Here is a 143,465-nt window from a genome sequence, read left to right as displayed (position 1 = left end):
CTAAACCTTCTCGTTGTTTATATCCTTTGATCACCAACCTTGCCTTATACTTATCGATGGCGCCATCAGGTTTCATCTTCTTCTTGAAGATCCATCGATATCCTAGTGGTTTACACTCTTGAGGAAGATCCACTAGTTCCTAAGTATGATTTTGTAAGATAGAATCTATCTCACATTTGATGGCCTCCCTCCACTGAGGTCCTTCAGCGGAGTTCACCGCTTGTTGATACGTTTGAGGTTCCTCTTCTACCATGTAGGTAAGGAAATCAGGGCCGAAGGATTTTTCAGTCCTGTGCCGTTTACTTTTTCTGATTTCAACCTCCTCTGTCTCAGATTGTTCCCGAGGTTCATCTCCAGTACTCTCGTTTTGAATACTTTCCTCAACCTGTCTAGAATAGCTCGGTTTTCCTTTATCCAAACATGGGAACTTATATTCAAACCATGATGCATCCTTTGCTTCTATTATGGTGCCATTGTTTATTCCGGGATTCTTGGAATCATGCACAAGAAATCGATATGCATCACCGGGAAGGGTATATCCTATAAATACACAATCCACGGTTTTGGGTCCTATTAGTAGGCGTTTTGGTGGAGTCACCACTACCTTGGCTAGGCACCCCCACACTCGCAAGTATTTATATGGTGGTTTAATTCTCGTCCATAACTCATATGGAGTTAGATCTTTCTTCTTATTCGGTATCATGTTTAAGACATAATTAGCCGATAAGATTACTTCCCCCACATGTCCGGGATTACCCCAAAACTTATCATCATGACATTCATCATTTCTTTCAAGGTTCGGTTCTTACGTTCCGCTATGCCATTTGATTGAGGGGAGTAAGGAGGCGTGACTTCATGTATGATTCCTTCTTTTTCACACAAGTCAATAAAAGGTGAAACATATTCACCTCCTCGGTCACTCCTTACTCTTTTAATCTTTCGATTTAGTTGATTCTCAACTTCGGCTTTAAATAAGATAAACTTATCAATAGCCTCGTCCTTACTCTTAAGTAAGTAAACATAGCAATATCTTGTACTATCATCAATGAATGTGATGAAGTACTTGTTCCCACCACGAGTAGGAATTGCTTTTAGATTACACACATCGGTGTGAATCATCTCGAGGGGTTCGGTAAATCGTTCAATCTTTTTGAATGACGATCTCGTTTGTTTTGCTTCGACGCAAGTTTCACATTTATTATTTGAGACGATATCGAATGTTGGTATGCATTTAAGTTTAAACAAACGTCGAATGGAATTAAAATTAACATGACCTAGTCTACCATGCCAAACATTAGAAGACTCAAGCATATAAGTAGAACTAGTAGCATTCTCATTCATTTCATTAAACACGGTTACATTCAACTTGAACATACCATTGAGGGCATAGCCCTTACCAACATACACACCATTTTTGGTCAACACGACCTTATCAAACTCAATCACCATTTTGAACCCAAACTTGTTCAACTGCCACCCCGACACAAGATTCTTACGAATTTCGGGAACATACAACACATTTGACATAGTAAGTTCCTTTCCCGAAGTCATCTTCACAACCACATTCCCCTCACATTTGACTTCGGCCGTAGCGGAGTTTCCCATAAACACATTTTCTCCATTAGTCACCTCTTTGAAAGTGCTAAAGAGACTTTTGTCAAAGCACACATGACGGGTAGCCCCCGTATCGACCCACCAATCTTTGTTATTTTGCCCAAGCAAGTTAACTTCGGTGACCATAATCGAGAGGTCCGTGACCACCGCAACAAGGTTCTCAACCTCACGAACCATGTTAACTTGTCGAGCATTTTCTTTCTTTGGAAGCTTGCACTCATTGGCCCTATGGCCTTGCTTTCCACAATTGTAGCAAGTTCCTTGTAACTTCTTTTTCTTCCCTACTCCCCCCTTAGGACCAATGTTGAAGCCTTTCCCATGATTTTTCTTTCCACCATTTTTATCCTTTGAAGATTGGCCATGTTCAACAACATTGGCCTTTGTTGTTCCGGGACAGTCAATTCTATTTATAGCAATTTTGTTATCTTCTTCAATACGAAGACGAACAACAAGATCTTCAATGGTCATCTCCTTTCGCTTATGCTTGAGATAGTTCTTGAAACGACCCAACTTGGTGGTAGCTTCTCAATAATACAAGCAACTTGGAATGTCTCACTAAACGACATCCCTTCCGCATGAATATCATGAAGAATAACTTGCAAATCTTGGACTTGACTCATAACAGTTTTTGGGTCTATCATTTAAAGTCCAAGAATTTAGCCACCACGAGTTTCTTAGTACCGGCATCTTTGGTTTTGTATTTGCGGTCCAATGACTCCCATAATTCTTTGGCAGTCTTGGCCTTACAATACACGTTATAAAGTGCATCAACCATGCCATTCAAGACATAGTTCCGGCACAAGAAATCCGAATGATTCTAAGCGTGAACCGCGCTCACCGACAGCGCATTCGTTGCCCCTTCATCAACATGAGGAACAGTTTTAGTCAAGAACCTCGCGAGGTTCAAAGTGGTCAAATAAAAGAACATATTTTGTTGCCACTGTTTGAAATTCACACCGGTGAACTTCTCCGGTTTCTCAGCATGAGACGTGTCTGCACTAGGCAGCGGAGCAACCAAACTGGTTGTTACAGCAACAGCGGTAGTCACGATTTCTGAAACGAAATCGAGAATAATAATAAGTAATCTGTTTAAGTTTGTTGGAAATTCTTGTATTAATATCGGACACTTTCCTGAACAGTTTTGAATTTCAAAAAATCGTCTCACGCGGGCTCGGATTTTCGGAGTTACATTCATGTGGGCATGCACGAGTTCGATGAATTTCAAGTCCAGAAACCCAAATTTGCACCCCCCTGCGCGCGCGTAGAACTTGTGGTAAAACATGTCACAAAGAATTCAAATGGATGTAAGGGCTCCACCTTATAAACCATTCATTAATTTGTTCCCAAACCGATGTGGGACAAACATTTACCACTTCCACCACTTCCTTCATTCACACACTTAAAACTTCCAACATTTATTTCTTGATAGCAAATTAATTAAAGAATGAAGCTTTCAGAACACTGGAATGTAGGAACGTAACATGTGCACAAACATCACTAGGAGAATTATATCAGCTTATTACAAAAAAAAGGTTCCTAAGTGATTGTGAAAAGACGAGCAGTCGTTTTGGCTTAGCCTGCCAGGACAACCATCTTAAGATCAAATGCAAAGATAAGTCGTCTTGCAGTTGTTCGAAAAAGTCCCACTTCTTGTTAGAAAATCTTCTTCTTGAAGAATAATGCCGACTATGTTTCTTCGAGAACTTCATTATGTTATTATTGTTATAAGAAACATAATAGTATAACAGTTTTTAATTATCAGTTGATAAAGAATCTAAATATTATATAACTTTTAACAATATTCATAAATATAGAGAAAAGATGCAATACGCTAATGTCTTAACGTACAACAGGCACGCGAATCCATTATTTTACGAAAATGATCCATGAAATCACATCCAAACTTCTCGGAATCGTCAATACATATCCAATTAATCATTGGTTCACCGAAAAAAAACCAGTTTTGGATAGTTAATCGATCAATTTTTCACTTTTTTTCACGAAAACTATTTTTGAGCGTTTTCTGAGCGTTTTAGGTTTTTGGCTGAGCGTTTTAGTTTTTTTTGAGCATTTCTGAGCGTTTTAGGTTTTTGCCTTTGAGCGTCTCGCGTACCTATTGTACGTTAAGGCATTAGTGTACAGTAACGTCTGCACCCTATAAATATAAATAGTTATGACGTTATCTGATTTTTGAAACCAGTGTGTACCAATGGTTTGATAAGCGACGATTTTGAAAACATTGATATTTATACTTTATAAGCAAGTTGTTGGTCAAGTATGTATGTTTCGAAAATTGTAGCATGCAACCCGAAAATGAGGAATGGGAAATTGTAGCACTTCCCATTTATAGTAAAATTAACATACACTTGTCTCGCAATTGAATCCGATACTCGTTTCCTAGTATGTAACATCCTGTAATGTTTGAGCCTGGACATACTATTTTGCAAGCCTGGACATAGGTAAAGGTAATGTTTGTGTTTTGTATGTATGTTTTGCAAGTCAAACTTTGACTTTTTTTGGTTAGTTTCTTGATCTGAAAGGTAAATATTTCAGGCTTGAGAATATGTAATGATTTGGTGTTTATTATTATTATTATTATTATTATTATTATTATTATTATTATTATGACAACTTTTTGACATGAATGAGAATAAATTTGATTGATCTTGAGATTTAAATAAGCGAAAATATATCATTGCGTGCGTGAAAATGGAGGAAAGCGTTAACACCGTCCGCAGAGGAGCTGCTAAGAAGGATCCAGGTGCTGGAAGCATGCCATGCTCACATCAAACAACAAATATCCAAACTCCTGCAGCAGCCGAATCCCGAACACCTTCGAAGAGCCATCGGTGACACTTTATCTTTGAAGCTAAGAGAAGCTCAGTTTTTGAATATAATGCAGTCCATGGGTCAGGCTATACATGTCTTTGATCTCAAGTATCGGATTAACTTTTGTTGAGCCTGTTGTCTGTCCAGTGGCGGATCCAGGAATTTTTTTTCATGGGGATAAAAAAATTTATCGGAGTAAACTAATGAGTTAAAATGTATTTATGTTTGCAGGAACCGAACGGCAGAAGAGATATACGGTTTTACAGCTGATCAGGTTTATGGGAAAACTCCAACGGAGATTCTGGTGGATCCAAAAGACGCGGTGTTAGCAGATTATCTGCTAGAACGAACTGTAAGCGGAGAGAGTTGGTCAGGGGAGTTTCCTGTAACCAATAACCGAGGAGAAACGTTTGTGGTTATTTGTACCAACACACCGTTTCGTGATGAAAACAGACGACTAATTGGAGGTATTTGTATATCCAGTGATTCACGTCCGTATCAGTTAATGAAACCGTCCTCTAAATCTGCAGATATCAAACTTGGTTAGTATAGACTATAGATATCCAATTTGGTAAGTATTTGCCTTAGTACAATTTTATTAGATTAATGAATGAGTTTGAAATGCAGAGAAATGCTAAAGACAAGTTAGAGGAATGGATGGGTAAAAAGAGATGTGTGTGGCCGTGGAAAGCGAATGAAAGAGGCGAGTCTCTTGTTGATAAACTTTGTAATTTTGGTTGGCAACGATTACACGTGAATCAAGAGGAGGCTTGTTTGAACGGTAATATTAAGATTAATGCGGCTTCAGGGGTGTGGACATCTACGTTATGCGTTAATAGCACAAGTAGCTTGAGTAATGATGACACTAGTAATAGTACTAGTACTGATCAGGCTATCGTCAAAGTCCAAATGAACTCGGATTATGAAATCTTATGGGAAGACTTGATAATTAGACAACAGATTGGGCAAGGTATGTATCAAATAACTCAAAAGGACCGGGTACATTAATAATACGGGTCATTCTAAAGCTACACAACCCCCTTTTGATTTCACACCATCAAACGGCCGTCCACGGTACACACTACACTCAAACGGTCATTTTGACCAAAAAAGTCATCTTAAAAATAATTGATCAGGACGGCCGTTTGAACAATATGTGGATGACTTTCTGACCATAGGGGGTCAAACTTTGAAAATTGTTGGTCAGGACGACCGTTTGGTCAATATTGGATGCATGTCCTGACTATAGACGGTCAAACTTTGAATTTTTTTTGTCAGAATGGATGTCCGAGGGTGTGTGTATACTTGTCCCCTAATAATATATATGGTTGTTTTCATTCATGATGAATTGTTTTACATTTCATGGCAGGTTCATGTGGGACTGTATATCACGGACTGTGGTGTGGATCAGTATGTTCTGCATGTCCGATTCCACTCGTTAATTTGCATTTCTAATAGAATCCATTATTGTAAAAATATGTAGTTAACTATTTCATCATAGATAGGAAGTGAAATGTGAATTTTCATATCTTGCACGCAGGATGTTGCGATCAAATTATTTACACATCAAGAGTATTCCGATGATGTGATGGTATCGTATAAACAGGAGGTAATTAATGATCAAGTAAATTGGTCACTTCTTTCTAACTTAGGGTGGATATATATATATATATATATATATATATATATATAGGGGTGTGATATAGAGTGAACTCCTTTTAAAGAGAGAACTAGAGAACTAGTAAAGAATTATTTTTAAAAAAATATTTTGTGATTTCTTTTTCTTTACTCCTAATAAGATGATATTGTTCTTAAAAAAAAACTTGTCGGTGTAGTACTGTAGTGCATATATGCACTAATGCCTATTGCATATATACAATAGTGTTTTATTGCATATAATACAAAGCAATTGCATTATCCAATACACACTATTGAATATATGCAAATACGACACTAATAATTGTATGCAAAACACATTATCGCATATATGTAATACAACACTAATGCACATATGCACTATATCGATTTTTTTTAATTTTTGTATATAATATAACACTATTGCAAATATACAATACAAACAACTATATATATGCTATTCAACACTATTTAAAATATCAAAATGCACACTATTGCACATATGTATTATAAAAAAAGTCGGTGTATTGCATATATGCATTACTCGTTAATTTTTTTTTATTTTTTAATTTTTTTAATTTTTATATTTTTTTGTGGTGAAGAATAACAACATATAAGAAGGATGAAAGAAAAAAAATTTTAAAAATATTTTTTTAAATTAAATTAAAAATATTTCATTATTAGTTCTCTAGTTCTCTCCATAAAATGGAGTTCTCTCATGATCCTCTCCCTATATATATATATATTAGGTTTGTTTGAAGGTATCTCTTATGAAAAGGCTTCGACATCCAAATATTTTACTTTTCATGGGCGCTGTAACAGCTTCACCTAAACATCTATGCATTGTCACCGAGTTCCTTCCCCGGTACATACGTTTTTATTGATAATATTCTATCATATTAGCATAAACTGAGATATCATGTTGTTTCAGTCTAGTACTTTGTTTATGTAGAGGAAGTTTGTTTCGGATTTTACAGCGAAATTCAGCCCGATTAGATTGGAGACGACGTATTTGTATGGCCATTGATATTGTAAGTAATATATAAAGTATATATTAGTTTATATACAATTTTAGGCTGCTTCCATTTCTTTCTTATTGTATAACATCAAAATACACAAAACTTAAATTAGTAACAACCATGCTAATAGTTATAAAATTAATAATCATAATAATAATAATAATAATTACTTAAGTATATGTTCGTTAAATATGAAAGCGATAAGATCTAAGTAATAATTATATATGCTGTCATATTTATACGAGTTTATACCATCTGCTTTCTTATTTGTGATTATGTTACATATGTAGGCACGAGGCATGAACTACCTTCATCATAGCAATCCGCCCATTGTTCACCGTGATTTGAAGTCTTCAAATCTTCTTGTCGACAAGGATTGTACCGTTAAGGTATATCCTTATGTTTTTATATATGTTTATATTTTTTCAACTAGTAAATAATATGATTTTTAGGTTGGTGATTTCGGTCTCTCTCATATCAAGCATCATACGTACCTCAATACAAAGTCAGGAAAAGGAACGGTATGTACGTTTTCATTGCCATATGATTTGAAATTAGATTTAACTTTTAACTAAAACGCACACATTTTAGTTTGGTTTTGTTGTTGATATGTAGCGTATATGTTGATATAGCGCATATGTGTATGTGATATCTAGCGTATATGTAACATATACGCTTGTCTGTTGTTTTGCCGTGTATGTTTGTCTATAAATACTTGATTTGTAATCACTATTACACTTGAATGATAATTGATGTTTTGAATTTTACATTTGTTTTCATTTGAATTCTTGTTGATGATCTTTTTTTAGCCCCAATGGATGGCTCCAGAAATTATTTGTAGCGAGCAAGCGGATGAAAAGTACGCCCAAAGTTCATTTTATTTTATTGTACATATATTGGAGATCAATCCAATATATTGTGTTGGCGTTGGTAGGTCCGATGTGTATAGCTATGGAGTCGTATTGTGGGAAATTGTCACAGAGAAGGTCCCTTGGGATGATCTTAACCCCATGCAGGTATGTTATATTGTTATTGTCAACTCAATATTGAATAATTAGGCTGAAGGAGTATTATCATGTAAATTGCTGGCTGGCAATTAATACACGAGACACGAATACATGACACATACCTACACGACTTTAACAGGTAACAAGTAAGGCCTTAACATGTTTCGTGTACTAATCAGGTAGACACGAATTTACATGTTAATTTTCATGTCTAAACAGGTAAAATACATGTTTACCTGTTAAGTACATGATTAGATTTTTATAGTTAAACATATATATAATTATAAGTTATCCTAAACCCTAAATTTCTAAAACATTCTCACTCTTTGTTTCTTAGTCGTCACTACTCACAAATCACGAACATTCCCTCTCCGGCTTTTGTTTCACTACACAGGGTGCCAAATATGTTTTTCTAAATAGCTCTTATCGTGTTTTGTCGTGTTAACTAGGTAGTTACAGGTTCGTTTTTGGGATACACGTACACGATAAGTTTTCGTGTCGTGTACAGGTATACACATTTCGTGTCTTATCGTGTACGGGTATTATGATATGCCAGCCCTTTAATTGCATAGTTAGTATTTATTAATTACTCATGTTGACATGTGTTTTATTTAGTGATCATTAGGATCCTAAGAATAATTATGTGTATAGTACGTACATCGCAGGTTATTGCAGCTGTAGGTTTCATGAATCGAAGACTGGAGATTCCCAAAGATGTGGATCCGCTGTGGGCTTCGCTTATCCAAAGTTGTTGGTGCAGGTTAGTTCATAAAAGAATACTTAAAACTTCAAATTCACACTCGATGTTAAACAAACGATTGACTACTTTCTTTTTACGGCAAGTGAACCAAAATCCCGACCTACGTTCCAAGAAATACTACATAAACTTAAGGACTTGAAAAAGAAGTTTGCGGTTGAGCGAAGGAGATAACAGCTGGAAAGGAAAAATATGTGTACATGCTTGCTGTTGGAAAAGTTACACAAGTGAATGATGTAGGTGCAAATGAATCACAATGATTCTCTGCAGCTTTTTTTTCGGTTAAACTAAACAATGACAACAATCTTAGCTGGACGCACCCGACATTCGACCAACACCATACCTATTGGAGTTATGTTGTGAGACGTTGGCTAGACGCTGTGGAAACTCAAAAGTATAATACTATAGATAACACGAATAATTATATTTATAATGTTTTACAATGGTTTTCCACAGAAAATAATACTGTAAATGTATATTTTTTTTGTTGGAGAGCTAGCAATAATTTTCCAACAAAAATCGTATTGTTACTATCTTCTTGTAATAATGTAGCAAAATCAGGGCTAGTTTGTCCTTTTGTTTGAAATTACTTGTAGTATAAATTTTGTAGGAATTTTTCGTTGGAAAATGAAACGTTTTGTAGTAATGGATGGTGTTGACCAACGCCGATTTGGCGTCAACCAATGCCAAACTTGCCAATTTATCCTCATAATCTCTGTCACAACGTGCAGAATATTAGATAATCCAAGCATGGTGTTTTTGCAAGGTTTTATAACTAAGTGCATATATATGTTTATGATTTATGCGTATAAAAAACACATCGATCAGACCCGTGTAGGGGACGATGCTCCTAGAAACCTGCATGATTTAGGTCTAATCAGGCATGTATTACAGGAAAATGTTAAAATAAAAGGGAGACAAAAATAAAAAGTGTGAAAACAATATATGACCTATAAAAAATCTTTGATAAAACTCAAAAATAAAAAAATCATAACTTAAAAATATAAATAAAAAGTAAAAAAAATAAAAAATAAAGTAAAATATTTCTCTTTCTCATTAAAAAAACATAACGTCGTTACAAAATCAAGGCGGATGATGCTGACTACGATGGAAGTAATTGCGGTTGAAAGTGGAATAACAGGATTCCAGAATCAATATTTTAAAGCAAGTCTTCTTTTCATTAAAAATAAAAAAGAAGAAGCAAAAAACAAAAAAATAAAAACCACATACACACTTAGCCACTAAGAAAAAACATAACGTATCTACAAGCCTTTGAACACTCAACCAGTTTTAAAGTAGACCACGTCTACATGTATTTATCCACAAAAAGAGACATGGACAACTTTATTAATATCTATTTTTAGATAACAATCAAACAATAAAAAAATAAAAATGGGGCTTTAAATTAATACCAAAAAAGGAGGGAACTTGAAGTATATAAATTGGCAATATCACCAATTCACCATAGCCATGGCCATGGTTTTCTTTCTCAATCTCAAAGCATACACAATGGAATTCGACTTGTATATACGTATACGAGTGGAAGAAATTAAGCTCATCGTCGATCACTCGTATATGTTGCTGGCGTCGTTATTTCCGTATATGAATTCAACATGTAAGAACCTATAACTTGCATCAATTTGCTCATTTTGTTTTTGGCTTTCAAGAAAAATTAATCAGTCTTTAATTTCATGCACAAGTGACAAGTCCCACTTAATGTGGGTCAAATGTTGACTTGGACTTTGTTGTTGGTTGGTTGGTGTTCCCTCAAAAGGAATAAAAACCACAATAAATGTATCTATGTTTAGGTTGTTATTTTCATGAAAAATTCTTGTTTTTGTATCGAAATCACATGCGCTTCAGTGGTTTCTAGGAGAGATGAAAATGTCTTGGTTTATAGCCAATCCGCTAGCATCGTTGCAGACGTTAGTGTTTGTCTGGTGAGTTGGACAATTCCTTGTGTTCCGTCATTTCATATGGAGGAACAAACCACTTTGAAACACAGGATCCGCCATTAGTGCAAAGTCAGGTCAGATGCTCGATAGGACGTGAGATTTGTACAATCTAATTATTACTTTAGCGGTTCCTCAATTTGAAATGGCGGATTGGGTGTGTTTTATAGCGGTTCTTTCGTTTGAAATGGCGGAACATGTGTAAATATTGTCAATCCCTGGCATAACACTGACAGGATCCGCCATTTCAAATGGCAGATCGGCTAGAAACCAAAACAGTTTCAGCTTTCTCCTATAAACCATTGAAGCATTTTATTTTCTCCTAGTTAATTTGCTGATTCTAGTTTCCTCCAATCTTGTAACTTGATAATTTTAAAGAAGAAGCAGTTTGTTGATCCAACAACCACCGTGAGTGAAAATGGACATGAACGATACACCACCAACAGCCGAGGAGCTGTTAAGAAGGATCCAGGAGCTTGAAGCGCGCCATGCTCTCATAAAACAAAAAATATCACGCCGGCTACCCATTGAAGTAACGAACTTAACAGAAAACCAGTATTTGAATATATTGCAGTCAATGGGTCAGTCTGTATTTATATACGATCTCAATCATCGGATAATCTTTTGGTACGTAATTATTTTAACAGTTAATTACTTATTGATTGATCTAAAACATGGATAATGCAATATCATATTGGTGTTTTCGGTTAATGTATGCAGGAACCGACGTGCAGAACATATTTACGGTTACACAGCTAGTGAAGTTATTGGGAGAACTCCAACTGAGCTGTTAGCAGAACCTAAAGACGCAGTATTTTCTGAAATGATCTTGGAACGGACGGTGAATGGTGAGAGCTGGTCCGGTGAGTTTCCTATAACGAACAAAAGCGGAGAGAGCTTTGTGGTGATATGCGCGAATACGCCTTTTCGTGATGAAACTGGTAGATTGGTAGGAGCTATGTGTATGTCCACCGATTCACGTCCATATCAAGCAACACAACAGCAACCTCAGGAAACTTCAGTTGTCTCAAAGATATCCAATTGGGTCAGTATATTAAGTTATTAACCGCCTTATGATATTATAAGTTACAAATTACACTACAAGAAAAAGAGATGTTTTTCTACAACTGAATTCGTAGGAAACTTGTTGGAAAATCCAGTGTCCAACAGTTTTCCAACAAAAAGTTACCATGAAAAAACACATGCTTGAAAATCATTTTCAACCATTTTCCAACAACTTTTCTTACAAAATTGCTACAAAAACATGTGGTTGTAAACTTACTACAAAAACTATTTTGACTTAACATAATGTTTATTAGATAAATATTGTAGCAAAGTTGGAGCTTATTTTTTTTGTTGGAAATCTGTTGGAACTACTTGTCGTAGGAAATTTTTAAGAAACTTTTGTGGGAAGATGAGTTGTATTCTAGTAGTGTTAGTTGCCAATTTATTGAAAGTTGAGTTCCCAAAAACAGGCTTTAAAGGTGAAGATGAAAATGAAGACAGGAGGCGATTCAGATAATATACTTGAAAGTGAAGGAAGCAGTCGCAGTACGCCAAGGGGACATATCGGTCGATCTCCATTTGGAGTGTTTTTTTCATCAGACACAGATGAACAATATTTTACCAGAAACCTGATTATAAAAACAAGTGAAAATACACGCAAGTATCTGTCTTCGAACGCAGAGGTAAAAGAAATGGTGCCTTTTGATACTAGATTTGGTATGAGGTCCACTGCTCCTGCGAAACTAGACTATCAAATTAGCACCGAGGCTTCAGGACCAATGCGATCATCTAGTTTACATGTTAGTAGAATGGATGATGAGATCTTGTCAGAAGATTTGATAACTAAACAACAGATTGGGCAAGGTATGTATAAAAGGGTATTTCAACAAAATTAACCTTAATTTGTATGCGTACTCATATTAATATTATACCTAATTTTTGGCAGGTTCGTGTGGGACTGTATATCATGGACTGTGGCATGGATCAGTATGTTCCGCATCTTCACTCGTTAATATTTCTTGTTAAGTGTATGGTTCAATATGTATATGGCTTTAGCTTGTTTTTCTTTTAGTCAATGCACCGCTGAAACAGAATATTGTAACAAAGATATTTAAGTATGAATGTTTCGATTTATGCAGGATGTTGCGATCAAGGTATTTGCATATCAAGAGCTTTCAGATGATCTGATGGTATCGTTTAGACAGGAGGTAATTTTGCTTTTTTTGTTTACAATTTGTGAGTTGGTTTAAAGTGACTAACTGACTTGTAAATTTTGTTTTGTTAAGGTGTCTCTAATGAAAAGGCTTAGACATCCAAATATTTTGCTGTTCATGGGGGCTGTAACTTCACCTCATCAACTATGTATTGTCACCGAGTTCCTTCCACGGTTAGTTTTAAACATAACAAAATAAATCTTCAACTGTTGGAGTCAACTTACATGTCTAAATTAACTTCTGTTGTGTAGTGGAAGCTTGTTTAGGATACTTCAGAGGAATGCAGACCGGTTAGATAGGAAACGACGCCTTCAAATGGCCATTGATATTGTAGGTGTTTTATATACGCTAATTAAGTAATTATACCGGCTTTTCATCAGACTTTTATATATTTTATATGAGTTTAGATATCTGATTTCTTATTTGTGATTTTGTTATATGAACATAGGCACGAGGAATGAATTATCTTCATCATTGCAATCCGCCCATTGTTCACCGTGATTTGAAGTCTTCAAATCTTCTTGTAGACAAGAATTGGACTGTCAAGGTATATTTATATATCCCTTTTTTACTTGTCTATGTTTAATGTGTTTTCAACTAATTGGTAATATCATTTTTCTAGGTTGGTGATTTCGGTCTCTCCCGTATTAAGCATCAAACATACCTCAACACAAAGTCAGGAAAAGGAACGGTATGTACATACGTATTGCAATATGTTTGGAATCAGATATAATTTTAACTAAAACACAATTTTTTGTTTGGTTTTAATTTGATGATGATCTTTTTGTAGCCTCAATGGATGGCTCCAGAAATTATTCGTAACGAGCAAGCAGATGAAAAGTATGTTCATATTTGGAAAAGATAGACCTCTTCTTATTTTCTCAAGAATGAATTTGTGAATCTAATATTTGGTATGTCGTTGTACGTAGGTCGGATGTATATAGCTACGGAGTCGTGTTGTGGGAAATTTTAACAGATAAGATCCCCTGGGATGATCTTAACCCTATGCAGGTACTTGTTGTTTCCTTGACTTTCAGGGTCAAACATATCACTTTTCGAAAACGAAAAAGTGTATATTAATCTGACTACAAAATTAATCTACTCGATCTTCGGTTTGGTCACTAAGGTTAATGTAGATGTTTAGAATGCCAGTTTGTACCGCTAGTAAGTAAAAAAAATTGTTTCTGATGAGATTGAACGGGCTTGCAGGTTATTGCAGCCGTAGGGTTCATGAATCGAAGGCTAGAGATTCCAAAAGACATGGATCCTCTGTGGGCGACACTTATCGAAAGCAGTTGGTGCAGGTTTGGTCTCATTCATGAACATATATTATATATTTGACTATCTGTTGACAAAATGATTGACTTAAGTTCCTGTTTTTTATCACATGGTCAGCGATCCACAATCCCGCCCAACGTTCCAAGAAATACTATATAAACTTGAAGATTTGAAAAAGAAGTTTGCAGCCGAACGTAGGGATAGCAACCAGAAAGTAACTATAAAAACACGGGCATGCTCTCAAAGAGAGTTTGCCTCAAGCGGTATAGAAGAAAGATGATTATCAACACGAGACTCGTTTTTGGAGTCCCTATTGGGGATAATCTAAGGGGGCACATAGATTAAACCAAAGTTGAAAAGTGGAAACATTAGTATTGGATATAGGATGTAATTATGTAATTAGTAGTACATGTATTTTAGTTGTAATTATCTATATACACCCTTGACAATAATCATTAATGTAACTCCGTTGGTCGCTCACCCGTCCTTGGCTGATCTCGTTATGTGTCGACTTTTAACTTATAAAGAGTTCCTTAACTAAACTAACAACGGGTGTATGGGGCAGGATTGGCGTATTTGCTTACCGGTTTGTCAAATGAATGTTAATACACATATAAAGAGTAATAACATAATTGCATGCCAATGTTTACAACTAATCATTTTACCATAAGTTCAACAATGAAAATCAGACAAAATCTTACCTTTGCTACTATATTAGAATATGCAATATCTTTTGCCATTGGCTTCATAAAAGATGATGAATTAAAACCTTGAATACTTAAGAATTCCAGTATGTTTTCTGCCTTTGTCCTCAATAACTTCAAACTGGTGACTTTCTTTTGGGCCTGTTTAGAAATTAACTGGAAGCCCACTGACTGCTTTATTATAGTTGTGTTGTGAGATTAGAGCTGGCTATTCGTGTTTTAACAATTTTAATAGGTTAAAAACGACACGCTTAACACAAGTATCGAACATGAATACGACTCGTTTAACTACTTTGTGTGTCATGACTATTAGACAGTTTTAAGTTTCATGTAACAATAATAGAAAATGGAGTATAACCTATTAACTTCAATTATTTAAAAAAAAATCAAATACCACACTTTTTTGATTAACAATCTTATCGTGTCTTAAACATGTACTCAATTGCCAGCCCTACTAGAGATTCACATGTTCGGGTGTTTTCTTCTTTTTATTTATTTTAAATTTTGTTTCATGCACCAGATTTTGAACCGGTTTAGAGGTATTTTGTCTTCTTTATCATAGTTAAGAGTGTCTTCCATTGGCTTGGTAGTTAACTCATGAACTTGATGAGGTCTTTGTTGAGGATTAGGGATTATCGAACCCGAACCTGATTGGCAAATCTGAACACGAAACATTTAGGACGGGTGATATCCGTCCAATTCAGGTATTCAGTTGGGTATGGGATTAGTTTTAAAGATTTTCATTAGTATGAGATTAAGTGATACCCCATCTAATTACACGGAAACATATACCGTTTACCCAAACCATATACCCGAAAACTTTTTAACTTTTTTTTTTAATTTATAGTTAACTCTTAACATATTAAATGTTCATTTTAATAGTTTTATTACTTTTAAATGAACCTTAGTAAAATGAGAGAAATACTGTTTTCATATATATTTCAAACTAGGTTACATACCCGTGTGCAACACGGGTTGGAATAAATAAATTTATTCAAACGATGACAATATAAGAAATACAAAAAATATGTTAAAATGTTTATATAAATATGTATTATACTGTATATTAAATTAAGTATTAACCCATATGAAAGTATATATATAAATGTCGGAAATTCATAAATATCCAAATATTTCTTTTTTGATTTTTGTTACAAATAAAATTCAACTCCTTTAATATTTTAACCCATTTGAAATAAAAAAACAGTGTTTAGAAACTGAACCATATTGGCCTAAATAAAAAAATATTTGATTGTTCGCAAACCAGCTTTCAAACCGAAAAAATTAGCAACTGGGATAACATTAAATATTTTTAAAACTGTATAGATGTACACAATACTTTATGCACCGTCTAATGATAATAATAAGTTGGATGTACTACCTTGTCTTTTATAAATGTTGGTTTTCTTCTTACTTTCTCATTGGAGCAAAATGAGATGGGATATAGTTTTATTTGGAACTTGAAGTGTCAAGTGACGCAAAGATGTCCAATTAGGTCTTAAGTGACACAACCATAATTTTGTTTATTAAATTAAGGATGAGTTTTCATTGTTTTCTTTTTTCAGCGGCACCGGAATAGGCATTGTTCGTATTAAAGACTGTAAGAAAAATAACTATTTAGATGGAATTAAAACAAATGTGGTTGGTAAATTCAAATCTTTATTTTTATTTTTCAAATTAAATTCAAGTTAAATTAAATAATAATGGAATACCATTTGAAATGTATGACAACGGACCTGTATATGCATTAACTGAAACATTAAAACAAATAGGGACAATCTTATATGTTAGTTGTAATATAGAATAAACACATATCTCATAAAATTTAATTTAAGCAGATAAACGAATGATACTTTGTTGTATAACTCATGTTAGAAACATCGTTCACCGAATTTATAAGATGAGCTTTCGATCTTTTAGACATCGCCTTATCATTTGAAAAAATTAATACATTTATAAAAAAGAATCATATGAATGGTAGAAGAAGTATAGAATAGCATTAAAGATAAATTTAAAGCGTAAACAACATGAAGAAAAATAAAATTGACCAACCACCTCCTACAGTCCGGTTTAGTTTATACGACCCATAACTATAAAAATCATAAACCAAACCGTTGATCATGATTTCACACAATTTTTAGTGGGCTAACACCTTTATATTTATTGTATCGGTGACGAACGGTCGTTTTTTATAAAAACAACTTCATTTTAATATTCTAGTTTAACGACTAATTAGTTTTTATTTTATATATTTATTTAGTTATGGAATAATGAAATGGTTTCTGGATGTTTTTCAGGAGAGCTATAAAAAGTTATCATCCAATAGGTATATGTAAATTTTATTAGAAAACCCACGTGCAATATGATATTTGTAACTCAAGTATATAATATATGTATAACATTGTATAAATATAAACAACTGATTTAAAGGTAGATTTCATTTCAAGATGGTAAGTTTGGCATGTTTAATGGTTTCAAAGGCAACCAAGAAGACCTAGTTGATATACATGTAACTCACATATGCTTAAAAGTGCGAAGAATACAATATTAATATATGATGCGCAATATAAAATACATAATTGGATGTAGGAGTTGTGGTGATTAAGGTAAATTGATTGAAGAGGAGTAGAGCTATGAAAGGCTCCTCAGGTGTGTTTGTGAGTACAAACACTATCAAATAAAGGTGTTTAGTACTAAGAAATGAAGGAGACCAAAAAAATTTAGTTTTCATTGTTGTTGACGAAAATCACTAATGGAAATAAACAAATTTTACGGTAACTAATAGCTACTGTATATTAGTTGTTTACGTAGTTAGTGATACGTAACTTAAAGAAAATCACTAATTATTAATTGATAATGAAAATTTGTTTTTATAGAAGAAAGAATTCAAAACACCTATTATGATTAGTTGACAACTAATTTTGTAATTTTTTTTTTTGCATATTTTTAATATTTTGTAATTAAATATTAAAAATCAAGGTATACATTTAATTGTGTATAATTATGAAATGTTTTAATTTCTTTATTTTAATTTAATTATAAATATTTATGATCTAAAGCTTTAAAGATAAAGTGTCAAATGGCAAAATATTAGACCAATTAAAGGTAATGTAGTTCAACAATCATTTTTATTTATTATAATAGTAGATGTTACATATGAATGTTTATTTGCTGGATGCACTTATAACTAAAGGATTATGTTCAGTCTAAGTAACATACATAGCATATAACTGAACTTGATAAAAATAAAGCCTAAATTATTAAAAAGATATTATGATTATTATTTCTGTAAGGTATATCATTTTTTCACTCTTCTTCCCATTCTCACCGGTCCATAAATGAGTCGCACTTACAGATTATCAATCCCCTATCAAGATATATAGATTTTTTTTGTCATTCTTTATTTAGTCTTTTTTTATCTTCGGTAGCAACCCTCGATTGAACTTCCATCGGCAGGATCATGTTTCGACTGAAACTTGACTGTGTCAGTTTTATAACATTATACATTATGTGTATTTCGTTACATATATATGGATTATGATTGTCATTTTAATAACATTAGCCGTTATGTGTATTACGTAACATACAACTTTTATGCGAAGACCCGAAACCTGCTTCCTTGTAATCATTTGGAATATGAAATAAAAAAGCATAAAAAAGGAATAAACACTTAGCAACTAAGAAAAATCAAAATGTATGCCATTCACTTTCCATTATCGCCACAACACTCCAACAAATTCCATATATAGAAAATGTATAAAGATTGGAACTCTACCAATATCTAATTTTAGATAACCATATATATAAAATAAAATAATTAAGGGGGGCTAAAAAATATCCCAAAAGTATATTAGTCACCATGAGTTTCTTTCCTTGTGTGTATACCAATACTAGTTATGATATCAACACGGAACTCGACTTGTATATAGGAAGGCCAAGTCTATTCATTAATTCATCATCATTCATATGTGTTGCAGGATCCTATCTCCATACATGTAAGTTCATCTTTGATTTGTTACACTAATCTTGTCGTACTTACAAACCTACAGGTTTTTGAGTTAGTTTTACTCCTAGTTTAGTCAAATAAGAATTGTTATCGATCTAGGATTAGTAGGTTTATAAATAGGGTTGTAAACATTACTTATCACAACAATTAATAAACGATCAAGTTTAGACTACTATTTGATATCCTTTTTACTTTTATAATCAATGTAGTGACTCACAAATCAAATTTACTGTTTGTGAACATTTACACTTTAAAAAGAATACAATTTTGTGACATGTTACTTTAACGTTGTGTTCCCGAGTCTCATTTAACAAGGGGAGGGGAAGGAAGGGGAATTATGACATGAAAGAAAGGCAGGGGAAGGAAAATATGTGATTTTATTTTGTGTTCCCGAGTTTAATGAAAAGGAAAGGAAAGAAAGGAAAATTAAATTTTTTAGGTGTTCCCGAGTAAAGAGGAAAAGAAAATAAAGATACATTTTCCTATTATACCCTTTAAGTAAACTATTACATGGAGTTAGATATAAGGGTAATTTAGGAATTGATAGAAGTTATAATTAAACACAAATATTTTCTCTCATAATCTCTCCAATTTGAGAGTATGATAATATGCTTAAATTTTCTAGCATTTTCCCTCCTTTCCCCTCCCTTCCATTTCTTAAAAATTCTCTGTAACATGATTTTTTTATATTTTCCTCTCTTTTCCTCCCCCTCCCTCCCCTCATAAAATAAGACTCGGGAACAGAGTGTAACTGTTTTGCTCATTTGGGCTTCCTCCAAAATTGTAACTTGATGTTTAAAGAAGCAATTTGTTGATCCTATGTATAATCACAATGACAGTGTGAAAATGGAGATAAACAAAAAACCGCCATCGGCTGAGGAGCTGCTAAGCCGGATCCAGGAGCTCGAAGCACGGCATGCTCTCATCAAACAACAAATATCACTCATGCGCCAAACCTCCAACGCTACAAAGTTAACAGAAAACCATTATTTGAATATACTGCAGTCAATGGGTCACTCTGTATTTATATATGATCTCAATCATAAGATAATCTTTTGGTGAGCCAATCGTTTCTTTTCTCGATTTACATATTGTTTGTTAAAAAAGTGAGATAATAAAATATCATGTTGGTTGATGGGAGCAGGGGCCGAGGCGCAGAAAAAGTTTACGGTTATACAGCTGGTGAAGTTATGGGGAGAAATCCAAGTGAGCTGTTAACGGAACCTAAAGACGTACCACTTTCCGAAATAATCTTAGAACGAACGGTGAAAGGGGAGAGTTGGTCTGGTCAGTTTCCTATAAAGAACAAGAGTGGAGAAAGCTTTGTGGTCACGGGTGCAAATACGCCTTTTCGTGATGAATTTGGTAGAATACAAGGTGCTGTGTGTGTATCCAGCGATTCGCGTCCATATCAAGTAACACAGGTTGGACTTCACTAGTTAAGTTGCCTTAAATGTATCAAATTTTGGTTTATAAAAATGATTAATTTATAGTTTTTTGTAATCTTGAAAATGAAGACAGGAGCTGATGAAGACAATATATTTCAAAGCACCCCAAGGGCGCATATTGGTCCATCTCCATACGGAGTATTTTTTTCAACGGACACAGAGGAGCATATTAGCGGAAACCTGACGATGAAATCGAGTGATCACAAACGCAAGTATCAGTCTTCAAACACAGAGGTAAAAGAAATAGTGACCATTAATACTAGATTAGGTAAGAGGTCCAGTGCTCCTGCAAGACTAGACTGGCAAAATAGCATCGAGGCTTCAGGGTCGATGCGGCCATCTAGTTTACATGTTAGCAGCAAGGATGATGAGATCATATGGGAAGACTTAATAATTAAACAACAGGTTGGACAAGGTAACAAAAGCCCGATTATAATTAATTTAGACATTTAACCGATTAACCTTGGTATGCGATACTCATATTGTACTTAATCTTGGCAGGTTCGTGTGGGACTGTATATCACGGACTATGGCATGGATTTGTATGTTCTTCATCTCCCACTCAATATATGTTAATATACATTTCTTTTCAAGTCTATGGTTAAATATATACGAGTTTAAAATTTTATTTTTTACCACCGCCTATACAGAGGGTAAAAATATAAATTTAAATGCAGATTTCGATTTTGCAGGACGTTGCAATCAAGGTATTTGCATATCAAGAGTTTTCTGATGATTTGATGGTATCGTTTAGACAAGAGGTAACTTTTTTTTTCTTATATTTGTTTACAATTTGAGAGTTCGGGTAAAGTGAACCGACATATAATTCATGTTTTGTTAAGGTGTCTCTAATGAAAAGGCTTAGACATCCAAATATTTTGCTGTTCATGGGGGCCATAACTTGTTCACCTCAGCATCGATGCATTGTCACTGAGTTTCTTCCCCGGTTAGTTTAACATAAATCTTCGGTTTACTATTTACATGCATGCATATATAGTCTCAATGAGTAACACATGGTTAAATCGTGCTGTGTAGTGGAAGTTTGTTTCATATACTTCGAAAGGGATGTAGCCCGATTAGATTGGAAACGACGTCTTCAAATGGCTATTGATATTGTAAGCTAGTACCATAAATATATCCTGCCTTTCCATTAGCTTTACATATGTTTTATCAGTTTACATATCTGTTTTTTTATTTGTGATTCCGTAGGCACGAGTCATGAATTATCTTCATAATTGCAATCCACCCATTGTTCACCATGATTTGAAGTCTTCAAATCTTCTTGTTGACAGAAATTGGACTGCCAAGGTATACATTATCTTTTCATATATAATTTGTTTTTTCTAGTGATTACTAATATGAGTTTTTAGGTTGGTGATTTCGGGCTCTCGCGTATCAAGCATCAAACGTACCTCAAAACCAAGTCAGGGAGAGGAACGGTATTATAATCTTATTTCTTGATACGGATTAATATCCTTTCGAGGTCAATAAATATAATTTTTCTTCTAGTTTCTTGATGCTGATCTTTTGCTTGATTTTGTAGCCTCAATGGATGGCTCCCGAAATTATTCGTAATGAGAAAGCAGATGAAAAGTATGTTCCTGTCTGAATTTCTTTTTATTTTGACAAGAATCAATACGTGAATTCAGTATTTGGCTTGTTGTTGTAGGTCGGATGTATACAGCTATGGAGTGGTATTGTGGGAAATCGCCACGGATAAGGTCCCTTGGGATGATCTTAACCCCATGCAGGTACATCGTGTTTCGTTGACTTTCAGGGTCAAACAGATCACTTTTTAAAGGTGAAAAAAGTGTATATTAATCAGCTACAATATCAAATCTACTTTTGGGTTTGGTAAACCAAGGTTAACTAATGTGGTTAGGCTTAAATCTTCTGTAGATATGTCATTTTTGTATATCAAGTTTGAAGTTTAGAAATTGCATGTTTGACCACAAAGTCAATGAGTCTCTTTGCTAGACTATCAATGTCAAGCATAACAGTTTATGCAGGCAGAACCAATCTCCAAACCGTATAAAATTTGACATATTAATAAAGCTCCAAATCTTTCTTTTATCACTAATAATTTGAAGCTGAAAGTTTGTGTGGTTGTTTGACCTCAACGGTAAATGAGTAAAATGCAAAATACGGTTTCACTTATTCTTATAGATGCAGGTTATTGCAGCCGTAGGGTTCATGATCAAAGACTAGAGATTCCAAAAGATGTGGATCCTCTGTGGGCTTCACTTATCGAAAGCTGTTGGTGCAGGTTTGATCTCGTTGTCGTTGATAATATATATTATTTGACTATTTTGACAAAATGGTTGACTTACTGTTTTTTATGTATGTCAGCGATCAACAATCCCGTCCAACGTTCCAATAAATACTACACAAACTTAAAGATTTGAAAAAGAAGTTTGCAGTTGAACGTAGGAGATAACAACCGTAAACTGACAGTAAAAATAGAAAACAGAATGTGCTCGAACGGAAGGAGCACATTGGCATTAGATATAAAGATATAGAAAGAGGTTCTTGTATCAATGCATTATATTATGTAATTATTAGATAGTTTTTCTAATTGTAATAATTCATTTGTCTTTTGAAATAACATCAATGTAACTGACACATATATGAGGTATCACTATTTTATGTAGAATAGATAGTGTTTAATATCAGTTCTTGATTTGAAATATACCCGATTAGGGATCGAAATTTCCATTTAAACATACAATCTTAAAATCACATACGCGCGACGAGAAAGAGAATACATTTCATGAACATGCAAATTGAATGATCTTTGGATGAAAAAAGAGAATACAGTAATTTTTAATTGTTTTAAATCAAAACGATGTCGTTTTGGGTGGGTTTCATGTGTAAGGTTAGGCGTCTAACAGCGTCGTATCAAGTTCCCCATATATATTACACCCAGAAGGCCTCCCAAAATCTTTATCAAAAACCCTAGAAAATAAAAATGTCTGACAACATTCCATTCGAAATCCAAGTGGGAATCATCAAACGGCTTCCTGTCAAATCGGTGCTTCAGTTCCGAACGGTGTGCAAAACATGGAAGTCTCTCATCGACAGCTCTGAATTTATTACGCATTATAACGGCCAACGACGTCTACTTGTAAGGCATGCTGATCATTTAGTTAAGTTTGTCCAAAAGTATATATCTTTTGTTGATGATCACACCTTCCCTCAACAAAAAGTTGATTTGACTATTCCCATATCAATTAGTATTCTTAAACAAAATATCACAATCGGCACCTCTCACGGTTTGCTGTGTATGTATGGTTATTATCAAGAAAGTCAAGTCTGTGGAGGTACTACACGCAATGCTGTTATTTGGAATCCTTCTATTAGAAAGGCGGTTTCTGTTGATGTGCCTAATGTTGCAATTGGGAAATATAGAACCGAGTTAGGGTTTGGGGTTTGTCGTGAAACCATTGACCCTAAGATTGTGAAAATCACATATGCTTATAGGCGGATGGATATAGAAAGTATTGGTTGCATCCCTTGGCGAGTAGTGGTTTTTACACTAAGCACAAGGGCTTGGAGAAGTCCGTATAACAATCTCCCTCGTACGTCAATTGAATTTCATCATTATCGGGTAGCTATAGATGGAGTTCATTATTGGCTTGCTACTGATTTGGATGTGTATGGTAATTTAGTTATTTCATTTGATATGACAAGTGAAGAATTTAGAGAAGTAAACCTTCCAGACAGGTTGTTGAATCAGTCTACTGAGAATTTGTCAATTTTCGAGTTGAGGGAGTCTCTTGTTGTGCTTGAATTCGATATGGAGGGTGATAATACGGTTTCTCATGTATGGATGATGGAGGATAGTTTTCCAAAGTCGTTTACGAAGGTATTCACTATTAATGTTAACACAGTACTAGATGCATCAATACTGTCTGTAAGAGGATTTAGGAAGACTGGTGAACCTATAATTGAAGTTAAACTACATTCTCATGAGTATCCATCATATTTTTTTTGTTGTTTATGACCCCCACTCAAAATCCATTACTAATATTGGGGTTAATAGAAGCAAGTTCTCCTATGTGTATACCTACATGGAAACACTACTTTTGCTTTGATAAGTAGAGTCAAGGACAAAAGGCTTTTGAAGCATACAAGCAAGGTATAGATATTTTTTGTCTTATTTATTTTTGTTTATTATTCATATTCACAAATTGATAAATGTAAACAAGAAATAATGCTAAAATAGATTTAAGAAGTACAAGCAAATATAAAGTACACACTAAAGTTGGAGATTTGCAGGGTATGTATTCTGATAGCTACAACACTGGTTTCAGGTCAACATAAAAACAACTGAAAATGATTATACACATTATTAAGTCAAAATCTGTGAATGAACCAAATGATTAGTAACTGTTCGTGAACCATTCGGTGGATAGTTCTTTTATGTTTGTTGATTTGTGTTCGTTTATGTAATTTTTTATGAAACTTTGGATGATACATCTACTTAGTGTTTTATGTTTGTTCGTTGTGCTCATTTATGTATGTTCATTATGTTTGTTTGTGTTCATTTACGTATGTTCATACATGTTCGTTTATCTTTGTTCAATTGTGTTTGTTAAGATTTAAAATAAACAAACACGAACATGTTCATTTTTTAAATGAACGAACATAAACACAAATTAAACACGAACATGCCCTTATTGAACCAAGGTGGATAACCCATCATCACCCATATAGTTGCTGTGTCAAGACTTAAGCCATTTTAGGATGAAACAAAAATGTATTAATTTTATAGATGTTTTTTTTTTCAAAATTAATTTCTTTTCTTAAATATATAGAAACATAGATATTACATCAACATAGTAGGTAGGCGGGCAACAAGTTGCGCCGCCAAGGGGTGCTTTCATTCCTTTTTAAATGATTATGATTCTTTTGTTTAATAATAACCAGCTTTCTTTTTGTAGCGTAGCCATTGAAGACCTCTACTTTGGATTGGAATTAAACAGAAGGTGAGATTAGAGAAATATCATTATGTCTAACGAGTTACTATAGTTGCAAAATCTTTATATGGTATCCGTATTGTTTATTAGGAGTCTGTTATGTTTGATTTTATACATAAAATCAAATGTCATCAGTTTATTTGTTTGTGGACCTAGTGTGGACGAGTTATTATAAATCATTATATTATGGAAGCTATGTGTTGTGGATATGGTTGGCGTTAGTTAAAGCGTCACGGCACTGTCATGTAGACATTGGAGCTTTAACTAACACACCTTTTAACTTCATGTTGTAGTTTAAGGGTTTAGGGTTTAGGGTTTAGGGCACTGTCATGTAGACATTGGAGCTTTAACTAACACACCTTTTAAACCTCTCCGAGGACATGGTTGAGGATAGGAATTCGTGGAGAAGTAGAATTAAAGTTAAGGATTTTTAGAGAGAATTGAATACCTTAGGGCTTAGACTTAACTTATTTAGGTCACATACCATAATGGTATTTCCCTTACATATTTTATTATTATTATTATTAGCTTTTATATTGCGGTTAAACTGTGACCTTATTATTAATATTATTATAATTAGTAGTAGTTTTTTATATAACTGTTAAACTTTGATTTCCTTTTTTTTGCTTCATACACATGTTCTTAGAGCCGAGGGTCTCTCTGGAAGCCACCTCTTTATTCCTTTGGATAGAGGTACGGTGTGCCTACATCCCACCCTCCCCAGACCCTACCTATAGCTCTGCTATCGGTGGGATTTTACTGGGTATGATTGATTGATTGATTGATTGTTGTAGTTTAAGTAGATTTCCGTTTTTTTTAAATGTGATTGGTTGTTAGTAAACCCCATATTTTCATTTATTTGGGTGCTAAGAAGTTCATAGGAAAAGGGGAAAGATGGTTGCTTGAAGAGGTGGATACAGAAAATTTCTGTATGTGGCGCACAATACGGACGGGAGGCGAAAATTTCTGCAGTGGGGCGATGATACACAATGGGAGGCGGAACATGAGAAGTCGAAGCAGTGTCTGGGAAGCAAAAGTTGATTCATGATGACACGATGCACTCAGAAAACTAAAATTAACCGGTTAGGATTATACTAAAATTAATTGCTTTGGGCCTTAGACTTTAAGTTTTGGAAGGTGGACATTTACACTAAGCAAGAAAAATTAGACTATTTATTACACTACAAATTAGGATTGGACATAACAAATTATGGATGGACGGTGGGCCTCGTCCCATCGCCCCACCCTTCTACACCTCTAACTCCGCCTATGGTTGCTCGGCACCAGGTTTATGGTTCCGGCATGGTGTAGCATGCGTTACGATGCCTATTTGATATGTTTGGTGCCGAGTTTAGAGCCTCATAACAGATAGCCTTAGACAACTAAATCAAGGGTCTGCTTTTCTTTAAACATGTTTTTAGACCAAAAGTAAGTTTCTAGTTTTGATTTTATGTATGCATTCCTGTGTACATTTACTCTTTTTGCCACGTCACATTTATGAGTGTAGGGCAAGATTTACACAAAAATTGCATTCATTTTGTGTCTGTTACTTTTTCCTGTCTAACAATATTTAATTGTCTCTAGCTACATTATGTCTTATAAAACTCCCATCTTGAAAATGACAAATCATATAATTTGCATCTTACAATCTATTTTAGAATAAAATCTTCATTTTGTCTCCTTGGTTTATATCGTCACGCGACGGGTTAACCCCTAAAAAAGATTTTGCGAACTTTGGGCCCTATGTTTCTCTAGCTGGTTCTTCTGACTCCTACCGTCAGTTGACCGTATGTATTTTAGTAATAATACCAACATATTAAGGGTATTTTAGTAATCTTCTTCTAATAAATAATAAATATAATATAATAATAATAACAATAACAATTATAATAATAATAATAATAGACGTAGAAAAGCATCAGCAACATTAATATTTTATTAATATGTTGTATTATTATATAACAACATCATATTAATATTCTTCATCATCATCAGCAGATCTTCATCATCATCAACAGTTCATCTTCATCATCATCAATCTCAAACATACCTAATATTCTTCATCATCATCAACCTTAAATCCTCAAACCCACCACCAAGTAATCCCTCTTAATCTTATCATCTTCATCATCAGTTTCATAACAAGTAATCAAATCTCTCAAATCCTCAAACCCTAGATTTCATCACTCAAACCCTCAAATCTCTCAAATCCCACCACCAATCGCTTCAATAATTCAACCACCGCACCCATAAATCATTCCGATCAAAACCCCTAACCTCCGGCACCACGCCGCCGCCACGGCAGCCATCACCGCCATGGATTCTGGCCATCTCGTTTTTCCGGTCATCTCGTTTTATCGATCATCAAGGTCACGACAGCCACCACCATCTTGTTTTTCCGGTCATCTCGTCTGCACAGCGGCCATACACGGCCGATTTTCCGGCGAAATTCGTTGGCCAAATAAGTATCAACAAACTTCTAATCTTTCACTACAAGTTTAAATATTTATAACAATGCTCATCGAGATCTCGCCTTCAAAACTGTTACCAGCAACATCAAAAACTTCTAATCTTTCACTACAAGTTTCAATATTTATAACCTCTGGATCAAACCGTTATCGGAATTTGATGGTGTATGGGTGGTGTAGATGATATATTGGTGATTATTAGTGATGATAATTTTCTGGAATTAAAACTTAGAAACCCTAATTATAATTGGGGAAGATGAAGTGATAAAAGTGATAATATATTGTTTAGGTTGTATAGATATACCAAACACTAACTTAGTTCAACTGGTTGTTTTGGTGGATTGATGTTTGGAGGTCTTGGGTTCGAATCCCGGCATTCACATGGTTTTGGGTGATTATTTTTAAAACGAATTAAAGGCTTAGGGGTAAAAACGTAATTTCAACATTTTTTAACAGGTCAACGCTTGGTCAACTGACGGAAGGGCACAGACAGCTCCGCCAAAATTTCACAGTGGCAGAACATTCGCAAAATCTTTTTCAGTGGTTTACCCATACAGCGACGATATAAACCAGGGAGGCAAAATGCAGATTTCTCAACATATATTTATAATTGACGTTTTTTATATAATTTTCTCCTGTTTAGTACACGGGTCACTAACCTATAACCTATTAAAGCATATATTTTCGAACATTTGTCTTAATTTTACAAGGTTTTTGGGCATGTAACATATGAATTAAATAGATTTTGCATCTTTTTTTCTTAATGTATTATTTTGGTTCATGGTTTAAATTAAAAAGATGATTGAACTAATTTTACTCTAACAAATTCCTTATAATTCATATAAAATTATATTTTTTCTTAGAAATACAACTTTTTACAATTCATTATAGTGTATAACATATGCATATATATGACATATTATATATTTTTCACCTGAGTGGTAAACGGTTCTTTGATTTACTAACCCGTGTTGAACATTTTTATTTTTATTTTAAGATAATTTATTTGTTACAACCAAATTTTAGTCTTTGTAAATTTAAATTTTAAATCCATGACAATGTTTATTTTCCTAAATATCTTTTTATACACACAAAATGTAATATAATAATATCGGTATCAATGTTTTATTTTTAAAATAAATCATACCAAATTTTGGTTAGCCACTTTGAATTAATAGTGCATAAATATATAAAACCTTATTAAAAAGTCATAAATAAGGATTTTTATATGAAATAACTGGATTTGCGTATTATATATCATAATTGTCATGACTCAAGAGGGATCATTAAAACATCATTTATTATTTTTAATGTTTTTTATGAACAATCTAAATTATGAGTAATTTAATTAAATTATTTTTAACACATAACCATTTTCTTACGCAACGACACAAAAATAAGTTCGGAAATGTTAGATAAAGAAATAATGAATTACTTGAAGACAATGTTGGATTCTCAAAATCCTTTGGTTCAAGGATACTGGATGGTAAGTGATTGTTTTAAAAACGATCATGATATGAATTTAAAGTTGTGCATTATTGGAACAAGACAAAAAGATGCAAGGACTTACAACCTGCCAAAAACTTCTAAGTTGCAGCGTTAATCGTTGATGATATTGGTGACAAAATAAATAAGCGCGATATAATTGTAACAACTCAAAGCAGATTTATAGCAAAAGTTGGAATATATATGAGAGACCCGTTTTACTTACGGTCAACTATATGTTGCTTTTTCAAGAGTGAAGAGTAGAGATTCTATTAAAATGCATATTTTGGATAAGCAATATAAAGTTACAAATAAGACACCAAATATGATTTATAAGAAAATATTTAGCAGCTCATGAATTTGTAATTTTTAAAGTTTTAAATTATGTTTCCAAACAATGTACTATAAATCTTTTGTTTTAGTAAGTTTACGCTTTTAAGTACTTTGTTTACATAAGAATATGAATTGCAAATATATCAAATAATTCTTCACATAAACATATGAAACAAACTTTTATCACCTTAAATATGTCTTTTGTTGACGATTTCTATATTTCCACCCGTGTACGTCCACCCGTGTCGTACACGGGTCAATAACCTAATATCTAATATATATATAAATCGTGGATCCTATTTCAGCTTTGTGGCACCAAATTTCTCGTTTACTATATATAGATAACTAGTTTTAGAACCCGTATATTAAACGGGTTGGGTCAATATTTAATTTACAGTTGATAATATGATGCAAATAAGAAAAACACAATTAACGTAAACAATAAGTACATAATTATGTGTAAAACTATATTACATGTGATAATTATAAACAGTGGCGGATCTACCGCTTAGCCACAGGGGTCGGCGTACCCTATGATAAAAAAAATAATGTGTCTTATATATACAAATAATCCTGATCGACCCTGTAAAAATTTGACACCGACCCCTGTGAAATACTGAAAAAAGGAAGAAGAAGAAGAAAAGATAGAACGGAGAACTATTGCCGGAAATTTTTTCCCGATGGAGTGGAGTTGAAGTGGGAGTGGGAAGGAGTTTTGGGGAGAAGATGATATAAAATTAATAATATATTATTAGTTGTACTTGGCTATACATATTGTTTAATATATAGATAATAATTTTTTCTTTTTTTTTCTTGGGTTACCTTGGACCACCAACACACCATGGTTAATTTTAGTTGGTTGCTTATTTGTATCTTATTATTTTATCTCTATATATATATACACACATACAAAAGTTTTTAGCTTTCTTGCTAACTTTATACATAAAAATATAAAATATATGTCTATTCATATTTTTATTGAACCAAGAATCGATACGTTTTTGAACAAAATGCACCAGCTCCACGCCTTGTTGCCTCATTACGTCTCTCGCAGTGACGTAGTTTTGTTTATTATTTATAATTTAACTTTTTAATCCTTTTTATGTGACCCGCCCACCCCGCCCCGACCTGAAGGTACTGAAAAAAAAAATTAGCGATAGACAATCAACCCTTGGGATTTCCGACCCCTGTGAGAAAATTTCCTGGATCCGTCACTGATTATAAACAAATTTTATATTTACAATTCACAAATCTATAATGTTTACACTAAAACTCATGTACTACACGGGCCTCAAGGCGGAAAATATCGAAACATATTGTTGTGAAGCTCACAAGGCCACAACAAGGTGGTGGTGGTGATTGCAATCGACCAGACGTATGTCGACAAACAATAGTTTGGGTCGATCCGAGATTTTGGTGAGTGACTTGTAATACCTTCGTGAGCGCCTCAACTCACTTAGGCCCCGTTTGTTTTTTTAGAGATTTAAGTCTAAATCTGAATACCACATTTGAATGTTAATAGGTGGTTCAAATGTCTGAAATCTGAATCATTAAGAGGTGGAGGCTAGAGACGAACCTCTAGTCGTCGGAGATGGAGCCTAGTCTCCGGGTTAGAAGTTAATGGAGGTCGGAGACAAACGTATGTTTTTTTGGGTTAAGAGGTTTTCAGACCCACTAAAAGCTCTTACTGGTTCAGATTCTATTAAGACGCTGAACCTCTTAATGCCAGAAAAAAAACAAATAACCCCACGTCTGATTACATCTGACCAGATCAGACGTTTTCCGCTGTTCAGAAAAAAGAGACAAAAATAAATTACCATCCTAATTTTAAGTAGCCACTATATAGCCGGAGTAGAACAAATTGAGTTGTTGCATTATTAATTAAAGTTGTAGAAATAGCATTTAAAACAATATTTAATTAAAATTAAAAGTATGAATATGGTTGACCAACCAATAAGCAGTTGCCACGTAATCCAGCCGAAGTGTGTGTCAACGCCTGCCCTCTTTCATCATTTCAACAAACTCATTCAATTATTGTTCTTCTTCCGTTGTTAATTGATTGAGGATCGATCAACAATGGCGGATAATAATAATAATAAATATAACATGAAGAATCCGTCGGTGAAATGGATATTACAGGAGCTCAAAGAGATGCAATCAAATCCATCTCACGATTTCATGAGTCTTCCGCTTGAGGTTTTCAAATTATATTATTACAGTTTATTTCGGTGTTTTATTTTATGCTTATGTGGATCTAGTATATAAAATATTGTTAGGGTTGGTTGGTTTGTGTTTTAATTAGGGCTGTAAACCAACCGAAGCAAACAAGGCCTTGATCATGTTCGTCCATTAAGCTTTTATCGGATAATGAACGGTTCACTGTCAGCTAACCGAACGAAACTTATTGTCTGTGTTCGTTCATTAAGGAAATGAACTTCTTCGTCAACACATTTATTTGGTTTGGCTAACCGAGAATGTTAGTGTCAACAGTTCGGTCTGGCTAACAAGTTTGTGATGGTGTTTTATTTAGCATTTATGTTCATATGTTAGTTTACATATAATATATTTTTTGTTTTATAGTAAATAATTTAGCTTAAATATGTATGATAAGGTAAGAAAAGTCATCAAAAAGTATTAAAAGCCTTTAACGAACAAACATAAACAAACAATGAACATGTTCGTGTTCGTCCATTTAGTTAATCGAACGAAATCCCTTGTTCATGTTTCTTCATTTATTAGACGAACGAACAGTTCATAAACAGTTCTCCGAACATTCGGTTTGCTTACAGCCCTAGTTATCATGTTTATTGTGGTTTTTCATTTTATATGAAATCAGAGTCATCGTTCTTGCAATGAATGTAAGAGCCTGTATGGAGTTTTATATTTAATTACTTTAAACTGTGATTCTGTGGCCTTCAAATGTGTTCTGTTGGTGGTTCTTTAATTCCGAAAAACCTCATTTCTTATTCGGTCCAACACTCCAAACTTGTGTGCCTACACATCCACCTCAACATCCTCATCTCAACCAAGCTTTAATGTTTTTTTAGTAATATTCTATGGTGTTCTAAATGGGCTATATATTCTCTATTCAGGAGAATATATTTGAATGGCAGTTTGCAATTAGAGGACCAAATGATACTGAATTTGAAGGAGGAATTTATCACGGGCGAATTCAGTTGCCTTCAGAATACCCATTCAAACCACCATCTTTTATGTTGCTGACAGTAGTCTTTTTTCTCTTAATTTTATTTTTAGTTTTAAATCAGTGTTACCTTGCAAATCAACTGTGTTTACTCTCATGTTAATTAGTTTTATAACCACATTGTCATTTGCAGCCAAATGGACGCTTTGAAACACAGACGAAGATTTGTTTAAGCATATCAAATCATCATCCTGAACATTGGCAGCCATCATGGAGTGGTAAGCATCTGATCTTTGACTATTCTTGGTCATACAAGTTGTTGACCTTTAGAGACTCATTGTGAGTTCTACGGTTATACATATAGTCAAACTAACAAATGTGTTGACTTGCAGTTAGGACTGCTCAAACAGCATTAATTGCATTTATGCCCACAAACCCTAATGGCGCTTTGGGCTCGTTAGACTACAAGAAAGAAGAGAGGTGTGCTCTTGCAGTTAAATCTCGTGAAGCTGCACCAAAATTTGGTTCTCCAGATCGACAAAAGCTCATTGATGAGGTCACATTGCTTTTCATTCAGATTGTTCTTTGACTTTTTGGAAGTCAAATATATATATATATATATATATATATATATATATGTGTGTGATCTTAAATGCATTGATTTTTTCCTAGAAAGCAGAATAACTAGTATGGTTTAGCTAGTAAGAATATGCATTAAGTGAAAACTGGCAGCTTATAGGTTTGACCTTTATTAGTCAACTGGTTGCAGATTCATGAGTACATGATGAGTAAGGCACCCCCTGTCCCGCAACCTGACTCCCCGGAATCTTCAGAACCACCTCCTGCTGCCACAGAACAACCCTGTGAAACTCCGGAAAGTCCTGCTAAAACTAACACAGAGATAATTGAAAACGAAGAACAACAGCAAGAAGGACAACATGAAGTTCCTTCAAATGAGAACCCAGAAACCGAAGGGTCAAGAGTATCGTTATCAGAGCAGGTGGCTCATGTAACACCACCTGCAACTATGAATGCACCGTCTCCTGCACCACCTATGGTGGTGCAGCAGCACCAACCCATGGCTCAGAAACCGGCTGATGACCGCCTGTTCACGTGGGCGGCTGTAGGACTCGCACTTGCTATTGCTGTGCTTCTTTTGAAGAAGTTTATGAAAGCCAGTGGACATGGTGCAGTGTTCATGGGTGAATCTTGAAAAGTTTCAATATGCTGTTAGTTGTACTTGGTTTATATATTTTTGATTTCACACTGGTGATAATATGTATATAATAACTTATAAAATTATTGCTATAAAGAACCCCTGAGTGTTTTATAAGACTTGATATTTCAAGAATGTGGGCCTTATGTCATTCCGTAGTAGACAAGGCAATCGTTTGGGTTTTGGGAATGGGAATGGTTGAGGAAGAGACGAGGTTGAATAGTTTTTTTGGTTTAGAGATCCCGTGCATAGCACGTGTTCAGATTGTGCGAGTTGGAGGGTCCGGTTGAGTTGTGGGTGGGTCTGGTATGTGTCTGAATTGGTGCTATGGGCTGGTTTTGAGTTGTGAAAATAGGTTGTACCCACAGTGTTGGTTAGGATAGCCAAGGAAAACACAAGGTTTGTGACCTCCTAAACTTACATAGACAGTTTATACATACAAACTAAAAATAGTTTCTACTAGTTACAGAATGGACCTCAGAGAGTTACATGAATTATTAAATTAAAGTTTCAACATGGGTATCCCAGCATTGTCAACCCATTTGAGTATTTTACTTACACAACTTCCTATCAAGGAAAAAAAATCACATTCTCTAAAAGCCAATTTGATAAACAATAACAATCATACCCAACATATCCCACAAATAGATCTATCATTAGAGTATGGGGAGGATAGGATGTAGCAGACCTTATCTCTATCTCTAAGAATAGAGAGGTTGTTTCTAGCGAGATCCCCAGTAAATAAAAAATAAAATTCGTAAGATAAAATAAAATTATATTATATAAAAGAAAATAGTATAGAAATACTATACTAAAAGTAATACTATTAGTAACATTTAAACAACATTTATAATAGATAGAGTAAAACAAAACCAAGATAAAATGAAGCAAAAATAACAATAATAATAATAATAATAGTAATAATAATAATAATTATTATGATAAAAATAATAACATCAATAACAATAAATAGAAAAATAAAAATAATAATAATGAATTAACATAATAAAAAGTTATAACAAGAGATAACCCCTCTTCCTAAAGGCCCTTAACCTTAATTCTACGTCTTCATGAAGTCTTATCCTCAACCATGTCCTTAAAGAGATGTAAATCTAACAAATCACGTCTAATCATCTCATCTCAAGTCAATTTGGGTCAATTTAATAAGGGTGAGCAAATCATGTTATCATGTTACTACCAACCAGAAAAAAAATATATGATTGCTACAAATATAATCAAACAAACTCAGTTTAGTGAAATCGATCACACTCTAAAACAAAGGCCGGGCCAAGACTTATGGTACAAAACAAATTACAATCATATCCGTTTTCCAAATTACAACCAAATGCCACCTGGACTTTATTTGCCATACAGAAATGTTTAACAGTTATACAGTAGTTTATTATATTTTGACAGAAAATGAAATTTTCGGATATGTTTATTCAGAACTGTTAGAAGTAGTTTCAAATTCACAAGAATGCATTCATTATATGTGACCAGTTTCAACGTGACCCAGTTTTTGACCCGCCCACACCAACCGAAAGTACCTTTAACTTAGCCTCCTTCCTCAATCCATATGGCCAGCCTGCAAATATCAAATAGATGTTGTCACCTACCTGCTTAAAGTCTATTTGATGTAATTATTTAAAAACTTTATAACATAGCAAACTTACAACGCCAGATTCAGGCGAGTCGTCAGTTTGGTCATGCAACATCTTTTCCTTGTTATGAATTTTGGAAGGCCTGTCTACTTGATCAGATTTAACCTCTGAATTCAAGGCCTGTCTACTTGATCAGATTTAACCTCTGAATTCAACTGGGACGATGAGAAAGACATACAGAAATTAAAAAGGAGATTAGAGAATGCGATTCGCAGCCCCAGGAAAATGGGCTTTTCTATTCAATCATATGTCATTAAATGCACATAAGTTAAAGTTCTGGTTTATATAATTATATGCATTTAAAGAAACACTACTAACTTGAAGCTTAGACTTTAAAACAGTGACTTACTTGAAGAAATAATGCTTTCTCAAGTTCAGCAACAATGTCGTCCACATTTGGGCGATTATCTGGCTCTTCCCGTACGCAAGAATATGCTACTTTTGAGTATACGATGAGGGATTCCGAGGACATTTGATTCCACAGACTAGGAAGGATTATATCCTGCAACGTATTGTTTTCATAATGATTTTTGGCCAATGGAGTTAGAAACTCGTTAGCCTCGTTCTTGATATATGCTTCCCTCCCGCACAATATTTCGAATAAAACGACACCAAATGCGTAGATGTCCAACTTGTGGGTCACACATCCCGTCCTTTCATTTGGGTCCTTGAAACATTGTTTGACGGAATATTCGAAAGAGGATAACTTGGCCTCCCAGTTCTCATCTAACAAAATCGTGCCGCTGTTGATGAAACGATGCATGATATAATAGTCGTGTTCACGTCCCTCATCATGATAAAGGTAACTCAAAGCACGAGCCACGCCTACACATATCCTCAATCTTTGCATCCATGTGAGGCTACGGCTGTTTAGATGCCCGGAAAGACTTCCATGGACGGCCTCATGTGTGGTTACGATGATCCTCTCATCTTTCCAATCGGAAAATCCAATAATAGAGACCAGATTTGTATGCTTGAGATCAGAAAGCACCGTGACTTCATTCCAGAACTCCAAGTTTCCTAGGCCATTTTTACGGTCTAACCTCCGTGCAGTAATATTGATCACGTTCCCCGATTGCAAAAGCTGTCCTTTGTATAACAGCCCAAATCTATCTTGCCTGACAATGTTTTCATAATGAAAGTTGTTGGTGGCCTCTTTAATGTCTTCTAGTGGGATTTGTAAGGGAGCGCACTTGGTGATTGTGTTGGAATACCGTATGCCCGAGACACATAATTAGGTTAATGTGGCTAGCCGTGTTTGATCCAAGTCGGGTCATACCCAATAACGAGTTAGACACACACCAATTATGTATTTGTTGAGATAAGATCTATAAGACAAATACAGAACACGACACATTCAGAAAATCGGGTTTCTGAATATTTACTTGAAAGTGTTAAATAAATTAATTGGTTAATTTATTTATTCAAATAATTATTATTGGAATGATTATTTAACTATGTGTTCTTTTATAAAATGGTTTATAAAAGATGGGGTGTTTATATATTTTATAAAGTATAAAAAAAAAAAAATAAAATAAAAAAAATAAAAAAAATAAATATATTTGGGGCCGGTTTTGGGTGGGCCCCACACCCCAATGTATTGGTCAAATCTTGTCATGTATTTGGTATAGATTGAGTATTGTTTACTTGACCTAATACCTAACATCATGGATGGATGGATTGAATGATGAAAAAGATAATCATCATATAAACTTTCAAGTAACAAAAGATAGACAAGTCCCTTTCTTTCTTTCTTGCTACTTACTTACGGCCAAGGAAAAAAAAGGAGGTTCGGGTCTCGGTTTTTCGTGTTCAAGCTTCCTAACATAGCTCGGTGTGTGTTGGAGGCTCGGGGTACATTCCGTTTGAGGATTTTCCTTTTGAAAGTCTAGCATCAACATCATCATCTTCTTCAACCATCAACTACATCTCTTAAAGGTTTAAGAATGTAAGTTTTACAATCTTTGATAGTTTAGTTTTTTTCCCGTATTATTTGATCTTTTGTCTCGGGTTTCTAATCTTAAGATTAATGGTAATCTTGAAACAAGAATAAAGGGTTATTCATAGATTAACATATCATATAAACTTGTAATATATATATATATATATATATATGGATACATATGTTTAAGTTTGTGATTATCACGCTTCCGCCTTAATTAATGACTAGTTAAATGGTTAACTAAGTTTAAAATTTCCATAGAAACCCAACAAATGGCATCAAGAGCCGGGATACGGGAAACTAAGCTTCGGGTTCTCGGTTTTATATTTTTCCCCTTGAAAGATTTTATACAAAAATTAACATGCATGATTTTTTTTTGTATTTAATCTTGTTATTGTTTTGGGCTTTGTTCAAAAAAAAAAAATAAAAATAAAAACCGAGTAAATGGGCCGAAGCCCAATTCGGGTGAAATTGGGCCGGAGCCCACTTGAAAATGGTTATTGGGCTAACCGGAAAAAAAGGGAAAAAGCTATATGGGCCGAAGCCCATTTTGGATAAATGGGCCGAAGCCCATTAGACTTTTCATTGGGCCGAAGCCCATGTGTTTTGGACATGTGGGCCGAAGCCCATAATCAAGTTATTGGGTCAAGCCCAAATTGGGTTGGGCTAGGCCCGATAAGGTCAAGGGGTTTTGGAACGGGTTCCTAAAACATAACGGGTTATGTTTGTTAAAACTAGACCGAGCCGTAGACCAAAATGGATGTTTGTTTGTGGTTGATGTTGTGATTGTAGTTAATTATTCAAGTTTCGGTTTGTAATAATTAATTAGGGGCAATTTTGTAATTTTGTAATTATTTATTCATATGGGTATGTAATAAATAGGTTATTTGTAATATCTTTATTTTATAGAAAAATGTATTAGGACATTTGTTTTGTAAAATTAAAGAAGATTGCAAAATTGGAAGTTTGGGCCAAATGAAAGCTTATGGAAGCTAAGGCCCAAGTTCAAGCCCAATGGATCACAACGGGGTTGAAGAAGATGCTCGAAGCATTTGGATGCGGGATCGAGTGGGAGCTACAACATCCATGTGTCATGTGTCCCTTAGGATTGGACCTAAGACACACACTTGTTTCGGCTAACAAGTGTGGTCTAACTTAGTGGCTCGTGTCTAGTATAATTGTGTATGCTTGTTAATTGATTGTTTGATTATGTGGTTGTTAGATATTAGGATATCAACTTCGTCACATAGAATTAATTAACAAAGCATAAAACGGGTTCTAATAATTATCGGTAATTACGTGACACGTAGTTTAATAAAATGGACTTATTAACTAGCCGTCTCACGCCCATAATAAAATGGTTTTATTATATATTAGAATTTTGAAAATGGTTTCAAAATATCATGTTACTAAATGCATGTTAGAACATGATTTAAAGTTTTACAACTAGAATTATTAAAACTAAAAATCCCTTTTAAATTAAGGATAACGAGTTAAAAACCATCCTTTTGTATAACGCTTAACATATTAGTAAGCTCTTAGTGGGAAAAAGGTCACCTAACCGCGTAGAGTAAATTAATATGTTGAGGTAATATTGGCATATAAATGGGAAAAAGGTCACCTAACCGTTTGTATGTTAATATTACAAGTTGATACAAGTAGGACGACTTAAATTAGAACCATGTGAAGAGGGTCACCCAAGCATGGGTCTAATAGGTGTTGATGGGATAAACATGCCGACACGAAATATGATTTCGAACCGGTCCCATAAACTCTAGAAGTTGCAAAATGGTTTGCAATTGTTATGAATAACTACCTTGATAAACCGACAATGGGAAAAAGGTCACCTAACCGGAGTCGGGTTTATTGTTGGATTCTAGATTTTAATTATTAATTATATTTGGTATATATAAAAGGGTATTTATAATTAAAAGTCTAAAACACTAAAATGAACTTAATTAAAATTCTGCAGATGGCCGCACACGTCGACGACAACATAATCCCTAACGTCCAAAACGTATCTCTCCGATCTATTCTCGCTAAAGACCGTCTTAACCACAATAACTTTTCGGATTGGTTCCGAAATTTAAGGATTGTTCTAAAACAAGAAAAATTATATCATGTTTTGGAAACACCTATCCCCGAAGAACCGGAAGAGGGAACTGAGGTCGAATACATGAATTGGGTCAAACACACGGAAGATTCCATTCAAGTATCATGCCTCATGTTGGCGACTATGGTTCCCGAAATCCAAAAGGATTTCGAAAACCATAATGCGTACGACATGATTACTCAACTTAAGGAAATGTTCCTTAAGCAATCGAGGGTTGAAAGGTTCGAAACGGTTCGAGCCTTGCATGCATGTAGAATGGATGATAATCAACCAGTTTCAACTTATGTACTTAAGATGAAAAGTTACATTGATCGCCTCGCCAAGCTCAATTGTCCCATCTCAAAAGAGTTAGCAACGGATTTGATCCTTAACTCTTTGTCGAAAAGGTTCGACACTTTCGTGTTAAATTATAACATGAACGGGTGGGACAAAAACATTGGAGAACTTCACTCAATGCTTAAAACAGCCGAGGCGAGCATGGGTAAAAGGGTTTTACCCATGTTTGCGATCAATGAGGGTAGATCCAAGAATCGATCTCAACCCAATTCTAAGGCTAAGGTAGCAAAAAGAAAGGGTCCTCCTATGCATCTTAAGTGTCACACCCTCAAAATCCACTAACGGAGTTTTACCGTCAGAGGGTGTGAACTGGCAGGATCGGAATCATTAGTTATAACCAAACCAAAGAAAACGTTCAAATGAAAAATAAGTGCGGAAGCGTAAAACCTTAATTCAAAAGTTGCGTCACGCAGGACGACTTAAAACCAAATGTAAATGTTAAAATTAAGTTTGCAGAGTAAGATGTTTAACAATTAATGCATGCTCCTAAACCGCGCGCCCGCCTCGGCTACCTGAGAATAACATACTAAAAGGGGTCAACACGAGGTTGGTGAGTTCACAAGTTATATAAGACAAATCGTTTAGCGTTTGAGTTCAGCGTTTTCGTTAAGTGTTTTGCGTAACCACGTTACGGCGTTTAAAAGTTTTGCGTAACCACGTTACGGCGTTTAAGTGTGTAACCACGTTACAGCGTTTAAGTGTGTAACCACGTTACAGCGTTTAAGTGTGTAACCACGTTACAGCGTTTAAGTGTTACCAGATAATGTTATGTCAAATTATATATCGATAGGTAGCTAATCTATACAACAAGTATTACTAAGTGGTTCGAGACCGAAGCTGACTGTTTATCAAGTGCCCGTCACCAGGTCAACCCAGACCATGGTAAGTGTTAGCCAAAAATTACACCCACTCAACCTCCAGTTGAGCTTAGCGTCGGGTGGGGTTTGTCAAACCCAGTAGTACTACTCAACAGTGACTCGCTATTCCAAATATTAACCGGTTCGATGCGTGGGACTTCAAGGGTTACGTGCCGCTTAGCCTCTACAAGTGATATATATAATTTATAACAAAATCTTAAATATGTGTTTATCTCAAAAGTGCGTTTATCGGAGTATGTTATCTCCCCCAAGTGAAAAACGTTTGAAAACAGTTCAAAGAGCGGGGTAAGTGAACTCACTGTTTGCGAAGAATATTCCAAATTAGATCACCGAGTGATGCGCGTCGTAGAAAACTCTCTAGCGTTCTAAAATAACAAAGAGATTTTCTAAGTATCGGAACGTTTAACGAGTCTCTAGACTCGGCACATAATACCTATGCACGTATCATGTTTCGTGTTTCGTTTGTGAACCGTGTGTGATTTAAACAAGTACAATTGTGATACGATACATGAGTGAGCAATTACTTTCGTGTCACGTATTAATAACATACTTATTAGCAAATTATTCCCGTAAGGGCATTTTGGTCAACAAACAAAGACTAACTAACCATTATTCCCCATAAGGGCAATTTGGTCAATTCATGGAAATCAACTAGCAACTATTCCCCGCAAGGGTATTTTGGTCAAAATACAACAATTATATAAAAACTATCATATTTCATGCATTCCTACACAACTCAGCAGCTAGTTTCATTGTGACAGAATTTCTACTTGAAAGATTGTACTATTTCACCGATCATATCATCTCAATTAATTCACCAAAAATCACCACTGAAACATACATGTCTTAGGTTTCCAGAACATATTTTATATTATTTTTATTCCATATAGATTTCTCATAATGATCAAAACACTACAGTAAACTCATATCAGTCAGATTCATGCACAACAGAATGTTATTTGCAATTCCCGGTAAACGAAAAATCCAATAAATGCAAGACCACTTGGGTTTGGTTCCTAACTCAGTGAGTCAACTTCCAGAAGTGGAACCAACCCAATTGGCCTCGTAGTTCATGAGATATAGAATTTACAATATAACCTAACAGCAGGTCTAACAGCTCAGCTTTGCATCACGTTTTTGTAAAATCATAAAAGTATACTTCCACTTATCCAAAAATTACGAATTTATACTTTATAGAAACTAGACTCAACCTAGTTTACTGCAGTACCCACAATCTCAATCAATTTTCACGTTTACACTTCGTTACAGTCAGTTAAACATCATATATATATTCTGTCCAGAATCTGTTCACATCAAAACTCAACATCATAACAATCTATGAACTATCATGCATCCATATAACCCTCTAGACACCATAACTACTATCCATGCATATAAATCACACCATACATACAAGATTAGGGTTTGTGATCTAATCCAAATCAAAGACAACAATGAATCATGCAACAACATCAATCTAGTTATCAATCTATTATGCAACTAACAAGAATCATATTGATCACATACATACATATAATCGGCCTACTTAGGGTTTACATACAACCCATTAAACATCAAAATTACACAACAAGGAGGTAAGGGATGATCAAGTATACCTTCCTAGCACCTAGTTCTTGGATTAATCTCTTGATTGATGTGTGTGTGTGTGATCTTTGTGGACGGCAGCCGTGGAGAGGGAACAAGAGACTTCCGATCGGAAGTTGTAGGGTTAGGGAAAAATAGTTAGGGTTTAGTGTTTAAGTTATATTTATAAATAATCAAGTTACATTCTAGTCCCTCTTCTTTCCAAGTGTTGTTTTTCTAGAACATTCCATCATACTTGGACAATAAGTTAACATGACCATAGTATTATCACATAGCACATAATCCTAACACATAATAATCATATAATTATTGTTTTTACGTTTGTCGTTTATTTATCAATCGTTTGCGTCAACTCGTTTGCGTTTCGGTGCAAATCCCGAAAGACTACCCATGTAGTGAGTGTTAAGCGTCATTTAAACCCTAGTTTAAATGTAATGAAGTGTGCGTTATAGATTCAACGATCTTAAAGTTTGAATTGACGGAGTTGAGTTAACGGAGTTAACCTGGAATTGACGATTGTCACATCATTCCCTTGTTAAAGAATTTTCGTCCCGAAAATTTGAGTCAAGTCGTGATGAGAGTCTGAAAGAGTAAGAAGAAAAATTTCAGTTTGTCATATCATCCCCTAGTAAAAAGAAATTTCGTCCCGAAATTTAATTCATACCTCCGGTGATGTTTGACGGTTTGCCGGGTTTCGCGGTTTTCGGTGTTTGGTTAGCCCTTCAAAAAGGTGGGGATACTTTTTCATCATTTGATCCTCGCGTTCCCACGTGAACTCCGGTCCACGTCTCGAGTTCCAACGAACCTTAACGATTGGAATTTTGCTGTGTTTGAGTGTTTTGGTTTCCCAATCCAAAACTTCGACTGGTTCCTCAATGAACCGTAACTGTTCATCAACTTGCAGTTCCTCCAAAGGGACTACTTGGGTTTCATCAGATAGGCATTTCTTCAAATTTGATACGTGGAATACATCGTGTACGCCACTGAGTTCTGTTGGTAGGTCCAGTCGGTACGCCACCGGACCAATGCGCTCAGTTATCCGGTACGGACCAACATACCGTGGGTTGAGTTTGTTTCGCTTACCAAAGCGAACTACACCTTTCCAAGGTGAGACTTTGAGTAACACCCGATCGTTCACTTTAAATTCGAGAGGTTTTCGGCGCTTGTCGGCGTAACTCTTTTGGCGATCCCGTGCTGCTGCCATGCGATTTCGGATTTGAACAATCTTTTCCGAGGTTTCGAGTACCAGTTCTGGACCAGTGATTTGGCTGTCACCCACCTCTGCCCAGCAGAGTGGTGATCGACACTTCCGTCCGTACAGCGCTTCAAACGGCGCTGCCTTAATACTTGCGTGGTAGCTGTTATTATACGAAAACTCTACCAAGGGTAAGTGGGGTTCCCAACTTTTTCCGAAATCTAAAACGCATGCACGCAACATATCCTCCAGGGTCTGAATAGTCCGTTCACTTTGCCCATCCGTCTGAGGATGGTATGCTGTACTCATATCGAGACGTGTGCCCAGTGCGCTTTGCAGCGACTTCCAAAAGTGTGAGGTAAAACGAGAATCTCGATCGGAAATGATCGAGACAGGCACTCCGTGTCTCGACACTACTTCCTTCATGTAGACACGAGTCAGTCTTTCCATTTTGTCCGTTTCCTTAATCGCTAGGAAATGTGCCGATTTAGTCAACCGGTCAACGATCACCCAGATGGTATCGCATCCCGTCGGTGTCTTAGGCAAACCCGTAATAAAATCCATTGAGATGTGCTCCCATTTCCACATTGGGAGTTCCGGTTGTTGCAGTAGACCAGATGGTTTCTGGTATTCAATCTTGACTCTGGCACAAGTCAAGCATTTGCTCACGTAGGTGGCAATGTCGGCTTTCATGTTCGGCCACCAGTAAAGTGCCTTTAAATCATGATACATTTTATCTGAGCCAGGGTGGATAGAATATCGGGACTTGTGAGCTTCGTCCATCACTAGAGTTCTCAACTCTCCGTATCGTGGAACCCAAATCCGGTTCTCAAAATATCGGACCCCGTCCGATCTGGTTTCAAGTTGCTTGTTCATGCCCCGCATGAGTTCCGATGGAAGATTTTCATCTTTCAAAGCTTCCAGTTGCGCATCGCGAATCTGATCGGGTAAGCTGGCATGAATCGTAAGTTGCAATGCTCTTACTCGTCTGGGTTTTTCTGTTTCTTTTCTGCTGAGGGCGTCGGCCACCACATTGGCCTTGCCAGGGTGGTACTTGATGGCACAATCATAATCTTTAAGCAGCTCGACCCAACGACGCTGTCGCATGTTCAGCTCTTTCTGATCGTAGATATGTTGGAGACTCTTGTGGTCGGTGTAAATGGTAAACTTGGTACCGTACAAGTAATGCCTCCATATCTTAAGAGCAAACACCACAGCTCCGAGTTCCAAATCATGGGTCGTGTAGTTCTTCTCGTGAACCCGTAGTTGTCTAGAGGCGTAGGCTATAACCTTCTCGAGTTGCATCAGCACACAACCGAGACCTTGTATAGATGCGTCACAGTGTACCTCAAAGTTTTCCGTTCCCTCGGGGAGGGCTAAAATAGGGGCGCTACAAAGCTTGGTTTTCAATAGTTGGAAAGCGGATTCTTGCGCGTCACCCCAGTTGTACTTAGTGCCCTTGTGAGTCAAAGCGGTGAGGGGTTGAGCAATCTTTGAAAATCCCTCGATGAAACGCCGATAGTAGCCGGCCAGTCCTAGGAATTGTCGCACCTCAGTCGGAGTCTTAGGTGCTTCCCAGTTTCTGATGGCCTCTACCTTACCGGGATCGACATGGATACCATTCTCGTTGATCACATGTCCTAAAAAGTGAACCTCGCGAAGCCAAAATTCACATTTCGAGAGTTTAGCATACAGTTGTTCCTTCTTCAGTAGTTCCAGAATTATCCTTAAGTGCTCTTCGTGGTCAGTCTCGTTCTTGGAGTAGACAAGAATATCATCGATGAAAACAATCACGAACTTGTCGAGGTACGCCTTGCATACTCGATTCATGAGATCCATAAATACGGCTGGCGCGTTGGTTAGGCCAAAAGGCATAACCGAGAACTCGTAGTGACCATACCGTGTTCTGAAAGCCGTCTTTGAAATATCTTCTTCGCGCACTCTCAACTGGTGGTAACCGGATCGTAGATCGATCTTCGAGTAGTAACTCGATCCCTGAAGCTGGTCAAATAAATCATCAATTCGGGGTAAAGGATAACGGTTCTTGACCGTCACCTTGTTCAATTCCCGGTAGTCGATGCACATTCGGAAAGTCCCGTCTTTCTTTCGAACAAACAAGACAGGGGCTCCCCATGGCGATGAGCTAGGTCGGATAAAACCTTTATCCAACAAATCTTGCAACTGGGTGGACAACTCCTGAAGTTCCGCCGGTGCGAGCCGATACGGGGCTCGTGCTATGGGTGCTGCACCGGGTGTCAACTCGATTTGGAATTCGACTTGACGAATAGGAGGGAGTCCGGGCAAATCCTCCGGGAAAACTTCCGGAAAGTCTCGCACAACCGGTATGTCTTCAATTCGTTTCTCCTCCGCGGGTTTCTCAACAATCTGCGCCAAAATTGCCGGATGACCCTTTCGTAGATACTTCTGTGCTTTCATAAGGGTGATGATGCTGTTGGTCATGCCGCTTCTCTCGCCTCGGACCGAAATGATCTCGCCGGAAGGGGTGGTAATATGGACTATTTTATCATGGCATATAATCTCCGCTCGGTTCTCGGATAACCAGTCCATGCCGACAACGACATCGAAACTACTAAGCGTAAAAGGAATAAGGTCGATGTCAAAAACATGACCTGACAGTTTCAACTTACATCCTGCAAGTATATGAGTTGTTACTACAGTTTTACCATTAGCTAATTCAACAGGAAACTTAGCGTCTAACGGGGTTGGAGTAAGGTCTAAAAGTTGGCTAAAGGCTTTCGACACAAAACTCCTATCAGCTCCAGTGTCAAACAAAATGGAAGCAAAATAATCGTTTACAGGGAACTTACCGGACACCACATGCGGATCATTGCGGGCTTGACCCGATCCAATCACAAACGCTCTTCCTTTGCCATTTCCTCCACCGTTAGTGCCACTTCCATTGCCCCCATTGTTGTCATACAAGCCTCCGGATAGGCGGTACCTCTTCGGTGCAGGAGCTTCGAGTTCCGGGACTACGTGGGGTGGCGAGGCAGTAGGTAACTGCGGTTCCTTCCCGTGAGCATGCGTCATCGAATCGGATGATGATGAGGGTGGCGTCGACATTTCTACAGGTAAGCCGTGTATGCGCGCGCGTATGAGCGAAAGAGGTAAAAGATAAGATTACAAGACTACACAAACCTATGCAGTGCGTATTATTATAACTAATGGGTCGTCGCGGTTATAGTCTAGTATGCATGCAGTTTCTAGTTCGCTATAACCAATGGCTCTGATACCAATCTGTCACACCCTCAAAATCCACTAACGGAGTTTTACCGTCAGAGGGTGTGAACTGGCAGGATCGGAATCATTAGTTATAACCAAACCAAAGAAAACGTTCAAATGAAAAATAAGTGCGGAAGCGTAAAACCTTAATTCAAAAGTTGCGTCACGCAGGACGACTTAAAACCAAATGTAAATGTTAAAATTAAGTTTGCAGAGTAAGATGTTTAACAATTAATGCATGCTCCTAAACCGCGCGCCCGCCTCGGCTACCTGAGAATAACATACTAAAAGGGGTCAACACGAGGTTGGTGAGTTCACAAGTTATATAAGACAAATCGTTTAGCGTTTGAGTTCAGCGTTTTCGTTAAGTGTTTTGCGTAACCACGTTACGGCGTTTAAAAGTTTTGCGTAACCACGTTACGGCGTTTAAGTGTGTAACCACGTTACAGCGTTTAAGTGTGTAACCACGTTACAGCGTTTAAGTGTGTAACCACGTTACAGCGTTTAAGTGTTACCAGATAATGTTATGTCAAATTATATATCGATAGGTAGCTAATCTATACAACAAGTATTACTAAGTGGTTCGAGACCGAAGCTGACTGTTTATCAAGTGCCCGTCACCAGGTCAACCCAGACCATGGTAAGTGTTAGCCAAAAATTACACCCACTCAACCTCCAGTTGAGCTTAGCGTCGGGTGGGGTTTGTCAAACCCAGTAGTACTACTCAACAGTGACTCGCTATTCCAAATATTAACCGGTTCGATGCGTGGGACTTCAAGGGTTACGTGCCGCTTAGCCTCTACAAGTGATATATATAATTTATAACAAAATCTTAAATATGTGTTTATCTCAAAAGTGCGTTTATCGGAGTATGTTATCTCCCCCAAGTGAAAAACGTTTGAAAACAGTTCAAAGAGCGGGGTAAGTGAACTCACTGTTTGCGAAGAATATTCCAAATTAGATCACCGAGTGATGCGCGTCGTAGAAAACTCTCTAGCGTTCTAAAATAACAAAGAGATTTTCTAAGTATCGGAACGTTTAACGAGTCTCTAGACTCGGCACATAATACCTATGCACGTATCATGTTTCGTGTTTCGTTTGTGAACCGTGTGTGATTTAAACAAGTACAATTGTGATACGATACATGAGTGAGCAATTACTTTCGTGTCACGTATTAATAACATACTTATTAGCAAATTATTCCCGTAAGGGCATTTTGGTCAACAAACAAAGACTAACTAACCATTATTCCCCATAAGGGCAATTTGGTCAATTCATGGAAATCAACTAGCAACTATTCCCCGCAAGGGTATTTTGGTCAAAATACAACAATTATATAAAAACTATCATATTTCATGCATTCCTACACAACTCAGCAGCTAGTTTCATTGTGACAGAATTTCTACTTGAAAGATTGTACTATTTCACCGATCATATCATCTCAATTAATTCACCAAAAATCACCACTGAAACATACATGTCTTAGGTTTCCAGAACATATTTTATATTATTTTTATTCCATATAGATTTCTCATAATGATCAAAACACTACAGTAAACTCATATCAGTCAGATTCATGCACAACAGAATGTTATTTGCAATTCCCGGTAAACGAAAAATCCAATAAATGCAAGACCACTTGGGTTTGGTTCCTAACTCAGTGAGTCAACTTCCAGAAGTGGAACCAACCCAATTGGCCTCGTAGTTCATGAGATATAGAATTTACAATATAACCTAACAGCAGGTCTAACAGCTCAGCTTTGCATCACGTTTTTGTAAAATCATAAAAGTATACTTCCACTTATCCAAAAATTACGAATTTATACTTTATAGAAACTAGACTCAACCTAGTTTACTGCAGTACCCACAATCTCAATCAATTTTCACGTTTACACTTCGTTACAGTCAGTTAAACATCATATATATATTCTGTCCAGAATCTGTTCACATCAAAACTCAACATCATAACAATCTATGAACTATCATGCATCCATATAACCCTCTAGACACCATAACTACTATCCATGCATATAAATCACACCATACATACAAGATTAGGGTTTGTGATCTAATCCAAATCAAAGACAACAATGAATCATGCAACAACATCAATCTAGTTATCAATCTATTATGCAACTAACAAGAATCATATTGATCACATACATACATATAATCGGCCTACTTAGGGTTTACATACAACCCATTAAACATCAAAATTACACAACAAGGAGGTAAGGGATGATCAAGTATACCTTCCTAGCACCTAGTTCTTGGATTAATCTCTTGATTGATGTGTGTGTGTGTGATCTTTGTGGACGGCAGCCGTGGAGAGGGAACAAGAGACTTCCGATCGGAAGTTGTAGGGTTAGGGAAAAATAGTTAGGGTTTAGTGTTTAAGTTATATTTATAAATAATCAAGTTACATTCTAGTCCCTCTTCTTTCCAAGTGTTGTTTTTCTAGAACATTCCATCATACTTGGACAATAAGTTAACATGACCATAGTATTATCACATAGCACATAATCCTAACACATAATAATCATATAATTATTGTTTTTACGTTTGTCGTTTATTTATCAATCGTTTGCGTCAACTCGTTTGCGTTTCGGTGCAAATCCCGAAAGACTACCCATGTAGTGAGTGTTAAGCGTCATTTAAACCCTAGTTTAAATGTAATGAAGTGTGCGTTATAGATTCAACGATCTTAAAGTTTGAATTGACGGAGTTGAGTTAACGGAGTTAACCTGGAATTGACGATTGTCACATCATTCCCTTGTTAAAGAATTTTCGTCCCGAAAATTTGAGTCAAGTCGTGATGAGAGTCTGAAAGAGTAAGAAGAAAAATTTCAGTTTGTCATATTAAGGGTAAGGGCAAATCACCGGTTATGGCAAAGAAACAAAAGGTTGTGGAACCGAGGGGTCATAAGGATGATCCTTGTTTTGGTTGTGGGGAGACCGGACATTGGAAACGCAATTGCCCGGTCTACCTAAAAGAGCTAAGAGACAAGAGGAATGCGGCGCATACCTCGGGTAATGTCTTTATGATTAATGTTGAGCTAAATCTTATTTCTTCTAACACATGGGTATTGGATACCGGATGTGGAACTCATATTTGCAATTGGTTGCAGGGGTTCAAAAGGAATGAAGACTTAAAGAAGGGCGAAGTGAATCTTTTCATGGGCAACGGTGCAAGGGTGCACGTGGTCGCTAGAGGAGACTTCACTTTATCGCTTCCAAGTGGTTTGGAAGTTGTTTTGAAAAATGTTTTGTATGCTCCTAGTTTGACTAGGAACATTATTTCTGTGCACCTTCTTAGACAATGTAACTTTGACTTTAAATTTGTAAGATCAGAAATGCATGTATCATCTAATGGTATATTTTATTTTAAAGCTGTACCAAACAACGGTATTTATGAATTGGTTCATGATAATACCTCAAATAGCTCATTATATCAAACTTCTACTAAAAGACTCAAAAAGGGTTTGAGTGATTCCTACATTTGGCATTGTCGCCTTGGACACATAAACAAGAATCGTATAAATACTCTCCAAAAGAATGGTCTTTTGAAAACAAACGAGTTAGGTTCGTTTGATGAGTGTGAATCTTGTATTCAAGGCAAGATGACCAAAGAGCCTTTCAAAGGTACAAATGAAAGGGCTAAGGACTTGTTGGGTATCATACATACGGATGTATGCGGACCTTTCAAGCCAACTAGTAGGAATAGTGAAAGGTACTTCATTACCTTTACCGACGATTTTAGTCGATATGGGTATGTGTATCTAATGAAACACAAACATGAAGCCTTTGAAATGTTCAAGGAATTTCAAAATGAAGTACAAAATCAGCTCGACCGAACAATCAAGGTACTCCGCTCCGATAGAGGAGGCGAATACCTAAGTGAAGCTTTTCAATGTCATCTTAGAGATTGTGGAATTATTTCACAGCTCACTCCTCCTGGAACTCCTCAACATAACGGAGTATCCGAGAGGAGGAATAGAACACTGTTGGACATGGTTCGATCAATGATGGCACGAAGCTCACTACCGCCATCATTTTGGGGATATGCGCTACTTACAGCGGCTCGTATTTTGAATATGGCCCCGACCAAAAAGGTGGATCGAATACCCTATGAAGTGTGGCATGGAAAGGTTCCATCCTTTTCATATTTAAGGGTATGGGGATGCATAGTTTATGTTAAACGTGACACCCCAAATAAGCTTGAGGCTCGATCCATCAGGTGTATCTTCATAGGATACCCAAAGGATGATATAGGATATATATTCTATGATCCTAGTGAACAAAAAGTGTTTATTTCACGCAAAGGATACTTCTTAGAAACTAGGTTCCTTATGGAAGGACCTAGTGAAAAAAGAGTGGAACTTGAAGAGGTTCAAGAATCACTGGATGATACACAGTTGGTTGATACTAGCGTTCAACACGAGGATGTTGAAGATGATCAAATGGTTGATCATACACACGTTGCTCGCAGATCTAATAGGATTAGTCGACCTCCCAAGAAATATGGATTTCTTGTGGATGATTGCTACTTGGTCGATTCGGATGAACCGATCTCCTACAAAGATGCTATGTCACAACCTGATTGTGACAAGTGGCTTGAAGCCATGAGCGCCGAGATGCAATCCATGCAGGATAACCAAGTTTGGGAATTGGTTGATCGTCCACTTAACTCCAAACTGGTTGGATGTAAGTGGGTCTTCAAGAAGAAGACCGATATGCATGGAAATTTAGATACTTACAAAGCCCGACTTGTCGCAAAAGGTTTCACGCAAACTCAAGGGATTGATTATGATGAAACCTTCTCGCCGGTCGCGATGCTTAAGTCGATCAGGATATTATTTGCCATTGCAGCTCATTTTGATTATGAGATATGGCAAATGGATGTCAAGACCGCTTTTCTAAATGGATATCTTGAGGAAGATGTCCATATGGTTCAGCCTGAAGGTTTTGTCGATCCATCTAATCCTGATAAAGTATGTAAGTTAAAGAAATCAATCTACGGGTTGAAACAAGCATCACGGATGTGGAATCATCGTTTTAATGAAGAAATCAAAGCGTTTGGTTTCGTCCAAAACGGTGATGAGGCGTGTGTGTATAAATGGGCTAGTGGGAGTATAATCATGTTCCTTATTTTGTATGTCGATGATATACTTTTATTTGGAAATGATATACCAAGTATGGAAAGCGTTAAAACGTGGTTAAGTAGTCGTTTCTCAATTAAGGATCTTGGAGAAGCGACATATATCTTGGGAATAAAGGTCTATAGGGATAGACAAAGGAAATTGATCGGACTTAATCAAAGTGCATACATTGATAAAATCCTAAAAAGGTTCAGGATGGAAAACTCTAAGAAAGGTTTGGTACCTATTCCTAGAGGAACCGTGTTAAGCTCATCCCAAAGTCCTAGCTCTAAGGAAGAGCAGGATAGGATGAAGCATGTTCCTTATGCTTCGGCAATAGGATCTATTATGTATGCAATGATGTGCACTAGACCGGACGTCTCGTATGCTTTAAGCATAACGAGTAGATACCAGCACAACCCAGGTGACAGTCATTGGATGGCTGTCAAGAATATATTAAAATACCTTAGAAGGACTAAGGATATGTTTTTAATATATGGGTCTGGTGAGGAGGAACTCGTCGTAAAGGGTTACGTGGATGCGAGTTTCCAAACTGACCGAGATGATTCTCGATCACAATCGGGATATGTCTTCATCTTGAATGGAGGCGCTGTCTCTTGGAAGAGTTCGAAGCAGGATGTTGTCGCGTTATCCACTACAGAATCTGAGTACATCGCCGCTTCAATGGCAGCCCAAGAAGCTGCATGGATGAAAAAGTTCATCATGGATCTAGGGATTATCTCTACCATTCAGGAGCCCCTAGAGATATTCTGTGACAATGAGGGTGCTATTGCACAGATCAAGGAGCCTCGTGCTCATCAGAAAACGAGGCACATTGAGCGCAGATTCAACTACATAAGGGATGAAGTTGAAAAGAAAAAGATATGTATTCATAAAGTTCATACCGATCAAAATATTGCGGACCCACTCACGAAGCTCCTCGATAGGCCAAAGCATGAGGGTCATGTTTGTGCATTAGGACTTCGGTATTCTAGTGAGTGGATTTAATCTGTGTTTAGTGTTTGTATAAGAACGAATGTAATGGGTGTCTCATGAAAATTAATTATGTTTTAATTATTCAATGAGTTATGTTCTATATTTGCATGTTTAATCCATGAATGACTTATGTTGTTCTAAACGTCCGTAGTCGATCATGCTTGTGGGAACAAGTATGAAGGTAAGACTATTATGAACCCGGATTGGTTAATATTCATGTGATGAATATAGGGCATAGGTTTGCCACCAAGGTTCATAGATATTTGTGGGATACAAATATTGGACATGATCCGCTCTCAAGGATCACTGCATGGAGTTAGTGCAACTGATCATAAGTAATCCTTGAGTAAAGGCGAGTATCATTGTGTCGTTTGACCTGAGAAGCATATTGGATCTGGTTTTTCATCAAGTCTGATAACTTGACTCTTTTCTTTGTTATTTCGGTAACACGATGACGTGTAAGAAAGAGCTCAGATATCATATGAGATGTCAACGAGGATGTATGCAGTCAAGATGGGATTTGTTCCTCTTATGTGTTGAGAGTTTAGATGTCTAAGGCCTGTTAAGTTAAATCATTGAGAGAATGATTACTCTGTGTCTCTTCGATTTGACAGGACATCTAGTAACAAAGGGATGTAGTGATAAGACTTACCTATATCATATCAAGTATGGACTTGAAGGGGATGATGTTATTGAATGGCACTTAGTCAAACACACTAGGGGTGGTGACCTGTTGTTAGGCGGTATTCACCATTAGCATTAACTTCTTATGAGTCACGTGCAAGTGGGAGATTGTTGGAATACCGTATGCCCGAGACACATAATTAGGTTAATGTGGCTAGCCGTGTTTGATCCAAGTCGGGTCATACCCAATAACGAGTTAGACACACACCAATTATGTATTTGTTGAGATAAGATCTATAAGACAAATACAGAACACGACACATTCAGAAAATCGGGTTTCTGAATATTTACTTGAAAGTGTTAAATAAATTAATTGGTTAATTTATTTATTCAAATAATTATTATTGGAATGATTATTTAACTATGTGTTCTTTTATAAAATGGTTTATAAAAGATGGGGTGTTTATATATTTTATAAAGTATAAAAAAAAAAAAATAAATAAAAAAAATAAATATATTTGGGGCCGGTTTTGGGTGGGCCCCACACCCCAATGTATTGGTCAAATCTTGTCATGTATTTGGTATAGATTGAGTATTGTTTACTTGACCTAATACCTAACATCATGGATGGATGGATTGAATGATGAAAAAGATAATCATCATATAAACTTTCAAGTAACAAAAGATAGACAAGTCCCTTTCTTTCTTTCTTGCTACTTACTTACGGCCAAGGAAAAAAAAGGAGGTTCGGGTCTCGGTTTTTCGTGTTCAAGCTTCCTAACATAGCTCGGTGTGTGTTGGAGGCTCGGGGTACATTCCGTTTGAGGATTTTCCTTTTGAAAGTCTAGCATCAACATCATCATCTTCTTCAACCATCAACTACATCTCTTAAAGGTTTAAGAATGTAAGTTTTACAATCTTTGATAGTTTAGTTTTTTTCCCGTATTATTTGATCTTTTGTCTCGGGTTTCTAATCTTAAGATTAATGGTAATCTTGAAACAAGAATAAAGGGTTATTCATAGATTAACATATCATATAAACTTGTAATATATATATATATATATATGGATACATATGTTTAAGTTTGTGATTATCACGCTTCCGCCTTAATTAATGACTAGTTAAATGGTTAACTAAGTTTAAAATTTCCATAGAAACCCAACAGATTGTTGATGCCATGTTCTGTGTATCAAGTATAGATTAAGGAGTGCAAAAAAATGGGTTACAAATGATTGAGAAGCCGGTAAATAAACGCATAGATATGATTGGATTATGTGGTATTTGCAAATTAAAGGTATAAAACTCTAGAGTTCGATAAACCTGTACATGAGCATATGCGTACTGTTTTTATTCGTTATTTTGTAACTATTCAAAAGTTGATATAATATTCGAGTATTTTGACATAAATAATTAAAAAATAAAATGCAAAAAAACATTTTATGGGACTTGAACCCAAGATTTTCCAACCTTGGTGTTTTAAAACCTTTGTTTTTGCCAATGATACACCAACCCAGTTGCCAGTTGCCCAATTGGTACATGTTTTAATTTGTAAAACATAAGAAGTCTGTTCTTGTCAATGGTATAAAAAGTTACATAAATAAAGTCATAAAAAGCACGTAAGCTGAAGTTCTGGTTTATATTATATGTATGCATTTAAAGGAACATGGCTATCTCTCATAAAAGGATAATTAAGAAAAAAAATTGAAGCTTATACTTGTAGCCAGGGGTGGCTTGATTGGTGTTAAAAGTGAAGATGGATATCGCTAACGAAAAACTTGAAGCTTAAACTTTAAAACATCGACTTACTTGAAGGGTTAATGCATTCTCCAGTTCAGCAACAATATGGTACATATCTCCGCGTTGTGACTCCTCCTCCTCCAAGCAAGAATATGCTGCCCTTGAGAATAAAAGGAGGGACTGCGGGGATATTTGATCCCATAGACCAGGAAGGATTATGTGCTGCAGCGTATCGTTTTCATAATGACGTTTGGCCAATTGAGCTAGAAACATATTAGCCTCGCCATGAATATATGCTTCCCTCCCGCACAATATTTCGAATAAAACAACACCAAATGAGTAAATGTTTAACAAGAAACTACTTGGTGTTTTTTTGGTGTATTTTGGTTCATTGTAGAACTGTATATAATTATATATAATACCTTTGTTGGCCATTTAAAAAAAAAAAGGAAACTACTAAGGTCCTCCACCCCAGCCATGCCATACCTCCTCACACACAAAACATAAATAATATATATCCTCTCATATTTGGGCATGCTAAAGTAACCAAATGTGACCACCACACTCTTTGTACCACTATACATCATCATCTTCATCATGATGGTCATGAGCTTTGTTCATATCTTCTTCTACATCATGGTGTTCATCATTCTTCTTCCTCATTTTCACTTACTTTCAGGTAACACCAACCACTTATTCTTTTTATAACACTAAACAAACTGTCTTTAACAATACCTACTTAACATGTTTAGATGCATCAACCAAGTTCAATCACAACACAAGTACAACAAACTCAGCATTCCACACTCATAGAAAGCTTCTTTTTCAAGGTAATTATTTAGTACTTGTTTTGTGACAAGGTACAGCTAAACATGCTTATGGTACAAACATAACTACTGTGAATGCTTGCATTATGTGCACTAGTTCATTGTGTCAGATTCAATTTTCTTTTGTTTCCAATAACAATATAAAGGGTTCTGTCTTCCTTATCTTTTTCCTCTGTTCTAAACAAATGATGGGTGCAATTTGGTAAAGGTGCAAGCATACAAGAACATGGTATAACATAACATAATACTCCAGTTACTACTTTGGGTTCTGTCTCTTTTTTGATGTTGACAAATGTTAGTTAGATTTTGTCCAAGGTACAACTAAACATTTACATGGTACAACTAACATGTTGTGCACCTTTATGGTAGTTGTTTACTTGTTCATTTGTACAACAAAATATGCACATGGTACAATAAATAACTAACAAGATTTTAACACAAACAGGGTCCTCATGTAGTGGCAGAGACTTGAGCATTTCACAAAGCAAAGGTTCAACAAGTGGGATACCACAATACATGGTACAAATAGTCAACACTTGTGTTTCAAAATCAAGGTGTGCACCTTCAAATATTCACCTTCATTGTGATTGGTTTGCCTCAGCTAGAATAGTCAACCCAAGATTCTTCAAGAGACTTTCTTATGATGATTGTTTGGTCAACGGTGGTCAAAGGTTGACTACTGGTCAGATGATCAGTTTTTCTTACTCAAATTCTTTCATGTACCCAATCTATTTCAAACATGCCAAATTCTGCTAACTTCAAATCCCATATATTCTGTTGATGGATATGATGTTTGAAATTATATTTCACTGCATAGACTAAAATTATAATATTATATCCATAGAGATTCTCAAAAATTGCCAAATATATCCCCATGGTTGGGTTTTAAAAAGAGAAATCTGCATTTTGCCTTCCTAGTTTATATCGTCGTTGTATGGGTAAATCACTGAAAAAAGATTTTGCGAATGTTCTGCCACTGTGAAATTTTGGCGGAGCAGTCTGCGTCATTCCGTCAGTTGACCAAGTGTTGACCTGTTAAAAAATGTTGAAATTACGTTTTTACCCCTAAGCCTTTAATTCATTTTTAAAATAATCACCCAAAACCATGTAAATGCCGGGATTCGAACCCAAGACCTCCGGTTTATCAATCCACCAAAATAACCAGTTGAACTAAGTTAGTGTTTAGTATGTCTATACAACCTAAACTATATATTATCACTTTTATCACTTCATCTTCCCCAATTATAATTAGGGTTTCTAAGTTTTAATTCCAGAAAATTGTCATCATTAATAATCACCAATATATCATCTACACCACCTATACACCATCAAATTCCCACCCATACACCATCAAATTCCGGTAACGGTTTAATGCAGAGGTTATAAATATTGAAACTTGTAGTGAAAGATTAGAAGTTTTTGATATTGCTGGTAACAGTTTTGAAGGCGAGATCCCGATGAGCATTGTTATAAATATTGAAACTTGTAGTGAAAGATTAGAAGTTTGTTGATACTTCTTTGGCCAACGAATTTCGCCGGAAAATCGGCCACGTATGGCCGCTGTGCCGACGAGATGACCGGAAAAACAAGATGGTGGTGGCTGCCGTGACCTTGATGATCGATAAAACGAGATGACCGGAAAAACGAGATGGCCGGAATCCATGACGGCGGTGGCTGCCGTGGCGGCGGCGTGATGCCGGAGGTTAGGGGTTTTGATCGGAATGATTTATGGGTGCGGTGGTTGAATTATTGAAGCGATTGGTGGTGGGATTTAAGAGATTTGAGGGTTTGAGTGATGAAATCTAGGATTTGAGGATTTGAGAGATTTGATTACTTGTTATGAAACTGATGATGAAGATGATGAGATTAAAAGGGATTACTTGGTGGTGGGTTTGAGGATTTAAGGTTGATGATGATGAAGAATATTATGTATGTTTGAGGTTGATGATGATGAAGATCTACTGATGATGAAGAATATTAATATGATGTTGTTATATAATAATACAACATATTAATATTATTAATAAAATATTAATGTTGCTGCTGCTTTTCTACGTCTATTATTATTATTATTATTATTGTTATTGTTATTATTATTATATTATATTTATTATTTATTAGAAGAAGATTACTAAAATACCCTTAATATGTTGGTATTGTTACTAAAATACCTACGGTCAACTAACGGTCAACTGACGGTAGGAGTCAGAAGAACCCGCCGGGGAAACATAGGGGCCCAAAGTTCGCAAAATATTTTTCAGGGGTTAACCCGTCGCGCGACGATATAAACCACGGAGACAAAATGCAGATTGTGTAAAAGACATACCTAATATATAGTAAATTTTGTATTTATATGAACGAATAATTTTATATAAATGTTATGTTTTTGAAATGTATCAAAAAATGGAATGTGTAAAAGACATACCTAATAATTATAATCTTATGAAACTATTTCATTTACTGAACTACTCACTAAAACTTTCTTTGAGAATGATCAAATAAGAATGCAAGTATTGTTATGATCCTTAAACTTTTCTTGTTTTAGCCTATCACATTTAAATACAATCGCATAAAATAATATAAAGATATTCAATTGAATGTTTTTGAATCCACTTGTTGACACCATTACCATAAAAAGAAAAAAAACAATCACAAAATAAAAATAAAATTAGAAAAAATATATGTGTCAAAATTTAAGAAATCTTAAAACAACTTAATGCAACAATATCGCATAAAACATCAAGTGTATATAATACCTCATACAACCACGATGGTCTCAAGAAACCATTGGAAGTGTTGTTGGTGATGGTTGAAGACTTGAAATCAAAAGGCAATGGCCAGCAGCACCCCATGCAATAATATTTAAAGCTTTAGGATCCACATCTTGCAAGAATTGTAACCAGTAGACAGGGAAAAAACTAGAATTATCACTGTTGGGAAGAATCTTAGTTCCAATTAGGTAAAGTAGATACGCACGTACATGATAAATAAGCACATCCTTTGTTGGGTTTTCTGGAACTTTTTCAAACTCATCTCTCAACCAAGCTTTAGACATACATCTGCAGTTTTTTATTTTTATGAATTTTATAAGATCCAAACATATTTGTGCAAAGCTCCTCAGCAGGTATATCATTACAAATAACTGGTTTCCATTAACTGGGATCATTGATATGGCGTAAACATCTTATAGGCCATATATAACTGAATATCTTCGTTAGGGCCAAATGTGAATGATCTTCTTCTGTTGTCATAGTAGTCTATAATTAAGGTTTGAAATGTGTGACATTGTTTGTAAGCTTTCAAATTCGCAATTGCATGAAAAAAAGATCCTTCAAGGTTTTTTTAGGACCCAATGATCCGCAACCCATGGGGCAGTTAATGTCAAAGCTTGTTCCTGATTTTTGAATTGATACAAAACAAAATTGTTACAAAAAATTTATGAAAAAAGTGCATAAATAAATAGTGCCCTAGATATGTCCTGTTACATTAAAAACACAAACACTTAGCAGTTTTATAACTCATGGGCAGTACCAGGAAATTTTTAAATAAGTTGGAAGGGTCCACGAAAGCCTCCCGGGCCCAAGTCATGACCTGATATATACCCATTGACCCATTTGAAAATTTCTTGGTACTATCATACGACATGTCCCTTATTGGCATAATAACTTTTTGTAATAAGTTTGTAATTAGTTTTGAATCTAACCCAAATGGGTCACCAGTTAAAACGAGAAAAATATTTGGGGTTCCAAAAATTTTGGGTCATGAACGGTTACACGGTCTGCACCCCCTATGGGCCCTGATTGACTCTATGTTTTGAGAATAGACTACTAATAAGGGGAGAAATCTACAAACTGAGTTATATACAAACTGAGATATACAAAGCTTTTTAAGAGGCTAACTAACTCTAACTAACCAGTAACTCTGTTAATTAAGAAAGTCAATAAAAGTCCACCAAGTTTATTTATTTATTTATTTATTTTGAAAGGTAGAGGTTGGAGATCGAACCCTCATTGTGAGGGAGACATGCACTAGCTTTAACCCACTAGGCTATATAACGAACCCCTAACTATATTAATTCTAACATATATCCTCTTTCACATAAATTATGATGAGAATCATCTAAATAAAAAAACAAATATTAAAACTTGAATCTATTACGGTACTAAAAACATCCCAAAAAACACCGCCAAAAATCGACTTAACAATCGGGTCACTACAAACATGGTATCTCATTATTGAAAATGGATGTTTAGAAATCAAACCTAGATATAAAATCAGCAGAAGCGCGGGTCGCCGGAAGAGATGGAGCACGTCGCTGGATTCTGAACCGGAGAACAAGGAACGCCGATTGTCGAAGAAGGGAGGGAAGTTACGACTTCTGATTTTGAAAAGTTATAAACGTATTTCTAAAGGCGTCTCAGTTCTCGTCTTCTCCAATAAGATAAACACGTTTAGTTGCATATAGGGTAAGCCCAGCCTATATGGTAATCACACTGCATATATTTATAAGTAGTGTGATTAACATACGATTAATATCCGTAATCTCGTAAATTACATGTTTGATGTGTTCTTGAGACGTCAATTTGAAGTGTTACTTGCAGGTAGACGAAAGTAACATATTTTGTAGATGAATATTTATAACTCGTCAAACAGTTTACAATTTTAAAACTTGATTACTATTCTATGAGATATTCCCTATATCTCATAGTTCCGAGCATTTATACCAAATATAACATATTATCACGTTGTGGTTAAAAAACTGCATGAAATTCCTCGATAGTTTTATAAGTTCAGTTTGTATAATTTCAACTTTTCATTTCTTCTTGTTTGTCATTAAATTCCCTTTCTTCTAAACTGTATAAATATTTTGCAATTATCATCCTTTCGTCTACTTGGAACAACTGCAAAGACAGGGTAATACCCCGGGTATTAGTCGTGTTCTTCAATTTGTATTGCTGTAGGAAACAAACCAATTCCATTAAAATTTCAATTTTTCCTTTCTTCTTGTTTGTCAATAAATTTCCTTTCTTCTAAATGGGATAAATATTTTGCAATTATCATCCTTTTGTCTAGATGGACCACTGCAAATACAAACTAATACCCTGGGTATTAGTCGAGGACATGTTAAGTTTAGAGTAATACCCCGTGTATTAGTCTTGTATAAGTTTCGTTTGTATTGTTGTAGAGAAACAAACCAATTCCATTAAAATTTCAAAATAAAGTGAGATATACCCAAAATAGGAACTAAGATGCCAATAATAAGATCACTAGAGTGGGAACCAAGACTAATACACGGGGTATTACTCTAAACGGAACATGTCCTAGACTTATTCCCCGGGGTATTACCCTGTCTTTGCATGCAGTTGGTCCATGTAGACGAAAGGATGATAATCCTTTTGTCTACATGGACCAACTGCAAAGACAGAGTAATACCCCGGGTATTAGTCTAGGACATGTTCATCACACTACTTATAATTATATGTAGTGTGATTATTATATAGGCTGGGCTTACCCTATATGCAACTAAACGTGTTTATCTTATAGGAGAAGACGAGAACTTTGACGCCTTTAGAAATACGTTTATAACTTTTCAAAATTAGAAGTCGTAACTTCCCTCCATTCTTCAACAATTGGCGTTCCATCTTCTCCGGTTCAGAAATCAGCGACGTGCTCCATCTCTTTCCGGAGACCAGCGCTTCTGTTGATTTTTCATCTAGGTTTGATTCTTAAACATCCATTTTCAATAATGAGGTACCATGTTTGTAGTAACCGGCTTGTTAAGTCGATTTTACATATTCTTTAAAATTTGAAGTGTATGGAAGTAAGCATCTTGCTATGAGATAACGTCTTCTCCAACTGATTTCTGACATGACGTGTAGATACCATGTTTGTAGTGTAAATAGTTCCGAGTAATAAAAATGGAACTAAAAATTGGGGAACCGTAATGGCAAATGGCAAACCAGTGTATAGCTTTATAAGTATAAACGTAATCTAAATGGATTTATGACATGAAACCCATTTAGAAAAAAGGGAATTTTATACATTAGCCTGTCTTTGCAGTTGATTTACAACAATACAAACTGAACTTGACGTAATCACATTTTTATTACTTGCAAATAGTTCCTACTTATATAGGAATTAGAGGGAATTATAACCTAGTTCTCTACTTGCATATGATCCATATTAGCAAGTTGTGATTTATATATCTTATTATAGAGTAATCTATGCATGATCATTGTTGTAGAACAAAATGATTAGTAAAAGATATCTCTTGGAGGGAGGTTAAAAAATGAATGTAAGGTTGGTCAATTAATATAGGGAATATCTCATAGCATAGTTATAACCAAGTTTCAAAATTGTTTTAATTAGGTCACTTATACAATTTTTTTACAAATTGGGTCACTAAATCTTCAAATCGAACATCATCGGATTTTTTGTGCGTCTAGAAAGCAACGTAGGAGAACATGTGGGGTCGATATTTTCAATATATGTAATTATATTTTAAAAAAATAAAAAATGTTAATTATATTAAAAATAAAAAATAAAATTCACGTTACCACTCATCAACATCAAAAAATAGATAAAAAGATTTATTCATTAAACAAAAACAAAACACGATAAGAAAAACAGTTTAAAGCATATAATTTAATAAAATATAAAAGTTAGATGACTAAATTGAAATATTTTTTAAAACTTAAAAAACTTAATTGAAACACTTTTAAAGCTTAATTACTATTTTTGTACTTCAAAGTTACCGATTAATATATGTGATGGTGTCTCTCTTTACCTTATCAGACTTTCTTCATTGGGTACCTTATCAGACTTTCTTCATTGGGCCTGTGAAATGGTTGCCCAAGATAATATGGAATGTGCCCATATTTTTAGCCTCATTGAAGAAGCTTGTCTTTACAAAACAAGCCCTTCCACAAGGGCTATGGTTTTTGTTACTTTTTGAAGGGGAGGTGAGCCCAATTAAAAAAAGTTTTTTATATAAATGTTACGTGTAATGAGTAAATGATGAGATGAAAATTAAATAGGTTAGGATATTTGTAGGGTTGAATATGAAATTAAAGTTTTTAGGAATGTGTAAGTATATTATATGACGAACAGTTAAGAATACTTAAGAGCACATAGCAATGGAGATATTCTTAACACCCTATATTATATTTATCAACTTTTTAGTTACTCACCAGATTGTGTTTCGTGTGATTTAGCCAGCCCACATGCTTTTTGCTTTGGCATTGGTCCAAACTTCCTTTTTTTTATTTGTCTCTTTTGTGATACCTAATTTAAAGCTCTAGGTACAAGGCATGAATGCAGGGTACGTAAGTATGTTCTCATATATATTTTTGGTGATGAGGTCATCGAAAATTTGTGACAGCTTTTACTGTTTTAACGAATAGTACAAGTTTTCATGGCTTAAATATTCAATTTGTTTGTGTATTAATCCTACTTTTGAAAATTTAATTTTAAATGCAACATTATATTATATTTCAACGACTTAAATATATGATTTAGACTTACATAATCTTTATTGTAAATAAAGCAATAAAACTTAGTCGTATTCAAAATGAAGTATAACGACTAAACAACATTTTGATACCAGTATTCATATATTTCATTATTCTTGCACTATCGATACCAAACAAGGTTGCATTGCGATAATCGGTGCGGCTTCATTTTCATTTTTGGTAATTACACACTTCAACTAACTAACAATGATGACACTATGTATTAATTTTTTAATAAAAACACTTTTCCACTTGAAAGTACGGGTGAAAGATACTAGTTGTACCCTTAATTTACACTTTCTCGTACTATAACTTTATAAACATGCAAAAAAGTTTAGAAAAATGACAAAAGAAAAAGAATATGTTCCACTCTCTTAATCTTCTTACAATCGTTACATTTGCATTTTGTTAAAATCATTTCAAAAATAATAAAATATCACAAATATTTTAAAGTCAATGATTCTAAGTTTCTACATCAAGAAAGATGTAATTACACAAGTTTGTATTATTTACATTTAGACAAGTGCACATGGGCTTCTATACAAGGAAACAAATATAACTATATAAAGTGGTGAAATGGATATATATGGTAAAATGTGTATGCGGCCAAACTTACTTTTGTCATGATAATTAATGATGAACACTGTCTCTGAGAAAAGCTTTACATACAAATTAATAACCATATGGTCAAGAAACAACACAGCTCACTCTAACAATGGTGGACAAAGATTCAGGTAAAAAAATACATTGGGTCCAGGAAGAAGTTGATAATTCAAGTAAAAAAAGAAAGACAGACAATTCTGCTAAAGGGTACTCGTTCTCATCTCTCACAATTTTTGCAAAAAAAAAAAAAAAAAGTTTTTAGGACATGTTATGTGATCTGCTTTAACCTGCAAGGTTTCAACAGATTAATAAAAATGTGAAGGTTTACTATTATTTATTTCATGTTAGTCTTAATAATAATATCAAATGTGACTCATTTTGGTGTGTTTAAGTGTTTAATAAACAATAATAATAATAATATTATGTGAATATTTAACATAAAAATATGTAGGTGCAAGGATGATTCAGAGGAGGAGGTTGTTGAAGCATGTCCTGCTGATGTATGCACCAAACATAACATACATTATGGTATTATTATATGTATAATTCTTGAATATCTTTTGTAACTAACTATATATTTTTATGCAGGGGTATGCTTGCTCTGGACTTGATAAAATTAAATACTCCAAACAAATCATACAAAAAGTATTCCCACTTGTCACAAGACTTAATGAAGATCAGCAAATGGAAAAGGAAATAGAGGCTAAGGTTAAAGGTGTATTATCGATATCCGAGTTACAATTACCGGATGCGGCCTGTGATATCGATGATGATGTATTCTGGTAACTCATGAGATGATTTTAACTAATTTTATGTTATCATCATATCAACTTATAAAGTTCTCAAAAGGTATCTTTTTTATGCGGTGACAACTGTGGATCATATTCCTGACTTTTATAGAAGCTGTAAATGTGGATATGATTTATGCATTGTTTGTTGCCGAGAGTTGCGTGATGGTCAAATTAGCGGTATAACTTGCGGGTGGAAAGCCCGTGTAGATGGTAGCATTCCTTGTCCACCGAAAGATATTGGTGGCTGTAATGATGGGACACTTGAGTTGAAACGCATAATGTGCGTTAATTGGATTGTAAATTTGCTAGAAAAAGCGCAACGGGTGTACAAAGTCAATACTAGTGATGATAATTATCGAACTTGTTCCGAATCCAACGCTAGGGGTTTGTGTACTTTGAATGCTAAGGACATTAAACCTCAACATATGCAGCATTTCCAATTTCATTGGTCAAAAGGTGAGCCGATAATAGTCAATGATGTTCTTTCAACTTCTTTAAAGGTAAGTTGGGAGCCGATGGTTTTATCGCGTGCTTGTACTCGCCCCAACACTTATGAAGTTAAGGCAATCAACTGCTTGGATTGGAGTGAGGTCAGCATGATGATTATTATTATTATTACTAATATTATAACACGTTATCAGCACGAGCCGCTTATATCTTAATCAAGAAATGTAATAGGCACAAATGTATCAACATAAGCATCATAAACACTTCTTTAATTATGTACATTGGAAATATATATATATATATATATATGCATATACATATACTAAGTAACAGCAGTAATATGTATAAACATTGTTATTAAAATTTGATAACTATTCTAACTTTTATTTATATATGCACACTAATATTTCATTTAGAAGTTAGATTTATTTACACTAACAATTCTATTCTCATTATTATGCATACTAATTATATATTTTATCAAATAAACTTTATTTAATATCTTATTTATTATCTTACTTTAAAATAATTAATATTATATATATACACACACACATAAACGGTAATGTTACCGTTATAAAACGGTAATATAACCGTTGTAAAACGGTTATAAATTTTCAACTATAAATAACCAATTATCAATATCAAATATTTCACAAATATAAAAAAAAACTTTATTCTCTGGAATACTCAAGATAATATTTGGAAAGATGATTCATCCAGTTTTAATGTTAACTACCATAATGTTGATAATCTTATTGTTCTTAACTTGTAATCTCCCACCTAGAGAGTTTAATTTTTTCTTTTTTCTTTATCTGTTCATAGCTTTACCATTGTATTTTATTTCAATTTTAATAAGTATGTAATCCTAATATTTATCTTATTTGTGTTTAGTAATAAAATGGCAAATATCGCAAAACTTGAATTTCCGGCTCTCAATATCACCGGAGATAATTATATGTCATGGACGGCACATGTCAAACGACATCTCAAATCAATGGGTGTTTTGGATACGATAACAGTGGGAAATAATTGCGAGGATCAAGACAAGGCAAAAGCCGATGTCTTCCTCCACAAACACATTGATGAGATGTTACAATTTGAGTATTCAAATTGAGGATCCATGTATTTTGTGGGAAGATTTAAAAAGCAGATTTGATCATCAAAGGGAAGTTCTACTTTCCACTGCTAGAGATGAATGGAACAATCTCAGGTTCCAAGATTTTAAAAAAGTAAATGAGTACACCTCTGCTTTGTTTAGAATATGCTCAACGCTCCGATTTTGTGGGCAAACTGTTACCGAGGGAGATATGTTGGAGAAAACTTTCTCCACATTTCATGCATCAAATATAACCTTGCAAACGCATTATCGATTGCAGAATTTTAGGAGATACTTTGAACTAAATGCATTTCTCCTTGTAGCAGAAAAGAATAATGAATTATTGATGAAAAATCATCAATCTCGTCCCACGAGATCATTAGCAATACCAGAAGCAAATGTTGCTCACAAAAATTCTCATAAAAATTCTGGTAATAAATGAGAACAAGGTCGTGGACGAGGCCATGGACGTGGCCGTGGTCATTTTGACAAAAGGCATTTTAATGATCGTAAGCATTCATTCAAATGGAACACTAATTCTTACGGTCGCGGTCGTGGTCGTGGCCGTTGTCGTAACCAGAGAGCCAATAATTATCATGTCCACACAATACCAATCACCACAATAAATGGAATGAAGCTGGTAGGTCCGAGAACAATGGCACACCCTGTTTTAGATGTGGAAGTACAAACCACTTGGCAAAGGCTTCTCGCACAGCTCCACATCTGTGTGAACTGTACCAAGCCTCTCTTAAAGGAAAAGAGAAAGAAGTTAACCATGTTGATAACTTTGATGATCTCAATGTTGATCTGAGCATTACAAATTTTGATGTGGATCTCTGAAATAAATATTGTTTGACAAGAATAATTATATGCAATAATTAAGTGTGCTTCTCATTATCTTTAGTTATGTAGTTTCCTTCATGTACTGTTTGTTTTTCAACTAAATAAAGTTCTTATTAAAATATCATAATGTCTTCGTTATACACTTATTATTTTTTCTTAATACTTTCAAGATTTAAAATGAAAATCACTGGAGCACAAGATCAAACAAATGAAGAAGATATATGTATAGCGGATAGTGGAGCCACGCATACTATACTTAGATCTAAAAAATATTTTTATAAACTGAAACCAACAAAAGGGATCATCAATACAATATCAGGTCCTACAAACTTGATAGAAGGAGTGGGAAAGCTAATTTAGCATTACCAAATGGTACAAAGCTCAAAATATAAAATGCTTTATTTTCCTCAAAATCAACAAGAAATTTGTTGAGTTTCAGAAACATATATCATAATGAATATGATACTCAGTCAAGGACTGTTAGTAATGAAAAATATTTGCTTATCATAAGCAAAGATCAAATATTGGAAAAATTGTCAATGCTCCATTCTGGTTTGCATTATACATATATAAATGTGCCTCAAGCACATATGGCGGTCAAAGAAAATTGTTGCGATTCTGGTATCATAAACTTATGGCATGACAGATTAGGCCATCCAGGATCCACAATGATGAAAAGGATCATTGAAAATACACATGGGCATCCACTGAAAGGTCAAAAGATCCACAAAATAGATAAGATGTCTCAATGTACATCTTGTTCTCTTGGAAAATTAATTACAAGGCCTTCGCCATTAAAAGTCGATAAAGAAACACCAATGTTTCTTGAAAGAATTCAAGGTGACATATGTGGACCAATTCATCCACCATGTGGACCATTTAGATACTTCATGGTCTTAATAGACGCATCAAGCAGATGGTCTAATATCTCTTTATTATCGACTCGTAATGTTGCTTTTGCAAAATTTCTTGCTCAAATTATCAAATTACGTGCACATTTTCCAGATTATACCATTAAAAGAGTAAGGCTTGATAATGCGGGAGAATTTACATCACATGCTTTTGATGATTATTGCATGTCTGTGGGGATTGTTGTAGAACACCCTGTTGCTCATGTACACACACAAAATGGCTTAGCCGAGTCGTTGATCAAACGCCTATAGCTAATAGCTAGATCATTAATAATGAGGACAAAACTCCTTATTTCTATTTGGGGTCATGCAATTATGCATGCTGGATCATTAATCCGTGTGAGACCAAGTCAAATCATAAATACTCTCCCACACAACTTGTTTCTGGAAATGAGCCAAATATCTCTCATCATAGAATTTTTGGGTGTGCTGTGTATGTTCCTATTGCACCACCACAACGCACAAAAATGGGTCCCCAAAGAAGGTTGGGAATATATGTTGGATATGAAACATCTTCCATCATAAGATACCTTGAACCTTTAACATGTGATGTATTTACAGCACGTTTTGTTGATTGCCATTTTAACGAGACAATATTCCCGGCATTAGGGGAGAAATGAAAAGGAAAGAAAGAGATATATCATGGTGTGTGCCATCATTGTTACACCTAGACCCAAGATCAAAACAAAATGAGACAGAGGTTCAAAAAATAATACATCTACAGGAAATTGCAAATCAGTTACCTGATGCATTTACTGATATAAACACGGTCACTAAATCTCATATACCAGCTGCTAATGCTCCAGCTCGAGTTGAGATTCCAAGCAAGCAAAACCATAATAATGCACCTCATGAATCCCAAAAACGTTTAAAACATGGAAGGCCAATCGAATCAAAGGATAAAAATCCTTGAAAAGAAAGGACTCTGAAAAGGATATTGACCCTAAGGAAACCTTCCCTCAGGAAAGAATAAATGATATAACATTTCCTCAGGAAGGAATAAATGATTCCAATAAAGAATTGTCAATCAACTATGGTCAATCACATATAATGTGGGATCGAGATGAAATGGAAAATATTGATGATATATTTTCTTATTCTGTGGCAAGTGATATCATGGAAGAAAATGATGACCCTGAACCAAAATCTGTAGATGATTGTAAAAATCGACAAGATTGGAACAAATGGAAAGATGTCATGCAAGCTGAATTAAATTCCCTAAATAATCGAAAGGTTTTTGGACCTATTGTTATTACACCAAAGTCAATGAAACCTGTAGGATATAAATGGGTTTTTGTGAGGAAACGAAATGAGAAAAATGAAGTTACAAGATATAAAGCAACACTTGTAGCTCAAGGTTTTTCTCAGAAGCCAGGAATTGACTATGAAGAAACGTATTCTCCTGTCATGGATGCTATTACGTTTAGATATTTAATCAGCTTAACAGTCTCTAAAAATTTAGAGATGCGTCTTATGGATGTTGTAACAGCTTACTTGTATGGATCACTAGACAGTGACATCTATATGAAAATTCCCGAAGGATTTAAACTCCCCGCTATAAGCTCAAAGCCTAAGGAAATGTATTCCATAAAGTTACAAAGATCCTTGTATGGACTGAAATAATCTGGAAGTGATTATTTGATAAGCAGAGGATATACAAATAATCTTATTTGTCCATGCGTCTTCATCAAGAAGACAACATCAGGATATGTGATCATAGCTGTGTATGTTGATGATATCAATTTAATTGGGACACAAAAAGAAATTAATGAAGCGATTGCTCTTTTAAAGAAAGAATTTGAAATTAAAGATCTTGGAAAAACCAAATATTGTCTTGGTTTACAAATTGAGCATATGCATAATGGGATACTTGTGCATCAGTCAACTTATACTGAGAAACTCTTAAAACGTTTCAATATGGACAAAGCAAACCTTTTAAGCACACCGATGGTTGTTAGATAACTCAATGTTGATAATGATCCATTTCGTCCTTGCGAAGATAATGAAGAGATTCTTGGTCCTGAAGTACCATACCTCAGTGCAATTGGAGCACTTATGTATCTTACTAACTGTACAAGACCTGACATTTCTTTTGCAGTTAATTTATTAGCAAGATTCAGTTTATCCCCTACTAAAAGACATTGGAATGACATTAAACATATTTTTCGGTATTTAAAAGGAACTGCTGATTTATGTTTATTTTATCCTAACGATTCAAAAGAAGGGTTAGTTGGTTATGCAGATGCAAGTTATTTATCTGATCCCCATAAAGCAAAATCTCAAACTGGATACGTATTTAAGAATGGAGGAACTGCGATTTCATGGCGTTCTCAGAAACAAACACTTATTGCAACATCTTCAAATCATGCTGAAGTCATTGAATTGCATGAAGCTTCAAGAGAATGTGTATGGTTAAGATCTATGTCACGACACATATTGATTTCTTGTGGACTAGAGAAAGATCGAATCCCAACTCCTATCTATGAAGATAATGCAGCTTGTGTCTCGCAAATGAAGGAAGGGTATATCAAAAGTGACAGAACAAAGCATATACCACCAAGATACTTTGAGTATACCCGGGACCTTATTAAAGACAATCAGGTTGAGATGAGATATGTCCAATCCAGCAACAACTCAGCTGATCTTTTCACAAAAGCACTTCCCACAGCATTATTCAGAAAACATGTCCATGATATTGGCATGCGCCATGTACGGACGATGTAACGACCTGCAACTTGAGAGGGGGCTATATACTTCACTCTTTTTCCCTTAGCTAAAGCTTTTTTCCATTGGGTTTTTCTTTAGCAAGGTTTTTAATGAGGCAGTACTTCAAGACCCCGAAGTTTTGAAATGGTGTCATCCAAGGGGAGTGTTATGAACACTTGATGAATGCTATAACATTATTGATGGATGACACAATTGTCAAACATCTTTAGTCACACGAACACTCCAAGTGAAATACAATAGTTTAGATTGTCGGTTGATTTACTTTTTGAATAGTATATTTGATATTATAAATAGCATGTATTTGTAACGAAGTTTTCTATCCCAGTAAGACTAATAATTCTTACTTTTCTTATTCTCTTGTCTCTTAACTCCAAAGTTCATATATTATTCTAATAAGCTTGTTATAACTACAACTAATATTATAACAAATAATAATTTTATTTTTTATTTTTTTTTGAACGGCAAATTATGATCACTCACGGACCACTGGAATATCATCGTGTCACCAGCAGAACCACGCGATCATATCCATCTCCACTAGGCAATAATGCCTAACCACCAATTCAGGAGGAAACCCAATAAATCTTGGGAAAACACGCTTGTGGGATTCGAACCCTGGACCTTATGGTTCCTAATCCTTATCCCACCACCAAGATGCCACTAGGCTATAAAGCCATGGACATAATAATAAAATATGTACCTTTTACTTTGTTCTACACACATGTTCTCTCTTGTGTTATGACTTTTGTTTTTTTCTTTTTTTAATATAATAAAATATGTACCTTTTACTTTGTTCTACACACACGTTCTCTCTTGTGTTATGACTTTTGTTTTTTCTTTTTTTTTTATTTATTTGTACCTTTTTTTTATTATAATATAATAAAATATGTACCTTTTACTTTGTTCTACACACACGTTATTTATTACAAATGTGCCGAACAAGTGAAATAAATTTCGTTAAATAAACCGAGCAATTATTAATAATAATAATAATAATTATTATTATTATTATTATTCATAATAATAATAATAATAATAATAATAATAATAAGGTTACTTGTTCATTTTCATTGATCATTCATCATCTCCCTCCCAGGCAACAATGGGTAGCAGATATGGTAGTAAAATGAGCAAAGCCTCTTCAAAGCCTGCTACTAGTGCTGCCGTTCCAGTGCAAGTGAAATCTGAACTAGAGAGTGAAATAACTTCAACTAATAAAAAAAGGAAGCCCATTTCTCCTTCAACAACAGATCACCAGGTGATATTAATATTACACTTCAAAATCTTTACTTTTGCTCTTATATTATTATTATTATTATTATTATTATTTATCATTTAAGTTTGTTTGTTTGCTTTTTTTATGTAGGTTTGGAATGAAGATGATGAAGAAGTTAAATCATGCTCCAAATGTCATAGAAATCTTCTTCTTATGACCATCAAAAGTGTTATGATACAATTTGGTAATCAAGCACAAGATCGATAAAGAGAAGAAGAAGCTAAGAGGAGAAGAAGTAATCTCAAATTCATCGATGCCCATTCTCATTCATTAGTTCGATTAAGTACAAACCTAACAACCAACAGTTACAAATTAGACCCTTGACTATATGACAATTTCAAAATGGACCCTCTACATTATATATCGTAACAATACCCCCCCCCCCATTAAAGATTCTTGACCTCAAGAAGCACAATTAAAAAAATCCAACCCAATTTTAGTCTATTCTACGTTTGGTAATAGGCTGATTCTTCTAATGTGAAGAAAAGGTGTTCACTCCAAGAATCCTTTGAAGATATTAAAGTAACCAACTGAACATTTATGGTGATGGATTCACACGTTTGACAAGTATTTTTAAAACCTTTCCACCAATCATCATTACTCAATTGTTTTGGCACTATTAGTGCCTTGATTTCTTCAAATCCTCCCGTACTAATCTGTGCAACAACATCACATTGCAACTTACAAATGAAATCCCAATTCATAATCTTGTGCCACGCAATCCTAATATTATTAGAACAAAATGGAAAGTATCTTTTATACTTCCCATTCATGATTTTCCCCACTGACCACCAAACACACTCCACAACATATTCCAAAATTAGCAGCAGTTTACGTGCCATGTAATAAAAGATTGCAGCTGCTCGATTTTTCGTTTGCATTAACCAATAAACTTGTTGCCCTGCATTGTCATTTTTTGGACTAGGATTTTCATAATCATCAACTCCAACCCTATTAACCAGAATTTACTCTTTATAGGTTTACACATATCAAAACTAGACAAGTTTAGATGGCCAATTCTGACCGGTACTAAGTTATCTGGTTTAGTGTACCTGAGAATAGAATGCTCTTCATGCAAACCATCTGATGAATTAAAAATCAAGAACAACAAATTGCAAGCCCACTCTTTTATTCTTGATTGCTGATCTCTAGTGTACTTTTCAAGTGACTTGTTAGCCAAATGACCCTGACCCTGAAGGTTACACTGATGTTCAGTTAAGAACACCATGCAAAGGTTAAATGTTTTTTTTGAAATAGTAGATTGAATCAGCCCACTAAGATAATCATGTTCTTCTTTATCATGAGCAACATCCCGCGGAAAGTTAGGTCCATATCTAAGCTGGATTGCGTTACAATTTTCACCCAAACTCACTAATTGTTTCACTTCTTGTTGCTTCTTTTTAGTGGCAATTTTCTTAAAAATGTTTTGAAGTGCGTCGAAAACCATTGATCTTGCAGCAGGATGGTACCAACCCGAGACACACTTGATAATATTGAATGCCAGCCTACCCCACTTATATACACCAATTAATGTTCTTTGAAAGGCTGCATCAACATCACGAATGGATAAAGAGTAGCTCCACTCTACGTTACTTTGTTGAAGGATTAATAGGATGCGATTAAGTGGGCTGGTTAAAAATATCACCAAAGAAAGAATTTCTTGAATAACAGTAATGGTGAGTTTGAGACAATTGCCATCTTCAGCTGTGATTATAATTGATGTATAATTCTGGGCGGATTTTGCAAAGGATCTCTCTTCGTCAAGGTTGAATGAGATGTATTCGGCAACACACAGCTCAACACATCGTCCCTGTGAAATTATTTTCTTGTTAAAAGCAATCGTTTCACATAATTTCCCCACATTGAACTTAATTCCATCAACACCATTTGAACCTGCCAATGTTAGACCTGATGCGTTTTTCTTTGATTGTCGTTGCTTATTCCAACCAATTATATTCATGAGTTCTTCTAGAAGGCCGAACTCACAGAGTCTAATGACAATGCAGTTGAATGCAGCCATATCAGTATCAACATCCATAATCCATTTGAATTTATATTTCCACTTAACTAACCAACTCTTTATACCATCACTAACATTAGTATTAACACCACTAACATCATTGTTCTCTCCTTTCCTATCTTCCAATTTATACCAATGAAGAGTTAGAGATCTATCTGGTGGGACCCTCCTTGGAACCTCAATAATATCAACTAACACCCAGCCTATGGTCTCACCACCTAGTAGCAAAAACCCATTATCTTCTTTATGAATTGTAACATTTGATGGTCTCATCTGAGTGCTTTTATTTGGTTGTTCTTTAATGAATTTAAACTCTATAATATCACCACCTTTGCATTCTAGATGACAGACCCAACCAGTATCTATCCACTTAAATTGTTTTCCAATATGAGGAATTCCATCCCCGATTCCAGTAGGGTAATAAGCCATTTTGATTATCTCATGATTACCCATTTTTCCAACTTTTAACGTAACATTTGATTCATTTTTAGATTCTTTTGGAATTTCCAATACTTCAATATTAGTAGATTCTTGAATCTCATCATGGATCTCTAATATATCATCCCCAAACAATTCTTGAATCCCATTACCCAAAATTTCTTGTATCTTGCTATTAACTTCCTTAGGCATTTCATCAAACACCTGGGGTGCAGTCTCAATTTTTGTAGATTGAGAAGAATACGGTGATTCAAAATCCTTTTCATTAACACTAGAAATAACAAGATTGCTTTTATGTTGTAAAGTACAATTTACCTCTAGATCTGATGGCATTCTATGAGTTGTACCATGAACTGAAACCCCATTTAGAATCCCTTCTTGTAACCTAGCCATAGACATCGCTTTCTCTAAACTTAAACCTATTTCCAAATTGTGATGAGCCATAAGCATATCACCAATTCCTGGTTTAAGACCGAAAATGAAGCAATACACCACGTAATCTTCAGAGTTTTCTTCCGAAATTCTGACCTTATTAAGCAAGAACTTGAATTCATCATAATATTCATCAACTGTACCTTCTTGGCTTAAGGACATGAACTCGTCCATGGTAATCTTCTTGTTTTGATTTGAAAATTGTGTAGAATTGAATTACAACAAACGTAATTGCTCCCGCCAATTGAAAACTGTTTCCTAACCCTTAGGTCAAGAGGAAAGATAGCTTTGATACCATTGTTATGATACAATTTGGTTATCAAGCACAAGATCGATAAAGAAAAGAAGAAGCTAAGAGGAGAAAAAGTAATCTCAAATTCATCGATGCCCATTCTCATTCATTAGTTCGATTAAGTACAAACCTAACAACCAACAGTTACAAATTAGACCCTTGACTATATGACAATTTCAAAATGGACCCTCTGCGTTATATATCATAACAAAAAGGTACTCTTGTTTCTTAATTTCCTCTGCAATTAGGGCTCAAACAAAATGGTTCATCATCATGTTGCTTTAAATATTAATAAATAATAATAATAATACCTGGTTTTTTCAAAAAAAAAAAAAATAAAATAAAATCAAACCTTTTCTTAGTTTTTAAATTGTAATATCACTTTCAAGAATCAGTACCCAAGTTTGATAACAACATGTTTGGGTTGAAATTACCAAAATTTTAAGTCTAAAAAGTTGAATTTGTAAGCAAGATTTCTTGGTTTTATGGTTAATCAAACTTTAATTACGATGAACAAGGAAAGGTTTAGGGGTCTACTTGAGCTCAGATCGATAAAAAGGGCGATCGATAAAGCTCGTTAAGTTATCGAGCAGGAGCTTGAGCCTTGTATCGGAAGCTCGTTTAGGCTCGCCGAGCCTTAACAAGCTTTGTCTATTTATAAGTTTTACCTCTTTTAGACTTCTATGTATTATTTTTTACCATGCATAGTCGAGCTCTAGCCAAGCTAAGGCTTGTTTAAGGGTTGTACATATATAAAAATAATTAAAAGCGACTAAGCGTATATAAACTAATAAACAATAAACGGGCCGAGCCCAAGCTTTGAAAAACAACTTGCAAGCTGAGCTCGATCTTGGCACGTTTACACCCCTATAACATGGAGACCTGGAATGTGACATGTAATCCAGTTATTGTGTGTGAGTTTGTTTTGATTTATGTGTTCTTTACATAACCGTGCTTATTTTAGTTCATCATAACTTGTTTATAAATGCAAGTGTTCATAACCACTGGAGTTTAAATTTGAAAATCTGAATTCTTATATGTATTTTGTTAGAATTATAATTTGAAATTAAGATATATTACCTGTCTTGCAGGTACCAGGGTACATCAGCAAAAGAAGTTGTAAAACCATGCTCTGCTTGTAACAATCTTGACAAAGAAATAGAGTCCACAGTTAATGGTATCTCCTTTAAATTATTTTTATAAGTTTCCAGTGAAAAGATATTTATCACTGAATTGTCAGGTATTCTTGCTTCAAATGATGATCGTCGACGTCCATTCGCCAAGGCAGCCAATATCCCGAAAAGTATGTAAGCTGCAACATTAGGCTAGCATCTAACTATCTTGTAACAGCCTGATTAATGTGTTTTGATTCTCATATTATTATATTAAACTTTGTTGCAGTAGGCCATGATTTATCATCACCGTCTGTTAATTCGAGTACAACAATGGACTCTGTAGGATTATGGAAGGGGATCGATCTCGAGCAGTCAGAAAAAGATATGCTAGAGGCTGTTAACGAGCGCTACCCGAAAACATTTCAAAGGGTCAAAATCCGTTCACAGCCACATTGGGGTAGCTTTTTGGGAGCGCTGCATGTATTCATTAAACGTTTCCTGGAATCATCTGTGGATACATTGGCCAAGGACGGGATCACCAGCCTTGAGGAAGGGTTGGATGATTTTGAGAATCTTGGGTTCGGCCTCTCGTGGGCCCGTGAGAGGCTAGAGATGGTTAAGAATATGAAATTTGGAAATGACCCGTTAAGGCTGAAGCTGATGGTTGATGAAGAATGTGTGAATGTGACAAGGAAAGAGATGAATGAGGCGAGTGCGAGGTTGGAGAAGGCTCGGTTAGATTATCATAAGGCTGTAGATAACCGAACCAAGACGGTAAATGAGGTGGCTCAGAAGTTTGGAGCCAAATATGATGACGTGTTAAACGGGAATCTTGGTTTCGGTATGTTGCCCAGGCATTAGCTTGTGAGGATAATAGATGTAGACAAATAGTGATTTAAAACAATTTGATTATTTGAACATTGAAAGTCAAACTTGTCTGTGACATGTAGATTGTTATTCAAGCCAATGTGGTTAGCTACAAGTATGCAATCATTCTTTCTCTTTGGTCTTAATATTTTAAAATTTAAGTATCTCTCTAATTTCGAATTTGGAGGTAAGAAATGTCACTTAGTTATTATGCATAGTTTGTTTGTTTTTTTTTTTGTTTTTTTGTTTTTTTGACATGGAGATGGAAACAAATAATAATCTTAAAAGAATAAAAATGATTTTATTATAATTATATTATGATAATAAGATAAAATGTCATGGTTTGATGTCACAATCACATGATTGGACCACGTCACGACATCTTTTGTGGATGCATTGGTTGATCAGATCACTAGCCTCGAGGCGGATTTGAATGATTTTGAGAGGCTTGGGTTCAATATCCCGTGGCCCAAAAAGTCATAATTCATAGTTATGAAGAACAACCAACACGTGTTTGAACCATGTCCTTTGCGTCGTAGCTAGGTTCTAACGATGACCAACAACCATTGTTATAAAAATCAGAATTAGCCTGGGACTAGTCACTAATCAGTGGCTTACGATTCAATTGCATGTAACTGGACTAGACGGTCAAAGTCGGCCCAATTCGGTCAAAACTCAGTCAAATGTTGGTAAAAAAATCGGTTAAAACTGGCCAAAATCTTTGAGTATTTGAAAATTCTACAAATTTTGAAATTATATATATAAAATTATTTACATTGCATAAAAAGTATATCATTTAGAAAAATTAAATATAAATTTCCAGTTATATTAATGTTAACTACTAGTTGGTACCCCCACCACCCAATTAGGGCTTAGTGAGTACGACAAAACTCTCAACAACTGAGTCAATACAAGTAATGAAGCAGGCCACGTACGTGTAAGACAACCTGACTACAACTCTCTTTTCTCTTAATTACTTAAAAAAATTTAATTCCTTCTATTTTGTCTTTCATTTAATTAAAAAGAAAAGTTGAAAACACTACCAAGTGAATACGAACAATGGCATGTTCGTGTTCGTTTGTTTAAATTTTAAGCAAACAATTCATGAAAACAAACATAGCTGAACAAAAATAAACAAACATAGCTGAACATACATGAACAAATGTAAATGAATACATACAAACATATATGAACGTAAATAAATGAACTTCAGGCCGAACGATTCACGAACAGTTTACCAAACGTTTACATACCTAAAAACACCTTTGTTTCATTTTAAGTGTTATTGTTACACTGGTAGAAACTGGAACACTAAAGTACTGAAATTAAGATAATAGCCACATTCTAGATAGGCTTGATCTCCAATTACAAGGTTAAAGAACCATAATTCTGATAAACATAAACACCCATAACTAAAAGAACAAAGATAACCCTATTAATACTAACCTTAATTGACGGTTCTAGAACATAAATGCCCCACTAATTTATGCATAAAGTGTTCCTGCTTGTTTGGTAACATGGGTTTAGGCGGGAATAGATTCTAAGGGACCATGTATGTATCATTCACACTTGACAAAAAGGCAAAATACATCCTTTATGTTTAATCATTTTTCAGTGAACGTCCTTTAGCAAAAGAAATGACAGAAAACATTATTTACATTTAAAAACTCTATCACATTATGTCATTTGACCCTAATCCAGTTAACTTTTTCCGTTAAATATGGTCATGTGGTCTGCACATTGGGATATTTTGGTCATTTTACTATTGCAAATTAATATAACATTAACACTGAACCATTCACTGACATAAAGATGATTAATTTTCAAGAGTAGAATGACCAAAATACCCTCATGTGTTTGCACATGACCAGATTTAACTAGAAAAGTTAACTGGGTTGGAATCAAAGAATATAATATGATAAGAGTTTTTACATATGTAAGGATGTTTTCTCACGTTTCTTTTGCCAAACCATTAAGGAAAAATTCCTAAAATGACCATTTTAGGAGAGAGAAACTGAAAAATAACCTTAAATTTCAACATATTTCCAAAATAGCCTATCAAATTTGGACTGAGGAGGCGAGATCTAAAAAAATCCTCCGGTCAATAAAATTTAGACAAGTGTCAAAATCCGACGGGATTTTTAAAAATATTGAGGACCAGTCTATATTTCCTATTAAAAGTTCTTGAAATTAAACAATCTTTTCCGACAGTCTTTTAATGTTTCTTAACGGGTCCCCACAACTTCCAAAAACATGGGAAAATGTGCATTTAAATTCAGTCTTTCAAGACGCATTTAGGGTGAATTTGTACCAAGAAGACGCGTTTGTAGTTTATTTCTTACGTGTTTAAATTTAGTCTAGACCTTAAAAATTTATTTATATTCCGTCTATACCGACAATATAGTATGAGGTTCCGTCTACTCCGACATGATCATCCAAAGAATATACATGAGTTATCTTCATCATCTTCCACTTCATACCACCCTAAACCATCCTCTCATACCACTCTAAACCTTATCTTCCATGGATTTTGATAATGTTGTTTGTTATGGTGGTAATTGGCAAACCGGTAATGGAAGGTATGATTATGTTCCAATAAGATGTAAACGGGGAGGTGTTAGTCTTGCTTCAAACATTAACCATTCCAAGCTAATTGATTTTCATGATTTGATTCAAGAGTTAGAATTTGATGAAAATATGTGAATGAATGAGGATTGATGAAGATGATAGATATAATGTAAATATGGACGAATAAGTAAGAATATACTAAATACTCGTCTCCTTCGTACAAATTTTAAAGATTCGGGTCTTGAAAGACAAATTTTTAATGCACATTTTTCCATGAGTTCAAAATATATAGGATCGAGATAAGAAACTTAAAAAACCTGTCTGGCAAGACAACTTTTAATATTAACATTTTGTGAAGATATGGACGGGTACTTCAATATTTTCAAAAATATGATCCTCTTAGTTCAAAATTTTCAAGTAAGTGTCTTGAAATACAAAATTTAATGGCACATTTTTCCATGAGTTCAAAATATATAGGGTCGAGATAAGAAACTTAAATAACTCGTCTGGCAAGAACGCTTTGGAATATAAATTTTAGTTCAAAAATATGGAGGGATCCCTCAATATTTATAAATTTATGATATTCTTGGTACAAATTCACCATAAATGCGTATCGAATGATTGAATTTGAAGGCACATTTTCCCATGTTTTTGGAAGTTGTGGGGACCCGTTAGGAAACATTAAAAGACCGTCGGAAAAGACTGTTTAATTTCAAGAACTTTTAATAGGAAATATGGACTGGTCCCCCAATATTTTTGAAAAACCCATCGGATTTTGACACTTGTCAGAATTTTATTGGCCGGAGGATTTTTTCAAATCCCGTCTCCTCAGTTCAAATTTGATAGGCTATTTTAGAAATATATTAAAATTTAAGGCTATTTTTCAGTTTCTCTCTCTAAAAAAAGAGCTATTTTAGGAATTTTCCCGGCCATTAAACATCTTTTGCCATTTTGTCTTCACACACTTTTACGGAAAAGAAAAAAAACAAGAAAGTAGCTATAACCAGGCTAAGTAGAATCATTTTCATACTCAACTCCATTGATCATTCATTTCCAACAATGGCTAGCATAAATGGTAATAGATTAAGCAGCAAATCCTCTTCAAATTCTGCTGCTAATCTTGTTCAAGTGCAAGTGAAATCTGAACCACAGCTTACTCCCATTGAAACTTCAACTAGAAAAAGAAAGAGGTGAAATAAAAAAAAATCTTTACTTTTTCTGTTGAGTTATTAATAATAATAATAATAATAATAATAATTTTCATTGCCTTGTTTTAAAAAATAAAAATAAAAAAATTAAGGCTTTCTTAGTTTTAAGTTTGAACTTATAATTTCAGTTTCAAGAATCAGCACACAGAGCCTTGTGTATTTTTAAGTTTTAAGCTGCACAATCAAGCTCAAACCGAGCTTAGGCTTGTTTAAGGTTTTTCTTAAAATATATAGCAGCAAAATAAATAAAGATAAAGATGAACATTACACAGCAAAATATATTAAAATAATTAAAATGTATATGAATTAAATAATAAATAATAAATGAGCCGGCCCAAGCTTGACGACTGAGCTCGAGCTTTAAAAATAGAGCACGAAACGAGCCAAGCTCGAGCCTTGTGGAGCTTGGGTTCGGCTTGTTTACGCCCCTACGCGTGGAAACATGGAATGGGAATTGTAATCCAGTTACTGAGTGTGAGTGTCTTTTAATTTGAGCATTTTGCTTTACATAACTGTGCTTGTTATTGTTCATCAAATATTTTTTTTCTTTCTTATAATTGGAGTCTACAAATAATGCAAGAGGTTCATAATTACTGGGGCTTAAATATGAGTCTTAATCTGAATTATTAAATGAATTTTGACATATTTAGAATTTGAAATGAAGATATAATACGTGTCTTGCAGGCACCAGGGTACATCCGACCCGCAAGCTATTAAACCATGCTCTGGTTGTAGCAATCTCGACAACGAAACTGAGGCTGTAGGTGAAGGTATCTCCTTTCAGTTATTTTTGTAACTAAGTTCAACTCGACTAAAAAAGTTACTTATTTTACAATTTTTAGAGATTCTTCAAGATCCATTAGCCAAGGTGGCCAATATCCTGAATGGTGTAAACTGCAACATTCATTGTCTGCACTATCTTATAAGTTTGTGACAACTTGATTAATGTGTTCTGATTCTCATATAATTATATTAAACTTTGTTGCAGCAGACAGTGTAGGATTATTGAAAGGGGTTAATCTCTGGCTGCACGAAAAATTTTTACTAGCGGCTGTTAATGAGCGTTACCCTGACACATTTAAAAGGGTCAAAATCCGTTCAAACAGACATTGGAAAACCATTTTGGAAGATCTTTATGCGTTCATTAAACGGTTCCTAGACTCATCTATCGATGCATTGGCAGAGGACGGTATTACTAGCCTCGAGGAGGATATGGATGATTTTGAGAATCTTGGGTTCGATCTTTTGTGGGCCCGTAAGAGGCTAGAGATGGTCAAGAATCTCAAATTTGGAAATGACCCGTTGAGACTGAAGCTGATGGCTGATGAAACATCTCTAAAGATGGCAAGTGTGAGGTTGCAGATGGCTCACTTAGATTATAATAGGGCTAAAGACGCCCGAGCCAAGACGGCTGGGGAGGTGGCTCAGAAGTTTGGAGCCAAATATGATGATGTGTTAAGCGGGAATCTTGGTTTCGGTATGTTGCCCGGGCATTAGCATGTGAGGATTTTAGATTTCACAAGCAGTTGGTTATTTGTATATGTGCATATGCATAGTATTTAAAACAATTTGAACTTTGAAGGTCAAACTAGTCTTGAGATTAAGGATTTTATATTCATGCCAAGGTAGTTAGCTAAAAGTATATTCATTCACTTTGCTCTTAATATTTTAAGATTTAAAAATCTCCATAAGTATCAAATGTGATGCAGAAGGCATCCGGTCCGTTTAGTCGGCCCGGCCCAGATGCTTATTTTATTCATAAATAGGGTTGCTAGGTCTTTTGTTTTAGTTAGTTGATTGATTTTAATAAAGAAGTTGTAAGCTTTAAGCTTTGTTAACCAAATCATTCGATTTGAATCGTTGAAATTAAATCATTGTGTTCTTGAGCCATTTGATTCCTAGTCAAAACTACATCAAAATGCCTGTAGTTTTGCCATAGTTTTATAGTTTGACACGAAAAGGAAACCAAATAAATGGAGAATAGTCTTAAAAGAAGAAAATTGATATTAATGAGTACTTAAATGGAATGTAGCTTCTTTTTAGTGTAAGTCAAACACTATGTCATATAATGTTTTAAGTTTGGTCATTTTATGTCTCACTTGACTCTATTTAGTAAGGAGTAAACAAGATAAGTCATCGATAAGTTATTTAACCTTCTTATAACTTATATAAGTCATAAGTTATAAATTTGTAACTTATACCTTATACACTCACAATCTTTTATTTTCTCAAAACATCTTATAACTTATAATTCATAAGTTATAAATTATAAGAAGATCAAATAAAAATTCCCAAACACCCTTTTATATCGGCTCATTTTTAATATATTTGAAAGAAAAATTAGCTTACATCTAGAGACTTAAACATGTTATATTTTTGCAAACTTTAGGAGTGGTTTGGGACTATAAGTAGTAGTCTTAAATATATATGAACGAAACATATAAAAATTCTCTGGTTTCTCCACTTCCTCTCAAGTCACTAAATTGTTTTATTTGTAAATGAATGTTTCTCATGCATTTGACCTGAATTCAGGTGTATGAGTCTCAACAAAACATCTCATTAAATTAAAAATTAATCTCACCAAATATTTGATACAAAAATCATATAAAACAAGAATATACTAAAAAATTAATATTCATTTTTTAAAAAAAAGATATGATTTGTAACTAAGAAACAGTTTTATAGTAAAAAAAAAATAAGTGGATCACATGTTTTACCAAACTCATATAGCTTTTAAGCCGAGTTATAACATCGCCTTTATTTGTGAACATTTTTATCATCAAACCTTGAGTGTATAATTTTTTCTTACAATTAAATAAATTTAAAATCCAAAAAATTATATAAATATTAGAAACGAATAATTCGTAATACGGGTGATAAAGGGTAAAATTAAAATACAAAGGGAGACACAAATGAGAAGTGTGAGAAAGCTTTGTGACTATACAAAAAAACTCTTAAAAATAAATTCAAATAAAATAAAAAAAATCATAACTCAAAATATAAATAAAAAACAAAAAATTAAAAAACTATAATGTTTCCGGCATAATTCCCGTTCAAAAAAAAATTGACGAAAAGACACAATGCCGAGATCAAAGACACAATGACGAAAATGAACAAAAGACACAATTATAACTAAAAAAGACATAATTTCACAAAATATAACACAATGTAAACAAAATATAGCACAATGCTGAGTAATGTAACACAATATAAAGAAAAAAAAGACACAATCAATGGCGAAAATAAACATAAAACACAATGATAAACAAAAAGACACGATTTTTTTGACTTACCATAGTGTTTTTTTTAATGAGAACGAGAAAGACGGTGCAAACATTTTTGTGTTTTTACTTTTTCCGTTTTTTAATAAATTTTGAGTTATGATTTTTTTATTTATTTTTTTAAAATTTTCTTTTAAGGGTTTATTTGTGTGATCTTAAATTCTTCTCATCATTCTCATTTTTGTTCTACTATATAGAATAACTTCACTCGTTGATAAAAACTAGTGTATGTGTGTGTATACATATATACATATGCGGTTTTATAAAAAAGAAAAAAACAACTATTTATGTGATAGTTCGCCTACAGTAGAGTAAAATATTGGTAAAAACAATTATATTTATTTGAATTATTTCATTTGAATTGGTGTTTGAATTAAAGTGAAAATTACTCAAAACGTTCTGAACACGCATTTGCTTCATCCCAACCAACAGTAACAATGACCAACAAAGATGTTAACCGATCAATTAAAAAACCTTCAAAATCTGCTACTAAAGTAGAAACAAAACCAGAAGTTGATGATCTGAACAAGAGTTCAAGTAAAAAAAGAAAGAAGGTTGTTAAGGAAGCAGCAGCAAAATCATGCCACCAATGTCACCACATTGATAAAGACTCTGTACTTGAGTGCACTAAATGTCACTCCAAAAGATATTGTCTTGCTTGTATCACTAAATGGTAAAAAAAATTTATTTTATTTTCTTCATTTAAGGATGTTTAGTTAGGCTATGTGTAGTGGAGGGCTGTAAAATGGGACGAGGCGTCCAGTCAGCAAAGAGTGAGTTTTTGTTTTAGGGTATAATGGTGTTGTAGCCCATATATATAATAGTAACAAACACAAAACATAAATCCGGCTACAAATATTCAACCCCCCCCCCCTATCGGCCCTATTATCGGGGGGGGGGGGGGGTTCCTAAAAAAACTCACCTCGGTCGCCCCATTACAGGTAGCCTTATTAATTGAAATGATGTAAGGTACACGTGGTACTTTGAAAAAAAAAAAAAAACTCAAAGTTGTTGGGCCCAATAATTTTCAAAGTTTTGACTTTTTTGGTCAAGACGGCTGTCTAAGACCATCCGTAGTCTGCCAACATTTTGGCGTTTTGGGTTGAAAACGCCGGGGGCATCCCCCCCCCCCCCCTCCCAAACCGGCTTTTTAGCATAGCGTTTTGGCAATAGCGTATTCTACAAAACACGTGTATGGCACAAATTTTGAGCTTTTTGTGTGAGAGTGGTAGAGAGAGGCCTTTTGGGTCTTTTTCCCACTACACCCACTTTTTGCAAAATGCCCAAAAGCTGACTAGGCGCCACATGGCGTAAAATGCCCGGGTGTGCCTAGTTTTGACTACACATGGTCTAAGTGTTTTGTGGTTTGATGGTGCAAAATCAGATGGTGCGGTTTAGCTATAGCATGACCCTAAAGATAATAATAGTCTGTCATGTTTATCTGCAATTGTTGTTAATCTTCATTGTCTTATACTAAATTGAAATAATAATATGTAGGTACCCTGATGTATCAGAGGAGGAGTTTGTTAAAGCCTGCCCCTTTTGTTGCAATAACTGCAACTGCAAAGCATGCTTGCGTCGAGTCGCACCTAAAGTTGGTTTCTGTAAAAAACAGTTTTGATATTATATGTGTTATTCCTAGAGCATTTTAAAACTGACCCTTAATATATTATGCAGCATATGCAGGGTTATTCTTGCGCTGAACCTAATAAAATTAAAAACTCTAAACAAATCCTTCAAAAAGTATTCCCTCTTGTCACAAAACTTAATGAAGACCAGTTAATGGAGAAGGAACTCGAGGCTAAGGTTAAAGGTAACTCGTTTAAAAGAAAAAAAATAAATGAATAAACCTTTTTTTGTATAATTTTTATTTTACTATTATTATGACATTGGGCAGGTGTATCTGTATCAGAGTTACAGTTACAGGATGCTAACTGTGACGCAGATGACGATATATTTTGGTAAGTCATGGAATGATTAATTAATCTTGTTCAACTAATTTTATGGTATTATTTATCTTTTATGCAGTGACAACTGTGGATCATATTCCTTTGACTTTTATAGAAGTTGTGCATGTGGATATGAATTATGCCTTGAGTGTTGTCGGGAGCTGCGTGATGGTCAACTTAAGGGTTTGACTTGCGAGTGGAAAGCTCGCATAGATGGTAGCATTCCATGCCCACCAAAAGATATTGGTGGTTGTAATGGTGGGACCACCCTTGAGTTGAAACGCATAATGAGCGTTAACTGGATTGTAAATTTGCTAGAGAAAGCACGACGGGTATATGAAGGCGACGATAGTGATGATATTTTTCAAACTTGTTTCGAATCCAGTGCGAGTTATGTGTGTGCTTTGAGTGCTAAAGACAATGAAGCTCAACATATGCAGCATTTCCAATTTCATTGGTCAAAAGGTGAGCCGATAATAGTCAATGATGTTCTTTCAACTTCTTCAGGGCTTAGTTGGGAGCCGATGGTTTTGTGGCGTGCTTTTCGTGACATCACAAAAAGCGGCAATCATTCAAAGTCTTATGAAGTTAAAGCAATCAACTGCTTGGATTGGAGTGAGGTCAGTATGATAGATATTATTATATATCATGTTGAAAGCTTAATATTAACATATGTCACTAAGTATCACTTATGGTATACAGGTGGCGGTCGATCTTGGCAAATTCTGTAAGGGATACTCTGCAGGTGAAGTAAATAATCGACAGTTAGTTTTGAAGTTGGAAGATTGGCAATCTTCTTGTTTATATCAAGGAGAATCGCCACGTCATTATGTCGAATTCATTAACTGCTTGCCTTTTAAAGATTATACACACCCTCATAATGGCTACCTTAATGTGGCTGTTAAGTTGCCTGATCTGTCATCGAAACTGGACATGGGCCCAAAGATGGATATTGCTTATGGAGACTCGGTTACTAAACTGCACTATGAAAAATCTGATACTGTACGGTTTCTTCAATACTTAAACGCTATTTTGTTCCAATTAGTGTGCTTAAACGAATACACGATTCTAAAGAAGATGTGATCGGTTAGGAAGGACCTATAATAAAATGAATATAAAGTTATTGCCTTTTCAAGATTAGAATGTCAATGGTAAAAATATTTGATATTGTTAATTTGTAGGTGAATGTGCTGACACATACAAAGCTGAACAAGTCAAAAATAGTGAATGACCAGCAGGAATCTTTAGTTTGTGAAGCGGGCCCACAAAGAAACGACTTAACGGACGAAGGTGCTCTGTGGGATATATTTCAGAGGCAAGATGTACCTAAACTAGAGGAATATTTAAGAAATCACTCAGAAGAGTTTAGTCATACTGGTTGTCTTTCAGTTGAACAGGTAATCATATGCTATTGCATGATCCGTTTAAAACTATTGTCTATCGTTATCATGACAAAGCTTATGTCACACTGCAGGTCTTTCACCCGATACATGACCGAACCTTTTACCTGAACAGTGGACATAAATGGAAGCTCAAAGAGGAATTTGGTATTTCTTTAACAACCACGTTTCCGGTTGCTTGTCATGTTATACAGTTGTATTAATCCTTTTTTATGCTGATTAGGAATCGAATCATGGACCTTCGAACAAAAACTTGGTGATGCGGTTTTTGTACCAGCTGGTTGTCCTTATCAAGTTAGAAACTTAAAGGTTAGAATATATACATATATATCACTTAATATCACTTATGTTATTAATTTGTTTAGCACTCTTTGTTTGCTAATAACATTTCCTTCTTACAGTCATACACGAAGGTTGAACTCAACTTTATTTCACCCGAAAGTCTTGGCGAATGTATCCGCTTACAGAAAGAACTCCGTATGCTTCCCGACAATCACAGGGCCAAAAAACAAAAACTAAATGTGATTTTCTAATTATTTAAATCAAGAAACTTGTGCATGTTTTTTCTTTATATAACCTTGTGCGTTGTATGTTGTATAGATTGGGAAAATGATGGTTTATGCATTAGACCAAACTGTATCCGAATTGTCAAGGTTTATAGATTCACATGGGCCCACTCAAGATCAATTCGCTAAGACGGCCGATATCTTCAATGGTATGTAAACTGCAGCATTCAACATCTACCCTATGTTGTAAGAATCTAATGTTTTTCACTCTAGTTGCATATTATTGTGTTAAACTTTGATGCAGGAGGCGATGGTATGAATATTAACAATCACGCATATGGTTGGGTATCTGATTCCGAGAGTGACAGCATATCCGAGGATATCCGCAATGTATCTCCTGCTTTATCACCATCGGTCAACTATACAGTTGACCATCAGCCTATCACCATAGAAGATTCTGAAACATCCGAGGAAGATGAACATGCAGAATTGTGGCAAGGGAATGCTATTGGACAACCGGGAAAAGAGATATTACAAGCTGTTATGCACCACTACCCGAACACATTTCAAGGCGTAAAACTCCGTTCAAAACCGTACTGGCTGACCATTTTGAACGAACTTCATGTATTCATCAAAAGTTTTCTAGAAACATCTGTGGATGCATTGTCAGAAGATGAGATCACTAGCCTCGAGACGGATTTGGATGATTTTGAAAATTTCGGGTTCGACCTCTCGTGGGCCCGTGAGAGGCTAGACATGGTGAAAAGTCTCAAATTCGGAAATGACCCGTTGAGACGGGAGCTGGTGGAAGCAAATGAGAGGCTAGAGAAGGCTCGGTTAGATTATGAGAAGGCTAAATATGCCCGAAACAAGAAAGTAGACGAGGTGGCACGGAAATTTGGAGCTGAATATGAGGATGTGTTAAATGGCAATCTTGGATTCGGTATGCTACCCGGGTATTAACTCATGTTTTATATTTTGACTAGTTTATGACTTTATTATATGCTAATGCTAGTGTTGTTATAAATGTGATAAGTTATGCTATAGAACTGCTGCTATCTTTTGTATAATGTTGCATGGAAGTCAAGGTCTTGACTTTGTTATGGTTAAATATAAAATGTTTTGGGCATTATTTACTTGTTGAAGGTATAAGACTCATTATGTTCATATGTATAAATATGAGTAATATATATTGATATAAAGAATATTTAATCCTAAGGAACTGTACTTTGTATGCTAACCCAATACTGAATTTACATATGCTAAGGGATCCCAGTTGGCTGCAATATTATTACCAGACTCAACTGTACCACCACCACCATCCCAACCGTAGTCACACTGCACTAGGTGTTGACCCAACGGCCAACCCACGGTTCCAGTTACTCCAGTTAACTGGCTCACCGTTTCTTGGTTAGCCTCAGATGAAACCGGCCACATGGACTCCATGAGACTTGTGTCAAACAAGTTGCTTGAAGGATTCAAGACTTGGTTACTTGCATTTGAAGTCTCGACCCATGGAATTTCCGTGGGCCATGGCTCGGTTGCTGGAAGAAGCGGCTTGTAGCACCATTGCAGCTCGTCATAGCGGTCGGGACTTGAAACTTCATTGGCATCAGGAACATCAGGAACATGGTAATGCTGGACTTGATCTTGATCAACTGGCACGCGGTGAGTACTGACAGTACTAACAGGCTCATGACCGATCGTTAGTTGATCGTGCGGTGGTGTTTTCCTCTTTCTTGTATTGGTTAAACACACAACTGGCTGCAATGAGGTGCTACCTGTTGTAGAATGGTTCGAACCGCTCTTTGTATACAGCTTAGCCTTAAGTGCACCAAGTAGCCCTCCCTCGTCACAACCCGAACCACACGCTTCCTCAAACGAAAACGGCTCAGCGTTCTCCAACAAACAACAAACATTATTATTCTCGGGCAGATCAAAATTGGTACGCGCGTTAGCCCCACGCAACGTCCTGGCAGCTTGGTCATACGCCCTGGCAGCATCCTCAGCCGTGTCAAAAGTCCCTAGCCATAACCGAACCTTCTGCAACGTGTCCTTGATCTCCGCCACCCATCGCCCTGACGGCCGCTGCCTTACTCCAACATACTTTGGATGTCCTCTAGAGTTTGGCATCTTTCTTCTGCCCTTAACACCGCCTCTGGCTGACGGGCCCGGTTGCATCAAGTTACCCATTGGTCTATGGTTGATCAAGTCTAGTTTGTGGTGAATCATGGTTGTATTCTTATAGTGTAATTTGCAGCCTAAGGTATCTATGGTTTTCATAAAATGACAAGTGGAACAAGTTAAGATTATGGTATTAAATATTGCAGGCCATGTTGATTATACCGACACATATTGTATATAATACAAATATATGTCATGTATAACGAAACATACAAGTGAGCAAACAAGGTTGATCATGTCTTTCAATAATAAAATATATTAATAATTATATAGACAAATATATGAGCAAAAACAAAGTTTAGTATAAAATATTGTGTTTTTCTTAATATACATTATATATAAAAGTATTATATTTGTTAAATGTGACAAGAAGTTAAAGAGATGTGTGCTAATGGTGAGTAATCCTATCTGGTTTTATTTTCTGTGGATTTATAGTAAAAACCATTGGATTTGGTAGGAAAATAGACAAAACACAACACAATTGATTGTTTCAATATCTTCATTATCAATTTCAATTACATAACTAGTTTATAGTAACAATCATCATTTATCATTAAGAAATCAAAAATATATTATTTTACAAGTTAACACACTTACACGCTCTTTTCATTAAAAAAACGACGCTTGTTTTTGTATATATTTCTTATTCTAACGCTATAACTCTTGCATTATAACAAACACAACCTAACATTTTTATTCAAGGTCTATCTAGTAAAATTCACAATATTTTTTCTTAAAAGATATTTTAAGTAATTATAAATTTTCATGTTTTGCTTTATAAGTTTTTAGGAAATTATGAAAGTATGATAAGCATACGAAGGTGAGAACCAAAATACTATTATTGAATAATGTTTATAGTATTCAAATAACTCTTGTGAGTTTCTTTATATTTGGTGATGTTATGATAATTGTGAAGAGCTTTACAAGATAAATACAAAAGTTTAGAGGTTAATAAATGATGAGTTATGAAATATCCTCGCAAATGGATAAAAAAACCAACAAGTCCAATCTAAGTGCCTTGTTTAATTCAACTTTATTAGATCATATGTAGTGGTCATGTTATGTAAAGAAAAAGTAGCTTAAAATAAGGGGAATACCACTAAATTACTTAGTTGTGCGGTTAGTTTTGGGTTTGTTAACGGTGGTGGATGAAGGGTCGGGCAAATCACAACTTTTTATCTTTTTTAATTTATAATAAAAAATAATAATTGTGTAATGATTGAAAGGGGCATATGCCACTTTTAGCAAAACTAGGGAATGCTAATTGGAATACCACGTGTCAGAAAACGTCTGGATGTGCTTAGTTACCACTACACGTGGTCTTATGGCTGGGGTTAGAGAAACTTGAGGTTATAGGCTAGGTCTCATATCAACACTTAATGAAACAATTAGTTTGTCTTACGTTTGGCACCCGTCACAACACACACAATTTTCGACGTTAAATAATAATAAACAATGAAAAAAATACATTTTGATACCCTTCTAGTTTAATAACCACTATATTATGGGTTTTTTTTTCTTTACTATATCAAGTACTCCAAACATTTTAACATTTACACTTTCCACCTCAAAGCACGGGTTAATATGGACATTTTAACATTTACACTTTCCCTATAATTAATTCATTGACCTCCTAGTCTAATGACATGAAGGTAAACGTTAAAAACTTAAAACATAAGATTTTATGATATCAAGTTCGAACCTGACTAAATGAAATTTATGAGTTTAATATGGACGATTGTATCCCGCCCTAATTAGGATATTCCACCGTAATTCTAGTAAATTCGAAACCTGGATTTCAAAATTCAAAATCAAAATCCCATTTTCAACAATCACGTGAGTGGCACCGATCTAAGAAGAATCAACGGTCAAGTAGAAAGAAAGGAGATCCAACGGCCGAGATATCCGCGTGAGAATAAAGCTAACATCAAAGTCTAGTGATATTTATTCCTACCTTGAAACTAGGGTACAGCCTCTCTCACTCACTTCATTCAGCTCTTCTCTTGTACGCTATTATTATTATTATGGTACGTCTTTCATCAGATCTTCAATTACTTGATTCAAAACGGTGTCGTAGTGAATAATAATAATAATAATAATCGATTGATTGATGTTGTGTTGTTGTTTCAGGCGTTGCCGAACCAGCAAACGGTTGATTACCCGAGTTTCAAGCTTGTTATCGTCGGCGATGGTGGAACTGGTATAAGCTCATTGAATTTGTTATTGTTTTAGTTGCTGATGTGATGTAGGATTGTACCTTTGTACTTTATTATTGATTTTGATACAAGTTTTATGTTAGGGTTAGGGTTGGGGTTTATACTGCATTTGTTTTGTATGATACTTTATGAAAGGTTGATATGTATGTATAAGAGTAATGGCTTTAGATTATTATTATTTGTTTTTTTATGATAGCTTAAGAAATATTGTGGGATTATACCTGCAATTTGTTATGTTTGTCACAGTTACGTTTGTTATGTATGCAGGTGTAATCCCATAATATTTCTTAAGCTATCATAAAACCAAAAAATAATAATCTAAAGCAATTACTCTTTTACATACATATTGAACCGGTACCGAACGTTTCTGGATCACTACAGTTCGGTGCCGGTTTTTTCTGAATTTTGACGTTTGAACATTTTCGGTACGAGTACCAGATTTTGGGATCGGGATTTTTGGTACCAAACCCGAGCTAATTCTTACCCTAATTTGTTTGAACTATGCATTGTATGTAGAGGTGTTGAGCTTGGCTTGTTTTCAGCAGTTTTTCTAGAAGCTTAAGCTTGGCTTGCTTAATTTTTTTTATTTTTTAGCTTATATGTTTTTAATTAGTTTTTATATATTTTAAGGAAAACCTTAAATGAGTCTAAGCTCAGATCAAGCCTGTGTAGTACCTCAAACGAGCCAAAGCTTTGCTTGTGCTCGATTCTACAGTGTGAATTAGTGCATAGAAATTCAAAAGAGCCAATTATCTAAATCGATTCGATCTTGAGTAGTGCATGAATGCTCAGTTTGTTGTCACCCCTACTTGTATGGTTGTTTGCTGATTATTTTAAACTTTTTTATTAATATCACTAGAATCTATGGTTGAAGCACATGAATGCTCGGTTTGTTGGCACCCCTACTTGTATGGTCGTTTGTTGATTATTTTAAACTTTTTTAATAATATCACTAGAATGTATAGTTGAATCCTTTTTTTAGTTGTCAAAGTTGAGTTTAAAGCAGATGTTGGTGTTTTGGTATGTTGATATGGTGGTCCAACGTGTTTCTAGACTTCAGCATTTGTTAATTTCATCAATGTTTGTAACTTTTTCATCATGACCCTGAACCTTCTTCAATTTCTGGTTCGTGTAGGAAAAACCACTTTTGTGAAGAGACATTTGACAGGAGAATTTGAGAAGAAATACGAACGTGAGTACACGCTCACTATATTTCCCTTTTGTGAATTATGTTTTCATTACCTGTATGATTGATGTAAGTTTGTGCATTTTATTTTCATTACTTGTATGATTGATATAAGTTTTATTTTGCTGTGTTTAGCAACCATTGGTGTTGAAGTTCACCCCTTGGATTTCTTCACTAACTGTGGAAAGATTCGGTTTTACTGTTGGGACACAGCTGGCCAGGAGAAATTCGGTGGTCTTCGTGATGGATATTAGTAAGTATTATCTGTTTATCATTAATCAGCTTTTGGCCAATTTATTGGTTCCATATTACCTGTGACAGTGGTTTTAGTATAATTGTGTTAATAATACGATCTGAATTTTCTGCAGCATTCACGGTCAGTGTGCAATTATCATGTTTGATGTAACTGCAAGGTTGACTTATAAGAATGTTCCCACATGGCATCGTGACCTTTGCCGGTATGCATACAAGTTTTTTTAAAAGTTTTCATTTTTCTGCATCGATATTTTCTTTTCTTGATATACTTGGTTTTGTTGTTTTTGTAGTGTTTGTGAAAACATCCCAATTGTACTTTGTGGAAACAAGGTTGATGTGAAGAACCGTCAAGTGAAGGCAAAGCAAGTTACTTTCCACCGAAAGAAGAACCTGCAGTATTATGAGATATCTGCTAAGAGTAATTACAACTTTGAGAAGCCTTTCCTTTATCTTGCAAGGAAACTTGCTGGGTGAGTAATCATCTGCCTAATATCATTTATTGTTATATAGTTATGATGATGTGATATGTTTTGATGTTAATTTTGTATGTTTTTAGGGACCCTAACTTGCATTTTGTCGAGTCTCCTGCCTTGGCTCCTCCAGAAGTGCAAATTGACATTGCTGCTCAACAACAGTAAGTTATTTTTTTTTCTCTCCTAATTTCAATAAATTATAAGGCACGAAGTTTTTAAGTGGGTGAATTAATATTTTGAAATCGTTTTGTAGGCATGAAGCCGAGCTTGCTGCAGCTGCAAGCCAGCCTCTTCCAGATGACGACGACGATGCTTTTGAATAGAGTTTAAAACCGAGAGTTTGTGGAATTTGAGTTGTGTTTGTGGATTTTTGGATTTTGAATATGTTTGAATGATTTGAAAAGCTTTTGGTAGGAAAACCTTTAATACAGGTTAGGTTTTGTTTTGTTTGTGGGGATTGTATTTTGGGCGTTGAGTTTTAAGTGCTCCCATTGATTATGTGCTTGTTATAGATTGGCTCCAATTTGTCATGAGACTCTGTGTCCTTGGTTTGAGGTGTGGTCTGAACCTTTTTATGAGATATCTGTTGTTTGAATAGTCATTCCACCTAATATTTTTTAGTGGCTATAAACAATGGTTCCCAATATGCCTTTTCAAATAATATTGAAACTTTGAAAAGGTGAGCGTTGTTTTGAAAGTTTTACACAATTTGTGTGTTTAGATAAAGATGATAAAGGTGATAGCTGTGTGAGTTCCATGTCAAAAGTTTTAAAATCATACCATTATCTAATATCTAATCACAGACTTTCAGTTTATCTCCCAAAGGGTTCAAAAATTATTGAAGATCATAACTTGCTGAGTCCTTAATTCTTTGCTTATACTTTTATTAATAAAGATTATGATAATTTGGGTGTGTATGAACCCCAACAGATTCACAAAAGATGGATCTCAAGTTGATCCCTATAATGTAATTGACAAGCTCATAGTAACAATGAAATCATGTACTTGCAAGTCGCAACATAGAGAAATGTTACACCAAAATCAAAGGTGGATAGAAACTGATCTCAAGTTCAATAATTTTATTTGCATTTAGGTTAAATATGCATTCTATATGGTCAGTTCATTTTTAATTTATTCGCATGTCTGAATTTTTTTTTTTTCTTTAGGTATTTGCAAGTATTGAATGATTTATGAGTAGGGTATGTTTTGAATAATCAGTCTTTTTCCGAGGTTTAGACTGAGAATCATGTTTTCAAAGCTTATGTTATTATCTTTATGGTGAATGATTATTGCTGTAGAAGTTGGTGTTTTGATCAACAGGCAACCGCTGATCGTGATCGTTATATACAATGCATTGTGCTAGACAACAAACAATGCTCCAAGGCCTGTAAACATACTGTGATTATTGCAAAGCCAAGACATTGGAATCATCAAAAAAGGTATAGGTATGTTTTTATCTTGTATTTAACTTCATAGTTCATATTATTGTCAGTAACATTTTAGGAGTAATGGCGACCGGTAAGATAACAAACACCATTTCTGAATGTATTTCCCAAATTCAGTCTGATTGTGATCTTGATACCAAAGAGAAAGCACTTCAAACCTTAGTTTCCATCACAAAAGCGAGTCCTCAAAACCGAAACTTAGTTTTACAAAACAACCAAGTCATTCCCATCATTCTCACTTTACTCGAATCCTCCTCTCGAACACTCGAAAAACTCGCACTCTCCATCCTCTTCAACCTGTCACTAAACCCGAATCTAAAATCGACCCTTGCTGACATGGCAACCATTCAACACCTCAACACGATAATCCTCTCTCGTGGGTCCCTCGAGTCTAGCAGATTAGCAGCTTCTTTAATATGCAGCCTGGTAATGCTAGACAAGAACAAAGCGGTTTTTGGTGTCGCGGGTACCATCCAAGCTTTATTAAAGGCGGTTTCAGGGTCTAAAGGTCATGTTACACATCACCTCCTAAGCTCACTTGCTGAGTTGGCACAGTTTCATGGGAATTGCACGTTAGCCGTTAGAGCAAACGCGGTTAATGTTCTTTTGAGAATAGTGGAGGCCAAGGACTGTGAAGATTTGAGCGGGACCGCTCTTGTTATTCTAGGACTTCTTGCTCGGTTTAATGAAGGGCTAAAAGCTATAATAAGCACGCCTCGTATTGTTAGTAGAATGATTGATGTGTTGAAAGGAAGGTGCATGTTGAGCAATGAAGGTGCAGCCGAGATATTGATTCGTGTTTTTGATGAAAGTGAGGAGTGCTTGAAAGAAGCAATGGGATTGCCTGATCTCATGTTTGTGTTGGCTGAGGTGTCGGTGAGAGGATCAACGAAAGCTCGGGAGAAAGCTTCTCTGTTGTTAAAGAAACTCGAGGCTAATGATTCGGATGCAGAGGATAATCTTGTGTTCTTGAAATGGTAAACTAGGATGACTGTCTTAGAAAAATAACATAATTAAAGGTTTTGTTTATTTATAATGATAATCGTTCGTATGGTATCGTTTTGGAATATATAACGTTTATGTATCGTTTGGGTCCAATCGATTACTAAAATGTAATTTTTGTAATGCTTTAGTGACATAATCCATTGTAAACATATGCTTGAAAGATTGACACAAGTCATTAAAGCTACAAACTTGTTAAACAAATACACGAAACATTAAACATTAAACGCGTTACAAGTCTTGGTATCATATCCTGAAACAAAATACAAACCAAAACAAAGTTAAAACTTAAAACAAGTGAACTACCACACAAACATATTAAAGTTACAGTTTTATATACTTACTGAACGTATTCAACATTAATTTTGCCCCTTAGAGTTTTTGAGATAGCAGAAAAAGCATCATTGGACAAGACAATAGTCGAAGGACATGGCGATTTGGAACAATAATCAACCACCCGAACATCAATCGTGTCATCTCTACACGGTTTTCTACTTCCACTCAAACATTTCAATCTGTAACGCCTGCCACACGCTGCGCCATTATCCCACAATCCTTCGCTAACGGATATAAACAAGTTTCCTGATGGAAACTGGTCTGCTTGGTTTCCATTGCACCTTGTAGCTACATTCATATACAATATTACAAGTCAGTTTTTAATAACAACATTAAACTTATACTTAACAAGTTAACGACAACTTACGTGTGTAAGGCGGGTCGTATGACGTGGCAGTGCCAACATCACCCAAAGCATACTTGATGCTTAGAATCACAAGTACACTCAAGATTATTATTCTTTCCATCACTCTTGTTTTATGTTAATTAGATGCAACCTTTGATGTCTATTTATACTCTCCACAATCATATGTATGATAAACACACGTGGGTTATTCTTATATTGTGATGGCTACAGTTATTATTTTTTATTATATATAGGGGAAAAGCTTCATCAAATATATGTGTGTGCAAGGATTTATATATTCACTTTTTCCTGTTTATAAAAGAATCAATTTATAATAATGTGATATTAAAGGCTTATATATCTTTGTGTGTGCTACAATAGCATATCATGAGATGAGATATATAAAACCGAGAAACATGAGCGTATTCAATACAAAATCAATTTAAAATAGAAAACGATAAAAACCACCTAATACAGATACAGTGTTTTAAAGAGAAGAGATTTGGGTAGACGTTGCTGTTGCATAAGAGTAATTGTACAAGTATATTATATGATTCTGATAGTTTTGTACTTAAATTTGGTTTCGCATTAAAGGGTCATATGAAAAAAAGTAAACATAAAGTGATAAAACCCTTTAGAGCATTAGGTCAACCTATGGGCCAAGAAGATAACAATTAAGCATAAACAATATGAAGTAATATGCATGCTATCAAATTGCTTATATTTTAGTGTTTTGGTCTTGTGTCTTATGATCTGCATATCATCATTAGTGGTGTACATCAATTCCTTTATGAAATGAATTAAACAATTTGGAAACCTTAGGAACCCAAAAAGATAAGTATATATATATATATATATATATATATATATATATATATATATATATATATATATATATATATATATATATATATATATTTGTAATATTGATCGCAGTGGATAAACTAGAAAAATTGCACCTCATCCCAACTTTGCATGAAACCTAGTTTCTATAGGTTTGGATAATTAAAGTAAAATGTTTTATATGCCTACCACTAATTGTTTTTTTTTTTCTTTTTTTAAAGATGACTTTTGATGGATACATGACACAACTTTTATCATCCCTTTTAAAGATTATTAAATAAATAGTTTACTTTGATAATAAATCTTGACTGTTTTATTCGCACACTCACTAATAATTAATGTATTAGAATTTACTTAGAAATAAAAGAAAATCCAAATAGGAGGGTTAGAAGGAGTAGGGTATAACACGCTTGTTCAAGAATAAGCGGGTTGAAACGGCACAATGATTTGTGTAAGTGACCATCAAAAAATCGGAAACTCAACTGATCACCGACCGAAGATGCATTGTTTCATAAAACATTGTGTCGTTTAAAAAAACAATGTGATGGCTTTTTGCTATAAAAATTTGATGTGTCGTTGAGTTAGACAAACTGGAAATATGTACTCGTTACTTTTGTCTTAATCGGAGATTTTGAGTAACCCATAATTTGAAATACTTCAATCTTTTACGGTTTAGAAAGTTCATCCAGACAATTAACCTACACGTACGAACTTATTTTGGTAATAATAAAAATTGATATGGTACGCTATTTATAACAAGTGAATAACTATCAAAATATGACGATAACAAGAACATATATAATACCCAGCTTGCAATGAATAGTGAGTACCGCTACACAAGCACCACAGCTTGCAGTGAATAGTGAGTACCGCTACACAAGCACCACGTAAGCGGCCAAGCAGGATAAACACTCGCTCTCTCACTAACCATGCATTACACATAGTGAGCGGTGGGCGCTTTTTTCTAAATAATTTAACAAAAATAAAAAAATGATTTGTACTTAAATAGTAAAAAACAATACAAAATATAAAACAAAGCATAATAAAATCACTAAAGTAAATTAATGTGCTCGAATGTGTTATCTTAATTTCTTTTTGTCACGTTTATTTCAGTGAGAAAATAACATAGAAAATCTTTTTAATGTATAGTTGATAATGTATTTTAGTTGATGTTTATCAACCCATCCATTAATGTAGTGGTCTTATTAATCTTTTTGGCCCATACGTCGGCTACGTCTAGCCAACCAAAGTGGGTTCTCGCAACCAGCACTAACCTTAAACTCACGGCCCTAAACTGTTTACAAGCTAGTGTTTGATTTCATTACGTCAACTATTAATTTACATTAAGAAGATTGACACGTCACACAAGTCAGCTATAAATTATGTCATTATGAATATGATAAAGAGCTGATCGACTTCATGTTAGTGGAGAAAGTGGCTAAATTCGTGGTCATCTACATGTATATTTGTCTTATTTATTTATTTATTACTAACTTCTTTTTTTTATTGTTAAAAAGCTATAATATCTTCTTTTTGATAACAAACGGACGCATATTATTTATTCAGCCGACTTTCAAATCTGCATTATGTAATTTGTTGATGTGACATCTGGTGTTTATTCACATCAAATTAGTACAGGTATAAGTACTTCAAAGTGAAAAAAAAGTGGATTTTAAGAATAGACTTCTGAAAAGATGTGTGTTACCGCTAGAAAAAACTAAAATAACATAACAACGACTTAATAGATAAAGCAAACTAAGTTTAAGGACCTAATATATATATATATATATATATATATATATATATATATATAAAGTTATGTATGTATGTATGACCCAATTTGTTGTTTTACTAAAAAGTAAAAACCAACCCACAATGGCTTAATCACAACAAAAGACTTAAGACATTCTTTGAACTTGATGGTTGAGTAACAAACTTTAAATTAAGGAAAAAATAAAATCAATAGCTAACATTTTTAACTTTTAAATAATAAATAAGAATACAGCAAGTGTAAGTTCACCATCAAGTTAGTGGACATCATACAACAACCATACTCAGTAAATCTCACCTATAGCAAAGCTAGTGGTATGGTTTGGGAAGGATGGATGTAGGCAAACCTTATATTTATCCTTGAGGATAGAGAAACTGTTTTCAGAAAGACCCTCAGCTCAATGCTAAACAATGCAAAAAAAATAAAACTATGTATATATATATATAGGGTAAGGATCCTAAGGGAAACCTTTGCAAATTGAGAACTTTGAGAACCATTTTGGACCACTAAAAACACCTTTAAAAAATATTTTAAAAAATCATAAAACAAAAAATAATAAAAATTTTAAAAAAGTAAAAAACCCAAAATTCTTATATTTCATTCTGGTTTCATTAAAGAAAATAGAAAAACCGTTGTATTATACACATATGTATAATTTTATATAATCTTTATTTACGTAATATACACATATGTACAGTATCATTTATCTTAAATTATACACATGTGTACACAAAAAACATGTAAATGTACATATATGTATATATTATACATATGTGTATATAATTTAGCTAAACCGAGTTTTTTTTTATAAAACCGGGATGACAAAATAAGAATTTTGGTTTTTTTACTTTTTTGATTTTTGTGTTTTTTTTATTTTATGATTTTTTTTATTTTTGGGTTTTTTGTAGTCCAAAATACTTCTCATAGTTCTCAATTTCAAAAAAGTTCTCTCATGATCATGATCATATATATATATATATATATATATATATATATATTTATGAAGCCGCCAATAGTTGAAGAAAAATAGAAAGGGTAAAGTAAAACATATGTAACATATATACATGAAATGAGATGAGCAATAACGTATGCAGTAACCTACACTATAGTAAGATATAGGCCCCTATACAAAGCAAAGACCACAAAATATCCTCCTAAAAGTCCTTAACCTTAATTCTACGTCTCCACGAACTCATATCTTGGACCATGTCCTTAGAGAGGTTTAATTCTATCAAATCATGTCTAATACGCTCATTCCAAGTCAGTTTGGGTCTACCTCTACTCCTCTTCCCCTCTACAGCAAGAGTTTCTACCACCCTAACCGGTCAAACTGTGGATAAATATTCATACCAGAGTCAAAACTATAAATATGAGACCATTGTATATGACCCTAATGATAATTTGGTGAATTGCTTGACTGAAATGGTCAATAATGGTTTAAATAATTAGTTACATTCATTGTATTTAGATTTTAGATTATACATTCATTTCTATATGTAAGTTCCTAATGATTTGATCCAATCTAAAACCACTTACAAATACTTAACTTTTAGTCTGGATCTCATATGTGAGAGTTATCCTGTGAATTAACCATCACAGCTAAACTTAAAAAAGCTTATTAACTTTACAAAGATCATACAAATAAACTATATGACTCACTTATCAGCTTGATTAATAACCGATCGTGTTTCGTCACTTGTCATCTTGAAATAACGCTTTGGACACCGGGTTACTCCTTTCACCTTTATTTTGTTGACTAGAACATGAAGGTTTGTTATCTATCAATGGAGTCTCACAAACAACACTATAACTAACTTTCCTATGTTTCTTGCTTCTGGGCTCGTGTTTGACTTTCACGGGCTTCAACTGCTTCGGAGCCCAAACCCGTTGCAAATCCGGCATTCGGCTGGTGGACGCTACCAACCTTCTAGCTCTTTCTCTCCTCTCACGAGCCTCGTTTAACTTCTGTGCATGATCGTCTTGTGTTTCACATTCATGAGCCGTGTTGACTTTTTCAAGCTGATGACAAGACTCGTCTTCTACGAATAATGAATCCTGAACCATCTTACTTGCTGACGTGTCGTTTCTCTCGTGTTTATCTCTCCATGATTGATTGCTATCCTCACTGTTGAACATGAAAGCTTGATCTTCAGTTTCTTCACCGAATGGCAAGAGATCCATTTGATCGTAAATTTTGTCCACCACGTCTCCAAGATTCTCCGAGTACCTGAAAAATTGATGCTTTTCATTTTCATGTGACCAAAATGTTAACTGTACCATATTAACTGTATTACAAACATCCGCATCATACTAATGACACACAATATGAAGAGTTAAATGGGCTATAACTAGATACAAAAATCGTGCTAGAGGGTGTGCGTGGTGCCAACGTTCGATATCGGTGCGGTTTTGTGCTAAAACTAAACCAAAACTTCGGTTTTTGGATTTTTGACAGTTCAGTTTCAGTTTTCTTTGGTTTTCTTTTTCGGTTTCGATTTTTGCCATTTGAACTTGAAAATTTTAGGGTAAAAATAATGAATTTATGTATAAATAATTTTGATGATTATTAACTAAATTGACTATTATACATTTGGCTAAAAATGTTTGAGTTACATATTTATTAAATTCTTATAAATTACTTACAGTAAAAAATTAAAAAATAAAAATATAGAAATTCAGTTCGGTTTTTTCAGACTTTATTACATTCAAAACCGTAAGTTCGGGTTTGACAAAAAAACATAAAACCAAACCAATGGTTTTTGTTTCGGTTTGAGGTCGGTTTTTTCGGTTTCTTGCAAACCCCTAAACTGTGCTGATAAAATAAGATGTGGAAGCGTGTACCTCGCTTTTATGGTTCTCTCGACATAATCATAAAGGCTCACATCACCATGAAAACCTCCTTCCACGAGATACTGAATGATCTCCAAAAGAAAGCAAATTTGTTTCACTAGTTTCATCTTCAACGACCCCTTGATACTTGCAGCATATTCCGACTGAAGTATCTCCAACCGAAGCAAAATTTGTAACTCATATCTTTATATTATTAAGAAAAAGGTTAGATATAAATAAATATATACTATTTAAGTTAAAAATAACCAACATATAAATTGAAGAAAGCAACTAAAGGATACTCTCGGACTACGCATTTTGAGGTAGGATCTGGATTAACATCCTTGTGTTCTGTCAAATCTTTTGGCTCACGCAGTAATAACTTCACGATTTCAGCAACTTGTGTGGTACAAGATTCATGCTTTATACGTAACCAATAGATGGATGAATTTACAAGTCTCTCTGCCAGTGTCTTTAAATCCGCTACATCAGATTCAAGCCCGTGTTGAATCTTCATAGGTAAGTTACTGAAAAACGATTCTACAGTTTCTGAACACGAAACTAAAGTAGCATCGTCGTGCGTTCTTGACTGATCAGAACATATACGCATTGACAAAAGTTCATCATTTATATTTTTCTCTTTCTGTTGACTTGAATCTAAACCCTTTTCGCAGGATGCACGTGGCGTGTTGGATAAAATGCGTTTTTTCACTTCTTTCATCCAGCATTTAAGAAACTTTAACTTCTTCGACTTTTTTAACCCGCTGGCAAAGTAAACCTCTGCTAAATCAACATCTGTGAACTCATACGCTGCCTTGCAAAACGAGCTCCACGTGAGGTCCAAGTAGGCTTGTTTTTTCATCTTTCTTCTCTTTCCGTCACCGACATGTACATATTTCCCTGATGAAGAAGCGCCCTTTTGAAATTCAGTGTCACATTGTGATAACTTCTCGTTCATAAGAAGCTTCGTTCCACCAGAATTAAGCTTATTATCTAAAACCAATAAAACAGCAGAATGAACAGTGAATGGTTTAAGAATCCCAGTGTAAGAATCACCATTACTATTTGATAACGACAACAAAGCCCAATAACCCTCTCTATAAAGAAAACCAAGAAAAATCTGCCATGTCAGAACCGTCTTTTTCCCAAAAAGCTCGCAACTTTCTCCTGCTAAAAGTTCAAGAACCATATCCGCAACAAGATTATCTAAACCATCCTTCGCTTTCTTGCCAGACTCCACAGACCGAACTATAAAAGATTCAGACAAAAATTCTTCATAACATTCATACTCGGTGTACTTCTGTACCGCTGCAACATGCAATTTCATAACTCCATCGTTTAAACTAAAATCTTTAGCTTTCGAGCTCCCGATTCGTTTCAAATGCTGCAATTCGAGATCACAAAACTTGCACTCTAAAGGCTTACCGCTAACATCCAATATTTCAAGACTCAACTGTCCACGGAATGTATTATTATTATTATTATCCACCCCACAAGACTCTACCAATTTAGGCGACACCACAATATTCGGATACACCAATCCAAACGAAACAAGAGCGGAACCTAAAACAACCGAATCAACCGAACAAAACCCCCAACCGAATCTCCTAATCTCATTACCAATAACATCAAACTTTTCCTCAAACTCGTCGTCCCGGTCACAAACATCAATCCAACAAAAATGAATATCCTTACCATTAAACGCCTCACTAACCGCACCGAAACAATCACGAAACCTAGCTACACAACCATCTAAATCCACACAGTTTTCACTCACATCAACACACATAAACTCACCAAACAATTTAACCGATTTACACACCGGCGACAACAAAACAACCAAATTCGACCGAACATCAATACAATCAGTTCCGAATTTACCTGCCACGTCATCAGTTCCAGTCTCCCAATCAAAACCCTGAACCAGGTGAACCAAATTGTCAGTTAAATGACTGCAATTAGTCAGCGAACACGTCAATTGAGTAAAGGGTATTGAATTGAGAGCATTGGTAAGCAAATCTAGGGTTTGTGATGGCGAATTGAAATTGGGATGTGGGTTTTGTAAATGGAAGTGATGGGTGAGTGTAGATGTGAAATTGGGAAGTGGGTTTTGTGAATTGAAGATGAATTTGAAGGAAAAGAGTGAATCTTGAAGTGGGTTGAAGGATAAGATGAGTTTGGAGGTGGTGAGAATGGTGTTGATGTAATTAGGGTTTTGGAGTAATGGATTGAGGTCGATAACGAGGAGTATGCGGTGGGTTTTTGAGAAATTGATGGCGTGAGACATAGGTTTGATTGAATGGAGAATTAGGGTTACAGAGGATGAAGAAGAAGAAGTGAGTTGCAGATCCAAAGTGGATAGAGAGAAAGAAAAGCATGGGCGGGAATGTAGAAATGGGGGGAAATATTTGGAATTTTTTAACGTTCTTAGTTTCCGGATTACGAGAACCTCAAGATTACAAGGGTGTAAACAAGTCGAGCCAGCTAATCTTAAACTTGGTTTGAGTTGTAAAGTTGAAATCGAATTAAAGAATATAGTTATCTGAATGGGTGTTATCAGGCAGGATTGTATATAGAGGCAGTGAAACGAAGGTAGAGCTTTAGGTTTTCATTTTTTAGGGCCTTAGATTTTCAAAACAAAATTAGTAATTATACGTATGTAAATTGGGATTTAGATTAATTTGTGTGATTTGATTGGAGTTTAAATTGAATTAGGCGTGGGAAGGTGTGAGAAATGTACATTGCGTATGTATTTTTAAAAAATAATGACAGCATCTTGATTTATTTGGAGTGAAAGCAATTTTATTTTTTTACAACAATGCATCGTTTTTAAATATTATATTAGGCCACTAAATTGAATGAACCGACCATGTTACCCAAAAAAAACACAAAAGATTGTTAAGGACTTGAGAGTGATTAATAAACTGTTTATTTTAAAAATTGAGCCGGCCATGTTTATTTTAAAAATTGTGTTTTTTGGGTTTTTAATATTTTAGTTTTAAAATAATGAGAAAATCGATGATAATAATAATATTTTAGTTTTAAAATATTTTAGTTTTAATATTTTTTTATTTTAAAAAGCATGTTTAATGGCGACTGGGTTTAAGAAAATCGATGATAATAATATTATGATCTACCAGTATCCTCCTAACTCTATTAATATATACATATATTGATATACATATAATACCTGCCGTAATTGTTCAATCAGTTCACCTAATTAATTTTCACGATGGACAACGGCAATACAATCAATGAGCTGAATTCTTCTTCACCGTTGGATCAAATCTCTCATCTCACTCTTGATATTGGAGGTTGCCAACAAGAGGATTCGCTATCATAGGCAAAAGCAACGAGTGTCTTCAAGATGTACAACAACTATAGCATACTGCATACCTATTGTGATTTGTGAAATAGGTTTAAAAAGATATTTATTTTGGTGGTTAATACGTGTTGCACGTCAGGTGTTCGACGAAATTACGACTTACGTTCGGATAAGTTAAAGGTTGTTTACTTGCATTTGGGTGCTTAAGGGGGTATTTTGAGTTGGAGTTCTACCCTATTTGCTTTATTTTGGAGTTATACCTTCCTCCTCTTATGCCTTAGCGGTTGTTGTGGGGTGCTAGATGGGGGGTGAGCAACCCGTAGTTGCTCCCCTCCTTCGAGTGTGAGGAGTTTGGTCTTTGATTCTTGCTCTAACTCATCTCGAGTCGGGGTCCTTAGGGATCCGTTGTCTTTTGTGATTTGTTTGGTTTCTGTTCTCGTGAGTACATGGCTACTATAAAAAGAATTTGAAACGTAAATACAGGAGGGCTTGGTTCTAGCTCCACTTACGGTTTAAGGCCATGCCCCTTTAAGCATTTCCACGAGTGTAAGGATGGTAGACCTGGGTCCTCGGGGTTTTTCCGCCTACCTGAGCACATGCAAAGTACCCATTTCAAAACGGATACTCAGAAAAACCTTTTAAAAGATGCTATCTCCAAGGATTTGGACCTTTTTATAGATGTTGGGGAAGCCTTTCGGGCGGGGGATAAATGGTTATGTGGGAGGTGCATGACGTTGCATGCCCTTAGTAGGAGGTGCAAGCATGCTGATGGTGTCTATTCTTTTTCTGTGGATTCTGGAGAGGCTGGAGAATTCATCGTTGGGATCCAAAAACCTAATCGTGTGTCTGTGGATAGGGACCCAGGTCCATCTGTAGGAGTGGCTGGGGTGTATCCCTTTTGGAACGGGTTTTCTCCCTTCCCATTCAAACGGTTAAGAGCATCCCCCCAAGTTGTCGTTTGGCGTTTGCTCAGACTTTGGCATGCGCTTTACGCAAGGTAGTGGATTCACCAGGCTCGATTGAGAATTGGGTCAAATTACTATTGTTGTCGCGTTGTACTTTAAGGGTGGTGAAACCATCCACTAGGCAGGAACGCAGGTCAGGGAATCGATAGTCTTTGCAATGTAGTAGCATTCGGCAAGCACTTGCGGTGTGGAAAGATGATCTGGTTTTGCTGACTTGGTTCTTTCTCTCTTTGATAACGTGGGGGGAAGAACTTTTTCTAAAAGAGAGGTGGGAGGGGATGAGGGTTCTAAAAACAACCTCAATATTAAACAATGTCTCAGGAAAGTCAGGGATGGTCATTTCACAGCTGCAGTCAAGGTATTATGCTCAAGTGGTGTTGCCCCTCTCGGAGATTCAACCATGAAAGCCCTCATTGATAAACACCCAGTGGTGCCGCCTCCGTCCTTGCCTTTTAGCTCTGTCGCCCCACCTACTCTCTCTGTGGATGGGTACTGTGTGCTTAGATGTATCCGTTCATTTATTTCCTAAAGGGACCTCATGCGGGAGGGACGGGATGCGGGCGCAACACTTGTTGGACGCTCTTAGTGGTGAGGGATCAGTGACTTCCATGGGTCTGCTCTCAGCCATCACTGAAGTCGTCAACTTATGGCTTGGGGGTCTGTGCCCCAAGGTGCTCGCTGAGTTTATTGTTTCGGCCCCCCTTACCCCTTTATTAAAGCCGGATAATGAAATTCGGCCCATTGCTGTGGGGGCTATCTGGCGTAGGTTGGTTTCTAAAGTGGCTATGAAGATGGTGGGGAAGGAAATGACTCAGTATTTAGGGGACTTTCAGTTTGGGGTAGGGACCCCTAATGAGGCAGAGGCGGTGCTTCACAGCGCGAACCGGTTTCTTAACTCCTTTCACGCGGACGGTTCTTTAGCTATGCTTACCGTGGACTTCTCCAACGCCTTCAATATGGTCGACCGCACAGCCCTTCTCCGGAAGGTTCATCATCATTGCCCCGTCAATCTATCTATGGGTCCAGTTCCTTTATGCCCAGCCGGCTAGGTTGTACGTTGGTGATGACTGTATAGGGGCTACTACTGGGGTTCAGCAGGGAGACCCCCTTGGGCCCCTCCTCTTTGCCTTAGCATTACACCCTCTTGTTCTCCGGGTACAAAATGACTGTAACCTCGCATTTCATGCTATGTACTTGGATGATGGGAGTCGCTAAAGCACTAGACATTATCAGCTCGGAAGGGCCATCATTAGGGTTGCAAATTAATATTAAGAAAACCGAGGTTTTTTGACCAGCGTGTAATGGGGTGAAAGTCAAAGATGAGCTTTTCCCTAGTGGGATTGGTAGACCAGAGAGAGGGGTAAAGCTCCTTGGAGGGGCTGTTAGTCGAGATCCCTACTTTATTAAGGAGTTGGCGAGGCGGAGAGAATCTCGTGCGGTTGATCTTATGAAACTCTTACCTTGCCTTAGGGATCCCCAGATCGAACTCCTCCTGCTTAGGTCTTGCATGGGGGTTGCTAAGTTGCTTTTTGGGTTACGAACATGCCACCCCCATATGATGGATGGTGCGGTATCCTGTTTTGATAAGGGGCTTCGAGAAGCCATCGAAGACATAGTTGTATGTGGAGGCCCGTTCTTTGGTGATCTTCAGTGGCGACTTGCATCTTTACCGATGCGCTTGGGGGGTTTAGGCCTTCTTTCGGCTCATGATGTTGGGGTTTACACTTTTGTAGCGTCGAGGGCTCAGTCTTGGAAGCTACAGAATCACATCTTAAGGAATAGCGGAGTTGTCGACCTGGACTCAGACTACGTGCAGGCCCTGGAACGCCTAAATGGCGCTCTCCCAGACTTTGACATTGGTGGTTTCTCTAATAAGGACACCGCCCCACCAAAGCCTCAAAAAACTTTGGCGAATGCCCTTTTTGGCAAAATCGCTCAGAGCCTGGGAGAAGTTTTTGAATTGTCCCCCCGACAGAAGGCGGTTATTGAATGCTTACAAGGTCCTCATGCCCAAGATTTTCTGACCGTTATCCCGATTGATGGCTTGGGCCAAAGCATGTCTGCGGTCGAGTATAGGGCCATTCTTAAGTACCGCTTGATGGTCCCAATGTACCCAGAAGACGAAACATGTCCGATCTGCCGTAAGGCTTGCCTGGATAAATTCGGAGAGCATGCGGTTCATTGCAAGGAGATGCCTGGGTTCAAATACCGACATGATTGGGTGCGGGACGTTCTTTGGGACATCTTAAGGCGAGCTGGGATATCAGCTAAAAAGGAAGCCCCCGTAAACTTCCTTACAGACCCCACGGAAGGGAGATCCACTCTACGACCGGCAGATTTGCTCGTCTTTGGTTGTGTCGGGGGAAAACACGCTTGTGTTGACCTCACAGGGGTATCTCCTTTAGTTGGTTTGAGGGATAATGGGTTTGTAGCTGGGCAAGCAATGAAAAGGGCTGAAACGAAGAAGGTGGAGAAACATGCTAAAGCCTGCGAAGAGAACCAACATGTTTTTGTCCCTTTGGCTTTTGATACCTTTGGCTCCTTGGCACCGGAAGCTATTCGTTTCCTAACCAGGGTCCAACGGGTTGTGCATAGCAATGTGTCGACTCCAAAGGGGCCGAGGTATGTCTTTAGCAGGTTAGGGTTTGCAATTCAGAAAGGGGTGGCAGCGCAGCTTGTTGCCCGCCTACCTGCTATGTTGATGTAATATCTATGTTTCTACCATGAAATGAAATTGTGTTACTCTTAAAAAACAAATAATAATAATAGTGAGAATAAATTAAAATTTGAAATAACTTATAAAAGTCATATGGCTTTACTTAGTCATGTATGTACATGATTAATGCACCGTTTTAACTTTTAATAATATCCACAACATATGGTAAACACATGCTAATCATGTATCGACCATCACCATATAGTTTATGATACTTTTCTTTTATGGGGTAAGTATAAACGTTGCAATTTAGAAACTTATATAAAAAGTTCACAAGTACGTCAATAAGTTATGAAAAAAAAAATTAATCCCGACCTTTCTCTAACAAAATTTTAATCTCGTTTAGCACTAAGTCCACTCCAGTTTCTTGAAACAAATACATCAGCATCATCATCACAACTCGATCTTCATCAACAACCACATTATCAACATCTATATCAACATTTTGATTATGAGAAGCATTGGCGAAGCTTGGGCTTAGTCACGGTGGTTTCCGAAGTCAAGCAAATAACTTTGACTATGTAAAGTATGCTAAAGAGAAAAAATCAAGCAAACAAATGATGATTAAACAATAAACCCATTAATCAAATATTCTAATCAATAATCTACATTTAATCTAACCTATAATTTAAATGTATAGTATTTTGCTAAAAACTCATAAACTTTCACCAAAAGTCCTTACAAGAACACACCCCATCTCTAAAATGATGAAACCGGTTTCTATCCCGAACCATAATCTCACGATTATAAATCTTCGACACAAACTTCGTCGCCGAATGAAAATCCCCACAAACCCGCAAATTTTTCACTATTCGTATAGGAGTCCTAGGTGGCGTCTTCAAAAGAGCGAAAGCAATGGCTAGTTTCTCACTATGTTTATTCAAAGCATCCTATTTATCTTCTTGGCCAATATCAAGCAACACTTCAGATGTACTTGGAACATATCCAGCCATCTTAATCTTCTTATGCATTTCATCTATCATCTCATAAATCTCCTTGTATAGTTCATGTGTTCTATTGCCCGCAACAAACTCGTAGATCCTGTTGTCTAGCTCGATCATCGTACTCCCCGGGATCTTTCTAATCCCCTTTTCGCCCATCACGTTTCTAACCGTGCTTTTCTTTTCCTAGTCGCACATTTTCCCGTATATGTTGGAAATCAAGACGTAATTAGACTCGTGCAATGGTTCGGTTTCAATCAACTGTTTTGTTATAGTTTCACCGAGGTTTAACTCTCCGTGTAGTCTGCAAGCAGCGGTCAACGTCCTCCAAATAATCGGGTTCGGTTCAATGGGCATGTTTTTAACAAATTCTAATGCTTCTTTGACTAATCCGGCTCGGCTGTAAAGGTCAACCATGCACCCGTAATGCTCGATTTTAGGCGTTATACGAAAGTCTATACTCATGGAGTTGAAATATTTAAGTCCTTCGTCGACTAACCCTGCATGACTACAAGCCGAGAGCAACCCGATAAACGTGACATCATCTGGTTTCACCCCGGAATCTATCATTTCCTCAAACAACGAAGCGGCTTCCAACCCGCGCCCGTGCATTGCCAAAACGACAATCACCTATGTCCAAGAAACAATAGTTTTCCCATTAAAGCTCGAAACAACCTTAAACCCTTATCCACATTTCGCAAACATATCAATCAACGCGTTACAAAGCTCAACGCTTTTTGTAATCTTTTCCCTCTCCACATACCTTTCAACCCATTTCCCAAGCTCCAACGCGCCCAAATCACAACACGCCGACAAAACCGAGACCATCGTCACATCATCCGGCCTCACCCTCGCAACCTGCATCTCCCTAAACACCTCCACCGCACTACCCGACATCCCCATCCTCACACACCCGCCAATCATCGCACTCCACGACACCGAATCCCACTTCGGCATTTCATCGAACACCTTACGTGCACCCTCAAAACTCCCACAACAACAGTATATATGAACCAAAGTATTCATCACATGAACATCCCCATCAAACAAACACTTCACAACACACCCATGAACCGATTCACCTAACCCTAAACTCCTAATTCCAGCACAAGCTTTAAGCACAAATGGGTATGTGAACTTATTTGGCAAAACATCATTACCCACCATTCTTTTGTACAAATTAACCGCAAAGGTTGATGATTTATGGGTTTTGGAGTAAGCTCTGATGATGGTGTTGTAGAGGAAGGTGTCGTAGAGATGGGTTTTGGAGTCTTTGGCGAATTAGATGAGTGATGCGTAGTTGATGTAGTTGAGGTTGGATGATGTTTGGGTGAATTTGGTGAGGATTAGTGGGTTGGTTTGGAGGCTTAGTTTGAGGATTTGGGTGAGGTTTGTGAGTGTGTTGCAGGTTTGAAGAAGGTGTAGACATTGTTGTTCTGCAGCTCTTTTGTTGACAAGGAGTTTGGTGGGTGACAAGTGCATTGTGTAAAACTAAGGGGTGTTTGGCTTAGATTTTTAAGCTTATTTTAAGAAGTTTATTTGATGGTTTTTTAACTTATTTGATGAAAACTTATTTGTTTGAGGATGTAAATTACTCATTTGTTCTCAAATGGTGGTGGATTAGTAATTATTACTTTAACAAATTAAAGAATGTTGGATTTAAAAACTTATTAAGACACATAATTAACTTGTAGAATATAAGCTAATCCAAACACTTAAAAAGAGCTTATCAAATAATAGAAAAAAAAGCTATAAGCTAATTTTATATATAAGCATAAGCTTAAAAATAAAAGCTAGGCCAAACCCGCCCTGAAAATGCATCAAATCTTAACTTTTAATAAGTGCTTTGAACAGTATCGACATATGTACAACTTATGATTAAAGCAGAAGAAATTCGGTTGGTATCTGTCGTAAACATCCAAAATAGTTGTTGTAACATCCGGCCCCTCGCACCACCAATATTGTCCGCTCTCCACGAAGAGCTCACGGATTTGTTTTTGGTTGCCCAAAACGCGTTGGTGATTGAAGAGACAGGACATTACTTATGAACCAGTGATCTCTCTTGTACACAGCCGATGTGGGATAGCCTAAGAGTGGGACGATGTTGTGTTTACCAAGGGTGTTACAGACAACCCCCTTTCGACTCATCGCCCTCGATGAGGTGTGTCCCAACATCCCGAACGGCACAAGAGTGGCTCTGATACCAACTGTAACATCCGGCCCCTCGCACCACCAATATTGTCCGCTCTGCCCACGAAGAGCTCACAGATTTGTTTTTGGTTTCCCAAAACGCGTTGGTGATTGAAGAGACAGGACATTACTTATAAACAAATGATCTCTCTTGTTCACGGCCGATGTGGGATAGCCTAAGAGTGGGACGATGTTGTGTTTGCCAAAGGTGTTACAGTTGTAACATTCGTATACTATAATTAAAAAATTAACATATTTAAAACGTTGTTTTTGGGTCAGTAAAACTCAGATGTTACAAATGTGAGGAATAAAATGGATTCATTGAAGTTGGGGGCGTGTATATCGTTGTTGCGGTGGCGTTGAGAAACGAGCATCTTGTGTTCGATGAAATGTCCAAGCGGGATGTGTTGTGGGTGTGACATTTGGTGGGTATTCGAAGTTTCGAATCAATTAGGGAGAAGCAAATTAAACTGTGTACCAAAACGTTAAGTCGTTATAAATTACAAATTACAATAGTATTATTTTTTTTTCTTACAACAAACAGAATGCTAATTTGAAGGGGTGTTCATGTTTCGGTTTGGTTTGGTTATAAGTTTAGGCGATTTGGATTCGTTTTCCATTAATCAAAAACCGTTACTAACAATTTGGCTCACAGTTGAATATAAACACCGTCAAAACGGGAATGTGAAACACCCTTACTAATTCGTCCATGAACACAATCAAATGCATGCCACTTTATTTAATCTAGATCAAACAACATCCTTAAAACAATATACAAAAGAACCATCCTACTAATGTCTTATTATCATCTCCTTCACTTAAAGAAATTTATTAACATAATCAACAAAAGAAAACAAACAAGGATGATTGATTACAAGAACCTTGAGAGCTTTTATAAGATTCAATCTCACTCTTTCCATTTCTCATAACTAAAGGTGGAATACTTTGCTCAAACTGAAAGAAATTATGTGGATCAACAACACCCTTAACCAATGCCAACCTCCTAAAATTACCCCTAAAATACTTCTCACCCCATTTCATACCTTTCATGTAACTTATGTTATCCACCTCATCATTCAAACCCAAATCCAAATCTCTATAGTTCACATAAGCCTCCCTTGGATCCTTTGACACATATGGTTTCATATTCTCATATATCCTTCTCATCCAACTCACATGTTTTACTAACAACTCAACACTTCCATCATCCCATTTCTCAAGATATTGTATGCTATACAAATACCCTTTTCGATACGGGTACGGTATACTCGTCTCTTCTTCGATCTCATCCATCTTTCCACCATGCGGTTCCATGATCATAATCGGGTTATCCCCCTCCAAACACCATTTCCACAACTCTCCCAACCTATCTTTGGGTATTGGCTCGTTCACATAATCCGACTTAGCATTAAAGTAGACTTTCGGGTCGGGTTTCCTATCTTTAAGCACATTGATACTTTCCCCATCATGGTACGAAAAATACATAACGGACTCGATCCAACTCATTTCTCTACAATCTTTTTCCTCTAAACCTAACTCGGGAAAACTATTCGTTACAATTTTCATGAGACGATCAATCGTGCCAATAAACATCGAGTTAAACATAACTTGAAGTGTTCTTTTTTCATTACTAACTAAAACAGGTTGTATGATGACTCTAATGAACAAGTCATGGCTTAACTTATGCCCAACATATTGCCACTTGTTAAAAACATTTGAACCACCTTGTTCTAAAGTCTTTGCAACACTAAAAACAGTAACTTTACTAGGAACATAAACAAGATTCACCTTCCAAGCTACCACAACACCAAAACTACCACCTCTAATAGCCCAAAACAAATCTTCACCCATCGATTTTCGATCAAGAACTCGCCCATTCGCAATAATAATCTTAGCATCAACAATATTATCGGCTGCTAGACCGCACTTTCTAACCATAGCACCTAACCCTCCACCGCTTATATGCCCACCGATCCCAACCGTGGGGCAAAACCCGGCTGGGAATGCTAGATTTTTACTTTCTTTGGATGCCCAATAGTACAACTCACCAAGAGTTGCACCGGATTCGACCCATGCAGTGTTTTGAACCGGATCGATGGTTATGGACCTTAGTTCCTTAAGGTCAAGGACAATAAAAGGAGTTTAATCATGTGAAGTGTAGGATAGGCCTTCATAGTCATGTCCACCACTTCGGATTCGGATTCGGATATTAAACGTTTTGGAACAAAGTATGGTTGATTGTATGTGGGAATATGTTAAGGGTGTGATTATGGCTAGTGGTTTTGGGGTTTTAGGGATGGAAAATCTAAGGTTTATGGTGGATGATTCAAGTAGGGATGTATAGTTTGTGTGGTGTTGGGTGAACATGAATTGTGAGTTTGTGGAATGTGCATGTTTAATGAGGCATTGATGAAATTTATCATCTATGGTTTGTGAGAATGATGAAGCTAACATAACCATAATATTAATAATCACTAGGAGAAATGGTTGAAATTTGGTTTTGAAAAATAGCTTCATGTTTTCTTTTAGATGAGGGGAGATTGTTGGTTTAGTTTCTTCTTTCTAAACACTATGGTGGTATATATTGAATAATCTTTGGTTTCTTACACCAACTTATAATAAATAAAAGTAAAGTATAAAACAGTCACATTTTTGTAAGCATGGCATTTCATACTAATCTTGATTTTAAACCAATTAGAACGTGCCATATTATTTAAGTCGGCTAAAATGAATATACTTAGCCATGAAAAGTAAAGCAAGTCCTACCTTCTTCTCACTAAAACTTTAGTGATACGTGTCACTTCTAGGCTAATATATCCTACCAAATAACATTTCAGGTTAGCATGTACTTTCAAATTTTAGCCTACGCTTTTAGATTGTGGGCTAAATTTCATCTGAATATTAAAATGTCAAAGGTTAAGCTAAATTTTAAAATGTTAACCATGTCGGTGTGTTATTTGGTAAGCTTAATTAGCCCACGGGTGAACATGTGCCATTTTCGGATTGATTAGAAGGTGTGACCCGTTGTACTTTTTATTGAGTTTCAGACTTTCAATATCAACAACATATATAGGTTAAATTTAGCCGAGTTAGCTAACGTGACATGTTGTAAATTGTAATCGTTTAAAATGGGGATCAATAATTCAGTATGTAATGACTAATGTAGGCTAAAAAATGACTAATTTATATATATATACTTTTTTTTTTCTTAAAACTGAAAAATGGTGTATTGAACGGATGTTGTCCTCATCAAAAAAGACAAAAGATCTTTCTCTGAACACATTTATAGTACAAAGTTTTGAGAACGTAAATTTGCATGACAACTGTGAGTTGTGTCCACGTTGTCTACTTAACATGCCACCATGTATTCAAACTGACACGTTGTTTTGTATGTTTCCTCGACCCTATATATTATATTACACATTAAGTTATAAGTTATAACCTCTTGTAGTACATACAGGGAGTTAAATAAAATAAAAATCAAATAGTTACTTATTAAGACAGTTTTTTTTTTTAAATGTTCGGATAAATTTATATCATGGGTGATCAAAACATGTTATATTTATCAAGTTTATGCATTTAACCCATTTATAAGCAAGATATTAACAATATGATTATAATTTTATTGCAATGACCGACGCAGTTTCAAAAACTGTGACGCTTTTTCATGTAACTTGTCGTTTTTTACCTGAGATTATTGCTAGAGCTATGTCATGATTGTGAAGAATCTATTGTTATCAAACTTCATATAGATTCTTGATAATCTTTATATCGGTAAACTCCGGTCAAACTATTTTAATTTTAAAATATTATTATTTAAGTTAAATATTTATCAAATTATTTACCATATAAATAATAGTAATTTTAACTTTAACCTTAAAAGGCAAAACCAACTACAAAATAGTTGATTAATAATAAGTGAGTCAAAGCCAAACCAAACTGTAGCTTCAAAAAACAATTTTGAGTCAAGGTTGAGCTTTAGAGTGACCTCAAGCTTATAGATAAGCTTGGGTTCTAATTAAGCTTGGGCTCTAATTAAGCTTGGGCTTGATTCAGCATATTATATATTGACTACTTCGTAAGTTTGCTCAAGTACGTGGTGACAATAATAGTTGCTCATATTGTGCATACTTACCTTATACCATGTCCCGGGCAACAAAATATGTCATTAATATTGATTTGAGAGGATCCGCTGCCTAGAGCTATACAGTCATCGCCTAATGTTTATAAACACGAATTAAAATTAATGTCATCGAACAAAATGTTATGCTAAAAAATAAATAAATTTAATGGCAAATAAACAAATGTTTACCGGTTCTGATGAATGAGTTGCTAACTTGTACTTGGGTTGATCGTGATATATCGATGCCATCAGTGTTAGGGCTATTTGCAGGAGCAGTGATGTATAAGTATGAAAGAGTTGAATAACTGCATTGGGAAAGACCGATATGGTTTCTCGGACTATCTCGATAATTAAGGTTTGTTAGTTGAAGCCCGTTGCAACTTTGAAAGTGCATTGCCTACATAAATATGTTCATTAGTTTTCTATGAATTGTGGAATATATATTTATGTGATAATAATGCTCATTGATAAGATTTCATACCGTTGGTGGTGTGTCACAATTGGATTCTTCTTGTACCTACAAAAATTGAAAATAAGTTATTTCAAATATATATCTTCTTAAGAGTCTCAAAAATATTTTCTTTATAAGAATGTATAGTTGAAGTGAATTAGTATTTTCATGGGATATGATAAAAGTTGTAAAGGTAGGATACATCTAGCCAACCCCTAAATTTGCTTGATTATGTTACGTACATATATTGAAGATTTTTTGATCCACCAAGCGTTTAATGAAGATTTTTTGGTCCACCAAGCGTTGCCACGACCATTGATCACGCCGCCACCGTCAATAACTAGGCCGTTGACTTTGTAAAAATACATCCATGCTCCGGTCTGACAACCGTTCCATGAGCTAGGGTCCATGTGAGCGATGATTGTACCTAGTATCTGCTCAAAGTTGAATATGCACGAGTCTTTAATCCATAACTCTATAATTAGTTGTAGAACAAATAAATACACTATTTATCCATAGTTTATGTTCCACTTTTATTTACTTTTTGAGTGAACAATGACCTATTATTAGGGGTGTCAATCTTGACACGACCCGAAACCCAACCCGAACCCGACACGAAAAAAGCAGGTTTTGGGTCGGCTAACATGACCCGTTTAAAAAACGGGTCGGGTTCGGGTTGGCTTGTTTTCTAAACAGGTCGGGTTCGGGTTGACCTGTATAAAAACGGGTTGACCCGTTAACCCGTTTAATTTTAGATGTTTTAAAATTAATTTTATATTCTCTCTTTAGTTTTTAAAATGTGTTAAAGAATTTAATTATTTTTCATTCCCCATATTACCTTTTTAGGTCTTCTCTTAAATTCTATTTCCCTGTGAACGACACTTTTAAGTTCTCAACCAAAATTTCATTACCCAAGACGCACTTCTTCTATCCATTCACCAATATGCATGAATATATCATCAAATCCATCTATATCTAAATCAACTCATGCTTAAATTTCATGTAAATTTTGCACTATATGGTTTGATTTTATTATAATTTGTATGTATGACTAAATAAATTAACTTGTTTAAAAAATATGGTTAAACGGGCCGTGTTCGGGTCGACCCGAATTTATGTGTGTGCGGGTTAGGATTGACATATTTGACACGAATAATAATATGGGTCGGGTTCGGGTTGCACATTTCAACCCGTCAACCTGCCAACCCGTAACCAATTAACCCGCCAACCTGCCAACCCGACACGTTTGACACCCCTACCTATCTATTATGAGATTAAACCACATAAATAACTTATAAAATTTACTCTTATTAAAATTCAAAAGAGAAATGTTTACCTCGAAATGGATTCGGGAAGATTTGCATGGGCCTTGAAAGCTAATCGGGCCCACTAAAAAGGTCAATTTTGGTATGGTCAACTTTGAACTTGGACCAACATCAGTACAAACCTCTTTTTTTTGAACGGCCAACTAAGTAACGCTGGTATCCCGTACGCGGTCACCATTGGCTAAAGGTAGCCCGAGCCGGCCACTAGTCCGGACGGACGGAGCCCCTAGCGGTCCACCTGTTGAGGGATTCACCGGATAAAACCCGACCCCCACGCCCGCTAAACGGCACGACAACGAGGAGTCGGTAAAACCGGGTGAGATCAGGACTTGAACCCTGGCAAGCCAGGGCCATCCCTCATATCTCCCATATAAGTTGGTGGTAGTGAGGTTTGATCCCCCTACCTCTCACTTGTAAAGTGAGTGCTCTACCATTGAGCCACAACCAACTTATCAGTAGTACAAACCTCTTGCCAAGCTCTTTCAAACGCCTTGTTTTAAGACAAATAAGTTAATAATAATAATAATAATAATAATGGCATTATGTTACAACTTAATAACTTATGCATGAAAATGAGACCCCAATAGTAAAGAAATGATAATAATTTAGAAAGCAAAAGATAGCCCGAATCAATAAAACCTAAAATAAGGACTTGGATGGGAAGAAAAAGTGATGATACATACCAGCGTATCGTCAATATCTCCGTCACCCTTGGCATCAAATTCCATTATGTTGTAACTAGCGGCTGAACTTTGTTGTAGAAAGTAAAACAACGTGACAATAAACAACACCTTCTTTTGATCCTACGATTAAAATTGCATATAGAATGGAATTGTGTCATTATGTTGTTGATGGATTTAGAGATTCAAGATTTATATGAAATAAAACTCACCATGTTTCTTTTGTCTATGATAGAACTAGAAATTGTTAAATTGATGTCAAACATGATGAAATGTTGATGTATATATACACAAACATGTATGCATAATGAATAAAGAAGGTTAAGAACTCAATATTTTGTCATTTATAATGATCCAAAAATAGTGATCCTTACCTTGTATTTTTGTTCATTGGAAGATAGATAATTTAATTAGCCAACTTATGATAGTTAATGTATGAATCCTAATACGTTTCATTTAGGCATCGTTTATAGTATCACTTTAAGAGAATATTGAGACAAACCAAAAGGTTGACGTGTAAAAAGTGTGTTTTTTCGAAGAAAGTAAAAGTGTTCACAAAGTCTTGTATATGTTTTTATAGATTACAAGTTATAAAACTTGCTTTGGTAATAATGCTTAACTAGGATAAAGCGAGTATGATATACCGGCCATACTGTTGATTAAAAAATACAACCAAAAATTAAATTTAATAATATACATAATAACATACTTATGGATTAATAATATATAATAATGATAAACAAAAGTTTACAATTCATAAATCTCTAAAAACCTACTTATATGCAACATTGGATAGTGACCCGTGTGATTAGTAGAAACGTTAAGATCATTACATTGAAACATATTTAAAGGTTAACTTATAACATATTAATAGGATATTTAACGAAATTGTATATATATTCACTCATCTGTAATATTTCTATAACTTATTTATTGGGATTTTCAAATATAACATAACCGATTGGGTTAATAAAATAAAAAACTGAACATTGCATCTACATGGCATCCTATGTGGAGGTGTTATAATGATATCATGTGAAATTTATTTTTGCTTTAACAGTATAACTGGATTAGATTTATATTGTTTTTTTAATAAAAACAAAGTTGTGATTTTCATCCCACTGTTAAGTTGAAACAGACTTAGTAAAAGAAAGTTATAAGTAGAAAGGTTTTATAGTAAAATGAATATCATCAGTGGCGAAGCTTGGGCTTAGTCATAGGGGTGACCGAAGTCACAGACTAAAAAAATTTCAGGTCGAAGATTCGGGCCATGTCGGTGATTCGGGCCGGGTCGGTGATTCAGGTCGGGTCGGATCAAACAATATAACATCTATATATCTAATTTTTCTTCATGTATTCAAAAAATTGTTCTTACAATAAAAAAAAACCTAAAAATACTTAAAATATTCATGATAATGTGTAAGGAAGGGTGAGTAGGGATAAGCAAATTCAGTATTGGTACCGGTACCAAAATCGGTACATATTTGGTACCGTCGGTACCGAATAGGTACCAAAGTTTTGAGTTTCGGCACCGGTATATCTCAAATTTTACCTTCAATACCGGTACCGAACCGAATATTTTGGTATCGGTATGGTACCGATCTCATCCATATGGGTTAATACCTAAAAGAAGAATTGCAAAGACCTAAAATATTTATAAAAACAAAAATCTTTTACTATTCGACTATTATTTTGTAACTTTTGTTTATAAATACCGCGAGATTTTGGAAAAAAAAACAAACGATGGGGTATAATATTTATATAAACAAAATCAGTGGTGACCGGTAGCATTTTGAAAAAATACATCGGGGGTGGCCGCGCTTAATACCTATAAGAATTTTCAAGAAAAATCGCGAAATTTATCCCAATAACGGAGAAAATGGCAGTGGCCGGAGCCACCCCCGGTCCCCATTAAGCTTCGCCCCTGAATATCATATTTAAACTTAATAAAAGAAAAAAAAATTAATAACTTTCTGTTTTTATACCCTCTTGACTTGCCTTGCAAACTCACGTTTGGGAAAAGTGATTTTCGCATGATGAACACAAAAAGAGAGAAAATGAAAAAAAGAAAAAAATAAACTTTATAGTATTTGATTTGATAAAGAGACTTAAAATGACTTAAAATATTAGAGGTAGTAATATGTCAAATAAAATTGTCAAATTGAAAATATATGAGAGGGTGTATGACAAGTACACGAGAAGAGTTGGTTTAGCCTAACCCTTAATGTATCTATAGGTGAGGTTAATTATGAAAAGAATTTTTTAACAAGTAATTTTCACCATGTCTTAAGTGAGACTAGATACACAAATCAAGTTTTCAAGTTTGTGATTGTAATAAAACGAGCAAATCTAAATCCTTTAATTTTCTTTATAACATTTTCATATTTTTAGTATTTATCTACTACTTATAAAGTTATACATACAATGCATATGTTATGTATATCAAACTCATCAAATATAATGTTGACACATTATTTGCACGTGTAGAAACCTACTTTTTTTACAACCAATTTATTTTACACATATGCCACCCCATGCCATAAGGTATAAAGACACAAATAAGACTAACAAGTATTTGGCTGTAAGACACACACATCTGCACATGTGTAGGATCTATATGTAAAAATAATATGTTTATATTTCTACTTTTAAATTACATGAGGTAATAAACATTGCATACGTTATTAAAAATGCTTTGTAAAAAAGATTTACTACTTGTGTACAATGTGTTTTAAAGATGATATGTAAAATCTATCAACATAAATGCATATACGTAGATCAACTGAAAGCTTCTAGTACATACAATATTCAAGATTATTGTATCAAAACAATCTTAGCATTCATTTACAAGGATAAGAGCATGTATCAAATTTAAACTAACATCCATAGCTTGCTCAGATCATTGATCAGAATGAATTGTTTCTGGCATACACATTGCGAAAATCCTTCTACATATTTGTCAACATGCCGAACAAATACAACATAATCTAACAGAAATAAAAACTTTCAAATGAGCAGTTACTAGAAGGTACAAGGTACAAAAATAGCAAACAACGATTTAAAAGGTAAAACATTCAAATTGAGAAAAAGAACAATGATCTTGCGACCATCACCACCGATCACTGCTTTAGAGATACTCTGTTCCTAAGAAGGCACTGCAAAAAAAAAAAACGAATAAACGTCAAAACATTTCAAACATTTTGTAAAAGAGAAGCAAAAATTAAGCTAGGAACAGAGTAAATTGAGCATACTGTATGTTGAAGTATCAATCTGCTCGGGAAGTTCTTTTATGTCCACTTCAAATCTTTCTTGAACCTAAAATCACGCAAAAAAAAGATGATTTTTAATGACAATGGATCGTATTTTGTACACAAATATTTATAAATACAGACAGATAACTATATACCTGATTGAGAACATCCGAGTCAGCTGATGATGCCACAAATGTGATAGCAAGACCCTTGGTCCCAAACCTACCAGCTCTACCAACCTGTCAAATCACACAAAAAAAATCAATAATTTATACATCAACCACGTACGTGGACGATGATAATAATATAAATATATTAATAAAAGTAAGAAAATAAGATAATTACACGATGGAGATAAGTGTCAGCAGAATCTGGCATGTCGTAATTGATGACAATATTGACACGTTCAATATCGATACCCCTACCAACTAAATCAGTTGCCACTAGAATTCTCTTGTGGCCTTCCTTGAAATTCTTATATCTTGTCAACCTGCAAATACAATTACAAAATGGTTTTTAAGAAACTAATTTATAAGGTTTTATCCCTTTGTAGATTAGACATAATGTAACCAATACCTTTCTTCTTGAGACATGCCAGAGTGAATGCAAATAGATGGAAAATTGCACTCAATAAGCAATTTGTTCAATTCTGCTGCTCTGCTAACACTTTTAACAAATATCACAACTTGATTGAAATCTAATGCATCAAGCAGATCATTCAATTTACGGTTTTTCTCCAGCTCACTCAGCTTAATGTAATGCTGCAAAGAACAAAAGATTTAACTTCAAATTGGTTGATCGGGATAATATTTCATCTAACAGGCAAAATTATAGAAATAGATTAAAACAAAAGAGATCAAACAGGTTGAAAGATGTGTAAAACCTCCACAGTCATACTGTAATTGTTTAGACCCGTAAGAATATTATCATTTGACGGGTTACCCAACACAACCATTTTTTGTTTATATAAGGTACAGAATTTGGACAAAAAATGCCTTGAATCAAAAAAGCCCGACCATCAGTTAAAACCGTATAAAAGTTTACACATTTGATCGATTATCAAACCCGCCCATTTTTCCCTCATCTAATTCAAGCTCCTACCTGTACAAGACCATGTAGAGTCAACTTGGCTTCATCATCCACATAGATTTCCATTGGCTGAAAGAAACAAGCATTAGAATAAAAGAATTTAAAAAGCTGTTCTGGAAGAAAATTCAAGTGAAAATGACAGAATATTACATCTTGCATAAATTTCTTGCACACGGGGCGGATTTCCTTGCTGAGTGTTGCAGAAAACATCATAACTTGTTTATCATGAGGAGTCATCTTGAATATTTCTTGTACATCTCTCCTCATATCTTTATAGCAAAAAAAAACAACAATTTAGTATCAAAATACAATTTGAAAATTAAAAGATGCACTTGAAAAACATACCAAGTGACTCAAGCATCTTATCACACTCATCAAGTATGAAGTGTCTCACATTCTTCAATCCAAGATCTTTGTCTCTAGCAAGTGCAAGAATCCTTCCAGGTGTTCCAACAACAATATGAGGACACTCGTTTTTCAAAAGATCTTTGTGAACTTTAATGTTAACGCCACCATAAAACACTGCCACCTTGATATCAGTTAAGTAAGTGCTGAACCGCTCAAACTCATTGCAGATCTGTAGATTAAAACTAACAGGTAAGTAACTGAGTAAAGAGTTAACTTTAAATGAAGGTGAAAAACATGCCTGATAAGCTAATTCTCTTGTATGACATAAAATAAGTGCAGCAACTTGACCAGAAACAGGCTCAATCTGCTGCAACGTCGATAAGACAAAAACGGCTGTTTTGCCCATACCAGATTTTGCTTGACAAATTACATCCATGCCCAGAATAGCTTGAGGAATACACTCATGTTGAACTGATGAAGAATTAAAAAAATTAAACCCTCATTGTTTGAAATATAAATATAATAAACCATTGTGCTGCCTCTTCAAATGACACAAGTAATATCAGTTATTTACCTGCAAAAATATTAAAAGTATAAGTAAAGTTTTAAACACGCACAATTAAATTTTTTAATCAGTACATACACAACTTAACCCATGCATCTTAATCAGCTAATACAACTACCCTAAGGGTTTGTGCTTCTGACAAGAAAAATGATTGTAAATTTATAAAGTCTTGCCACTGTCCTATTATGAATCATAGCAAGTTCATTATGCATGGCATGAAAAGTTTAATAAGTGATCATTATCACATGCGGTAAAAAAAATAATGGAGATGATGAGTGCAGTACTCTAAAGTTACAAATAATTTAGGGAGTAATGGTATGTCTTTTATGTTCATAACATCTTAATCATAGTGACAAACAAGCAAGAAATAAAATAAACTTTAAAAAAATAGTATCTTGTTTGTAATATGTATCAATCCACACTACATGAATTGGTTGCTCAGCAAATTCAATTGATTTGAAAAGCCAAAGAATCTAACACCAGGATGTTTTTAATAAACTAATAAAGGATAAAATCAACTCTATTGAGTCAGTTAAAATGAAACAAGCTAATAACATAGAAGAGAATATAATCAGCTCTTATTGAGTAATGAGGCTTGGATCAAAAACTAGAAAGAGCCTAATAATTAACTTAACAGCAGACTTGTATCTTCTTCAGTATGAACACAAAATATGAAGACACTTCTATCAAAATTGAAAAGTAAACTTTGTATACACATCAAAAGACAGCACAAAGTCGTATCAAATGACATATAAACGTCTTAATTAAACTCAAAAGACACAATAGCACAGACTAGACGTATTAACGTAATATTTGATTGTGTTAACCAATAACGATAAAAAATTGACTATTTTTTTGTCCACCGTCATATAAAGATGCATAAGCACTTATTATGAACTTACGAAAAAATGTATTATATTTCTGTTCATTTACTCATGTGAGTGTTGTAAAGATAATATCATACAAAAGGCTAAACACAACAACATGTTAAGCTCTTTATCTTGTTCAGGACTCTGGTGAACGATATTCTGGATGATATATAAATTGTTCAGCTATCGATGGATTCAATATGTTAGCTTAAAGCTTGACTTTAAAGATGAGACTCATCAACAAATCTTATTACCTTCTAAATATAATGTACTAGGACAAGAAACAAAGATTGAAAATGTGTTTTATCCATATATTTCATACGTTGTTTAACAACAAAAACTTGCCCTTAGTTTATTGTTGATGGAACAAATGTAACTACCTACAATAACTGCTATACGATCTAATTTGTGGTCATTTTAAGGTTAAAAGTTACCTCATACCAGCTTACACCATTAAGTTGATATTCATCCACTAAGATAATGTCTCCTATATCCGGCTCAAGTAAAATGTTTTAAAGGAATAAAGGCTTGATATGGAACAAACAAGCACCAGCACCTTTATATAGTCCACAGTCTAATCACAAATGTGGGGCAATATGCATAATTCATCCAGAGTGAGAAAAAAACTAACTCCAACAAATATCACAACAGCCTTGCTTCTATATATGCCAACTAGCTTTATATCTAAACAGAGGTTCAAAAATGACCGGAGACTAACACTGTATTCTTGAGTTTTTTTTTCATGGGATAAGAAAGGAAATGATAAGATTTTAGTTTGAATTTCATTCTTGAGTTTTTTTTATAAAAGAAATGATAGGAAATGATAGGAAAACTTGGGTGTTTTAAGTCCCAAAGTTTTCTTGCCAATTTGGCATGATTTGGAAAAAAAGAAAAGGATAAATATTTAAAATTATCACTTTACCCTTCAATCTACATCTAATATAAAAAGGCTATATTTGTAAAACTACACATTTTTTTTCTTTTCCTTTCCTTTCATTTAAACTAAAGAATGTAATTAACCATTTCTTTTCTTCCCCTTTCTTTCATTTTTCATTAAACTTGAGAATGCATTACATGCATGTACTTTCTTTTCTTCTCCCATCCTATCCAATCTTATACTTTCCTTTCTTTTAATTAAAAACTCGAGAACGCAGTGTAAAGAATAACAATTACTAAAGCAGCCCAACAAGATAAGCACATGAATTCAAACACCACATATGAGTTATTAACTTTTAGTTAAGTGAGCAGAAGTCCAGAATATAAACTTGCCTTCAGAAGGATGTTCAAACCCTGAATCCACAATAGCACGGAGCAGCTCTGGCTTTAAAAGAAAATCCCTGAATCCAGAGCTATGAATTCCAACATACCCCCTAAATTCAAAAAACAATATTAGCAAACAATTATATGGCAGGAAAATTAGTATATTATAAAAATGCAAACAAGCTAAGCTGCTCGCGACGTACTCAAAATCAGATCAATAAAAAGTTTGAAACAAGCCAAGCATTTAAAAGCTCAAGCCGAACCCAAGCCTCAAATAAAGCTCGTTTAGTTATCAAGCCCGAGCTTGAGCCTTGTATAAGAAGCCCGTTTACACTCGTCGAGCCTAGTATAGTAACCTCGTTTAAGCTCATCAAGCCTTATGTAATTTTACTCTTTATCTCTTTTAGAGTTTGAATTTCTTAATATTAATTTCACCCTGCACAGCCAAGCTCTAGCCTAGCTTTGGCTCGTTTAACTTCAGTTAACCATAAGTACAAAAAAAAACTTATTTTTGGTTAATTCGGTTTTCTGTTAACCGATGTTAATTCAACTTTCGATCAATTTCAGTTCAATTTCCGGTTCGATTTTGCTTATCAGTTCGTTTATTGCTCACCTAGTACACGAGCTCAAGCCAAGCCTATGGTTGCTTGAGGTTTTTCTCAAAATACATAAAAGTAATTAACAACGTATATAAATTAAGCAATTAACTAATAATTAATAAACAAGCCAAGCCTGTTAATAAAAAAAAAGCATAAAGCAACCCGAGCTCCAGCTCTCGTAAGTCAAATCAACCCTAGCTCGAGTTCAATTAAGCTCGAGCTAGGCTTATTCAAACCACTAGTTATTACAAAGAACAAATCAACATTAATCCAAATAAACAAAACATATTAGCTTCACCAGAGCTGTTATAAACACACTCACTTCTTAACGGACTCGCCGTTAGTTTTAACGGCGGAGGAGTCAAGCGCCTTGTCTTCATCCTCTTCGTAGTCCAGAAGCTCTTCTTCGTACTCGTTATCCTTAATCTCGGTCTCGCCCATTTCTATTGACGCCGATAAGTCCAAATTAGGGTTTCGAAATTGGGGGATATGAATTGAGATGTGATACAGTAGGAATTGAATTAGATGAATTGAGATTGAAGATTAGCTGACTGACCTTTGATTGATTGATTGAAGATTTGAAGGTAAGAGGTTTGATTAGGGTTTCTGCAGACACAAAAACGTTAGTCAAAAGAATGAGAATGAATGAAGGGGTTTAGGGTTTGCTTTTGGCTTTTCAAGAGCGGGTAAAAGCCACAAACTCAATTGAAAGATATTTCATAATTATTATTATTTTATTTTTTGTTAGTAAATGAAAATTTGAAAATTGTATTTTAATAATTTCAACTTAACGTTGCTAGCAGATAATAATCTTAGTTTAGTTTATTGTTACCGGTGATCCTAAATATAAAAAAATTGGCTCTCAATTGTTCATGTTAATAGAATCTTACGTCGTTGAGTTTTTTCAAATTTCAAACTGATTTTTAGGGCTTTTGATCGGTAAGAGTATACAAGTCGATTGATGTCTAACTTAGCTTGAAATGACGCTCCAAACGGCTTGATTAGTGCTTCAAATTGGGTGTTTGAACATCATATTAACAAATATTTAGTTGTTTGGAGCATTATTTCGAATGAAGTTTTACATTAATCGACTCGCATCCTCGTTTCAATCAAAAGCCCTAAAAAACAGTTTAAATTCTGAAAAAACTTAAAGCCGTTAACTTTTTTTAACAGGAGATCATTGAGAACCAAATTTTTTTAATTTGAGATCACCGGTGGCAATAAACTAAAATTATTCTCGGCCAATAACAATAACAGTTAGTTGGGAGTATTAAAATCCAATTTGCCTTTTGTAAATTGTAAATTAAATTTAGTTAATGAGAAAGTTGAACTAATGGTATGTGTGATTTGATTATATTGAAAGTTTGGTTCCCGCTATTAATCCTGGTCATGTTTAATGGAAAAATGATGTCATGTGACTTGTTAAATTTGAAACCCGATAAAATACTCTTTCAAACTCTAGAAGTCCTAACACAACTTCATCATATTCGATTACACACTACTCTTAGATTTTGCATGGATTCGGGTATTAAAACGCATTACGCGAAATTTTCGGATATCTGGATTCTTGATACATGAAACTTCGGATATCCAAACTGAACACCCTTAGTTATATTTAAGTGTTTATTGATATATAATTTTTGAGTGTGGTCACCGGCCACTGACTAACAAGATATAAATATCAACTAGTTGCTTTATGCTCACACATTGCGGCAAGAATGTAGTAGGAACTCAATAGGTATCGGTTTGATTGGTATCAATATAAAAACTTATTGGGTTGTTTGAGTGACTTAATGAAACTTAAGGATTCCCATATTAAAAGGCTTTAGTGTTAATTGTGTAACTTATAGAAACTACTGGGGTGCCATGTGTAAATTGTGTTGGCAAGGTACCATGTGAAAACGCCTTGAATGAAATTTGCACAATACACGTCTTAATGACTTATAAGGCTTTTTAATTGATAAATTTCAGAAACATACTGAATGATTTAAATACTGCCTCTTAACCAGACATCTTAATAATTAAGCACAAGATTGTTACAGGGTTTTATAGTTTGGGTGATCCTTGGTTCATTCAGATCTGAATGAATCAGATCTGAATGAGCCTCTGTCTCATTCAGCAACAATAAGTCTGAATGATTCAGACATAATTTTAACCATTCATTTGTTTTTCTGTTTCCATTCAGATGTAAACAAACAGGCCTTACGATAGAATCATATATGTAGCATGTTCAACACAAGAGCATCAATCATAGAATATGCTCCTCGATTGTATACAACAACATATCAATTCATACTTTATCCTTTCAATTCCTCGTCAAATCACCAATTATATATCTCTACATATCCATGTCGTTATACACCAAATCATTCATCATCATTGTCGAAGTCGCTACAAATTTCGACTCTTCATATAGAACAAGATGAAGCTTCCAAAGACTTTTAGGAAATTGATCGATGATATGTCCGCTAATGATACTTTGCCTGATGATCTGAAGAAGCAATTGAAGCACACACACTCCGGATATGCCCAAGGTAATAAGAGAACGGAAGTGACTGCTGGTGATAAAGTTTATTCGGTAGCGCATTCTAAGGAGGTTGATCCTTTCAGGAAATTATGCCACACGCAGATAGTCGAGTTTAACAATTTCTATCTTAATATATAAACAAAAACAGTATGCCGATTTGATTTACAACGCAAAATAAAATTAAGGAAACATCACTAATTGGCAGATTTGGTTTGGCTTGTGATGATGTCTTCTATGGAGCTATTATGTATATGCCTATATAGTGTTTTTGTTTCACTCAAACATGGATAAGTGAAAGATTATTGTATACTTGTCTACAAAAATAATGTCATAAAAATGGCCCAATGTAATTATCACTAAGACTTAAGAGCCTATTTGTTAATAGTTATTATGGCTTTATGCTTGTCTACCCACTTCATATATCTTCGATAAAACTCTTCGTTACAAAATATTAGATACACGTTGGTGATGTTCATTATTCAAATCGGATTTATGAACCCAGATTTTGAAATAAGCCGAATTTGAGTTTACTTTTTTTTTTTGGTTTTTGGAATTTGTATTAGACACCATGAGTGGTTGAATATCAGTAGGCCATAATAGGTTTAACGAAGGAGTGGCTAGAGTTTGGAAATGGGGGAAGGTTGCGCTATTGCAACGCATGAAGGTGGAAGAGGGGCGAGTGTACATGGTGACAAGAACACACTATCGTCGAATGTATGATGTGATGAGGAAGAAAGTTTATACTTTTTAAGATGTGGGCTTATGGAGTTATGGGTTAGGCAATTAAGTGGGTTTGCATTAATTTTTTTAAAAAGCTTATTTAATATTTATGTGAGATTGTTTAGTAGGGGCTACAATTTATGATATGACTCAAACACATGACTCAACACAATGTTAAACGAGTTAATGTTTGGGGTAAACAAGTTATGATCATACACGAGTTGACATGTTAGTGACACGATTGAACTAAATTCATACGGCTGTTTTTATTTTTAAGTCGTGTCATGGCATTCGTGTAATCTACTTGTTAAACGTGTTGTGTCATTGGTTTTATTGAAGTAGTTAAATTCAGTCATGTTAAATGAGTCGGGTCACGTAACTCACTTATTAAACATGACCATGCTAGTATTTAAGAACTGTGGAGATTTATTACACCTAATGTTCTGAAAAATCAAACTCAAGATTATCATCTCACGGCCAACCACTCCCGTAGGCCGTAGTCCTATGGTTGCATCGCACATATTGCATTTCAATATTTCATGTTAGGTTTCTTCAATTATACATTTATCATTTCAAACTTAATGCACATTGGATTCCTCTTTTTAAAATTTCTAATTATTTGAAATTTGATACAATCTGAATTAGGAGTGAAAAACGACACATTGGACGTAATATACGCATCCTCACCCTACATTTATGTAAGAGACTATTTGTCTCGAATCTGTGACTAGATACATACTGTTGGATGTACATATATATGCAATTCATGCTTTCATTGGTTTGGATAAAAGCCGGCCGGCTACGTTACGTTAGAATCATGGATAATATTTGTCACCAAGAATATTCATCTCAGAATATACTCCTTGCTTGTAACAATAATATATATAAATCTATATTTTATATCTCCAATTATATATATCTGTGCACATATGCATATTGTTTATAACAAATCATTCATCATAATCGATACAAATTTCAACCAACAAGATGCAATTTCGAAAGATTTTACAAAAGTTGATCGATGACATGTTGCCTGATTGGAGGGACAAGTTTCTTTGTTACAAGGATCTGAAACAGCAATTGACGCGGATCTATTCTAGAGATGATGCCGGTAATAAGAGGATCAAGTTGAACTCGGGTGATAAAATCAATTCGGTCGCAGATGAGAACGAGGTTGCTGCTTTCGTGAAACTATGCCACGATCAGATAGTTAAGTTTAACAATTTCGTTCTTGACAAACAAGAGTGGTATATTATCCGAATTGAGGTTTTGGAAGGTAACTTGGTTTCAGCCCAAGATTCGTACCAAGAGTTGATGAAAGTTGGTAGAGATCTTGTAGATTTGCATGGGGAGATTGTTCTCTTGTTAAATTATAGTGCTCTTAATTACACTGGTACGTGTTACACTGTTACAACTCTGTTTTTAATAAAATTTATAACGAAAAAAGTAATAACATAATAAGTTGTTGCAATTTTGAAGGACTAGTGAAGATACTAAAGAAACATGACAGGCTAAGTGGTGCACTTGTTCAACTTCCTTTCATTCAAAAAGTCCTAAACGAACCGTTTTACAAAACCGACGTGCTAAACAATCTAGTGAAGAAATGTGAGACGATGCTTGACCGCCTTTTCTCCATTAACGAACAACAAGCATCATCGTCCACATTTGCATCAACGAGAAAAGAACCCGAAGATAAGTGTTTCATTAAAGTTCCTGAAGAACTTGTTGATATCAAGAGCATGGAGAACACTTACATGAAACTAACCCTTTCGGCGTTGGACATATTGAAGGAGATTCGAAGTGGGAGTTCGACGGTTAATATGTTTTCGTTACCTCCGGTTCAACAAAGTATGGATATGGGGGAGGTGTGGAAAAAGATTCCTGTTGTAGAAGAAGTTGCTAAGTAAAATTATCATTTACTATCATGATTGAAACAAGCAAGAATTTATGTTTACTTTATATACTTATAATACACTTATATTCATGAAAAAGAACAAACAAGCCATAAGACAAACTCAAGTATGAAACGAATCAAATTTTGGTTTGGCACATTTAATATTAGAAAACATATATAAACTTACATAAATATGATTGGTCAAAAATTAAAAGACCACTAATATTGAACCCAAATCAGGCCCCCAACAATTATTCAAGCACATCTTCGACCATCACTGCCCCTTGATCAATGAACATTTTCAGCGACCCTCGTTTTCTCGACGAAGACATCTTTTTCATCGAACTAGAAGTTGATCACATTATCGTTACTTTTACCACTTAAATAATTACATAGAAATGATCATTGATATCATGAAACTATGAACGATCAACGACATCAAAGTTATTGATATATTTTAAAGAATTGATTACACGGATATTTCTATAGTTATATTGTTATATTGTTATTTTAGTCTCGTAAGCTTGATATATTGCGTTTTTTTTTATCTTTATTGTTTTTCGAACGTGACATAAATTGACCAATGGATGTTCCTTAACTTTTATATTAAACTTTTATGTAAGTGCTAAGAGACCAACTAATGTTAGACCCAAATCAGCCCCCCAACAAGCCCATCTTCGATCATCATTACTCCCCTCCGTCAATGATCATCTTCAGTGACCCTCGTATTTTCGACGAAGACATCATATTCATCTTCTTCGTCAAACTATAAGTCCCATCCTTACCTTTACCTCCGCGGTACATGCTACTTTAACTTATTTTCAACATCACATCAAGTTTTTAATTTTTTCTTTATTTTTTTCGGCATCTAGCTTTTCATATATTTACATATAATGCTATAAAACCTTTTTGTAACTTAAATGCTACTTTAAAGCAATTCAATTACTATTTTGGTCCCCTGTTCTTGATGGGAGGTATCAAGCACGTACGACAACCCTCGCATTTTCTGGTGGTGTCATCGTGTCCAAACCTTTGTATTTTCGACATCACAAGGCCCCGAGGACCCGACAGCTGCCAGTACTCTGTCCCATAAATGTTTGAGTCAACGTTTTAATGAGCTAAATTGACAAAGAGGGTAGAAACGGAATTTGCAGGTACTATACTAGGATGGTTATCAACTTGTCATATGTTGGAACTACGTTGGTGGTTCTTGTGGTTAGTTAAAAGATTATATATAATCAAAGAATAATTTTTATATTTATTTTGTTTGGAGTGAATTACTTAAAAGTTGGTTTGTTGTTGTTGACTTGACTTAGTTTTTGGTCTTTTGGATCTTTCTAGCCTTGTATCCATGGACCATGGCCAAGCAACATGACCCAATGGCCAGGCAACCAGCTACATCCATAACTTTCATGATAACATAGTAACATGATAGCAAAGTACACTGATTAAATTCATGCAAAACATTGTAGCATATATAATCGTATTACAACCCGAAATGTTTTAGTTTTTTCGGCTAGCAAATGTGACATTCAAGTCCAACCAACGTTAATTTATAGTTGAACCAATGACAATACGAGTCGAAAGCTTTGATACCAGTTTAATTAACTCTATAGTTATTTTGTTTTATCTGTTAGTTATGAATTAAAAATTTAAGAAAAAAACATTTAACATCACAATATATACTGTTTGTTGTTATTTCAGTTTTTATTATTTTTCTGACAAAATGAAGAGTACAAAGCTGAACTCTCTGGCTCCCAGATTGTATGGTCCTTTTCTTTGTTCATTTATATGTAGTGGCCTCTATAAACTATCCCAATCAACAAGCACCACGTGTATTTCTTTTTTAATTTAATATTATATTAAATATTATCACATTACAAATACCCAACTTTTAAAATATCATTTCAAAATTAATACATGGGTGCATGATTATTCATTTATTATTATTGTTATTAATATTCATACCAACTAATTTATCTTACTCTTTTATGATATTAGTGACCAGTGAGTTAAATGATAAACCCGTTGGCAGATTAACTTTTTTAAAGAAACAAACAATATATAGCTTTGAATTTATGATATAGAATAGTGGTTGTTGTCTAAATGATGACCACATAATTCTTTTTAAGGTGATGACCACTTAATTGAAAATCCTCTAAGTTGATGACTTCCTAGCTCATTCTTTTAGTTTTACTGGTATGCATATGGGGTACTTTATTCAAGTCGACCCTTGAGTCCCCATATCATGTGACATTGCTATTCTTCTTTAACCATTTAGTTTTGACATTAAATAAATTTCCTCTTTTTAAGTAAAAAGCTTAACTAAAATTATTTGATTTGAAAATTTTTAATTACTTGTTTTGAAATTTTCTATCGAGTTGCTCGCTTGCCTTCTATTTTAATATAAACTAGCCAGATGCCCGTGCGATGTCACGGGGTATGCATGCAAACACGACATCGAACGCGTAACCGCTGTTAGTACACGACTGGCATCACATCGACATGCGCGTAACCCAACAATAGTGTGCGCGTAACGCGACATCGGACGTGTAATCGATATCGGTAAACGCGTCACACAACGGTTGTACGTGTGCAATCCAGTGTCGGTACACGCGTAACCGGTCTGACCAGACCGGGACATGCGCGTAACCCAACAATAGTGTGCGCGTAACGCGACATCGGACGTGTAATCGGTATCGGTAAACGCGTCACACAACGGTTGTACGTGTGCAATCCAGTGTCGGTACACGCGTAACCGGTCTGACCAGACCGGGAAATGCGCGTAACGCGACACTGGACGTGTAATCGGTATCGGTAAACGCGTCACACAACGGTTGTACGTGTGCAATCCAGTGTCGGTACACGCGTAACCGGTCTGACCAGACCGGGACCAAATTAACCTTTTTTGTATCACGTGTTTTGACAGTAACCATAGCTTATCCATGACCCAAATCCACCTGACTCGTTTTCCGGCCCTAACTGGTAATCACGTAACACGTTACGTTTTTAAAATTAAAAAAAATATAGCAATGCCATACTCAAATTAAAGAGAATAAAATGTTTGTTATTATGGTGTAATTGTTTTTGAAAAAAATATTAATATGTGAAAAAGTTATGGTCGTTTAAAAGTCGTAGGGGTAGTTAATTTAGAATAATGGGTAAATGTGTAAATCTTATATAAATTGACAAAATGTGATCGAAGTTAAAAGACTATACTTGTATATATATTTGAATCAAATATTGTTAACCGTAAAAGAGGTGAAAAAACTCAAAAGACTACATTACCCCTAAAATGTCATAAATTTATGCATTGTATGTTGTACCTTGTGCATGGTTTTGTGTACCTTTTAAAATTTAATAGGTCCTTAACTTATGCTTTATATATAGTATAGATATAGATATAGATTAAGATAATTTAAATTTAACCTTAAAAAAATAGCATGACTTTTATTTGGAACTTACATATTATATTTATTTAATTAATTCTTTTTTTATTTTTCATAATCCGGGTTATTTGTGAAGTTTCAAATTCAAATAGGTTTTAAAACTCTTGGAATTAAAATGTAGTTTCGAACTTTTCAAATTGAATAACCTGTAAAACAGCCAATGAACACCACTAGGTTCATCAATACACGTAGTTAATCATATCTACAAGAAAAAAAAAATTAATTATCTTAATCAGACGTCTTTAAAAAATCATAATCGACTCTTAGGTTACTTTGGTCTCCACCATAAACCGTCATTTGTCGAACTCATTAAGTTATGCTATCCATAAATTGTTGAAAAAGATATCATTATTTGTTAGCCAAATCTTGGTTAGACCAAGACTAAATGGAGACTTTTATATAAAGAAATGACAATTATACTAAAGTTGGTATGAAATAGAAGGTGTATTTCACTATCATTTTCTAATTGAATTTGACATGACCTACAATCTTAATGCACCAATCACTCCATTTGAAATTAAGGACCATTTTGGGTACCCTATTTTAAATACACTAATTGAGCAATAAAATGCATTCTTTCCAAAGTAGTTTTAAGTTAGTTATTCGATATGTTTTAATAGCATGATTGGTTTATCATAATTAGTATCCGTAGTATACTTTCACTTGCACACATCAAATATTACGGTAACAAAGACTATCAGCATAACGTATCATTATCTATAATGAGGTAAAGCATTAAAGCATACGCAACATATGCTGCATAATGTATAATATGACGCTAAATCATGACTTATATAGTTATGTTGTCATCATCACCGATGGTCGTGAACTTAATTAGTAGGATGCATGAGATGGGATAGATCGACTGATATCCAATGTGATTGGTTCTCCTAGATCTTCAAGTCGGCTCATAGCCTCCTATCATATATGGATATTATCCGAAGAATTAAAGTTTGGATTATGAAATAAGACGACGTAAGTGATATGACGTGGGATATTGACTAACCAAGAGGATCAAAGGAGACATTGACTCCAACCGTCGGAATTAATCATTTCGATTTGTTGTGCTAACACACATTTTATTGGAAAGTATAAGTCGAACATCACAATCTACTCATCCCCGACTAAGAATATTTTATTCCATCATTGTCGTTTTAGGTCCATGAATAGGTAATGTCAATCATTGGTCGCTAACGATTAGACTCCAGTGCCCACAAAACATTATACTTAAAAATGAGATTTACGAGTTCACTTGAAATGTGTACTATTAATATGTTTTTACATTATAAAATCATCCTCTCAATGTGACTCGAACACACTTACATTTTATAGTCACGTCCATTGACCATCACAACGAGTGCATCAAATATCATTTGTGTCATCTTTTAAGAATATTATAATACTGAAATTTTAGTTCTAATACATGTATAAAATATTTTAGAGTTTAGGGGCTTCTATTTACCTTATTTTTGGTCACACATTATTATGATAATTTCTTTTCATATATGTATACACACACACACACATATATATATATATTATTTTTATTTTTTTACGTGCTATTATTAATTATATTATTATTGAACTTTGATTTCCTTTTATATTGCCTTATACATATGTATTTTAGAGCTGAGGGTCTCTCTGGAAGCCACATCTCTATCCCATTAGATAGGTATGGTGTGGCTACATCCCACCCTTCCCAGACCTTACTTATAGCTTTGCTATTTGTGAGACTTCACTATGTATGATTGATTGACATGTATAAAATATTTATTATCATTGTTAACTGAGTGAGATTTGTTATAACTTCAAATCACAACATACAAAAATCAGGTTTTTATTGATAGACTTACAAGTTGTATTATAACTATTTAGTTGATTAACTTGTAATTAGTAAGGGTCATAACCTAATTATGTTACAATTAAATAAGATCATAAAAGATATCTTTTAAGCCAGTCCCTTGATAGTCTAATTTTCTAATAAAATTAAGCGAAATAATAGGTGAAACCGAAGAACTGTTCATACCGACCACCAGGGTGTTAAAAACTGTGACTGTAAGTTTTATAGACTTGTACATTAGTTCTATAATTTCTTAGAAAAGTTTCATATTAAAATGTTGGTAAATATAAGCACGAACAAAATTAAAACCCATAGTAAACATTAAGAACGAATCCTTGAAACAACTTTAACAACTTACGTTGTGTGACATATGTTTCTAACGTTGTCAGTCGGTTGTATTAAATGACATCGTCTCATAGGAAACCACATTGTCTCACATGCAAAACTACATGGACCAATAGAGAAGTAAACTCACATGAAAACCATTGAATTTCAATTGTGTTTGTAAAGTCAAACATTTGACTAGTCAAATTATGTAATATGCATGGTAGCAATTAACATAGCCTTTTATACTTTATGATAAAAGCTTCAAGAGTTTTACGATATCAAGTACAACTCTATTTTTAATACCCTATGAGTTAACCTATCTTTAAAAGTGTTAGATTGAAATGACAAAATTATATCACAATATCTCATATGTAAAAAAAATAATCTAAATTAAAGTAACAATTTAAGTCAAACCACTTTACTAAAACAGATCTTAACTCACATGAAAGCAAACCCTAACTCACATGAAATGAAACCTATCAAATTTGCAATTGAGTGTGCAAAATTAAACATTTGACAAGTCAAATTACATAATATGGTAACAGTTAACATAGCCTTTTATACTTTATGATAAAAGCTTATAGCCTTATTTTGTGAAAGAAAATCACATCTTTTTACAAGATACATTTCAACATCACTATCCCTTTCCTTATCTTTCATATGTCTCTACTAATAAACTTTATTTGGACTTAAAATAGACATATAATCAACCCTCTTATTAGCATATAAAAACTTGTTAAATTCATAAAAATGATATGTTTTAAGAGGGATGATAATCATAATATATATATAAACCATATGTTAACTAACTGTTGACTATACAGAGTGAAGGTGGAGTTGAGTTCCAATTAAGCAACTCTTCAATCATTTGCATCACCATTTTGTTTTCTTCATCTATTTCTTGATCATTGCCCGAACCGCCCTCCTTCACCGCTGGGGCATCTGAAATCTCAGAGACGGTCCTGGTTCCCGCTTTCCCTTTCCCACCAAGCTCCACCTTCATCACCCAACCCGATCCGGACCCTTTTCCGGGTCGTTTTTGCCACACTCCAAAATGAGAGTTATCACTATCAAGTCGTAAACATGTTAACGAAGGTGATGGATCTTTGCAACATTTACGTAGCTTGGCGGCAAGTGTAGCCGCTGGAATCTCCGTGTGGGACGGTAGAGAGTGGTTTTTTTTGGTGTTCACCGGGAAATTAGTTTTCACGGTTTGACCGTTCATCAAAATGGCTGCTTGATCATAGGCTCTTGCTGCTGCTTCTGCTGTCTCAAATGTTCCTAGCCAAATTCTTCTTTTCCTAGTGTAACACATGAAATATATTAAAACTTGTACATTGAAATATTATTATAGGAAAATGATATTAAAAGAAATAATAATAATAATAAGATGAAGTGAAGTGATGTGAAGTTAACTTACAATAGTGGGTGTCTGATCTCAGATACCCAAGAACCCCATTGTCTTTGCCTGACACCTCTGAACTTCTTTGATTGTACCATGATTAATAAGTGTTGTGTCTTCACTGTCCCAATGATTTATAGGACAAGTTTATGAAGTACAAGATCAAAGTGGTAACAGTATAAAAGAGAGAGAGAGAAAATAAATGTGCGGTATATATATGTATATATGAAACAGTTGGTTGTTTAATAAAAAGTATTAAGTCTTACCTTTTTTCACACTAACCTCGGATCTCTATATATATATAATATCAAATATTTTATGAATCATAAATATACAAATGTGAAAGAATCACTTGTTCTTGTTATAGTGTTGTGAGCATTTGTTTACTTTTGTCAATTTTTTAACACCTTAAATTACAAAGTTGTTTTGTTTTGTATTTCTAAGATTTGAACACATAAACGCACATTTGTGATACGGAACACCATACTACTGGACCGATAGGTCATGGGGTTTTGTCTGTTTTCTTACGTATATAACATTTAGTAAATAACATTTAGTAAATATGTTTGTTTTCTTGTATTTCTTTTTCAATAAATAAATCTTTATTACATTTTTTTATATTTCTTGTTTCTATGTATTCACAAATTAATTGCTTAGAAAATATTTCACAATTATTTGTGTTTTGTCACTTGCTAAGGGTACATCAACTTAGAGCATGAGTTGTATTGTCAAATATAAACTCAGTGGTCTAATATATCAATGGCCAATGGGTTTTATGTGCTAAATATTTTGTGGAAAAACAAAAATAAGTTAGGTGTTTGCTAGTTAACAAGAGAACAATGGTTTTTTTTTTTGGGTAAATGAAACAAATTAATGCTTAGAAAGTTATCATCTCCACATTTCTTAAATAATCACACTACTTTTCAAGTTACTGCATGCAACTTAATTTGCTTACTTTATTGTTTTCATTATTCAAGTTAATGTTGAAATGAATCTTTGTGATCTACTTTTATATAAGTTAATGTCGAAATGAATCTTTCTATAAATGTAATGGCACCATTAGCCGTTTGAAGTAGTTCTGATGTACACTTGTGATTCACAAGATTACATTATAACACTCAAGTGGGAAAAATAAACTCAATGAATTTTCAACAATGAAGATTTATAAAAATAAGTTACAATAATATAACAACAAATCCTAGTTCGCCATAGGCGATCTCTTACGAGGGAATTAATCCGGCATTGTTATACGCATACGACATGGAGATTCAACCGTAGGGGAATGGAATAGAAACGGACTTTTGGGATTAACACCAAAGGGTCTATGGTCTCAGGTTCAAACTTGACTTATCGGTATTTTTTTTGTAGTGGTGAGTTTTATTTTTGATGGTGTTATTGGGCGAGTCAGACCTAGAGTGTTAAATTATTATAGACAGTTGGAATCTCGTCTCAGGTATACTCACTCAAATATTGAGGGTAGTTTCAATTTCCAAACGCCGTTAAACACCAAAGGAGGTCACATAGTCGCGGATAGATACAAGCCTTGTGAATATTGGATAAGCTAAGGTTGATGATCGTTGTTTGTTATATTTATATCTTGTCTTTATTTTGATTGCATTAAACATACATAACAATAAACCAAAAAACAATATTAAGTTGAATTATTCACTTGATTTTTCTTTGTAATAAAAATGAGTTAATTTTGTTGCTCTTCATGATCATTTTAAAATGTCAACATTATCAGTACACAATAATAGCAATAAACACCTATAATTGCTCTGGTCCCCCACATTACCCCCACCCCAAAAAGGCTGTACAATTTAATAAAAATTGAAAAATAACAAGGGGAAATGTGTGGGTTTTAAAAGCAATTGCAATAAATTTTCCACCAACTTAAAGTGAACTATTTAGGTACTTATTTGCCTTCGTAACCACCATGAATAAATGACCCATAGACCATTTATGTGCCCTTATTCTTCATAACTATTCCAATCAATATACGACACTGCGATTTATGTTTTTAAAAGACATTAAACATTATGGATTGCGATTTACAAATAAAAATGAGCCTCTAATTAGACCATGCGTTGTGGAGAGGTGCCGGGTGAGGGCACCACCCACCGCACTTTTATTTCTTTTGATAATAAAACAATTTCATCCATTCTGTCCGGCGTAAACATCAAAGGTGTCTCTTTAGACACTAATCTGTCAAGCCAATACCATCCAAATACTTTATCATGTAATTTTCGGTAAAGACACCATCCCTATTTCACTAGTAGTGATTACCAGTCTTTTTCTTTAAAGTTTTAATTTGAATGCTTCCGCTCTAATGCAGTTTCAAGACAAAGGAAGCAATTCCATTTCAATTAATAACTTTTAACCAAAGATCATGACTATGAACTTAATTTTAATCAAGACTTCTAACAGTCGATAAAAAGTTGTTGTATTAAATAACAGGAGATTTTTTTTGGTTAATTAAATAATGATAGTGAAATGTTATGCTTCTTATTATATATATATATATTAAATAACAACTATCTTAACAGGATTGGTGCATCAAAAGTTGTACATGGTGCTTTAGAGACTGTACACCTGGCTTTAAGAGTTGTATCTTTTGCTGTGTGTTGGGTACCTAATCACTAAGGTATTAGTTTTTTGAAGGGCTTTCCATTAACTTAAAACTGATTTCATATGTTATTAATGTTATTTTTTTGATAGAGCAATAGTTTTGACTTTCTTTACCTATTTCATTTCTTTGTGTTCGTGTTGGATGCAGGTTTTGGTCGACCATTGTCTTTGAAAATGGGATTCATCCATTAAGATGTTAGTTGCTTTTACATCTTTTTTCTGATTGTTCGTCTCCTAAGGTTTGTTTTATGCTAGCGTGCTTTGTTTATGCCAGATACATGCTGTTTGTTTGCTTTGGGTGCAGCTCTTCGTTTGCTTTTTTGTGTATCAGTGACCTTCATCAGTTAAAAGGTTAGTTTACATTTGCTTTTATAAGTTGTTTTTTTACACCTTAGGCCACATTGTTTACTTTGTTAGTTAATCA

The 143,465-nt window shown here is 35.0% G+C and overlaps 12 protein-coding genes, 1 long non-coding RNA gene and 4 pseudogenes across 15 annotated transcripts; 10 read left to right on the top strand and 7 right to left on the bottom strand.

The window, feature by feature from the left end:
* Nucleotides 1-3,058: 3,058 nt before the first annotated feature.
* Nucleotides 3,059-9,407, top strand: LOC143631840 (uncharacterized). Its single transcript, XM_077100466.1, has 14 exons — nt 3,059-3,090; nt 4,330-4,568; nt 4,674-4,969; nt 5,032-5,413; nt 5,813-5,853; nt 5,984-6,052; nt 6,840-6,943; nt 7,031-7,109; nt 7,388-7,486; nt 7,550-7,618; nt 7,907-7,956; nt 8,032-8,113; nt 8,770-8,864; nt 8,948-9,407. Exons 1-14 carry the CDS (start codon nt 3,059-3,061, stop codon nt 9,033-9,035), a joined length of 1,725 nt encoding a protein of 574 aa, XP_076956581.1. The 3' UTR covers nt 9,036-9,407.
* Nucleotides 9,408-11,182: 1,775 nt separating this feature from the next.
* On the top strand, nt 11,183-23,219 carry LOC143631878 (uncharacterized). 2 transcript variants are annotated; one of them, XM_077100501.1, is made up of 13 exons: nt 11,183-11,440; nt 11,534-11,858; nt 12,289-12,682; nt 12,765-12,805; nt 12,958-13,026; nt 13,105-13,205; nt 13,284-13,362; nt 13,481-13,579; nt 13,655-13,723; nt 13,823-13,872; nt 13,962-14,043; nt 14,242-14,336; nt 14,428-14,650. In XM_077100501.1, exons 1-13 carry the CDS (start codon nt 11,232-11,234, stop codon nt 14,588-14,590), a joined length of 1,776 nt encoding a protein of 591 aa, XP_076956616.1. In that variant the 5' UTR covers nt 11,183-11,231; the 3' UTR covers nt 14,591-14,650. The 2 variants fall into 2 exon arrangements, with proteins under 2 accessions (XP_076956616.1, XP_076956617.1); XM_077100502.1 differs by lacking the exon at nt 14,428-14,650 and adding an exon at nt 22,818-23,219 and having other exon boundaries at nt 11,184-11,440.
* LOC143631826 (uncharacterized) lies at nt 19,779-22,270 on the top strand (annotated as a pseudogene). Its single transcript, XR_013153439.1, has 7 exons — nt 19,779-20,078; nt 20,165-20,909; nt 21,146-21,229; nt 21,311-21,776; nt 21,839-21,907; nt 22,012-22,061; nt 22,138-22,270. The product of XR_013153439.1 is annotated as an uncharacterized LOC143631826 (transcript).
* Nucleotides 23,220-23,325: 106 nt separating the features above from the next.
* On the top strand, nt 23,326-24,633 carry LOC143631783 (F-box only protein 8-like; annotated as a pseudogene).
* Nucleotides 24,634-31,752: 7,119 nt separating this feature from the next.
* LOC143631782 (ubiquitin-conjugating enzyme E2 32-like) lies at nt 31,753-34,494 on the top strand. The gene is made up of 5 exons (XM_077100427.1): nt 31,753-31,929; nt 32,826-32,957; nt 33,069-33,153; nt 33,268-33,431; nt 33,645-34,494. The coding sequence occupies exons 1-5, from the start codon at nt 31,810-31,812 to the stop codon at nt 34,086-34,088; spliced, it is 945 nt and encodes a 314-aa protein (XP_076956542.1). The 5' UTR covers nt 31,753-31,809; the 3' UTR covers nt 34,089-34,494.
* A 42,170-nt stretch (nt 34,495-76,664) lies between these two features.
* On the top strand, nt 76,665-77,829 carry LOC143631781 (uncharacterized). Its single transcript, XM_077100426.1, has 3 exons — nt 76,665-76,954; nt 77,018-77,080; nt 77,179-77,829. The coding sequence occupies exon 3, from the start codon at nt 77,223-77,225 to the stop codon at nt 77,751-77,753; it is 531 nt and encodes a 176-aa protein (XP_076956541.1). The 5' UTR covers nt 76,665-76,954; nt 77,018-77,080; nt 77,179-77,222; the 3' UTR covers nt 77,754-77,829.
* Nucleotides 77,830-81,386: 3,557 nt separating this feature from the next.
* On the top strand, nt 81,387-89,634 carry LOC143631839 (lysine-specific demethylase JMJ26-like). Its single transcript, XM_077100465.1, has 16 exons — nt 81,387-81,517; nt 82,220-82,305; nt 82,378-82,422; nt 82,524-83,012; nt 83,118-83,160; nt 86,314-86,410; nt 86,503-86,629; nt 86,714-86,777; nt 86,845-87,385; nt 87,468-87,767; nt 87,947-88,162; nt 88,240-88,312; nt 88,389-88,474; nt 88,567-88,686; nt 88,766-88,880; nt 88,976-89,634. The coding sequence occupies exons 1-16, from the start codon at nt 81,387-81,389 to the stop codon at nt 89,632-89,634; spliced, it is 3,192 nt and encodes a 1,063-aa protein (XP_076956580.1).
* Nucleotides 89,635-92,501: 2,867 nt separating this feature from the next.
* Nucleotides 92,502-95,518, top strand: LOC143631838 (GTP-binding nuclear protein Ran1B-like). Its single transcript, XM_077100464.1, has 8 exons — nt 92,502-92,507; nt 92,821-93,055; nt 94,207-94,263; nt 94,393-94,510; nt 94,626-94,715; nt 94,803-94,982; nt 95,069-95,146; nt 95,239-95,518. Exons 1-8 carry the CDS (start codon nt 92,502-92,504, stop codon nt 95,306-95,308), a joined length of 834 nt encoding a protein of 277 aa, XP_076956579.1. The 3' UTR covers nt 95,309-95,518.
* Nucleotides 95,519-96,493: 975 nt separating this feature from the next.
* On the top strand, nt 96,494-97,411 carry LOC143631837 (U-box domain-containing protein 8-like). The gene has a single exon (XM_077100463.1). The coding sequence runs from the start codon at nt 96,494-96,496 to the stop codon at nt 97,409-97,411; it is 918 nt and encodes a 305-aa protein (XP_076956578.1).
* A 201-nt stretch (nt 97,412-97,612) lies between these two features.
* Nucleotides 97,613-98,365, bottom strand: LOC143631779 (EG45-like domain containing protein 2). The gene is made up of 3 exons (XM_077100425.1): nt 98,136-98,365; nt 97,777-98,056; nt 97,613-97,685 (listed from the first exon to the last, which is right to left on the bottom strand). The coding sequence occupies exons 1-3, from the start codon at nt 98,233-98,235 to the stop codon at nt 97,679-97,681; spliced, it is 387 nt and encodes a 128-aa protein (XP_076956540.1). The 5' UTR covers nt 98,236-98,365; the 3' UTR covers nt 97,613-97,678.
* Nucleotides 98,366-102,375: 4,010 nt separating this feature from the next.
* Nucleotides 102,376-105,844, bottom strand: LOC143631836 (uncharacterized). Its single transcript, XM_077100462.1, has 3 exons — nt 103,860-105,844; nt 103,570-103,761; nt 102,376-102,955 (listed from the first exon to the last, which is right to left on the bottom strand). The coding sequence occupies exons 1-3, from the start codon at nt 105,842-105,844 to the stop codon at nt 102,421-102,423; spliced, it is 2,712 nt and encodes a 903-aa protein (XP_076956577.1). The 3' UTR covers nt 102,376-102,420.
* A 5,093-nt stretch (nt 105,845-110,937) lies between these two features.
* LOC143631778 (pentatricopeptide repeat-containing protein At4g21065 pseudogene) lies at nt 110,938-112,993 on the bottom strand (annotated as a pseudogene).
* Nucleotides 112,994-114,403: 1,410 nt separating this feature from the next.
* LOC143631777 (berberine bridge enzyme-like 22 pseudogene) lies at nt 114,404-116,317 on the bottom strand (annotated as a pseudogene).
* A 2,157-nt stretch (nt 116,318-118,474) lies between these two features.
* On the bottom strand, nt 118,475-120,085 carry LOC143631776 (uncharacterized). Its single transcript, XR_013153430.1, has 3 exons — nt 120,060-120,085; nt 119,605-119,715; nt 118,475-118,702 (listed from the first exon to the last, which is right to left on the bottom strand). It is a non-coding gene; the product is annotated as an uncharacterized LOC143631776 (long non-coding RNA).
* Nucleotides 120,086-123,175: 3,090 nt separating this feature from the next.
* Nucleotides 123,176-128,942, bottom strand: LOC143631877 (DEAD-box ATP-dependent RNA helicase 15-like). The gene is made up of 12 exons (XM_077100500.1): nt 128,817-128,942; nt 128,577-128,699; nt 127,665-127,765; nt 125,260-125,432; nt 124,959-125,190; nt 124,764-124,882; nt 124,626-124,682; nt 124,101-124,285; nt 123,870-124,014; nt 123,680-123,763; nt 123,525-123,588; nt 123,176-123,428 (listed from the first exon to the last, which is right to left on the bottom strand). Exons 2-12 carry the CDS (start codon nt 128,693-128,695, stop codon nt 123,418-123,420), a joined length of 1,290 nt encoding a protein of 429 aa, XP_076956615.1. The 5' UTR covers nt 128,696-128,699; nt 128,817-128,942; the 3' UTR covers nt 123,176-123,417.
* Nucleotides 128,943-132,427: 3,485 nt separating this feature from the next.
* Nucleotides 132,428-133,710, top strand: LOC143631775 (SPX domain-containing protein 1-like). The gene is made up of 2 exons (XM_077100424.1): nt 132,428-132,894; nt 132,981-133,710. The coding sequence occupies exons 1-2, from the start codon at nt 132,489-132,491 to the stop codon at nt 133,406-133,408; spliced, it is 834 nt and encodes a 277-aa protein (XP_076956539.1). The 5' UTR covers nt 132,428-132,488; the 3' UTR covers nt 133,409-133,710.
* A 5,766-nt stretch (nt 133,711-139,476) lies between these two features.
* On the bottom strand, nt 139,477-140,581 carry LOC143631774 (ethylene-responsive transcription factor WIN1-like). Its single transcript, XM_077100423.1, has 2 exons — nt 140,432-140,581; nt 139,477-140,312 (listed from the first exon to the last, which is right to left on the bottom strand). The coding sequence occupies exons 1-2, from the start codon at nt 140,509-140,511 to the stop codon at nt 139,817-139,819; spliced, it is 576 nt and encodes a 191-aa protein (XP_076956538.1). The 5' UTR covers nt 140,512-140,581; the 3' UTR covers nt 139,477-139,816.
* Nucleotides 140,582-143,465: the final 2,884 nt, after the last annotated feature.

The sequence above is a fragment of the Bidens hawaiensis genome, unplaced genomic scaffold (genome assembly GCF_021521415.1).
Source record: "Bidens hawaiensis isolate Kalapana, Puna unplaced genomic scaffold, B.hawaiensis_p1.1 tig00006258_1, whole genome shotgun sequence".
NCBI classification, from domain to species: domain Eukaryota; kingdom Viridiplantae; phylum Streptophyta; class Magnoliopsida; order Asterales; family Asteraceae; genus Bidens; species Bidens hawaiensis.
This window is presented reverse-complemented; position numbering and strand designations above follow the sequence as displayed.

Bases quoted from the DNA above. Each gene is read 5' to 3' on its own strand.
- LOC143631840 (XM_077100466.1), top strand. From the start codon at position 3,059: ATGAAGCTTTCAGAACACTGGAATGTAGGAAC. The intron at 3,091-4,329 runs GTAACATGTGCA...GTGAAAATGGAG, and splicing joins GAACACTGGAATGTAGGAAC to GAAAGCGTTAACACCGTCCG. The intron at 8,114-8,769 runs GTATGTTATATT...CGTACATCGCAG, and splicing joins ATGATCTTAACCCCATGCAG to GTTATTGCAGCTGTAGGTTT.
- LOC143631878 (XM_077100501.1), top strand. From the start codon at position 11,232: ATGGACATGAACGATACACCACCAACAGCCGAGGAGCTGTTAAGAAGG. The intron at 13,580-13,654 runs GTATATTTATAT...TCATTTTTCTAG, and splicing joins ACAAGAATTGGACTGTCAAG to GTTGGTGATTTCGGTCTCTC. The intron at 13,724-13,822 runs GTATGTACATAC...ATCTTTTTGTAG, and splicing joins CAAAGTCAGGAAAAGGAACG to CCTCAATGGATGGCTCCAGA.
- LOC143631782 (XM_077100427.1), top strand. From the start codon at position 31,810: ATGGCGGATAATAATAATAATAAATATAACATGAAGAATCCGTCGGTG. The intron at 31,930-32,825 runs GTTTTCAAATTA...TTCTCTATTCAG, and splicing joins TCATGAGTCTTCCGCTTGAG to GAGAATATATTTGAATGGCA. The intron at 33,154-33,267 runs GTAAGCATCTGA...GTTGACTTGCAG, and splicing joins TTGGCAGCCATCATGGAGTG to TTAGGACTGCTCAAACAGCA.
- LOC143631781 (XM_077100426.1), top strand. From the start codon at position 77,223: ATGGACTCTGTAGGATTATGGAAGGGGATCGATCTCGAGCAGTCAGAA.
- LOC143631839 (XM_077100465.1), top strand. From the start codon at position 81,387: ATGGCTAGCATAAATGGTAATAGATTAAGCAGCAAATCCTCTTCAAAT. The intron at 86,630-86,713 runs GTAACTCGTTTA...GACATTGGGCAG, and splicing joins ACTCGAGGCTAAGGTTAAAG to GTGTATCTGTATCAGAGTTA. The intron at 88,687-88,765 runs GTGATTTTCTAA...TATGTTGTATAG, and splicing joins CCAAAAAACAAAAACTAAAT to ATTGGGAAAATGATGGTTTA.
- LOC143631838 (XM_077100464.1), top strand. The intron at 93,056-94,206 runs GTATAAGCTCAT...TGGTTCGTGTAG, and splicing joins CGTCGGCGATGGTGGAACTG to GAAAAACCACTTTTGTGAAG. The intron at 94,983-95,068 runs GTGAGTAATCAT...GTATGTTTTTAG, and splicing joins CTTGCAAGGAAACTTGCTGG to GGACCCTAACTTGCATTTTG.
- LOC143631837 (XM_077100463.1), top strand. From the start codon at position 96,494: ATGGCGACCGGTAAGATAACAAACACCATTTCTGAATGTATTTCCCAA.
- LOC143631779 (XM_077100425.1), bottom strand. From the start codon at position 98,235: ATGGAAAGAATAATAATCTTGAGTGTACTTGTGATTCTAAGCATCAAG. The intron at 98,057-98,135 runs GTAAGTTGTCGT...ATATGAATGTAG, and splicing joins ATACGACCCGCCTTACACAC to CTACAAGGTGCAATGGAAAC.
- LOC143631836 (XM_077100462.1), bottom strand. From the start codon at position 105,844: ATGTCTCACGCCATCAATTTCTCAAAAACCCACCGCATACTCCTCGTT. The intron at 103,762-103,859 runs GTATCCTTTAGT...AATAATATAAAG, and splicing joins TCAAAATGCGTAGTCCGAGA to ATATGAGTTACAAATTTTGC. The intron at 102,956-103,569 runs GTACACGCTTCC...TCAATTTTTCAG, and splicing joins GAGAGAACCATAAAAGCGAG to GTACTCGGAGAATCTTGGAG.
- LOC143631877 (XM_077100500.1), bottom strand. From the start codon at position 128,695: ATGGGCGAGACCGAGATTAAGGATAACGAGTACGAAGAAGAGCTTCTG. The intron at 124,015-124,100 runs GTATTGGTTACA...TTGTATTTGCAG, and splicing joins GGCATGTCTCAAGAAGAAAG to GTTGACAAGATATAAGAATT. The intron at 123,764-123,869 runs GTAATTATCTTA...GTGATTTGACAG, and splicing joins CTGACACTTATCTCCATCGT to GTTGGTAGAGCTGGTAGGTT.
- LOC143631775 (XM_077100424.1), top strand. From the start codon at position 132,489: ATGCAATTTCGAAAGATTTTACAAAAGTTGATCGATGACATGTTGCCT. The intron at 132,895-132,980 runs GTACGTGTTACA...GCAATTTTGAAG, and splicing joins TAGTGCTCTTAATTACACTG to GACTAGTGAAGATACTAAAG.
- LOC143631774 (XM_077100423.1), bottom strand. From the start codon at position 140,511: ATGGTACAATCAAAGAAGTTCAGAGGTGTCAGGCAAAGACAATGGGGT. The intron at 140,313-140,431 runs GTAAGTTAACTT...GTGTTACACTAG, and splicing joins GAGATCAGACACCCACTATT to GAAAAGAAGAATTTGGCTAG.